The sequence below is a fragment of the Microtus oregoni genome, unplaced genomic scaffold (genome assembly GCF_018167655.1).
Source record: "Microtus oregoni isolate MIOR12 unplaced genomic scaffold, Mior012 000019F_ref0000042, whole genome shotgun sequence".
Lineage (NCBI taxonomy): Eukaryota > Metazoa > Chordata > Mammalia > Rodentia > Cricetidae > Microtus > Microtus oregoni.
Genome location: NW_024543078.1, coordinates 39,481,738 through 39,603,633, shown reverse-complemented (window position 1 = coordinate 39,603,633; position 121,896 = coordinate 39,481,738). Strand labels below are relative to the sequence as shown.

Sequence of the window (121,896 nt, the reverse complement as noted above, 5' to 3'; positions counted from 1 at the left end):
CTAGTGTTAACAACTACCGACTAGTGTGATTTTTGGTTGTGAACTTGACTACTTCTAGAACAAAAATCCAAGAGGTTGGATATACCTGTGAGGGTTTTTTTTTCTTAATTAAACTATTTGAAGTGGGAAGACTCACTTTTAATCCAGTTCTTTTGACATGGGAAGATTCACTTTAATCAAGATCTTTTGAGGTAGGAAGATCCAACTTATTCTGAGCCCCACCTGCTTACATCCTATATAAAGAACATGGAAGAAAGAAGCTTGCTCTTTTTGCCTGTTTGTTCTTACTGGCAAGTCCATTCTTTCAATGGCATGAGAGGCTCCCTCTGCAGTATTCCAGTGTATACTGAAGAACAGCTGAGACATCCAGCCTAGTGAACTGAACAACTGGAATCTTGAACTTTCAGTTGGTTGATAGCCATTGTTGACTAGCTGGATATACACAGCTAATATATCCATTATAACTTCATATATATCCATTTATACCCATTATTACTCCATATATATATATATATGTAATTCCATACCACCTATAAGCTATTCTAATAAATTCCACATATATCCATACATACCATTATAATTCAATATATATAAAGCCATATATATATAAAGCCATATATATATATATTTATATATTCTATCAATTCTGTTCCTCTAGAGAACCTAAGGAGACTTTTGAAATCCAGAAGGATGCATTTTGCATGAGATGGCCATGAGGCCAGGGGGCCAAGGGTAGGATGTTGTTTGAATGTGTAATGCTCCCTCAACCATACACTCATTTTTTTAACACTGGGTTCCCAGCTGGTAGTACAGTTTGGGAAGGTTGTAAAGCCTTTTGGAGGTGGAGACTTGCTGGAGGAAGTGAGTCAATGGGGGCAGGCAGGCCTTGAGGTTTTATAGCTTAGCCCATTTCTTGTATATTCTATGCTTCTTGATTGCTAAAACTATGTGATCAGATCCCTCTGGCACTGCTACCTACAATATGCCTCACTAGCCCTGTAGACCCCATTCCTCACATGGACAGCACAACTGTGCCACAGTGATAGCTTCTGTGTTACAGGGTAGCCTCCTGCTTGATTTACACCTACCAATTGAAGTGCCCCAGGCCCAAGGAAGACCTTGATTTCTCTTCAAAGTGTGTGTGTGTGTGTGTGTGTGTGTGTGTGTCTCCCAGAAGGGCCAGTACCCCAGGACACTTTTAAACAATAAAGCCTTTGTCTCCACCTGTGTGTCTTCATCACCATGATCCCAGGATAAAGGCTACAGGCATTGTTCCCAGCACCTCTGGAGGCACTATATAAGATTAGAGGTTATTTTATTTGCCCCCTTTGTTACCAGTATGGTTTTGATGGTTATACAGAGCTCTAGACTCAAGCAGTTACTGTCATTCTAAGCACCCCCAGGCAAGGGCATTTGCATGTGAGGTGTTCTCTGTTTATCTGAAGTAAACCATCTTAATCAGTGCTCCAGTGTTTCCAACTCCTAGGCTATGTTGGCTTGCTCTTCCCAAGGCAAGGGGCACTTTTCTGTTAACCCAATGTTGTGGTTTGACTATGAAATGTTCTTAAAAGGCTTATGTGTTTGAGCACTTGGTCCCCAGATGGTGGTGTTTTAGAAGGCTGTTGAAACATTACGAAGTAGAGTCTTGTTGGAGGAGGTGGTTTTTGCAGCCTAGTCCCACTTCCTGTTCACACTGTTTCCTAGCTATGGATGTAAAGTCAGCTTCCTGCTCCTGCTGCGATGACTTCCCCACCATGACAGGCTGTTTCCCCCTTCCTTAAGTTATTCTGCCAAGTATTTCGTCATATTAATGAGACAAGTAACAAGTAACTAGAAGGTAGTTATAAATACCAGCTAAGGTCACATGATCACTTATAGAAACAAGAATTGCAATTACAGTGAGTATTTCTGTATTTGTTAAGGATGTCTGTGCATACATTAATATATGGATTAAGCAGATATTTGCATTTTCTTTACTTTTTTGCAGTATCATGTCAGTTGAGATAATATCAGTAGTTGTGTTGTGAATCTATATTATCATATTTAAGTTAGGGGATACTAAAAGACTAGGCATTCCTCAAGGGACTTTGCCATCTATTCTGGAGGAAGGATAATACATTTGCAATTTTATGAACAACGGTTTTATCTTGTTAAGTGAAATTATGACCTTGTTATTATCTCCATTTGGAAATTAAGCATGACATAAAGAAATGTGATTGTTAAGTTGACAAGGGATGGACTTATGATGGTTAATATTTGTGGTCAACTTGATTAGGTCTGGGATCAACTAAAAAAAAAACCTCATCTTTAAGTGGGTCTGTGAGGGTATTTCCTGAAAGGATTAACTGAGAATGGGAGACCCTCCCCCAGAGGAGGAAGCACCTTCTATAGGCAGTGCAGATATAAAAAGGGTCTCAAGGTTTCTTTTTTTTTTTTTTTTTTTGAGACAGGGTTTCTCTGTGGCTTTGGAGCCTGTCCTGGAACTAGCTCTTGTAGTTGGTCTCGAACTCACAGAGATCCGCCTGCCTCTGCCTCCCGAGTGCTGGGATTAAAAGCGTGCACCACCACCGCCCGGCTAGGTTTCTTTTTTCAAGAAAGTGTTTTTCTGCTTAACAGTCTTGGCTGTCCTAGAGCTCTCTTTGTACACCAGGCTGGCCTCAAACTCACTGATATTTACCTGTCTCTGCCTCCCAAGTGCTGGGATTAAAAGTATTTGTCACCTCTGCCTGGCAGGGCTGCTTTGCAAAGCCTGAATTTGCCTTATTGCCACCACTGCCCAGCTTCTTTATTTCTTTTTTCTATTTGCAATACTTTTTGGCCAATAGCTTAAGCATATTTTTTGATAACTCATATCTTAAATTAACCCATCTCCACTAATCTGTGTATCGCCACGAGGTTGGAGCCTACCAGATTGTTCCGGTGTCTGTCTCCAGAGGAGCTACATGACCGCTATATTTTTTTCTTTTTCTTTTTTTTTAATATTTATTTATTTATTATGTATACAATATTCTGTCTGCATGTATGCCTGAAGAGGGCACCAGACCTCGTTACAGATGGTTGTGAGCCACCATGTGGTTGCTGGGAATTGAACTCAGGACCTTCGGAAGAGCAGGCAATGCTCTTAACTGCTGAGCCATCTCTCCAGCCCCCGCTATATTTTTTCTTGAGCCCAGTTATTTCCATATTTAAAGATCAAGAACAGAGGTATTCTTTCATGTTTCAGAGCATGACTAACAACTCCACTTGGCCTTCAAGATGTATGTCAAGAAGTATGATGCAGGATTTCCACAGCACTCATGGTCCAAGCAGCAGGGGTAAAACAGAAATTTTAGAGGCTCAAAGAACCATATTCAGCTCAGTAAGGAACAGTCCAAGTGGATGAGGAAGCAGGGAACTGGCTGGAACTAGATTTGAGTCAGAGCATAAGAGACCTCAATGAACCATCGGAAAACCTTTTCACGTTGTATATGATGTAACACAGGCCCAGGAAGATGATGTGTAGCTTCAGGTAATATTTAACCAAATGTTGGTCCTAGAATCTACCCCAGACCTCGAGGGATGAGTGAGTACCAAAGCAGGCAGGGGAAATTTAAAATAAAGGAAGGACCTATGATTCTTCTCTGAGAGTTTTGAATTAACAATTTAAAAAGTAGCACTAAAGTTCCATAAGAACCTCAGCAAATTTCAGGGAAAACTGGACAGTGTGGGACAGGCATACAGGAACAGGACTTCTAAGAACTGCTCCAATGTACAAGGCATCCATACTTGGGAGCTTCAGGGTACACAGTGGTGTTCTCAGGCTTCTTCTGTAACACAGCTTCAGTAAACAGACAGTGCAGATATTAATGTAAAAATATATGAAAGCACATTATAAACAGTGTCAGACTGTTTATTACAATTCATGGAAAGGACAAGACACTGAGAATGTGACAGGTTCCTTCTTAACACCAGGGTCTTGTTCTGTGGTCGGCACAGTGAACGGTCAGCGTTGTGTTGGCTCCCCCTCCTCACTGAGAGCTTTGCTCAGGCAGCCCTGCAACACACAGCACAATGGCCAGCCTCAGCCATGTCTCTAATGTCAAGATGGCTTTGTTTTGCTTGAGTAGCCATGAGGTCTATAAGCATGAACTCAACCAACCCCGAATCAAAAATATTGAGAAAAGTATTTTAAGCCATATGACAATGCCAAGTAAGTTTTAAAAGGATATGACAACTATTTGTATATTGCACTCTGCATTGTAAGTAATCTAGAGGTGATTTATATATACACTGTACATTTATGAAAGAGACTTGATCACTTTTAGACTTTGGCATCTTGAAACCGATCTCCAAAGATACCTAGGAACAAATATAATGTTCTAGAAACTGGGACAATACTAATTGTAAGGTAAGCAAAAATTATAAATGCATTTTTCTTATTTAAGAAATGGAATTCTAAATGTAGTTCCAGCTACTTAGGAAGCAGAGCCAAGAGGATCACAAATTCAAGACTAGCCCAGGCATCCCTAGGCTAGTGAGACCCTGTTTCAAAAATGTTTTAAAAATAAAAGTTGCAGGGTGCGGGGCTATAGCTCAGTGTTAGAGTACTTATCAGGTATACACAAGGTCCTAACTTCCGTCCCTATACCGCTAAAAGTAATTTTAAAGGCATATGCTTAATTTACATACAGATATACTGCTTCAAGATGAGTTTTGCTGTTTTGTGACTGTTGCGTGCTACATCAAATTCAATAGCTGAATGAGTGCAGAAGACAGATGAGGCTCACTGGCTCTTTCACCAGTAAGTGCTATGGTAAGAAGGCGCTCGACATGGCACAACTCTATTCTCTCCGTGGAGAGCGCTCTAGTGGATGTCATTATGGGCTCTGAATAAGGAGGGATGCCCAAGGACTTAACTGTGTGCAGAAATAGACTGATGAGTTCAGTTCATATAGCTATCCCCTAGTTGTGAAAGAAAATGTGGTCTTAACAACAACCACTTTGGGAGACTTTAACTACTGGAGTCTTGTTGAAAAAAAAAACACAGATTAGGATGCTAGCAAACAATCTTTTAGTAAATTCCTCAAGAAATGATAGGTATAATTACCCCCCTCCACCCCCCAAAAAAAGAAAAGAAAAAAATTGAGCCAGACAGTGGTGGTGCATGCCTTTAAATCCAGCACATGGGAGACAGAGGCAGGTGAATTTCTGTGAGTTCGAGGGCAGCCTGGTCTACAGAGTGAGTTCCAGGACAGCAGAGCTGACACACAGAGAAATCCTGTCTTGAAAACACAACAAAAAATAAAAGAATTGATAAGTTCACAACAAATCAATCCACTCATAGGATTTTTTACTTGATGAAATTATTTTCTGACCTTGTCAGGTGTGTTGGTACACACTTTTAACCCCAGCACTCAAGAGCCTAAGGCAGGAGGATCAGGAGTCTAGGGTCTTCTTTTGCTACATAACAAGTTCAAAACCAGCCTGGGATACATGAGGAAGAAAATAAACAAAAGTAATGTTACTACAAAAAGTCTCTCCAAAGGATTTCCAGTGTTAGAAGGAAACCTGCTTTTCTTGTGTATGTAGACATGAGAGAGCAGTGGTTGGATTCAGAACATTGAGAACTAAAACATGCATTGTTTGTGGGAATTCAATCAGATGCTGACCTTTGAGCTAGGTCAAACGCTTTGTCACCAAACCAGGAAGCAGCTTCAGTGCTAACAAGTCATTGCCTTGTAGATCAAAACAGTCTTTCCACCAACAGCAAGCAACATTGGTTCTTTAGGTAAACTTTAAATGGAACCATATGGCTTTTAAACTATATGAAATCAATGTGTGTGTGTGTGTGTGTGTGTGTGTGTGTGTGTGTTTGTCTGTCTACTTGTCTCTTCTTCTTTTCTTCTTCCTTCTCTCCGATAACGACTCACTATGTAGTGAGCTGGCCTCAAACTCACAGTGATTCTTCTACCTCAGCCTCCTACGTGTGAGCTACACCCAGGTTGAAATTTCTTATATGAAGCATTGCAGAAAGGAAAGAAAGTAACTAGTGGTACACACCTTTAATCCCAGTACTCAGGAGGCGGAGGCAGACAGATCCCTGAGTTAGAGACCAGCCTGGTCTACAGAATGAGTTCTAGGACAGCCAGGGCTACAGAGAAACCCTGTCTCAAAAAATAAAAACAAAAAGGGGGGGGGGGGGAGAGTTTTCCCTTAGAAAAGATTTTCCTTCTGATACACATAAAGACATGTGGAGGGTGTGAATTCACATGCCCACTGTTTCTTAGAACCAAAGCCCTTGCTCACACTACGCAAATGTTCTATCCTAAGCAGAACCCCGGCCACAACAGTTTACTTTTTACAAAATATGTTTTTACCCCTCTTCTGAAGAGTCTACGGAAGAAATTTCTCTTTGGTCTGAGAATGGAGGAACACGTCTTCTCTTTTTTATATGCTGGCAGATCTCCCTTATCTTCATTTTCATTGATGTCCTTGAAACATCCAGATTCAATCATCTGTGTGCACAGAAGACAGGATAGACTTTGGAGACACCAGGGAGTCAGTGATCTCCCCACATTATTGGCTCCCACCCAGCACCTGATGACAATGTGGGGCACATCATAGTTCCCAGACCTTCTCTGGCTCCACATTCCTGGATTCCTGGTTTCTGACCTCTTCTTGGAATAAAGTGGCCTCTTGTTCCCCTTTCTCTAAGTGAACTCCCCCCCACGAAAAAAAGCTAATTCCAATGGAGCCAAGCAGTCAGTTAGCGCTGACAGGCAAATCCTAAGATCACCTTTATTTTTTTTTTAATATTTATTTATTTATTATGTATACAATATTCTGTCTGTGTGTACATCTGCAGGCCAGAAGAGGGCACCAGATCTCATTACAGATGGCCATGAGCCACCATGTAGTTGCTGGGAATTGAACTCAGGACCTTTGGAAGAGCAGGCAATGCTCTTAACCACTGAGCCATCTCTCCAGCCCCCTAAGATCACCTTTTGCTGCCTCGTGTAATTGAGACCAGAGTAGCTGTCATGCCTCTGGCAACTGCTGATACAGTCTTGGCTTACCCATCATCTAGTCCTCATGGTCAAATCTTTTGCATAAATGTATTTTGCAGACACACACACACACACACACACGTCATTGTTGAAACTAGAATAAACCTACTCTGTTAGAAAGAGCAGTACCTCATTCTGCCAGGGGATGGTGACACACCCTGTAGCAAATTGGGCATAGAAGGTTTCATCACTGCTGTCCAGGTTGACTCCTTTCACCACAGAGAACTGCCCAATATCCAAGATATCCTTACAATAAATGGCCTGAGGCTGGGCACCAAGAACAAAGAGAGGCATCAACCTGTGAGACAACTAGAGTAACTCTTTTCTTGTTTTGTTGTATGGTTTTGTTTCTTTCTGGATTTTTGAAACAGGAATAGGTAGCCTAGGCTCTCTCTGAATTCACAATCTGGCTGCCTTGACCACCCCCAGATGTTATATCAGCCGCTGAGAGTTGAACATAGGACCTGCACTTGTTGGGCAAGCACTCTACCACTTATCTACATTCCCAGTCCTAAAGTAGCCCTGAGATCTCTTAATTACAAAATCCACACATTTTTCCTCCTACCCTGTTCACTGCTTGTACTAGCTTTTTGGAACCCATTCTCTTTTGATAAATACCTTGCTCAGCCTAGATACAGTAGGGAGGGCCCTGATCCTTCTTCAAAGCAATGTGCCTTACTCTCTCTGAGAAGTGGATGGGGGATTGGATGGGGGGAAGAGCAGGTGGAGGCAACAGGAGGAGAGGAGGGAGTGGGAACTGGGATTTGTATGTAAAATGAAAAAGATATTTTTTAAATAAAAATAAAAATAGAAAAAATATCAATTGTAGATCTAAATTCCATCCAACAATGAAAATTTAACTTATCTTTCCAATTTTAGAATGTGTCTATAGCTGACTGTTAATGGTGGAGTCCAGGCTATCTTCATTCAATTATCCGTTCATCAGTAGTTCACTTATTATGTACTATTTTACCACATTCAGTTATTATTACCATATTATAAACCAGACACGGACAAGCACCAGTCCCTGTACTTTTGATCTCAATAGCATACTCATGAGGAAGCGTGCATGTGACAGCTCCGGAGGGATGCACATTCCAGAACCAAGCAGCTGTGTGCACTCAGTGTGATGAGTGAACACAGGTAGGAAGGTGAACGGAGTACTGAGATCTGAACAGGAAAACTGGCACACAGAGAGCCTTGAAGGGCATGCTAAGGAGGTCTGAAATGGCACTGAGAATTGGGAGGACAGGAGTTTGGCTATCCCAGCAGTGACAGACTGCATGCCCCAGGCCTGGGAGTCAGAGAACTACTAAGATCTGCCTGAGGCTGTGGAGGTGGTGGGATATAGGCAGAAGAAGAAGCAGAAATAAATAACAGACCTCACAGAGCAGAATTCATATGCTGGCTGTATCATGAGTGTTTTAACCAAAAGATTGCTATGGGAATCAATGTTTTTCGGACCTAGCTACTCTAGGTAGCATACTTACATCAGGATAGAAAGGGGGATCTAACATATTTGCTTCCAGCCTGCTGAAGTTAATGTCCTTGAACACTGGGTGCTGCTTTACAACAGCAGCTCCACCTCCATCATTCTGACAGCCTAGTCGATGTCTTGGATCCTTGATGAGTAACTACACAAAAGAGAAACAGTCAAGTGAAGCTATTAGGATTGAAATGTAAACTCAAAACTGTCCTCTTTAACAACATAAGAAGTAGGAGTGGCAGAAAGGACATATATTCAAACGAATAGCCACTACAGTTTCCAAGTATCAACCACACTGTACAATTTCAGACTTAACTAAATAGGTTACAGGTAAAACTCAAGTCTTGCCACGAGTGATCATGAGATTGAAGCTTGAAATGCTGTGCCTCATTGTGTGCCCCTTTAATCTCAGCACCTGGACAGAGACAGGTGGATTTCTCTGTGAGTCTGAGGCCAGCCTGATCTACATAATGAGTTCTAAGCCAGTTAGTGTTATACAGATGCTATCTGAAAAACAAAACAAAACAAAGAACCCAGCAATCTGAATAAACTAACCTTCAAATAAAAATGTTATAAAAACTAAGGGATAATTATTAAGGAAATAGAGTTATGAATTCAGAAACAATATATTAATGCCATTGAATTTATAAAAAGAAACCTTTATTCATTAGAGTACTAAGGACCCCAAGTGAATAAAAAATTGAGTAAGCCCCCTTTTAGAAACTGTATAAACTCCCTGTCTCTGTTTCTCTCCCATCTCCATCATCATCTCTGCTTCCCCCCTTTTTAGTTGTATTTATGTACTTGTGTGAGTGTAAGTACATGCCACAGTGCATGTGTGGAGGTCGGAGATAGTTTTCCAGATCAGAAATCTACCCTTGCCTTCCACTTTGTTTCTGTTGTTGCATTGTGTATTCCAGGCTAGCTGACCCCGCAAACTTCCAGATGATCCTCCTATCTCTACCACCTTTTCTTACCCTAGGAGTACAGGAATTACAGATGTGTGCCAGCACATCTGGCTTTTGGCATAGATTCTGGAGATAAAGCTCAGGTCATCAGGCTTATATGATGAATTTTTTAACCCACTGAACCATCTCCTGGGCCACTGGTTTTTTTCAAGATAGGATCTTGTAGCCTAAGTTGATTTCGAAATCCTCATATGCATATCTGCACCTCCAGAGTGCTGGGGTTATAGCCATGTGCCTCCTACATGTCTAACAGACTTTTTTAAAAGTATTCTTACATGTTTACAGCTGTCACAAATTCAAATAAGTCTTCACAATTACTATCACTCAAAAAAAAAAATTGGCTCCAGTTCTTGTCCCTCTGCATAACCCCCTCTCTGCTCTCGGGCAAGTTATCCATGTATCCTAAGATGCTTTCCTACAATCCATCTGTGGGAAATGTAACCCATTGTTTAAGAGCCAGTTATTTCTCTTCTCAGTAGTTACTAAACATGAAGGTTAATTTTAGCTGTTAAATGGACACAATCTAGAATCACCTGGAAAGGGAGTCTTAAAGAGCATTGCCCAGATTAGGTTTACTTGTATGCATTCTTTTTATTTTATTTTTATTTTTAACTTTCATACATTACATCTTAACCAAAGTTTCCCCTCCCTCCACTCCTCCTAGTCTCCCTCCTACTTCCCCTCTCCCCCAGATCCACTCCTCCTTCATGTCCTTTCAAAAAGAAAGAAAAAAAACAGGCCTCTCAGAGATATCAACTGAATAAATCATAACAAATTACATTAAGACTAGGCACAAACCCTCATATCAAGGCTGGACAAGGCAACCCAGTAAGAAGAAAACGGTCCCGAGTGTAGGACTTCTGGCATTCTTGTGAGGGATTTTCTTAATTGAATTAACTGAAGTAGGAAGACCCACTCTTAATGTGGACTGCACATTTGATGGTCTGGGTCCTGGATTGAATGGAGATAGGCAGATGAGAACTGGTATTTTTGTATTAATTCATTGGGGTAGATGTGATGTGACTAGTTGCGTCAGTTCCAGCTCCCTTGACTTCCCTGCAGTTATGAGTCAAATAAGCCCTTTCTCCCTTCAGTTGTTTTTATCAGGGTGTTTTATCACAACAACAGGAAAAAAAACTAAGACAAGGAATATATATCTCAACAACTTACCTTCATTACTTGATTTTATCCTCCCAGTATCTTGTCTCATCTGCATTTTATAGACAACAGACTGAGGCTTAGAGAGTCTACAGAGCAAGTTCAAAGATGGCCAAGACTACACAGAGAAACCCTGACTCAAAACAACAATAATAAAAAGCTATCCTTTGCTCAAACCCTACATTCTTCCCCAGGGCCTCTGGCATAACAAGAATTTCATCCTTGAAACCCTTGAGCCCTTCTTAAATTTACAGTACCCAAATTCTGCCTGTTAGTCATTCTTAAGAATGTAGGCCTAAGATTAAACTATGAGCTCTTTAGGGGCAGGCTCCATCTCTGCTTTCACATTACAGCTCTGTCAGTGTCCTGTGTACAGCAAGCACTCAGTCAATATTTACAAAGCCAAATGCAAAAGTAGCTTGATCAAAGCACTGAAATGCTGTCAGCTACAAGCTGAGTAGGCTAGCTGGGAAGAAAGCCAGAAGGATCCCACAGCTCAATGACAAATCCGTAACACCCACCATTTTGTATATGGAAACAAAATGAAGCACTCCAAATAATTATTCCCCAGATAGTATCAACTCACATAAGTTACCAGTATAGTTCCGTAATAGGCATAATTGTTGGCCATTCTCACACCCACAAAGGCCCACCCCTTTATCTCCCACTTCGCCAAGCCACTCTCTCCCTGAGTCACAAGCTAGGTTCCTCAGGACCAACATGGCCTCATCAGCTGCTTCTCAAAAACTTTCTTGTCGGGGGCTGGGGAGATGGCTCAGAGGTTAAAAGCACTGGCTGCTCTTCCAGAGGTCCTGAGTTCAATTCCCAGCAACCACATGGTGGCTCACAACCATCTGTAATGAGATTTGGTGCCCTCTTCCTGACTGTAGGCATCCAAGCAGACAGAACACTTTATACATAATAAATAAAAAAATCTTTAAAAAAAAACTTTCTTGTCTATGTATCCCTCCACTTGTTCTAAGCCTGGTCTGGGATGCCTCAATTCCAACAACCCACAGCTCACACTTGGCTAGAATCACCTACTGTCTTTCTACTTGCCTTTCCCTATGTCACTTTTCTTCATCAACTTAAGACTGTATGATCCAGTACTCAAGTTCTCTTTTGCACCCAGCGAGCTTCCCTGCATGTCTCCATACCTGCTTCATCATCCCTACCTGCCCAAACTGGAGAGCAGGGCAAAGATAGGTCTCTGCTGTCTCTAGGTCCATGTCCCTGCACAGAGCAGGGCAGGAACAAAACACCAATGGGTTATGGAAAGCATCTCTCTATGCATGCACTTGATGCCTATGAGGAAGCCTCTTGCTTCCCCCAGCTCTTTGGCTTCATCTTCTCTAAATGGTGCTGCGTACCTTATCTGTACCCATACTCACAACATTTCTCTCCCTATCCTTGCCCCGATGATGCTGAGGGCATAAGAAAACAGAAGTCTCATTGCAAATCTGCCACTTTCACTGCCCCCAAACTAAGAAAGGGAACTGCTCACATCTTCCTTGTACACTAGTGCCTCTCTTTCCCATACCCAAGGCTTTTGGTCTAGCAAGTACACCTCCCCAGACAAGTATTTGTGTTTCCCCCATTAAGTGATGCTGCTCTATCAGTTTGGGATTCAGCCTTGACCCCTCTTTAACCACTTCAGCAATTCCTACAAGATCCATCCAGAATCTGAACACTTCTCACATCTGCTCTTCTATCAATGCTATCCATGCCACATCTGCATCCACACATTTTTTTCAGCTCTTTGTCCCCCCAAATCCTACCAAATATGGTGTCTCATCAGCCCCCATGCTTCTACTTCTCCGGAATACGCATTGTTCTCTGGCAGCCAGTCCATTTGTCATTTTTTTTTTTTTTTTTTTTTGGATTTTCGAGACAGGGTTTCTCTGTAGCTTTTGGTTCCTATCCTGGAACTAGCTCTTGTAGACCAGGCTGGCCTCGAACTCACAGAGATCCACCTGCCTCTGCCTCCCGAGTGCTGGGATTAAAGGTGTGCGCCACCACCGCCCGGCTTGTCATATTTTTTCTGCTTACTGTTAGAGGCTACCCACCCTGCAACAAAATGAGAACACTGAAGAGCCAGGACTTCTTCCCTCTCTTACTCACTGCTGCAGTCCCAGTGCCTAGGAGAGTACTAGGAAGATAGAAGGTGTTTCCTTGTTGGAAGAAAAACTTTAAAGATGCTACAAAGGACAGGCCTCAAAATAAAAAAAGAAAGCCTATAGGCACCATTTTAAGGTAAGCAAGTGACAATTTTTAGTGTAAGGGCAACCAGCAGTTGGTAAAAAACTGGGTGCCCTGAGGACAGACTGCACCCATTTGCTACTGGTTCATTCTGTCATCATGGGTTAAAACTTGCTCTCTGGCATCATCGTGTCACATGGAAGGTGACAGTCCTAAAACAATAATCAAATCTGTAAGGTACATGTCAGTCTAGCCCACTCATTACTTCAAATCGGAGTGTCTGTGATGATTTAAAAAAAAAAAAATTGACAGAGACAATATTCTCATTTCAAAACACATTGGAAATTAGTTTTACATTGAATTTCACTTAAGTTTCTGGAAACAGAGTGACTTGACACCATTCTTCCTTTCAACAACATCAATATAGGAGGGGAGTCACGAATTTTCCACTGCTTTGCTCTAGTTCATTGAGTGGTCATTTCCCAAGCCTGGAAAACTTTGCTCTCCGCTCTCATTGTCTACCTGAGATGAAATTCCAGGCAAGCACACCAGGAAGAAGGCTGGTTACTAAGAGGCCAGGCTGAATTCACCTGCACTGGGTCTTGTTGCTGAACCAGGGTTATAAGCTGGGAAGGGGACCGCTGCCCTGCTTCTGAAGACTGCCTGCCTACTTGACTACTGTTTTCTGAACCATCAAAAGAACTTGATGAAGCGAGGTAATCACTTCCCCATCTCTGTGAAAGCTGACCCACCATGCTGCAGATGGACTTGGCATCCTCTGAAAACTTCTCAGAGTACTCCTCAGTTTCATTCTTCACTCTTCTTTCCAGCTCCTCCCGGCTGACTTTCTCTTTGTATTTTTTGAATGGAGAGTGTCCCTCAATCATTTCATATAGCAGACAGCCAAGTCCCCACCAATCGGGACTAAATGAATACCTTTCATTATTGATAATTTCTGGAGCTACATAACAAATACAGAAATTTTTTTATTAAATTTTAGTTTTAAATACTTATGACTAACTCCAAGCAATATATTATTTATTTAATGTTTGTTACAACATGATCTAAGAAGCTTAAAAACATGCTAAGTTTTAAAAAAACACAAATGGCCAAAGATCATATGGTTATATTTATATGGCATTTACAGAATATACAAATGCAGAGAGACTGAACATAAACTCATGGTTGAAAGGCCCAGGAGTAGAAAGTGATGAGTAGGTGGTTGCTAATACATCATTAAAATCTGAAGTGATTTTAATGTTCTGAAATTAGACAAAGTAATAGTAATGATGGATGCATAACTGTAAATGGACTAATATCCACTGAGTTATACACTTCACATAGTTGGATTATTTGATGTGGAAAGGATAATTGAAGCTGGATCTATATCTATACTTTATAAACTTGACGGCTGCAGGGTGGGTAATATGGTAAAATGGTACTGGAAATAAAGCTTGCCTCCTGGGGTGCTCCCTCCACTCGACTGTTCCCATGGGTGCCTCAAGTGCAGTGCCATCTGTTCCCAAGTCAGAAGAAACCCCAGAAACCTGCAAGGGGAGGAATTTCAGGCTCTGAGAGACCCACCATGCCCTTAGAAGCTACTAAGGGTAGGCTGGCATTCATTGCCCTTACATCTTTGAAATAATCTGAACATGACTGATTTCCCAGGAATCAGGTAGGTAGGATTTGTTGTGCCCACATGCATGGGATACCAGCTGCATGAGGAAACTGTGGCCTTTCTGATTCTGCCTTCACAGAACCACAAAAACTTGGGAGTCTCTATGGACACCACTCCTCGTTATAAAAAGAAGGCTGCAGACTAAAAAAAAAAAAAAAAAAAAAAAAAAAATCCTCAGACACTCTAGATTAGTGGTTCTCAATGTGTGGAGTGCAAATCCTTTGGGGGTTGACTGACCCTTTCACAGGGGTAGCCAAAGACCATCGGAAACACAGATACTCGACATTGCAATTCATAAGAATAGCAAAATTAGTTATGAAGTAGTAGCAAAAATAATTTTATGGTTGGGGGTCATCACAACATAAACTATATTAAAGGGTCACAACATTAGGAAGGTTGAGAATCATTGCTCCTGATGCTCAAAGCATTTGCAAAGATGCCGGGCTAACTTTTAATGTTAGATAACATTAGAAAGTAATGGAGTTCATGTTAGGAAACAGTCATTCTTTAGGGAAGCAGCATCAGTTGTCATTCTAACAACCTGAGTACTCATGAGCTCAGCCGCTGCTGCACAGACAACACAGGTGCTGGGATATTTTTATAGTCTCTGTTTCCCCAATTATTTTTTATATCAGAGTTCCTTAATTTTTATAACTGAAAACTCCATATTTTTCACAGTACCAACTATAATTTTTACATACAGTTCGTATTTCTTTGTTAAAATGTAACCATATTATCAGTTGCTTAAAAAAGATGTCTCAGGGCTGGAGAGATGGCTCAGTGGTTAAGAGCATTGCTTGCTCTTCCAAAGGTCCTGAGTTCAATTCCCAGCAACCACATGGTGGCTCACAACCATCTGTAATGAGGTCTGGCGCCCTCTTCTGGCCTTAAGGCATACACACAGACAGAATATTGTATACATAATAAATAAATAAATATTTAAAAAAAAAGATGTCTCATAGCTCTCTGTTCCTCCAGAGCCAATCTCCAGTCTTATCCCCAACTCTGAAGCAGAACACCTGGGCAAGCCTTCCTTGCCTTGTTCACATCCCCTGTGGATCCCACAGATCCTCCCCTTCTTACTGCCCCCCCCTTGTTGCTTTGTCCCAGTACCCAACCCTAGTAGGAACCCGTACTCCCCCAACAGCCACGCCTATGAGGACAAGTAAGCTGACAGTGGATTGATACCTCTCTTCACTCCTCCAGATCCAGTCCCTCCAGTCTCATCCCAAGCTCTATAGCAGTAAACTTGCTGTGGTCTCCCTTTCTTCTCTGACCTTATGCCAAACAGATCATAAAGATCTCCTCCAGACTTCCTTCCCTGAACTCATCCCAGCCTCCCAAACCTAGCAGGCATACCCTGGGAACACAACAGCTGAGCATGCCAGGAAACAGGTCCAGAGGAAATTCCCTATAATTGCAACATTCCCCTAAAGTTCAGGGAGAAAGTAGAAACCAAGAGAAAAATACTCATCCAACAGAGACAAAACGAGATATAATCACCCAGACCTTTGCAGACTCTGATATGGAAGATGTCAGCCCAGACTACTATATCCAGCAAGAATCTAAATTACCATAGATAGAAAAATAAGATATTCCAAGATAAAATAAAATTTAAGCAATACTTTCTACAAACTCAGTCCTACAGAGAGTGCTAGAAGGAAAATTCCAACACAACCATGAAAACACAGGGAATAAATAATCCCAGACTATTAAAATTAAAGGAAGGGAAACAAATGCACACACACACACACACACACACACACACACACACACACTAAGATCACCACCATATCCCAGCACTTGGGAGGCAGAGGCAGGCGGATCTCTGTGAGTTCGAGACCAGCCTGGTCTACAAGAATTAGTTCCAGGACAGGCTCCAAAACCACAGAGAAACCCTGTCTCGAAAAACAAAACAAAACAAAACAAACAAACAAACAAAAAAGATCACCACCATAAACAACAAAACAGAATTCAACATTCCTTGGTCATTGAAATCTTTCAATATCTCTGTCTCAATTCCCCCTAATAAAAAAACAAAGACTAACAGAATGGATGCAAAACAGGACCCATTCATTTCCCGCATCCAAGAAATACACCTCAACATTAAAGATAGACATTGCTTCAGAAAAAAGATATTCCTACCACCCCTGACTTCAAACTCTATTACAGAGCTACAGTAATGAAAACAGTGTGGTACTGGCACAAAAACAGAGAAGTTGACCAATGGAATCGTATAGAAGACCCGGATTTTAACCCACAAGCCCATGAACACCTCATTTTCGATAAAGGAGCTAAAAGTATACAATGGAAGAAAGAAAGCATCTTCAACAAATGGTGCTGACACAATTTGATGTCAACCTGTAGAAGAATGAAAATAGACCCATATCTATCACCATGCACAAAACTCAAGTACAAATGGATCAAAGACCTCAATATCAATCTGAACACACTGAACCTGATAGAAGAGAAAGTGGGAAGTACCCTACAACAGATGGGCACAGGAGATCGCTTCCTATATATAACCCCAGCAGACATTAAGGGCAACATTGAATAAATGGGACCTACTGAAACTGAGAAGCTTCTGTAAAGCAAAGGACACTGTCACTAAGACAAAAAGGCAACCTACTGACTGGAAGAAGATCTTCACCAACCCCGCAACAGACAAAGGTCTGATCTCCAAAATATATAGAGAACTCAAGAAACTAGACCGTAAAAGGCTAATCAACCCAATTAAAAAATAGGGCACTAAACTGAACAGAGAATTCTCAACAGAAGAAGTTCAAATGGCCAAAAGACACTTAAGGTCATGCTCAACCTCCTTAGCGATCAGGGAAATGCAAATCAAAACAACTTTGAGATATCATCTTACACCTGTCAGAATGGCTAAAATAAAAAACACCAATGATAGCTTTTGCTGGAGAGGTTGTGGAGGAAGGGGTACCCTCATCCATTGCTGGTGGGAATGCAAACTTGTGCAACCACTTTGGAAATCAGTGTTTTGGTTTCTCAGGAAATTCGGGATCAACCTACCCCTGGACCCAGCAATACCACTCTTGGGAATATACCCAAGAGATGCCCTATCATATGACAAAAGCATTTGTTCAACTATGTTCATAGCAGCATTATTTGTAATAGCCAGAACCTGGAAACAACCTAGATGTCCTTCAATGGAAGAATGGATGAAGAAAGTGTGGAATATATACACATTAGAGTACTACGCTGCGGTAAAAAACAATGACTTCTCGAATTTTGCATGCAAATGGATGGAAACAGAAAACACTATCCTGAGTGAGGTAACCCAGATCCAAAAATATGAACATGGGATGTACTCACTCACAATTGGTTTCTAGTCATAAATAAAGGTCACGGAGTCTATAATTTGTGATCCTAAAGAAGCTAAATAAGAAGGTGAACCCAAAGAAAAACATACAGTTATCCTCCTGGCTATGGGAAGTAGACAAAATTGCCGGGCAAAAAATTGGGATCTCGGGGGTGGGGTGGGATGGGGGTAAGGGGAGAGAAAAGTGAGAAGGGGAGGATGGGGGAAACTTGGGGAAACGGGATGATTGGGATAAAGGAAGGTTGGATAGGGGAGCACGGAAGCACAATTCTTAATTAAGGGAGCCACCTTAGGGTTGGCAAGAAATTTGAACCTAGAGTGGCTCCCAGGTGCCCAAGGCGATGTCCCCAGTTAGTTCCTTGGGCAGCTGAGGATAGGGAACCTGAAATGACCCTATCCTATAGCAATACTGACGAATATCGTGCATATCACCATAGAACCTTCATCTGGTAATAGATGGAGATAGAGACAGAGACCCACACTGGAGCACCAGACTGAGCCCCCAAGGTCCCGATGAGGAGCAGAAGGAGGGAGAACACGAGCAAGGAACATGAGTCAGGTCCACCAGGGGTTGTTACGGGAGGTCCTCCCACTCCTCCAGCCAATCGCCGCTGAGATACCAGCCCATTGGGGCGTGGTCTCTCTCCCTTTAAAAAAGCGGCCACTTCCCTCTCCTCTCTCTCTTCACTTCCTGCTCCGCTGGTGATCTGTAAGTTTTTTCCCCTTTTAAATAAATACCACCCTATTAATCATAATTCCAAACTGGTGTGGCATTGTTTATGACTTACGCCTACAAGGGGGTGCACCCACTCACTGAGACAGTGGGGCTGATCTATTGGGAGCTCATCAAGGCCAGCTGGACTGTGACTGAAAAAGCATGGGATAAAACCGGACTCTCTGAACATGGCGAACAATGAGGGCTGATGAGAAGCCAAGGACAATGGCACGGGGTTTTGATCCTACTTCATGTTCTGGCTTTGTGGGAGCCTAGCCAGTTTTGATGTTCACCTTCCTAGACATGGACGGAGGGGGGAGGACCTTGGACTTTCCACAGGGCAGGGAACCCTGACTGCTCTTTGGACTGGAGAGGGAGGGGGAGAGGAGTGAGGGGAGGGGAAGAAGAGAGGGAGGAGGGGGAGGGAAATGGGAGGCTGGGAGGAGGCAGAAACTTTTTTTTTCTCAATAAAAAAAATTAAAGATTTTCTAGAATTGAATGAAAATGAATATACATCATATCCAAATATATGGGACACAATAAAAGTAGTTGTAAGAAAAGTTCATGGCCCTAAGTTTTAAAAAAAAATGGTGTAATCTCATACTAGCAACTTAATAGCACACCTGAAAACTCTCGAACAGTGATTTTTCAACATTGAGGCCTTATACTACGATTCATAACAGTAGAAGGAGCAACAATATAATTTTTGTTGGGGGTCACACTACAACATGAGGAACTGTATTAAAGGGTCACAACATTAGGAAATTTAGAACCAGTGTTCTAGAGCAAAAAGAAGAAATCACACCCACAAGGAGTAGATGGAAAGAAGTAATAACCAAGCACTGAAATCAATAAAATAGATACAAAAGAAACAATACAAAGAGTCAATGAAACAAAGAGTTCTTTGAAAAAAATCAGTAAGACTGACAAACCCTTACCCAAATTAACTAAAAAGTGAGAGAGAGAGAATATCCAAATTAAGAAAATCAGAAAGGAAAAGGAGGACATAACAACAGACATAAAGGAGATCCAGAGAATCATAAGAACATACTTTAAAAACCTGTCCAATACAAAATTGGAAAAATCTAAAAGAAATGGATAATTTTCTCCATATATACCACTTACCAAAGTTATATCAAGATCAGATAAGCCATTTAAACAGATCTATAACCACACAGTGAAAAAAAAGCAGTCATTAAAAGTTTCTCAGGGGGCTGGAGAGATGGCTCAGAGGTTAAGAGCATTGTCTGCTCTTCCAAAAGTCCTGAGTTCAATTCCCAGCAACCACATTATGGCTCACAACCATCTGTAATGAGGTCTGGTGCCCTCTTCTGGCCTACAGGCGTACACACAGACAGAATATTGTATACATAATAAATAAATATATAAAAACAAAATAAAAGTTTCTCAGACAGGGGCTGGAGAGATGGCTCAGCGGTTAAGAGCACTCACAGCTTTCCCAGAAGATCCGGGTTCAATTCCCAGCATCCACATGGCAGCTCACAACTGTCTGTAATTCTAGTTGAAGGGGATCCAACACACTCACACAAACAAGTAACCCTCCTATATAAAAATGACAGACTGAGAGAGAAATCAGGGAAATGACACCTTTCACAATAGCTTCAAATAATATAAAATATCTTGGATAACTCTAACCAAGCAAATGAAAGACAATAAAACAACAAAAACTTCAAGTCTTTGAAGAAAAAATTGAAAGAGATAACAGAAGATGGAAAGATCGCCCATGTTCACGCATCGATAGGATTATCATAGTAAAAACGGTCATCCTATCAAAAGCAATCTATAGGTTCAGTGCAATTCCCATCAAAATTCCAATACAATTCTTCACAGACCTTGAAAGCACAATTCTCAATTTCATATGGAAATACAAAACCCCAGGATAGCTAAAACAATCCTGAACAATAAAAGAACTGCAGGAGGTCTATTAGCCAAGCATGGTGGTGTACACCTTTAATCCTATATATCGCCATGTCTGTCCCCCCAGAAGACTTGTTCTTTTAAAACTAAGTTTATACCTAATCATTGTTTTCAGTCTTGAAGAATGTGAACTGTTGTGTTTGTATATAAAGTATCACAGTGATAATTAGCTTTATTAAATGCTATTTCAGGGGATGGCAAGATGGCTCAACAGGTAAAGTGCTTGCCTTAAAACCTGACTTACCTGACTTACTTGAGTTGTCCTCTGGTTTCCATATGTGTTCTCTGTCATGCACATATGTACACACACATATATACACAATAATAAATATGATACAAATATTTTTTAAAATTAATGGTGTTTCAATATGGCATTCATTTTACGACTTAATGAGGTTTATACTATTTGAGTAAACGAAAAGCTATTTTTTTCCTCTGGATTCTAAAGCACTGGACCACCTGGCAGGAAGGATAAGGTCCACCAAAGTCATCTTTCACTTACACATGTAGCCAACAGTACCAACTCTTCCTCGAACCATCTCCCCTTCTGGAACTTCCAGAGCTAGACCAAGATCTGAAATTCGGATGTGTCCTGTGTGTGTTCAAACACAATGTACAGATCATGGGAAGAAGTAATAGCATTTTAGTAACAATAATAACTGGGAGGCAAAGTCCATCTAAAAAGCATTGATGAGAGCTAAAAATATAGCTCAACAGTAAAACACTTGCCTAGCACATTTAAGGCTCTAGATTCCATCCCCAGTGCTACAAAACACACACACCAAATATGTATAAAAAATAGCAATATCTAAAAGTTACATTTAACTTTACACATGTAGTAAGATTTCAGATAGCATACTGAGTTTCACTAACAGCAAGAAATTAGATTTATACTTTCATGAAGGCGCCCTTTAACAGTAGATAAGCACTAGATAAAAACAGAGGTACCATATTTATTGTTTCCTTATAACTACCAGTGGAAGTAATGAAATTAAGACCCTTTACTTAGAGCCCTCGACTATGCAAATATTTTATGTATAGGAGGGCATTAATGTTTGTTAAATTCCTATGAAAGTAACAAATTACAAAACACATTCTTTTAAGGATACCTGCCATTGGATTTAGACTCACCTTATTAGCACATCTAGTAAACTACTCCATGTCCTACAATATAACATGTCCTCTCCCTGCCTCTCTTTCAAAGCAACTTCAAATGCCAATTCTAGACGGCAGTGCAGCACATCACAAGCTTAGAGTCAGATGCTGCAGACACAACCTGGTACCTTTCCTCTTCACGGTACATAAGTTAGGTGACAAGCAGAAGGCAGTAGCAGAAGTAGAATAAAGCTATGTACTAATAATGCCCCATATTTGCCCTCGGGACTCAGTCACATTGAACTATTCTCTGTAGCAATCACTCTGGCTCTAGCTCTGGTCATCTTCTCCTTTTAGCCACCATAAATCAATAGACAGAAGCTCCTTCTCAATATTGATAACCTAGTTCGTGTAAACACAGCTAGCATCCTAGCAATAGGGTTCATTCTCAGATCCAGAGATATCAAGACCAGAAGCACCCATGCTGCTGACAAGGAGCTGACTGCTAGGGCCAGTCCACATCTACCACCACAGGGTCCCCATAACAGCAATCCCACAGTCCTGAGCTGGGACATGTGATATATGACAAGGGAACAGCACTGAGGGAAGCATGCCAAGTTTAGAGAGCTAAGGAATAAAGAAAAATAAATATGGATCAACAGAAAATAAAACAGGAGGGCAAATGCTCACTTTGGGTTTATTTACACCTACTTCAATACATTCATCATTAACAGCTGACATCTCTGCTTGTACTTAAATACAGGTGATGGCAATGCAACTGTTTGGTTTGTGTTGTTATTGCTGATTTTTAAACATCCCAAAGAGTTTCTTTTAGTTATTGTTTCCAGTCTGCATTAACTGGTTATGTCCATGTGTCTCTCTGACAGGCCTACCCTTAAGTATGTAAGAATCTCTTTACTTACCATGATCATCAAGGAGGATATTCTCTGGCTTTAGGTCTCTATAAAGAAAGAAACAAAAACTGTTATTTAGAAGTCAGCACTGTAGTTCCTGAGCAATGAGAAGAAACAGCCATAAATATCTCGATGGCAAAAAGAGGAAGCTAGAAGAGCAGAAAGTAAAACCACTCGATAAGCAATCCAAGCTGCTACAGACTTCAGACACAACTACAGGTAGCTCAAGAATTCTACAAATTTGCTAAGCATAGTGATATATGCCTATAAAAACCAGAAGAATTCATCTTAGCAAGCATAATACCTATATTAAATATAAAATGAACTTTGGATAGTCCTGCCAAGTTGAAGACATTCTAGTGATTCTGTATGGAGGCCCGGAGTAAGGAAATCAATTTGTCCTTAATGAATATTACTCATTCTGTCTTAATGTTAATTATTTTAAAATGCATTACATTTCATGAAAAATACTTTCAATGGCTTTATACTTATGACTCCACAGTTGAGGACAGACCATCTTCCCTAAGTACTCCTGTCAATTTGTGGACACATCATTAGCACACAGGAAGAGGATAATCTGAAGCCAGCAGTGTAAGACAATACCCTAGAAATAATGCCATAGCAGCAAGATGAGACAGAGGACCAACACAGGAAAATCCCAGAGATCCAAAGTGAGCACCTGCCAGCAGTATGCAGCTGGTCCCTGCAATCTTCTCAGGAGGCTCATAATGGATGTCACTGCTGTCAGGACAGAAGGGCCAGGGAAGGGAGCAGGTAGGGAAACCATGTGGCCTGGCAAGGGCTCCCAACAAGGCTGTTAGCCAGTGAGCACATATGAATTTATTCTCTAGGTACAAGAACAGTGAGCATTTTTGTTTTTCCCCACTATCCATCTGGTAATAATAATAATAATAAAAAGACAACCCTACTAAATATTATTAAAAAGTAACCTAGAGGTAGCATGGAATTTTCACAATCTCATTGATTTTTTTTATCCTTTCCAGTCACCTCCCATCTCACATGTCTCAGAGCACCCCACTCAAATTTCTCTGCTCAAATGTGACCTGCCATCACTATGGCTCTGGCTATGATGAAAATCTCAGGCCTACCCTGAATCCTGTTGACTCAGACGTACATTTCTGCCTGCTCCTTTGTGATCTACAGCTTCACTAAAGTGTTAGAAGCTAGCCTTCTAACTAGCCCAGCTATATGATCAACTGAAGACACTACTGTCAGCCAATAAACATCTTCTATGACAATCCCTACTTCCACCCCAATGCCCCTCCACAGACCAAAATAGTAATGGGCTAAACAGGAACTCTTCAAAACTGTGAAAGGATGCTTAAGTGTCACTATTCACAAGAGATGGCTTCCTTTAGGGTGTGGGAGTGGGAGGAGAAGGACTAAGAGGCAGGCAACTGATAATTTGACCACACCCCAGTGATCATACAGATAAAACAAATTGGCCTTTTTTTTCCCTCAGGGGAAGAGGTCACAAGGATGGGAAGGGGGTAATGAATAAGACAGGGATGAATGATGTGAAATCTCCTATTATAAAAAATGAAATAAAACTACCATTAATCTTTTAAAAAAAACCAAGAAACATTGTTGTGGAATATTTGTACACTGTACGAAGATGTATTGCTGTGATTGACATAATAAAGAGCTGAACAGCCAATAGCTAGGCAGGAGAGAATACATGACTTCTGGGCAGAGATAGAGAACTCCGGGAAGTAGAAAGATGGAGACACCAGTGAGACTTGGGCTAAGTGAGACATATGGTACAGAGGAAAGGTAACTGAGCCACGTGGCAAAACGTAAATTTAAACAATAGGTTAAGTTATAAAAGCTAGTTGGGAAAAAGACTAAGCTAAAGTCAAGCTCTCATAATTATTAAGAAGTCTCCATGTCATTGTTTTCAAGATGGCAGTCCTGATGAGAAAATACTACTACAAAACCTTTCTCTATAGTCTCTGCTTCAGTCCTGCCCTGACAGCTGTGATAGACTGTGACTTCAAAGTGTACACCAAATTCTTTCCTTCCCAAGATTACTGGCCAGAGTATTTTATCACAGTGACAGAAAATAAACTAGAACAATATTTACATTCTGAACACTCATCAAAAATCTGAAATCTAAATGCTTGAAACTCTGACATACTGCGGTCCGTGGTCTAAATAAGGAATACCCAACCCAAAGTAATAACATTAGCCATCTGTCACTGAATACCCATTGTATGTCATGACTGTGAACTGTATATACTCTGTCTCTAGCCATTTTCACAAAGATTCTCCAGGGTAAGTACAGACAAGGCAATAATATACTTAAGTATTGCAAAATTAAGTGGACACATACTAGGAGACAAGCTATGATATTGAATGTCTGTAGCTAAGTAAACACCAGGACACTGGACCACCAAATGGTGTTTTTCAAACTTTCCATCATAAGCTTTATTTTTCCAGGCTTCTGATGAAAGTTAATAGCTCTTTTCAAACCACCCCTGAGATTGGGGACAATATATTATAGCAAAGAGGACACTGAACACAACATCAGGAGCAAAGGGACAGCTCTGGAGAGAAAGGTATTCTCTCCTGGAGTTAGGGTGTGTGTGTGTGGGGGGATGGTCTCCAGGCAGGATGTAGCAATCCTGCTCCTTTCCTAAAAGACTCCTTACAGCTGAGGTCTGCTCTGTTCCCTTAAGGGAAGGTCCCAGCTGAGCTATCTGCTTCCATTTCTGCTGTGCTCAGCTCTGGCCCAAGAAATTACTACTTCTGTTTCACTCTGCTAAAGGGGAAGTCCCTGCAAAAAATGTAGCCATCTCCTCTGGCTCCAGATAAAAGTTGTTATATTTTTTCGGCTCAGCTCCCCTAAGGGAATGTCTAAGCAAGGATTTTTTTTTTTTTTTTTATGCTAAGCCCTCATAAGGGGACATCTCAGCAAAGGTTCTTTGGTTTTGTTTTTTTTTTTTTCTGTTCAGCCCCCATAAGGGAAAGTCTCAGCAAAAGGTTCTTCTTTTCTGTGCCAGAGAAAAAGATCTTCACCCAAAATTCTTTTAAGAAGGACGAGTCTAGGAAAGTAATTGCCCCTGCCAGGTGGTGAAGGACAGCCAGCAACTGTAGAGTTTTGGGCTCAGGGACTGGTTGGTTTAGTTGGTCAAGGGCAGAGTTGGCTCTGTTTTCAAGGTTAAACTATGTTTCTTTCAGTGGTCTTTTTAAGTTTTTGTTGTTGTTGTTTGTTTGTTTGTTTGTTTTGGCTCCAGGGCCAAAATATGTTTCTGCGGCTCTGGGTTCAGGGCTAAAGTGTTTCTTTCACTGGCTCCAGTTTCAGATGCAGGTTACTTCTTTCACTGGTTCTGGGTTCATGGTCAGAGTGCTAGATTTCATGCTCAGGGATTGGTTGGTTTCTTTGGCTGGCCCTTTTACCCTACAAAGGAGATATGATGTGCCCTTGTTAGTAATTAGACCATTCCAGACCTCTGAACAGGTTTATTGGATGCACTCTCCTGGATTTTTTTAGGTTGAATGGTGATGATCTAATCATAATCCTAAAACAGGAAGATAGACTATTTGGCATATCCATGAGTTAAAGACAAATAACCTTGTATTCATTTTTCACATCTAAAACTGTGGGATCCCTACTGGCTTGCATACAATATACATGTAATTGAAATTGAGAGTTAACATTCTGTGGAGTATTAACATTCATCATATACCACTCCAGCTCACTTTTCTCCTTCCATATTCCTATTCCTGTTAAAGAGTACTTTTCTATCTGAACTCAGTTTTCCAACCTGCTACTGAGTCTTGACTAATCATGAAATAACATAACTGAAGATAGTCTTCAGAGAGAATGCTTTGGACTAGCAAGGATCACCTGTCTATCACCTGTCACACCTCTTATTAGTCCACACTTGTTACCCTATTTGTCACCCCAGCATGGCCTTGTGTAAGGTTTTCTATTTTTCATTGATGCCTCAGGTGTATGTCATCAGCCTTTCCTGGGGAATGACACTAAACATGGGCAGATAAGGGCTACCAAAAGGGAAGGCTGATCTGCTGCACCCATGTTGTGAACAACATGCTGGGCATACTGGAGAATGACACTAAGGGAAGAACATGGGGCTGTACAAGCACTCTGGATTAACTGGACTTTAGTGTAACCTAGGAAGGTTTAGACCAAGATTAAAAGGATCTGTACTACAATCTCAAGACATCAAGGGAATAGATGCTGTTCTGAGATAAATAATAGTTAAGCATAGAGCAAGGCTACTGTTATCTCCAAGCAGGACCCAAATTAACCTTAACAAACCTTGGCTGCTATCTGCCATAGGGAATAGTGACACTACGGAAGAGAACTCTACATCTCAGAAAGCAGGCTCAGATCACAGGGAGTTTGGCCCTAGTAGCCCAAGCAGCACTGCATAGGTAGCCCCATCCAAAGAAGAAACAACTCACATGACACTTACAACTCAGCAAAATAATATGTCTGCCCAAACATCCAAATGTGAGCCACACACAGGTGTTGCACCCAATGATTTTAACAACTTTCTTCTTAAATACTTTTAGACACGATCCTCTTTCCAGTTCATTTGCTTCCTCTTCTGCAGATGTCAAAAGATCTTTGCTTTGCTTATGCTCACCACTGGAAAATTACTTTACTGTCCATATAACCAGACTTCTAGAAACCAACATTCAAAGGTTGGGGTAAGAGAGGAAAGTAAAGGCAAAGGCCCATTGCCATGAAGAATTTTTTTTTTTTTTTTTTTTGGTTTTTCGAGACAGGGTTTCTCTGTGGTTTTGGAGCCTGTCCTGGAACTAGCTCTTGTAGACCAGGCTGGTTTCGAACTCACAGAGATCCGCCTGCCTCTGCCTCCCAAGTGCTGGGATTAAAGGCGTGCGCCACCACCGCCCGGCTAAGAATTTTTTTTAACCTTCTTTGAAAATTGATTTTATTGAGCTCTACATTTTTCTCTGCTCCCCTCCCTGCCTCTCCCTTCCCCTTTAACCTTCTCCCATGGTCCCCATGGTCCCAATTTACTTAGATCTTGTCTTTTTCTACTTCCCATATAGAGTAGATCCATGTATGTCTCTCTTAGGGTCTTCTTTGTTGTCTTGGTTCTCTGGTGATATGGGAAGTCCTTCTGTATGAGTTGCTTTTATTGGTTAATGAATAAAAAATCAGCATTGGCCTGTGATAGGGCAGAGTAGAGCTAGGTGGGGAAAACTAAACTGAATGCTGGGAGAAAGAAGGCAGAGTCACAAGATGCCATGTAGTCACCAGAGGAGAAAGACGTGAGCTGTCAGCTGAAACTTTGCCAGTAGACCACAACCCTCATGATAAAATATAAAATAATGAAATGGGCTAAAAGAAGATGTAAGAGCTAACCAATAAGAAGCTGGAGCTAATAGGCCAGGCAGTGATTTAATTAATACAGTTTCTGTGTGGTTATTTTGGGGCTGAGCAGCCGAGAGCAAACAAGCAGTCTTTTACAATACTCTGGGATTGTAAATTGTAGGCTAGTTTGCTTTGCTTTATGTCTAAAGCCACTTATGAGTGAGTACATATGATATTTGTCTTTCTGAGTCTGGGTTATGATGGTTTTTTTTTTTAGCTCCATCCATTTGCCTGCAAATTTAAAGATATCATTTTTTTCTGCTGTGTAGTACTCCATTGTGTAAATATACCACATTTTCCCTATTCATTCTTTGATTGAGGGGATTTACAGTGTTTCCACGTTCTGGCTATGACAAACAATGCTGTTATAAACATAGTTGAGTACATGTCCTTGTGGTACGATTGAGCATCCTTTGGGTATATACCGAAAAGTGGTATTGTTAGGTCTTAAGAAAGGTTGTTCTGAGAAATCACCATACTGATATTCAAAGGGGTTGTACCAATTTGCACTCCCACCAGCAATGCAGGAGTTTTCTAAGTTGTCATCAGTGATTTTGATCTTGGCCATTCTTACAGGTGTAAAATGGAATCTCAGCGTTGTTTTGATTTGCATTTCTTTGATGACTAAGGATGTTGAACATTTCCTTAAGTGTCTTTCAGCCATTTTAGATTCCTCTGTTGAGAGTTCTCTGTTTAGGTTTGTACTCCATTTTTTTTTATTGGATTATTCGTTCTTTTGATGACCAATTTCTTGAGTTCTTTGTATATTTTGGAGATCATCCCTCTGTCTAATGTGGGGTTGGTAAAGATTTTTTTCCCATTCTGTAGGCTGCCGTTTTGTCTTGTTGACCATGTCTTTTGCTTTAGAGAAGCTTTTCAGTTTCAGGAGGTCCCATTTATTAATTGTTTCTCTCAGTGTCTGTGCTGCTGGAGTTATAGTTAGGAAGTGGTCTCATGTGCCAATGTGTCCAAGTGTACTTCCCACTTTCTCTTCTGTGAGGTTCGTTGTGGCTGGCTTTATGTTGAGGTCTTTGATCCATTTGGACTTGAGTTTTGTGCATGGTGATAGATATGGATCTATTTTAATTCTTCTACATGTTGATATCCAGTTATGCCAGCACCATTTGTTAAATATGCTTTCTTTTTTCCATTGTATAATTTTAACTTCTTTGTCAAAAATCAGGTGTTCATAGGAGTTCGTACAGCTAGTTCTGGAAGAGCCAAGGTTACACATAGAAACCTTCTAAATATTTATAAGAAACTACCCCTCCCCCAAAAAAGTAAAGACATGACAGCAGCCTGTAATCCCAGAACTCAAGAGGCAGAGACAGGATGCCTGTACCTTGCGCAAGATGTTAACTAGACTACCTGGAACTGATGGGTTCTGAATTCACCAAGACCCTGCTGCAATAAATAAAGAGTGATTAAGAAAGACAACCAAGCCGGGCGGTGGTGGCGCATGCCTTTAATCCCAGCACTCGGGAGGCAGAGGCAGGCGGATTTCTGTGAGTTCGAGACCAGCCTGGTCTACAAGAGCTAGTTCCAGGACAGGCTCCAAAACCACAGAGAAACCCTGTCTCGAAAAAGCAAAAAAAAAAAAAAAAAAAAAAAGAAAGACAACCAATGTCAGTTGTGTACCCATACACACACACACACACACACACACACACACACACTCACAAGCTTATATTCATGAACAATTGGGGAAGTGTGTGTGTGTGTGTGTGTGTGTGTGTGTGTGTGTGTTGGATTTAAGATCCTTTCAAATTTCAGATATTAGGGCTGGAGAGATGGCTCAGAGGTTAAGATCATTGTCTGCTCTTCCAAAGGTCCTGAGTTCAATTCCCAGCAACCACATGGTGGCTCACAACCATCTGTAATGGGGTCTGGTGCCCTCTTCTGGCCTGCAGACATACACATAGACAGAATATTGTATACATAATAAATAAATATTTTTAAAAAATTTCAGATATTAGGATTAGAGATGTTCAAATCATATTATACAAAAAACTATTTAGTAAGCAGTAGAAAGTCTGACTTAGAGGAATATGGTTCATAGCAGTTCTTTCTTTTTTTTTTCAAGACAGGATTTTTTCTGTGTAACAGGCCTGGCTGTACTGGAACTAGCTCTTGTAGACTAGGCTAGCCTCGAAATCACAGATATCCACTTGTCTCTGCTTCCTGAGTGATGGAATTAAAGGTGTGTGCCACCACTGCTGGCTAATCATAGCAGTTCTTATAAACATTTTTAAAAAGTGTTACTCTTTCCTTAGCCTTGCAAGTTTCAGAAAGAATAAAAAAAATCCAATCTATTTTTTAAACTACTTACTATAAATTCTAATATGTCTTTATTCAATGTCACTGCCTTGCTCCATCAGCAGAATATGAGCTGGTGGGGGTGGGGGAGTGGGGGGCATATCTCTTGCCTTATCTCCCAGAGTACGTTCTAACATGAAGTTCAGGGATACATAGAACCACAGTCATCTATACTGCCTAAAGACCTATTTGATCAAGTCACCACTGGAAAACTTGTAAGTCCAACTGTACTCTACCCTTGCTTTTCTCCTCCACACAAACTATTACCACCACCCTTTTCCTTTGCTCTTTTGGAGGCAGGGTCTCACAGTTTAGACCAGACTTGATTTTTCAATCCACAACTCATTCACAAGACAGAGATCCAATGAACAGCTAAACATATATTTCCTTAGTAACTTTATAATAGCATTTTCTCTGGATTGTTTAAAACTACAGCATTCCAAATCTCATGGTCTATATCATACTTAATAAAGGACAAGTAAAATATAACACTCCATTGAAACTACCAGTCAAGACTTTGGTTTTCTTCTGTTAGAGAAAGGGCCAGAGTCTCTTGGACACACATTCCTCCCTCATTACTCTCTGTGAATGAATGCCATCCTATTGGGAAGATAAAATGACAACGTATGCTGTGATAGTTAGCGTTCATTGTCAACTTAACAATATCAAGAAAGCCTTGGAAGTAATCCTCTGACTATATCTGCCAGAATTTATCTAGATTTCATTCATTGAAACGGGAAGACCTGCCCACTGTGGTGAGCACGACCCTCTGGCCTTTATAAAGTAGAGAAAACACAAGCAGCAAGCACGTAATCATTCCTCTTTTCTTCTGACTTGTTGTGGACTATTATTTTAACTATGTAAAGATGTGTATATTTATTTATGCTGCATCTGTTTAATGATGTAAAAATGTGTTGTTTTGCCTGACTAAGGCACTTGATTGCTAGTAAAAAGGTGACTGAAATAGCTCAGCACAGGAGGGACAGATGAGGCTGGCAGGTAGGGAGAATAAGTAGGAAGAGGAATATAGGCTTGAGAAAGAGAGGGAGACGCCCAGGAGCCTATCACCAGGCAGCCAGACACAGAGTAGGATATACAGAATGAAAGAAAGGTAAAAAGCTCCAAGGCAAAATGTAGATGCAGAGAAACAGGCTATGTTATAATAGCAACAGGGACAAGTATAAGGCTGGACATTCATAACTAATAGTAAGTATCTGTGTCATGATTTGGGAGCTGGTTGGTATCCCCCCCCCCCCCGAAAAAAAAAACCAACTACAGAGACTAACTCTATCAAATTTCAACTTCCCAGCTAAGAAGGATTGTAACATTCCAGAACTGTGAGGTAAAATAAACCTTTTCTCCCTCACATTGCTTTTGCCAGAGCATTTTATCACAATAATGGAGAAAGAAACTAAGACATCCCAACTGCTCTAAAATGCTACGTGTTCTGCAGGTGAATGTTTGTTGTTATAGTTTGTTCATCAGCAGCATGGTTTTGATATTCACAGCAGACTGCCTTCTGATTACAGAAATACCTGGAAATAAAAAAAACAAAGGGCATAGGTATCATTGGCTCATCTCTCTGAGGTCAAATTTGGTCTGGAAATCTGGTTGAGCAATTACTCCTTGGTCACCAACATTAACAGATGTGGTCTAAGTCCATGTGGCCAGCCATCTCTGTCTTACAGAAGTGAATCATAGTGGTTTTTTTTTTTAAAAAAAAAAAAGAAAGAAAGAAATATAATTAATTCAGTGTGAATTTGGCCTCAAGTCAGACAAACAGACAAAATAAGTCAGAATGAAGAAACTTGAAATTTGAGATAAACCCTCTTTCCATCTATTGGTTCTAAACAAAAGTTCCATGACTATTCAGTAGGAACTGAGAGAGCTTTCAAAACATGGTGTTAAGGTATATATTTGAAAATTCTTACTGCATTCCACGCTATCCTAAAGAATTAGTTAGCAAGAATTAAAAAATTAAACTCTCATGAGAAAATGGAGTTTAGCTATGTTACCAAATATGACAAATTAAAAAAATTCATAAAATCAACTGGTTCATAATTTTTGCACTCCAAAAGACACCATTAAGGAAGTAGAAAGCCAAACCAAAGGGAATTGGGAAATGGCTAAGTTTGTAAAATGCTTGTCTTACAATCAAGAGATCCTGAATTTGATCACCAGAACTCAAGTAGAAATCAGGATGTGGAGCTGGAGAGATGGCTCAGCAAATAAGAGCACTGGCTGTTCTTCCAGAGGACCTGGGTTCAATTCCCAGTACCTATATGGCAGCTTACAACTGTCTGTAACTCCAGTACAAACACGTAGTCAAAACACCAATGCACATAAAATAAACAAACAAATCTTAAAAAAAAAGAAAACAGTATGTGGATGTTTATAATCCCCACAATATCAAGATGGGAGACAGCCAGACAGATCCCTAACTAAAGCTTGGTGGCCGTCAGCCTAGTCTACTTGGAAACCCTGTCTCAAACAGAAGAAGGAAATAGTTGAGAAACAATACCTGAGATTATACTCTGGCTTCCACATACATCCCCACACACCTACACACATAAGGACAAGCATGCTGTGTGCACATACATACACATACACACAAACACACACATGTACACACACACAATGGAGATAAGGGAGGGAAGAAAGAAAAGGAAAAGAATGTGAACAATAAAGGTAGGGTAAAGAACTTGATTCCAGAATATTTAAAGACAAATTCAACTAAATAATAACACAACATATAGCCCAATTTTAAAATGTGTCAACTATTTAAGAATTGCCAGTAAAAATTTGAGGTTATAGCATGCACATATCCTTCAGTATAAATCCCAGTACCACCAACCACACAACCAAAAAAAAAAAAAAAAAGAAAAAGAAAGAAAGAAAGAAAAGAATAGCCAATGCTAGACTTTTTGTCACTGTAACAGATACTGAGAGAAACAGTTTAAAAAAAGGAAAAGGAAAGATTTCTTTTGGCTCAAAGACACTGGCTTCATTGCTTTCAGGACTTTGACGAGAAAGAACATCATGGTGAGTAGAGTATTATGACAGAGGAGTAGGCAGAAAGCAGAGAACTAAATAGGAAGAGTCCAGGGACAAGATATATCCTTCAACCTTTCAGAAGCATACCTGTAGTAACACACTGCATAACAGTAGGCAGCTGGAACGCTGGTAAGAGTGTGAGAGTGAAGAACTGAGTTAGATAACCATACTTATTTGCTTTGTAATTTTTTGTGTCAATTTTTAAATGAAAGTTGACTTTTTTATTAAAAATTTTTAATACAGTATTTTCTCATTTTACACAGCTATCCCCATTCCTACTTCCTCCCCTCCTACCACCCCAGCCTTTCCCTTACCCCACACCACTTCCATCCACTCCTCACAAAGGGTAAGGCTTCCCATGGGGAAATCAACAAAGTCGGACAATTCACTTCGAGGCAAGACCAAGGCACTCCCCCCTGTTATCTAGGCTGGGCAAGGTATCCCTCCAAAGAAAATGTGCTCCAAGACACAAGGACTAGGGATAAATTCTGGGTCCCATTGCCAGTGGCTCCACAGACTGACCAAGCCTCACAACTGCACATTACAATCAGCAGACCTAGTTTGGTCCTATACAGGTCCCCTGCTATCAGTCCAGAGTCAATGAGCTCTCACTAGCTCACTAGCTCAGATCAGCTGTGGATAGCAACATCATGGTCTTGACCCCTTTGCTCATATATTGCACCTCTCTCTCTTGGACTGGTCTCAGGTAGCTTGGTCAAGTGCTTCGCTGTAGATCTCTGTATCTGCTTCCATCAGTTGCTGGATGAAGGTTCTATGATGACAATTAAGGTAATCATCAAATTGATTAAAGGGGAAGACCAGTTTAGGCATCCTCTCTACTGCTGCTTAGAGTGTTAGCTGGGGTCATCCTGTGGATTCCTAGTAATTTCCTTAGTACCATGTTTCTCATTAGCCCTTTAATGGCTCCGTCAATCAAAATTATCTCTTTCTTTTCTCTCCCTCTCTGTCCTTCTCCTGTCTTGAGCATCCTGTTCCCTCATATTCTCCTCCTCCTTCCCTTTTCCCCCTCTCCATGTCTTTCCAGCTTCCCTCCCGCCGCAAAACTCTCAATGTTTTCAGGAGATCTTGTATGTTTCCCCTTCCCAGAGGTTCTATGTATATCTCTCTTAGGGTTCTCCTTGTTACCTAGTTTCTCTGGAATCTTGGACTATAGGCTGGTTTGCCTTTGCTTTATGTCTAATATCTACTTATGAGTGAGTACATACCATGTTTGTCTATCTGAATCTGGGTCACCTCACTCAGGATGTTTTTTTCCTAGTTCCATCCATTTGCATGCAAATTTCAAGATGTCACTGTTTTGTTTTTTTTTATACTACTGAGTAGTACTCCACATTTTCTTTATCCATTCTTCAGTTGAGGGTCACCAATGTCGTTTCCAGGTTCTGGCTATTATGAATAATGCTGCTATTAACACAGTTGAGCAAATTTCCTTGTGGTATGAGTGTGCATCCATTGGGTATATGCCCAAGAGTGGTATTGCTGGGTCTTGAGGTAGATTGAGTCCCAATTTTCTGAGAAACTGCCACACTGATTTCCAAAGTAGCTGTATAAGTTTGCACTCCATAAGCAATGGAGGAGTGTTCCCTTTACTCTGCATCCTCTACAGCATAAGCTATCATTGGTGCCTTTTATCTTAGCCATTCTGATTGGTGTACGATCACAGAGTATCACAGAGTCGTTTTGATTTGCATTTTCCTGATGGCTAATTTCTCTGATGTTGAGCAATTTAAGTGTCTTTTGGCCATTTGCAATTCTTCTGTTGAGAATTCTCTGTTTGGATTATTGGATTGGATTATTTAGTAATTTGATGTCTAATTTCTTGATTTCTTTATATATTTTGGAGATCAGTCCTCTGTCAGATGTGGGGTTAGTGAAGATTTTTTTTCCCATTCTGTAGGCTGCTGTTTTTGTCATAGTGACTGTGTCCTTTGCTTTATAGAAACTTCTCAGTTTCAGAGCTGATAAACACGTTCAGTAATGTGGCAGGATACAAAAATCAAGTAAAAAAGGAGGCCTCCTATATACAAATGATAAAGGGGCTGAGAAAGAAATCATAGAAACATCACCATTTACAATAGCCACAAATAACATATATTATCTTGGGGTAACACTAATCAAAGAAGTGAAAGACCTGTATGACAAGAACTTTAAGCCTTTGAAGAAAGATATTGAAGAAGATATCAGAAAATGCAAAGATCTCCCATGTTCTTGCATAGGTAGGATCAACACAGTAAAAATGGCAACCCCACCAAAAGCAATCTACAGATTCAATGCAATCCCCATCAAAATCCCAGCACAATTCTTGATAGACCTTGAAAGAATATACTCAAATTCTTATGGAAAAACAAAAACGCAGGATAGCCAAAACAATAAAGGAACTTCTGGAGGCATCACAAGCTCTATTACAGAATTACAGTAATGAAAACTGCTTTGTATTGGCAAAAAAAAAAAAACCAAAAAACCAAAAAACCGATAGGTGGACCAATGGAATAAAATCGAGAACCCTAATATTAATCCACACACCTATGAACACCTGATTTTTTGACAAAGAAGTTAAAATTATACAATGAAAAAAAGAAAACATCTTCAATAAATGGTACTGACATAACTGGATGTCAACATGTAGAAGAATGCAAATAGATCCATATCTATCACCATTCACAAAACTCAAGTCCAAATGAATTAACGACCTCAATATAAATCCAACCACACTGAACCTGATAGAAGAGAAAGTAGGAGATAGTCTTGAATGCCTGGGCACAGGAGACCACTTCCTAAATATAACACCAGTAGCACAGACACTGAGAGCAACAATTAATAAATGAGACCTTCTGAAAGTTTACTTCTTAAATCAAGAAATGTTTTTGCAGCTAGGTGGTGGTAGCACATGCCTTTAATCCCAACACTTGGGAGGCAAAGGAAAGTAAATCTCTGTCTCTGTGAGTGCAAGGCCAGCCTGGTCTACAGAGCAAGTTACAAGACAACCAGGGTTGCACAGAGAAACCCTGTCTCAAAAAAAAAAAAAAAAAAAAAAAAAAAAAAGAAGGAAGGAAGGAAACAGAATACATTTCTCTTCTATCAAAACTCTCCCAACACATATATTGACTTTGTTCACTTGTTTTTGTTTTTTGTCAAACATTTTAAATAAATAGTATGTTATGAGGCAGAGGTATCTGAGGTATTGAACCAACCACGACAGCTCAAAGATCACATAAGCAAGTTTTTATTGCCAGGATCCTGTTTTTCACTTGTGTGCTTGGGTAGCTCGTTGCTTGTACCTATGTATTACAACAGCCTCACTACCTGACAGCACTCCTGAACCATCCTGAACCAGGTACCTTTGGTGACTTCTTGTTTTGGAAACTCTATCTGAACAAGCAAAAGAGGGCTCTAGAAAGAGGAAAAAGAAAAAGATGGAATATTCCTGTAAAACGTGAGTGAAAAGGCTCTATGACACTATGTGTCCTCCTAATATCCTTACCTTTCATCTACATAAATAAGATAAAAATCAACAGACATAACATAGGACCTAGAAGGCCCTCAATTACTTCTGTCTGTTTACTTCCAAACACATGGGTTTCAGTAGAAGTCCTTCCATCCTGGTGAGGGTACCCTTTTCCTCCCACTACCCAGACTTATTAAAAGCAGGTCTGCTAAACAGATTCTCAGTAGTTGACCCCAGGCAAATGCATGGAAAGAACAAGGCTCCCCTTGGCAAGACTCAAGTATGCCACAATACCTCCTTGAAACAAAACATCCTGTCACTATGCCACCTCACTTAGGTTCTCAATTCTGGCTGCAAAGAATAAATTGAAGCCCTGCCATGTTACTCACACGGTTCATTTTTGCTGATTTTCAGAATGCTGAAAATTCAAATATTTTAACCCATATTGTCTCTCTAGTTCATGGTTTTAATAAAGTCCATGTCTAGTGGTGCTGAACACCTTTAATCCTAGCAGAGGTGGAGACAGGAAGATCTCTATGAATTTGAAGCCAGCCTGGTCTACATAGCAAGTTCCATGGCAATCAAGGTTACATAGTAAGATTCTATCTCAAATAAAACAAAACCTCATCTCTCTGGCACATGGCTTATAAGAACTACTAAGTGGCAATCTATGAAAACAGAAAAAAGACATTAAAAATAAACCAACACATTTTCCTTGAGGTATGCCAGTGTTTAAACAGAAGAGAGGGCCACTTTTAGAAGCTCAAAGTCATTTGTTCACAAAACACTCAGGGCACCACTGTGGATACAGAGGGAGGGAGACACAGACCAGTTCTCATGGAAAGCCCCAATCATACCTTCTCTGTGGTGCTACCTGAAATCCAAGTAGCCACTGGATTAAGAAAATGAAGACTCCTCCAGACAACCCAAGAATTCACCATGAGGTTGAAGGCAAGCAGGTAGATCTCAGCTGAAATCCCTTTTTACTCTAGGAGTAACCAGAATCAAATCAGTGTGACCTGAGTCTACCTCTAAATAACAGCAAAAAAGTTAAGCTCAATTAGGATGTAGCACCTTTGCCTCTAAAGAATCATGGTCAGAGAAGTAATCCCACCCTTTCTCAGTAACTGAAGGTAAGGCTATATCAGTGGTGTCTGGTCTGCGGGAGACAATAGAAAAAAACTGAAGGTCAATCATTGTAGCATGAACAAGATCAGGGACTCTTGAGAAACTCAGTCTGATGTGACCAACTCTACACTGAGAGTTGCCCCCCAGAGCACTATAGGGATGCTGGAGGGACAGCACTCATACTGCTAGGGAGAGGATATGGTGGTTTGAACAAGAATTACCCCTATAGATAGATTCATATATTTGAATGCTTAGTCACCAGAGAGTGGAACTTTTTGAAAGAAGGATTAGGAATTATGGCCTTGTTGGAGGAAGTATGTCACTGAGGGTGGGCTATGCAGTTTCAAAAGCCCACGTCAGATCTAGTCTCTAGATCAGACTGTAGCTCTCAGTTACTGTTCCAGCTCCAGTCTACAGAGCGCCATGCTCCCCACTATGATGATAATGGACTAAACCTCTGAAACTGTAAGCAAGCCCCCAGTTAGGTGCTTTTCTTTATAAGAATTACCTTGAGCATTATGTCTATTCACAGCAATAGAACAGTGACTACAACAGGGACATTACTGGAATAACTTGGGAAAAATAAGCATCTTATCGATGTGAAGAAGGCATCCACAGAAGGGCTTATTGCCAAGACTAGAGTTATAAAGACTTCTTAGATGTACTGGAAACCACAAATACACTTACATAACAAGGGTTGAGGAGACTGATGTGGGCCATCAGGAATCAAGGATGGAGAAGTTAGTAAGACGCTAAGTACTTAAGGGTCTGAACACCTGGTGAACAAGGGTCCCATACTAGAGGAAGATGAAATGGGGTCAGATCTACATTCAAACATGTCTTATCAGAATCTTCTGGAAAATGCACTGGGTCAACATAGGCAGTATGGAAATCTATTCAAGTCTCTGTCAGTTTGCTGACAAGAAAAAGACAAGGACTAAGCTGCTTACTATGGAAAATAGAGACTGATGGAGATAATCTAGAATAAAGTGATGACCAACTGAATGAAGATGAGAGGAAGAGATACATAGATCCCTCTGGAATTTTATAGTTTAAAAAAGGCACAAGACTAGGAATTCTCATTAGGAAGGTTGGAGAAATGGCTCAGTGGATAAATACACTTGCTGTGCATGAGTGATTGAGTTTGAGTACTCAGAACCCATGTAAAGTCAGGTGATGTAGCATCTATAATCCTGGTGAGATGAGAAGCCGAGACAAGAGAATCCCCAGAAACTCAGAGGCCAGCTATCACAGCAAGCCCCTATTTCAAACAAACTGAAAAGGTGAAAACTGAGACCCACAGATGTCCTTGGCCTTCAACAAATGTGCTTCTGCAAACATGCACACATGCACAAACATATACACAAAAACATTTTTTAAAAGGAAAGAAACTCTTCTTATGGACTGATTGGCAAGTAAATCTCTGGAAGAGAAAATAAAAGTCCCCAGGGAGAGTGATCAATATGAGATTCATTTTATAACAACTCCAGTATCTAAGAGAGATAAACTGTTTTCAAATTTTAAATATACTGATTGTACTAAGCTAATTCTAACTACAAAGCTTAATCTGGTTTTCTTAATGAATTCTAAGATGAAAAGAAAACCTTTTCTCCTGAGAAAGGGTTTTTCTGTGCAGACTCGGCTATCCTGGAACTCACTCTGTAGACCAAGCTGGCCTTGAATTCACAAAGATCCGCCTGCCTCTGCCTCCAGAGTGCTGTGATTAAGGGCATGTACCACCAACACCTGGCAGGAAAACATTTTTAATATACTTGATCATGTTTTCTTGGAATATTATGAATATTATGAGTTGTCAAATATCTCAGAATTCTATAAATAGGCTTTCTCATGCTTACACAAATAGCACTGGCTATCTGATCAGCTTAAGAAAAAAGGTTCTGCTTCAAAAGGACAATTTCTTAGAAGAGTAAAGATAAACTAAGAAGGAAACCAAGGTATACTTCTGACTGGCTGTGTCTTACAGTTTAAGCGACAACCTCAACCCCTCAGAATGCCACCCAAGGCCTCCCTGTTTTCCCTTTTCCATCCCATGACAGCCAGTATAAGCCAGAGGAAGCTCCCAGTGGAAGGTTTCAACACTCAGAGGCTCTGTCAGGTCACACCATTCTTACCTGTATACAATTCTTTCCCTCTGTAAATCTTCCAAGCCACAGCACAGCTCTGCAGCATAGAACACAGCTCTCGGCTCCTCAAAGCCAGGATTGCCCAGATTGTAAATGTGGTACTTCAAATCCCCTCCATTCATAATGGTTAGCACCAAACACAAGGCATCCTTGGTTTCATAAGTGTAGGCTAAACTAACCTAAAGACAACAGCATCATAAAAAAAAAAGATACACACATAAAAAATATGCTTGTTCAGTCTTAACTTATAGAATTTGTTAACAATAATCTGAATTATCTGTTAAGTTTGTAATAGGACACCCAAACACTATGTGCTTCAGAGAACTACACACCACACACCATGTCTCTGGGCCTTTACTTAGCAAATAGCTCAGTGCAACTCTGCATGGAAAGTGACTTCTTCACACTATGGTCTGATTGTGTGACACTAAGAACTTCTGGAGCACCTGCATTCAGCAGTTCTGGCAAGATCTTGTTCCACACTCCTCCAACATTTGGTGATGCTGATCTTTTTGGTCTGAGCCAGGGTGGTCAGGGTATAATGGCTGATGATTGTGTCATTTTGCTGTTTTGTGATGCTGAACCATATCCCAAATCCTTAATTTTGGAAGACTGGTTGCACTATGTAACCTAGGTGGGTCTCTGACGCATTATATAGCCAAGGCTAGCCTTGAACTGTAATTCTGGTTTTAATTTGCAGTGAATACTCCCCATACTTTTTCATTGATTCATTAGTCAGTCACAGCATTTTTGTGAAGTGCCTTTATGCTTTTTGTTTTGCTTTTTGAAGAAATGAGATTTGCCCAGGCTGGCATTGAGCTTCTAGGAGCAAGTGATCCTCCTGCCTCAGTTTTCTGACTAGTTAGGATTACAGGTGTACTTGGTCAAAAATAATATTTCTTTTCCTCTTTGTTGTCTTCCTATTGGTTGGACCTAGTGCCTCACATCTGCCAGGCTGGTACTCTCCCGCAGAGCTACATTCCCAGACCCTGATAAGTTTTTCTTCACCGTTCTATTGTCTTGTATGAGAGTTCAAACACAAATGTACACATGCACACATGAACTCACCCCCTGTTAGGGTTTGGGTTGTGATTATACTTAACTCATTTAATCGCTAGATCAACTGAGAAGAGCCAGCATCTTCACAACATTGAATTACCCAGTCTAGGATCATGGTCCCTCTCTGTTAAGGCATTCTTTAATTTCTTAAAATTGAATCTTACAGTTCTAAGCGTAGAAGTCCTACATATTTTGTAGGACTTTTGCCTAGACTGTGATGACTCTTGGTGCTATTATAAATGTTATTAATATGCTTTTCATTTACAGGCTGAGGAGATGGTTCAATGGATAAGAGTGCTGGCTGTGTTGACATGAGGACCTATGTTTTGACCCCAGTTTAAAAAGAAAAAAAAAAAAGCTGGGCATGGCTATGAATACCTGAAATCCCAGTCCTGGGGTAGAGGGGAGAAAGAAGGATTGATGAGGCTTGCTGGCCAGCTAGCCTAGCTGGAAAAAAACAAACAATAAACAAACCAGCAAATTCCAGGTTCAGTCAAAGACTCTGTCTCAAGAAAATAAGGTGAAGGGGGCTGGAGAGATGGCTCAGAGGTTAAGGGCACTGGCTGTACTTACAAAGGTCCCGAGTTCAATTCCCAGCAACTACATGGTGGCTCACAACCATCTGTAATAAGATCTGGTGTCCTCTTCTGGCCTGCAGGGACGTATGCAGGCAGACCACTGAATACTTAATAAATAAATAAATCTTTAAAAAAAAAAAAGAAAGAAAAGAAGGTGAAGGGTAACAGAGTAGGATACTTGACATCCTCCTCTGACCTCTGAGTGCACATAGGAGACAGGAGCTGGCAGTGCACACCTTTAATCCCAGCACTAGGAAGCCAGAGGCATGTGGATCTCCTTGAGTTCGAGGTCAGTCTTGTCTACAGAGTGAGTTCCAGAATAGGCTCTAAGGCTACACAGAGAACTCCTGTCTCAAAAATGCAAAGACAAAGAAAAAAAGAAAATATATAGGTGTGTGTTTGTTATATCCTAACATGTACAGACAGATATACAGACACATGCACACAGCACACCTCCTAACTGTGGCTGATTCATTTCTAGTCATTTAGTTAATCCTAGGTTGGCTATCTACAAAGTCTAGGAATATCTCCACATACAATTACATTGTTCAAAAACACAATCTTTTACTCCTTTACTTATTTCTCTAGCTCTAATTCTAATCCTAATTTAACCTTAATTACTTTATTTTGTTGCACTGGCTAGAATTTCCAAAATAATATTAAGTAGAGATAGTGAGAATGGGAGCCTAGACATGAGGGTGGGCATTCCAATAGCATCACATGGTAAATGATGTGTGTTAGAAAGTAAAACTAGTTTGCTTAGAGCTAGCTAAGTTGTAAGCTTAGCTTAGGTTATAAACTTAAGATGGCTGAGCCATCGTTCCGGTCTAGCTTAGAAGCTCTTAATCATAAATGGGACCTGGATATTAATAAAAGGCTTTCTGTGCAACTATTAAAGTGACTATATGGTTTTTCCCTTTATTCTAGTCACGTAATAAATTATAATGATTTTCATTTATAATAAAATGAATAAATCCAACATGGTCAACATTTTTATTAAACGTTAGGAGAGTAAAGTTGCAGGTAAAGGGAGAGGGCTGGAAATGAGGAGATTGGGATGAAGTATCCAGAGCATACCACTGTCCACTCTCATTAGCTGACATATGTCGGACCAGAGTTAAACTGAATGGTATTTCTCATTCATGCTTCAAGAAACAAAGACCCTTACTCTCTCCCCTCCTGTGAATGAATATCCATCCCACACACAGTTAATGCATATTAAATAATACTGAGAACCATTTATCATACCAGCCTTGATCTAGGAACCAGTGGCAAAAAAGACACCAAAGGGTTCTGCTTTTTTATCCTGTAAACACCAGACAGTGAAGCAAGAGTGACCAACGCAGAAACAGAAAGCAATAATATTCAAGATCAAAAGAGGTAGTGGCCATATTCCAGAGAGAGGACACACCTTGGTTAGCTGAGTGGTAGAGGCTACAGGAGCCTGGTGCCTCAGTGCCTGAGAGGCTGGAGCAGAGTTCAATTTCAGTCTCAGAGTGAAGATGACCACAGGACAGTTTAGTGTAGGAAAGTATAGACCAATTTAACTCCTCCACAGATTATTGCTTCACGGGGAACAGACTGTAAGGAGCAAGTGCAGACAGAGGTGGGAACTCAGGAGAGGGTGCTTCTGTATATATGAGGTGGCAGTGGAAGGACCACGACTCAAGGGTATGTCAGAACCTGCCAATGAGTCACTGTAAACAGGAAAAAACCAGAATCATAGAAAAAATGAAATATGTCTAGGTTCTTTGGAAGAAGCTAAAAATATAGAAACGAAATTATGTTGTGCATAGGACATAACTACTTATATCCCTCTAATAAAGTTAGATTTGAGGTTTATATGCTTCAAGGTTGTACATGTTTAAATAGCTCTAAGATGAGTATTTTATTAAAGACTATCACTTCACTTCATGTGAAACTGTCATAATAAACACATTGACTCATGTTACTAAATACAGATGCTGGCTATGAGGAGGAGCTGGTTTGGAACATCTGTCTCTACAAAGCAGATAACCATGATACCAAGAAATAAATGACTTAAAGGAAATAAATTTTAACACTAAGAATCATTTTATAACCATTGTTCATCTTCTGTCTTTTTTTTCGGTTTGTTTTGTTTTGTTTTTATTTTTTTTAGAGACAGTGTTTCTCTACTATCTAACAGCTCTATATGTCCTAGAACTAGCTCTGCTGGCCTGAAACTCACCAAGATCCACCTGCCTCTACCGACTGAGTGCTGGGATTAAAGGCATGCACCACCACCACCTAGCTCATCTTTTGTCTTAACCAGTCTTTATACTTCAAAAAAACGCTCTAAGGAATATCTAAGTAGGAGTAGAGAAACCACACTATACAACATATATCCTACAATCTGAGATCACTCCTGTTTCATACCACTCTACCCCATCTTCAGCTCTCATCTGCAAAAGTGAGCATAAAATTTGAAAGATCCTACAATTGGAGCATGGTAGTTGAAGGTCTAATAGCAAACACTTCAGGTGCAGAAAATAGAAAGAAAATCAAAGAATGGAAAAGAGACTGAGGTCAGAGAGAAGAGGAAGACCACTTTAGAAGGACTAGAAAAAGAACCTTCAAGTACCTCAAAGTCACCATGCTGATGAGTCAGGGCTGATCAATGAGAGGCAGCAAACACATGAGCTTGGTTGTCACAAGGAGAAGAAAAAGCACTCATTAGGAATCATCAGAGTGTGAAGAAGACCTGACAGCATGGGATGGTGGACAGTATAAAACTGGCAATAAGTCACAAATCAGTAGTAGGATTGGCATTGCCCTATACCTGCATGCTAGAATAAGAGGGACATCATTACAAAATGAAATTATTTCCAATAGGGAACAGCAGAACTCCACAGAAACTCATAAGAAACACAGCACCTGAGTCCATGACTTGAATAAGAGTTTCCAGCAGGACTGCTGACCAAAATGCTATGACTCAAACAACATACAAGGGAAGACTGTGATGGTTAAGTTTTGTCACCTTGACAGGATTTAGAATCACCTTGGAACAAACCTCAGTATCTGGAAGGATGTTTCCAGAAAGGTTCAGCTGAGGGAAAACCTATGGAAAACAGTAGAGATACCATCCCAGGGTGTGGGGTCCGATACTGAATAAAGGGAGAAAACAAGCAGACACCAGCATTCACATCTCTGTTTCCTAATGCAGATGTAGTATGACCAGCCACTGTATACTCTAGATGCTATGCCTTGTCTACCACGATAGACTGTACCTCTTTCTCAAACTGTAAGCCAAAATAAGCCCTTCCTTACTTAACTTGCTTTATACATGAATTTATTTGTTGGTTTGTTTTGTTTTTCAAGACAGTACAGCCCTGACTGTCCTGGAACTCACTCTATAGACCAGGCTGGCCTCGAACTCACAGAGATCCCCCTGCCTCTGTCTCCCAACTGCTGGGATCAAAGGTGTGCATCATCACCACCCAGCCCTGGACAAGCATATTATCACAGCAACAAAAAAGTAAATGATACCATGACTAAAATGAGATACTTACTACAAATCTACTATGCAATTTTTCTAAGATTCTTTTTTCATTCAGAGCCATAGTTTCACTTTTCCTCTTCTTTATTCTTTTTTTTTCTAGTTTTTTGCAGGCATACATTTTTCCTGTAGCTCGTACTTGACAGGCACAAACCTAGTTTAAAGGGGAAAAAAAGGCTTATATATACCTGACATTTTTAGGGTATATGAAGAAAACTATTTTCTCTGTGATAATATTTTCTGGTAAAGGCTGGACAAAGCATGTGATGAGCCAAGGCCATTTGGGTATTAATAACTGTAAGTTTTCCACTGGATTTTCCTGTTTCTTGTCAATAGTGAGTAAAGTGAACAAAACAGTGTGCTTTATCAAGACACAATGGAACTTGTTTTCGTATGTGATCATGCTGAGTCTATTTAAGTATATCTTGATATGTCTTTAGATTCTTAGAAAAGCAAAAGTTTTAGAAAATTTGAATAATTCTGAAATTTTTTTAATTAAAAGTTCATGGCTAGGCACAATGCCTCCATGTCCTCAGAAAGCTAAAGCAGGGACCATCATCCTCCTGCCAAAGATGAAGTCAAGATGGTGATCCAAGATCATACAACTAATGGCAAGCAGAAGCAGGACTTGACCCTGGGCTTGCATAGCTCTGAAGTACATGCTGGTCTCATCACACTGTGCTATCTTTGGAACCAGTCATGAGCCCAAATGCTTTCCACTGTGCTTGCCTCAGGAAGCTGAAGATTGACTTTACAACACTTAAAGCATAAGCAAGAGAATTACTGTTGGCAAAATAAGTAAATTATTTTTGCCCTCCAAGCTCACTGAGATAGGAACTGCAACTGTCCCTGTACTGGCTCAGTAAGGCTCCCTCTGACAGACATTCAGAGTAGAAACAGACTGCTCATTGTCCTCTGGGCCTTGACATAGAGCCTAACATACACAAAAAGTTTGCAAGGAGCTACCACGGTTAATTCATCCAGCTAATCATTTGTTTGAAAATCCAAGAAAATGTATCCAAATATAATCTATAACAAGTCTTTCACAATGATTAAAATTTCCTGATGTGATCCTACTGAATCAAGATTAAATCATATGTGTGATTATAACTTAGAATTTCATTTCTTATTAACATGATACCCTACAACATCTTCTCATCTGCCCCCTGCCAAAATCTAATGCTTTGTTCCTGGAGATCGAGAATGACAGCATGAGCTGAAGAGAGAAAAGTCTCTGGTCTATGACACATTCTACAGAGGAATGATTCCTTACAGACCATCCCCTTGAAGGGCTTACAACAGTGTTGGGTGAATTGGCCAAATGCAACCCCATAAATTATGAAAGTCTCCAGCTGTATTGGGGTACTCCTCTAACACAGTGATGGCAGTTCTGACCCACTTCCTTCATCTCAACATGGAAATGGCTGACAGAGCTCACTTGAGCACAACTCTGAATTAAATTAATTATGAAGCAATGCTGGTGGATTCTGCTTTTGTTTTAAAATAGAACTTAAACACATATATGATGTAAATCACATCTGGGCAATGTAACTTGTTTCTGATTTTAGAAAGTGCTAGTTCCTAATGGCTTGCCTGTCTCGTGGGGAATTGGAAATTCATAGGCTGAACATGACTACTCCAGATAATTAATGGGACAATTAATGTCTCTTTAAATTATCACATCAGAACTGTGTATTATTTTCTATTTTTTTAAGATTTATTTATTTATATATACAGTGTTCTGTCTGACGAGAGAGAAGAAGGCATCAGATCTCATTACAGATGGTTGTGAGCCACCAAGTGGTTGTTGGGAATTGAACTCAGGAACTCTGGAAGAATAGCCAGTGCCCTTAACCTCTGAGCTATCTCTCCAGCCCCTATTATTTTTATTTATTTATTTATTTTTTGAGACAGGGTTTTTCTGTGTACCTTTGGAGCCTATCCTAGCACTTGCTTTGTAGACCAGGCTGGCCTTGAACTCACAGAGATCAGCCTGCCTCTGCCTCCCAAGTGCTAGGATTAAAGACATGTGCCAACACCAACGCCTAGATGCACTACTCTCTAACTGCTATAGGTGATATCTATCCAATACAGCTCTCATGTTTAAAACCTATTCCTCAGGAATCTATGTGAAGTTTCCCTAGGATTTTCTGAATTCACACATTTTAAAATACTTTTTTAAAGGTGTTGAGTATCATACTTAAGGTTTTGTATATGGGAAGCTAGGGCTATACCATGTTCTATGTCCCTAGATCTGAACACTTTTTTTTTTTTTCAGACAGGGTCTCACTATAATCCAAGCTAGTCTAAAACGTGTTACCTTCCTAACTCCCAATTACAGGTACAAAAGGCATCAAAAGAGGCCCTGAGCACCTTTTAATGCAGGTATAAGGTACATCTGTACCTATACTGGTTTGTTTTTACCATCAGCTTGATGCAACCTAGAATTTGGAATAGGGAATTTCGATTGAGGAATAGCCTCCACCAGACTGCCTTGGGGCATGTCTGTGGGTTACCTTCTTGATAGTTAACTGATAGAAGAGGGTGCAGCTACTATAGGCAGTCACACCCCTGGGCAGGTGGCCCTGGGCTTAATAAGAAAACTGGCCGAGCACAACCTAGAGGAAGGAAGCCAGTAACATCATTCATCCATGGTGCTGCTTCAAATTCCTGCTTTGAATTCATGCTGTGGCATTCCCTGATGATAGTCTGAGCCCTAAAAGTGTTAGACAAACAAACCTTTTCCTCCCTAAGATCCTTTTGGTCATGGTGTTTTAATCAAGGCAGCAGAAAGCAAACTAGGACAAAGTCTAAATACAAATGAGTTAAATAAGCATATTTGCCAATGTCCTCTGATTAGCTACAGTGGCATGTATTTGTAGTCCCAGTTTGCTGAGGTAGCAGGAGTTATTAAACCTAGGAGTTAAGAGACAACTTGGGTGAGACATCATCTCTTCAAAAATAAACAGCACTCTATGCAACATAAATTTTAGAGCTAGTCCTGAATAACAGAAATTTCACAAGTTTTTCAGTCTGCTTAACTTAAATATCAAGCATGAAACATTAACTCTGCCAGAATGGAAAATGGAAAGTGAAGTCACAAAGATAAGGTTTTTGTTGTTGTTATAGTTTTAAAAGCTCAAAAATTCACCTTCATATCAAGTTGCCTGAAACTATTCTCAAAAAGAACCATAGGAAGATAAGTATACAGATAAAGTTGATACATTACCTGAGCTCATGTGTGTAGATGACTTGGCTACCTTTCTAACAGAAGTACTGCCGGAACTGGCACAGGTTACTTACCTCTCCAAACCCGCCTTTTCCTAGTACTCTGTAATGTCTGAACGTTTTCTTTGTTACTGGCTGCCTAACCAATTGAAAAAAAAGTTTCAGATCTCACATTGCACTGTTATTTTAAAATAGAAAAGCCTATTTAGAGCTTGTGCTAGTCCTATCTGTTGGCCCATGTTGCCTGAAACAGTGCCCGAGACAAAGATGTCTATGATCAGGACTCAAAACTCTCAATTTTTTACTAAGAGAAACAAGCACATTTAAAATTTATTAAAATCATTAACACAAAATATACAACAGATTGGTTATTCTAATTTAAGATGAATACACAAGCAGCCCATTCTAGGAAATATGTATGTCTACACTTCATGGATCAATTTTTGGCATACTTTACAACCTGTCAAAAGGCTGCTGAGGAAAACTACATAAACATATCACACTTTCCTTTAAGTAAAGGACCTCAAAATGTAACATGCATATATAAGCATGTATGCTGGGTATGGTGGCACATATCTTTACTTGCAGTACTCAGAAGGCAGAGGAAAACAGATCTCTGTTTAAGGCCAGCCTGGTCTACATAGTAAGTTCCAAGCCAACCAGACAACATAATAAAACCTAATCTCAAAAAGTGTGTGTGTGTGGGGGGGGTGTTGACTATTAATTTTAGAAATAATAATCACGAAGTACTAATAGCAGCTGATGCTTTTGTGGCATTTCTTTGGTTCACCAAACACTGGTCTACACATTGTACATGCATTTCCCAGCAAGAGTGAAGCAGCATAGATATGGTGGTTTGAATTAAAACGGCCCCCACAGACTCATAGGGAGTGGCACTATTGGGAGGTATGGCCTTATTGTAGTAGATGTGGCCTTGTTGAAGTATATCACTGGGAGTGGGCTTTGGGTTTTCAGAAGCCAAGACAGGCCCAGTGTCACTCTTTTCCTGCTGCCTGATGATCTGAATGTAGAAGTAGAACTCTCTACCTTTCCAGCATCATGTTAGCCTATGTGTTGCTATGCTTCCCACCAGGATGATAATAGACCAAACCTTTGGACTTTAAGTCAGCCCCAATTTAATGATTTCCTTTATAAGAGTTGACATGGTCATAGTGTCTTCACAGCAATAGAAACCCTAACTAAAATAGGTATATGAGTGTCTCTGTATAAAAGGATCTATAGCTCATAGAGGTTAAGTCACTTGCCTAAAGCCTCACAGCTAGCAAGAATCTGAACAGAGGCTTAGACTGCAGAGTTTCAACCACTGCATTGCAATACTATAAAGCCAAAATGTTTCATTTCCTAAATGTACAATGAGAGTTAACTGCCATTTTAAAGAAAGAGAACAGGGTCCACTGAATCAGAAGGAATTATATAACATTCCACCTACTAAAGATTTCCAAGTAAACATAAATACAACTCAAGATTTTCAGTAACATTTTGACATGTAGAAAACTGAACTGAATATCAAATAGTATGCACTGTAAAAAGTTACTTTCATTCAGAATTAAATTAAAACCTACCTTTCTAGCCATTTCCATTGTAAAAATCGACAGAAGTATGGACTGTTTTGGTATTCTTCAAATGGTTTTTCACTCAAATAGGTATAGACAATTCTAGAAAAGATTTGATCCAGTTATATACATTTATCATAGTTAAAAAGCATTCACTGAGAACGGTGCTTTATGCACAATTCGGTATACAGAAACTGCCATTATAGAAGAACATAGATTCTGGTAACATCAGTGAACATACAAAATATTTTAAAGAAATGGAATCCCTTTACTCTCTGAAAGTCTAGCTAGTTCAACAATAGTGGTCTACCAACGGAAAATCAAGAATACAGTAGTTGTTCAATCCACAAGGCTGGATGTGGTCTTTAGCATACACTGGAATTCCAAAGAAATGGCTCTAATGTAAAGAAATAAATTTTCCAGAGAGAGTGAGGGCAAGCAGGCAAAGAGCAAGAGCTTCCTTCTTCTGTGTCCTTTATATAGGTTACCACCAGAATGTGTGGCCCAGATTTAAGGCAGATCTTACCACCTTATAAAATCTGGATTTAGTGTCGATCTTCCTGTTTCGAATGATTTAATTAAGAAAAAATCCCTTGGAGGCTGGAGAGATAGCACAGTGGTTAAGAGCGCTGGCTGCTCTTCCAAGGAACCTGAGTTCAATTCCCAGCAACCACATGGTAGCTCACAACCATCTGTAATGAAGTCTAGTGCACAGTACAGAACATTGTTAACATAAGTAAATAAATCTTAAAAAAAGAAAAAAAAAGAATCCCTTACAGGTGTTCCACTTGGGACTTAGTTAATTACAGATGTAATGTAGACAAGTTGACAACCAAGAATAGCCATCACAACTTCATACACAATCATATTTCCTTATGTCATAATTTCCAAATGAAAACAATAGCAGGTCATGATTATGCCTAATATGACTATCCCATGTACAATTGTGAACACATTATAGATTTTAATATAGGTGGCAAAGTCCCTTTGAGGGATATTCTTGTAGTATCTCAAACTTAAATATGATTAACGGTTGGAACAAAGTCTGAGAATGAAGTAGTGTAAAGGAATTCTGAGTTCTTATGAAAAAACTCCAAGAAAACAAGACTGTAGCACAAATTCTAATAGATCTTAGTACTAAAAACTCGGAGTCAGTTATCAGGGGGTGGAAGCTGAAGGATCAGAGAAGCAGAGTGGCTAGTCACTAGTTCTTACTTCTACCAATGCTCAGATCAAAGGGATGATCCTGTCCTCAGACTGCACTGCTCCTCAGACCGGCTGTCTCAGACTGCACTGCTCCTCAGACCGGCTGTCTCAGACTGCACTGCTCCTCAGACCGGCTGTCTCAGACTGCACTGCTCCTCAGACCGGCTGTCTCAGACTGCACTGCTCTTGAGACTACACTGAGATCCTGTCTCCTCCTGCCTTATATTTCTCTCTCGGCCCAGCCATATCACTCCTTTCTCTACCACCCTGGTGCTGGGATTAAAGGTGTGTGACTCCCAAGTGCTGGGGTGAGCTGTTTCTCTTTTAGACTGGATCAGTTTCGTGTAGCTCACAGTGGTCTAGAACTAACAAAGATCCATCTGTCCCCCAAGTTCTAAAATTAAAGGTGTGAGCCACTACTGCCTAGCTTCTAGTGGTTTAGCTTGGCACTCTGGTCCTTCAGGCAAACTTTAGTTATTAAAACACAAACACAATTATCACTACATTTCCCACTTTTGGCTAAAATAAAGAAGTCTATAACTAATATAAGAAAAACTATATGCAGTAAGTACAATAATTACATATATTCAGGCAATAAGTACATCAACAATGCCTAATCCATTTGTATGTAACAGATTCAGAGACAATACTCCATTATCTATATCCTATCTTTGTGAGTCCAAAGTGTTGTACCTAATTCACTTTCTATTATAACTTGTATTAACAACTCAAAATTATCTTTTTATGTCTCTAAACCTTATATACTTTACATTTCTTTAGTGCATTACTTTTCTGAGTCTACCTCATTTTTATGCTCCATTCTCACATAAGAGTTACAAACAAATTCTTAACAAAACATAACAAAAACACTCATGTCAATTATAATCATTGTTTTGAAGCTGATCATGTGGCCTTAACCTTCCTCTACTACCCATTCTGTATTTCATTCACCCTCAGCAAGGAACTCAGCTGGTTTTGGCTCTTTTCCTGGAGTGATCCATACCTCCATTACTGAACGGTCTGTGTCCTTCGTCATCCTCCCAGGACTGGGTTGCTGTACTTCCCCACTGAATTTAGTCAAAAGATATGGTAGCACCAAGAGATGTCCTTAAGGATCTCCTTAATTCCAAACATAACCTTTCTTACCTCCACTGTGGAGAAGCAATCCAATGGTAAGCAATCCAATGGTAAGCAATCCAGAGTCCTCATGGTAGTCTGGATCAATCACCCTTCCTAAAGCAGTTATTCCTTTCTTAGTCTGTTTGTTTAAGGACATTAGAAGCCCAAAGACCAGGGGGAAGTATGAGCTTCCAATTCAGTGGAATATTTGTACCGTCTCCTGGCAGGTGCAGTTCCCCCTCTGGAACCAAAATTTCTAGGCTAGTAGGACTTAAGGTCATAGGAATAGGAAGCAAATTCTTCCTGCTCACTAACACCCTTCTTTAACTCTTAATTCCTGGATCCATGGATCCTGGCTATGGGAAAAACTATATCATATATTGGATGTTGATGTAAAGCAATCACCACCTTCCGAAGAATCCTGCCCCAGCAGTCCAGACTACTGTCTCCTAATTAGCTCTGTAATTGTGTATTCAAAAGGTCATTCCATTTTTCTATCTGGCCAGTTGCTTCAGGATGGTAGGGAACAGGTTAAGACCAATGGATTTCATGATTGTCGGCCCACTGTTTCACTTTTCTAGAAGTGAGTTCCTTGGTCAGAAACAATATTATGTGGGATACCATGATGGTGATAAGGCATTCTGTAAATCCATGGATGGTAGTTTTTACAGAACCAGTATGTGCAGGAAAGGCAAATCTATAACCAGATTAAGTATCTACCCTAGTAAGGAAGTGTCCAATATAGTCAATCTGTCATCAGGTCACTGGCTGGCCGCCCTGGAAAATGGTGTCATATCTTGAGCAGATCTGGCACTGAGAAGCAGCTGTCAGATTTGGTGAGTAGAAGTTCATGTTGTCAATCACACACATAACCTCCATCTCTGCCACTATGGTCATTCTGGTTTTGGGCAATGATAGGGTTGACTGGGGAAAGAGGCTCACTGTCCACAGAATAAGTTATCCTATGTGCTTAATTACTGAACCTTTCTCTGCTCAAGTCATCTTTGGATGGGCATTTACATGGGAATGAGCATCTTCACGTCCTTCACCCATCTGGACAGATTCACAAACTTTTCCCAAATGTCTTTCTCACCAATTTTCTAATCATGCTCAAAAATTTCCAAATCCCTGACCATCTAATCAACCCACTGAAGAAAAACAAGAAAATGGATTGCTGCTGCGTATCTCATACTTTACAGATTAATGGTCAGATAATACCTAACTCAAGCAGCTCTTGCACTTACTTTCCCACCCTCCAAGCTCCCCCTAAATTGTATCCAGAACAAGTTTTTTTTTTAATACTTATATTTTCTTTTTTATTTTTGTTCTGTATTGCTGGGTTTTGTTGTTGTTTGCTCTTTTGGAGACAAGGTCTCTTTTTTGAAGATTGATTTATTTTTATGTGCATTGTTGTTTTGCCTGCATTTATTCTGGGTGAAGGTACTAGGTCCCCTGGAACTGAAGTTCCCACTGCATGCAGGAGGTACAGTAATAAACCACATCTGACCAGAGGAATCTTCAAAGACAATGAAAATGTCACTTAAATATTCTCAGAGCTCAGGATAAGCTTTTCCACATTCTCAGGTCTTTAGTTTCCTTTCTGTGAGACAAGTGATTATCCACACAGCTACAAAAACACCACCTTCTTATTAACAGATTTCCTCAGAAATCACTTTTGTCCCATGCTCATAAGGAAGCTGAATTTAGTCTAATGTCATACTTAAGAACTTCCATGCCACAAGGACATGTGCTCAACTATGTTCATAGCAGCTTTGTTTGCTATAGCCAGAATCTGGAGACAACCTAAACGCCCCTCAACCAAAGAATGGATAAAGAAAATGTGGTACATTTACACAATGGAGTACTACACAGCAGAAAAAAATAACGACAGCTTGAATTTTGTAGGAAAATGGATGGAGCTAGAAAATATTATTTTGAGTGAGGTAACCCAGACACAGAAAGACAATTATCACATGTACTCACTCATAGGTGGTTTTTAAACATAAACCAAAGAAAGCCAGCCTACAAAACACAATCCTAGAGAACTTAGACAACAATGAGGACATTAAGAGAGAAATACATAGATCTAATCTACATGGGAAGTAGAAACTAAAAAAAGACAAGATCTCCTGAGTAAATTGGGAGCATGGGGACCTTGGGGGAGGAGAAAGGCAGGGAGGGGAGCAGTGAAAAATGTAAAGCTCAATAAATATCAATAAAAAATGTATAAAAAATTTTTAAAAAAGAAAACAACTCTTATTATTAATTTTATTATTTTATTATGACTTTTAATAAATAAAAAACACAATTTTGAATGGTGATCTTGTAACAGTGCCAATCCAGTTTAATCAGTTTTGTGGAATCATTCGGAATATATATATATATGATGACATTATCTATAAATAAAGAGTTTTAGTCCTTTCTACTAAATTTGTTTGCCCTTTCCCTTTATTGTATTGGCTAGAATCAGTGCTGAAAGGACTAATCAGCCCTAAAGCCTTTTAAAAAAAATTCATTGATTCATTCATTCATGCATTTTTTTAGCTTTGGAAGGGGGTCCTGGAACCAGCTTTGTAGACCAGGCTGGTCTTGAACTCACATAGAAGATTCACCTGCTTTTAATCCCAGCACTTGGGAGACAGAGGCAGGAGGATCTCTGTGAGTTAGAGGCCAGCCTGGTCTACAGAGCTAATGCCCGGACAGGCTCCAAAGCAACAGAGAAACCCTGCCTCAAAAAACAAAACAAATAAATGGTATTGGTTAAATCATTCCAACAGACCTAAATGGTTCAAAAGCTCCAAATCTTTTCCTGCCCTGATTTTGTGTGGGTGTGTGGGTGGTTTCAAGACCGGGTTTCTTTGTATCTTCTGCCCGACTCCTGCCATGATATTTATTTTTTATTTTTTTATTTTATTTTTTTGATTTTCGAGATAGGGTTTCTCCGTAGTGTTTTTGGTTCCTGTCCTGGGACTAGCTCTTGTAGACCAGGCTGGCCTCGAACTCACAGAGATCCGCCTGCCTCTGCCTCCCGAGTGCTGGGATTAAAGGTGTGCGCCATCACTGCCCGGCTCTGCCATGATTTTTAAAAAATACTGTGGGAACACTATGATGGCTCAATGCAAGAGCACTTTCTGCCAAGCCAGACAATGAGTTCAATTCCCAACATCCACAGGGTAGGAAGAGAGAGCCGAGTCTGGCAGGTTGTCCTCAGATCTTTGGACAGGTGCTATGGTACATACTATCCCCTCAGATAGTGAAGGAATTTTAAAAAGTGAAACATCTACTGTTACTTGGTAAATTAAATCTTGTGTTAAGTTTGTAGCCAGGTGGTGGTAGACAGGCAAGTGAATCTCTGTGAGTTCAAGGTCACCCTAGTCTATAAAATGAGCCAAGACAGCCAGGGTAACACAGAGAAACCTTGTCTTGACAAACAAACAAACAAAAGATGAAAATAATAATAATAATTTAATTTTTCATTCCTGAAATAAATACCAAGAAGTCACTGTTTATGTATTAGGTATTCATACATTTATTATATTGTTTAACCTAACTTGCTAGTTTTTGTTAAATATTCTTCTGCCAATGTTAAATAAAGGAAAAATCTGTTTGGCTCTAATACAGGGACAATGTTATGTTCATATGAGTTAAAATGCATCCCCTTTTCTATTTTCTAAACGAATGTGAAAGGCAAAATTACCACTTCTAAAAACAGCTGACAACTAGCGCAGCCGCATACCCCTATCGTCTTCAATTTGTGTGAATTTAATAAATGCTCCTAGTCGCAAAAAATAAATACATAAATAAATAAGCAAGTAAGTAAGTAAATAAATAAATAAATAAATAGAATTTCTCTGTCCTGTTTCAAAAATCCAGAGAAAAAATACTTTCAGGAAATGCTTAGATCTAGAAAAAATATTTTTAGACTCTTTTCAAGCTACACACAAGCACTTTGGAAAGTGGAGAAATGATGGCCCAAAATTATCATAGAAATCCTGTTATCTTGGGGCTTGACATCATGGCCTGCTTCAATATAACCTTTATGCACATGTGATCATTACTCTTCACTTAACCATTTCTACATAAAGTTACTGAAAGGGATCATCTTAATTGCAAAACTATCCAGATAAGAACTTAACTTGCTAAACCAAAGAGAGAGGGAGAGGGAAAAGAAGAGAGGGGGGGGGGGGGAGGGAGGGAGGGGGGGGGGAATGTTCAAAAGCTGGGTGGTGGTGGCTCAAGTCTCTTGGCAGATTTCTGAGTTCCAGGACAGGAAGGACTATTATACAGGGAAACTCTGTCTTAAGAAAAAACAAAACAAAACAAAAAACTTAACTTGTATAAAATAAAAATTTAAAAAAAAGACTTTTTGTCATCCTCTATCTTGGAGTTACCAATAGATACTACGTACACAAGCCAGTTCTAGCACATGATACATGCTTATTATCTTAGAACTTCAAAAGCCAGAAATTCAATACTAACTTTAGCTTACAAAGTGAGTTTGAAGCCCACCTGGGCTTTATAATATTATTTCTCAACAAACTCAAATACCCCTAATATATGCAAGGTCGAGCATAGAACACTTACCCGGCACATTCCTGGAAAACATTTTTAGGGGAGGAATTCTGCTTCAAATTCCATTTACAGGTTTTCACAACAGCTGAAGGTATCTGTGGTAAGGGGACTTCTGACTTCTAAATATTGCATAAACCAAATATACAAAAATTAGTTTTTTCATAGTTTATCAATCATACAAAGGACATAATGCCTACTATAAATTTTTGAGTATATGAAATATTAAGTCAAAGTCCTAATCCAGTACCACCCTCCAGCATTTAGTCTGCTTTCTAGATTTGTTCTTAAAAACTCAAAACATGTATAATAGAACAGAAAACAAGATCTCAAGAAGAATTTGCACACCCACATCTACTGCCATATCACTCTTGTTAGCCAAAAATAAGAACAGTGGGACTAGGGATATGGGTGATAGATAGGATATGCATATAGCATGCAACAAGACCTGGGTTTAGTACTGCACAAGCCTAGCATGAAAAACAGCCTAGGTCCATGAACTGGACATGGCTGGACAGACATAAAAAGGAAAAAGGATTTTGTTTTATATAATGTATGTTTTGTCTGCATGAATGGGCACCATGTATGATGGAGGAAGGTCATTGGCTAATAAAGGAACTGCCCTGGCCCATTTTATTGGTTAGAGGATAGGTGGGAGGAGTAAACAGAACAAAATGCCGGGAGGAAGAGGAAGTGAGCTCAGACTCCACAGTTCTGCTCTCCTCCTGGGAGCAGACGCCTGAGAGAGACGCCATGCCCCAGCTCCCAGGCAGACGCACACTATGAAGCTCCGACCCAGGATGGACATAGGCTAGAATCTTCCCGGTAAGACCGGTTCTCACAGATTATTAGAGATGGGTTGATTGGGATGTGAGAATTAGCCTGTAAGTGCTAGAGCTAAAGGGCCAAGCAGTGCTTAAAAGAATACAGTGTCTATGTAATTATTTTGGGACATAAGCTAGCCGAGCAGGCGGCCGGGGTGCTGGGAACGCAGCCCCGCCGCCCTTATTACTTCACATGTATGCAGAGCCAACAGAAATCAGGAGGGCATCAGATCCCCTGAAACTGGAGTTGTGAGCCATCAAATGGACACTGAGAGTAGAAGCAGGACCTCTAGAAGACAGCCAGTGCTCTTAACCACTGAACCACCTCTCCAGAGCAAGAAAAGGCTTTTAAAAGGACATTCTTGGGCTAAGGACATAGCCCCATTTCGTAATACTTGTCTTGAGTTCAATCCCTAGCAATGCAAAGTTAATTAATTTTAAAACATTAGAAAAGTAATTATTCTACAACATAAATGATCATTAAGAGCATTACACTGAACAAAATAAGCCAGTTCCAAAAGTATTAATTTCACTTATGGATATATATGTGGGCAGTTAAACTGAAAATGGCAGGAAGTAGAAGAGTGATTGATACGTATGGGAAAGAAAAGAGATCAAACTGCTGATGTCAGTGCTTTCTTTTTGAATGATAAAAAGGTTCTAGAGACTGTTTACATAGCAGTGTAAATGTACTTAACATTACTGAACTATATACACTCAGAAACAGATACCACACACTCTAATCACAGGACATGGAGAAATTAAGCAGGTATTAACCAGGAAGCGTCCACCTGACTAATTTGTTCTCACAGTACCAGAAGGTGCTGTGTGTACTTATCGGGGAGAAAATCATCCACAATCTTATTTATTTATTTATTTATTTATTTATTTATTTATTTGGTTTTTCGAGACAGGGTTTCTCTGTGGCTTTGGAGCCTGTCCTGGAACTAGCTCTGTAGACCAGGCTGGTCTTGAACTCACAGAGATCCGCCTGCCTCTGCCTCCCGAGTGCTGGGATTAAAGGCGTGCACCACCATCGCCTGGCTTTTAATCATCCACAATCTTAACCAGCTGTAAACCCTGTGAGCTACAACAATGGACAGCATAGTGAGGTATATCCATGGGTGCAATTGTAGTGCACATGTTATGGGGATAACAAATCACTTTCCGGGTGAATTTAAGACCAATTCCATAAGAGGAAACTCCAGCCTACTACTGTAAATCTAGCCCCAAACCCATGGCCCAGGAGTTCAAAGGCCCCAAGGGGTGAACATATTATTATTATTTTGCTAAGAGGACATAGAATGAATCTGCCCTCTAAATTTGTATCTTTATACCCATAGATCAGTGAAGTTCTTAGTCCACACTAGAGGACTTTGTGGTAGGTGGTTAAGCAGAAATCACAATTGATCAAAATGTAAATAAGTGTTTATGGAATCCTCAGTCACAATGGGACATCATGTTCCTTACCTCGAAGATTCGGGTACTCTTCTTAAAAGAGGGGATGGAAAGATTACAAGAGCTACAAGTTGGGAAGAACTGAATCAAAATGGTATCTCCTGGATATGACATGACCACTATATTCATGAACTTTCATTAGCTGTGGCTGCCTGCACAAAACCTTCACAGGTTCAAGCCAGTCATCAATCTAGCAAGAAGGGGAAAGGGCTCATAAGCCCCACCTTTAGAAAGGGGGCTACTGGCACTTGATGTCTGTTGAGGAAAGAAGACTTGGTTTTCATTAAGGGTGTGGTCCCTGATAAGTCAAATCATACTCCAGGGCATGGCTCCATACCCTTGAGTTTATGGATGGTGCAAATAGGACTCGGGATTATTTTTTAAAAAAGAAGACTTAAGTTAGGAGGAGGTAGAGTGTGAGGGTTGAACCTGGGAGGAATTAGAGGGGAGATGGGAAGTAAATATTATCAAAATACATTGTATGCATGAAAGATATTCTCAAATAATCAATAATTAATCAATTAATATTACATTGAGAAGAAATAGTTGTTGGGTGTGGTAGTGTATGCCTTTAATCCCAGGAGTCAGAGGCAGGATGATCTCTCTGATTTCAAGGACAGCCTAGTTTACACAGATATTTCTAGGACTACTGGGGCTAAGTACAGAGACTCTGTCTCAAAAAACAAAACAAAGAAATGGTTAATGTAAATTTCATTGTATATTTTTCAATTACAGTTTAAAAATTTAAATCACACAAATATCTCTTCAGATTTTTCATCTTCATACAAACAGGAAAATATATGTGTATGTATAGCCTTTGTAAGCAGGCACTGACTAAACATTTTATTTGTCAATTTTACTACTACAAGCACCATTACCACCAACACCTCTAGCTTTTTGGTTCCCACAGAATGGGTTCTTAAGAACAGAATAACAAATTCCACTATCTGCATGAAGTAATACTAAGGGTACTCAAAGAAATGAAATTTGGCAAATGAATATGTTTCATTTTGTGGAGCTTGGAAAATCATAGTACGTGCACCATACCACAGATACATAATCAGGATTTCAATGGGCAACTGCATGAGTTCAGAAAAGGCTGATTCTGTAATCATACACTTATTAGAGGTTATGACCATTAACCAAGTACCTGTACAAATTAAGATGGACAATTGCTCCAGCATGTCTCTAGTAAAATCAAAGAGTTTTTTTTCATATTACAACATAAAGCATATTACAAGTATACCAAACAATACTACAGGAAGCAGTTATAGCAAAATCTAATCGCACTTAAAAAGATAGGCTTAATAAACAGAAAGGGGTAATAAAGAGCCTTAGAGATAAACTGCACATTGCTTTGTTAACTTTACATTTTAAAATGCTAATGAAAAGGAAAACAACAGCTACAGAGAGACATTGAATAGAAAAAACCATTGAACTAAATCAGCCTATATATTTTAAAGATGTGTGGACGACAGAATGGAAACCAGGATATGTGTTACACTGGGGAAGTGGTTTTGCTTTTGTTTCCACAGGATAAGAATAGCTATGGATACCATCAAAATTGACAAAGATTTGATTTGAACATGAGAGTCCCCTCGAGAGTCAATATCAAACAGCATGGCAAGTCAACCTGGCAAAAGGGAAAACTTCCCAAAGTCATGGTTGGGGCAGGGTTTTATTTTTCTCTTTCCAGGAGAATAAAAGTACCCAACTAAGCAATCTGAAGACCTCTGTCTTACCTATACCTCATACCGAAATGGCAATCCTGTCTCTAGGAATCTTAGAATGAGACTGTGTTGAAAGCTGTTTCCTCCTCTCTAGGGCTGGGATTAAAGGCTTTCAGCACCGTGATTAAAGGCATGTACCATCCAGTTTCTATGGCAACTAGTGTGGCTACTGGGATTAAAGATGTGTGTTACCATAATCTGGTCTGTAAGACTGACCAGTGGTACTGTTTTTTATTTATTAAAATACAATTGAAATGCCACTATACTTTTGGACAAATGAAGCATCTGAAGAAGAGAGAATCATCCAGAAAAAAATGTCCCAAGAAAAGAAGTAACTTGACCTAATACTATAGTACACTTCTAACAGGATACAATTTCATAAATCTTTCAAAATGCTTGTTTTTTGCTGTTCTCTAAAGACATGTTAGGTAGATGGTCTTTATGTAGTCCCTTTTAAAAACTATAGCTGGTTTTGGAGTTGGAGTGTGAACATCTAAACCCAAGAATGCATGAGAAAAAAAAAATCCAAAGTCTGTCTCATGTCAGAAGAGCTACCTGGTATGAAAAAGAAGAAAACCAAAATCTAGGGACTATTATATTATTACTAATTTCACATCCCTTGGATTTATTCCAACATTTTAAAACTTTTCTTATTTATGTGCATTGGTGTTTTGTCTCCACGTATATCTGTATGAGGGCATTGGGTAGCCTGGAACTGAAATTACAGACGGCCACATGGATGCAAGGAATTGAATCCAGGTCCTCTAGAAGAATAGCCAGTGCACTTAACCACTGAGCCATCTTTCCAGCTTAAAACTTTCTTTTGTTTTGTTTTTTTGAGGCAGGATTTCTCTGTGTAGCAGTACTGGCTGTCCTGGAATTTGCTTGGTTGGCCTCAAACTCCCGGAGAACCACCTGCCTCTGTCCCCTGCCTCCTAAGTGCTGGGATTAAAGGCATGTGCCACCACTCCCTGGCATGTTTCTTCTATTAAGGTATTTTTGTATATTGATACAAACTTAAGGTTATTTTTGTTATATCATATATATGTTTCTATTTTTTGTTTAAAATATTGTACCTACACAGTGCATTTAATGTAAAGTTTTAGCCCTTGAAAGTTATTTAAGATAATAAAGACATACAAGTTAATAATCATTCATAACTATCAAATTTATAGTCATGTTAGGTATGTTTTCAAGGTTATAGAGATATATTTTAGATAGGTGGTCTTCAAACACTTTAGAGACCTACATAATATAGCATTTAAAATGTTTTAATAACATCAGGCTTTTCTTTACAATGAGACACATCTGCTCCATGTGGCACTGTTCACTTCAACAAAGGATGTTGGGCATCGAAGTACCTCTATATGGAGCTTATCTTCTTTGTGGCAAAAGCTAACCATTTGGAGGGAGGGGGAGAGGAGTGGGGAAGGGGGAGAAGGGTGGGAGGAGGGGGAGGGAAATGGGAGGCTGGGGGGAGGCGGAAACTTTTTTTCTTTTTTTTCCTTTTCTCAATAAAAAAAAAATTAAAAAAAAAAGCTAACCATTTGGGCAAGAAGCTGCCCTTGCCTCAATTGTTGATAGTATGCTGTTCAAACTGGACAAACAGAACACAAAAAAAGCAACTGCCGAGCATTGCCAAGACAGGGTAGGATGGTCACTCCTAATTTCCTGCTTCTCAAAAATGTCTGTCAGATATTCTAGGCCTATAGGCCAAAGTTACAGGTCAAAGCTGGATATATCAACATCACTGAGGAACCTAAGATGACCACTGTCCAGGCAGCCAGCTATTTCTGTCATTTCTTAAAATTATTTGCTCTGCACATCTTGTTTGCTCAGGTAATATTTCCATCTCAGATCTTTTTTTTAATATTTATTTATTTATTATGTATTCAGCATTCCTTCCATGTATGTCTGCAGGCCAGAAGAGGGCACCAGACCCCATTAAAGATGGTTGTGAGCCACCATATGGTTGCTGGGAATTGAACTCAGGACCTTTGGAAGAACAGTCAGTGCTCTTAACCTCTGAGCCATCTCTCCAGCCCCCCCCCCGTCTCAGATCTTTAATGAGGTTGAAGACATTTACAGTGCTCCTTAATCTTGTAAGAAAGTAAATTAGGAAAAAAAAATTAAAAAGAAAAAAGAAAGTAAATTAGGTATGAAACTTTAGATTTATCAGGAGAAAATGCAAATGAAGGATTTTCTCTAAATTTGACAAATACAAATGGACTGGATGTTATGAATGTATTTCTTACTAGAAAACTGTTCTTACTGTATACTTTCGTTTTGTTAATAACTTTCCTTTCTATTTAGACAATACCTGATAATCATTCTTACAAAAAGGGAGAAATGTCATGGGAATTTTGTCTGTATTGTGGTCTGATAACCAGTGGAGTCTGGCATTGGTTTGAGAGGCAGGGTTCACATTCAGCTGACTGGAATCAATCACAGAGTTCCCTGAAGGACTCAGAAGAGAAAAAGAGGTCCTCAGAAGAGGAAGAGGAGGGTCCATGTGGTTACATGCCTTTTTTGAGCCAGGAAATGGGTGGTAGTGATGTGTCATGGTCACTTGCAGTTCTCTCAGGTTTGTTATTTATCTATTTATTTATTTGGTTTTTCAAGACAGGTTTTCTCCATAGCTTTGGAGCCTGTTCTGGAACTCTGAAGACTCTGTCTCCCAAGTGTTGGGATTAAAGGCATGCACCACCACCACCTGGGTCTCTCAGGTTTATATCCTTAATATCTATCCCCAAGTTTTAATTTTTAATAAATGATAAATAACAATAGCCAGTAACCATGTAGGTGTCCAAGAGTCATGACACCACTGGAACCATGCTGATCTGAGTGCCTGTGCTGCCACCTGGGGCCATGGTGTCATCCAGGCCTGCACTGCTGCCGAGGGCCATGTCTGGGTCATGGACTTGCAGCTAGGGTCTGAGTCAATGTCTGCGGCTTCTGTTGCTTCTGTTGCAACCGAGGGCCATGTGGTTTACTGTGGTCTAATCGGACATCTGGGACCATACTGGTGCCCACAGACCATGCTGCATTAAGGGCCATACAGATCTAAGAGGTACATACTATTATTCAGGGCCATGGTGACTTCCTGGTCAGGGCTGGGGATCATATCTGGGTCTGTGACCCTACGCAGTCAGGGTCTGTCTTGATGTCCATGGCTTTTATTGCCAAGGGAGCTATGTGGATTCATTAGGTCTGGGCTGTCACCTGGTGCCATGTTGTGTCCAAAGGCCATGCTGCTTCTGGGGCTATGCTGGTCTGGGTGGCTGGTGCCACCACCTGGGGCGACAGTGACATCCAGAACCAGGCTACTGCCACCAAGGAGGCTGCCAAGGACCATGTCTGGGTCTTATCACAGCCAGGATCTTTGTTGAAGTCTGTGGCCCATGTTGCTACTGAGGGTCATGTGGAAATCCAGGGTCAGAATAGCCACCTGAGTGTGACACCTTCTTCTAACTTCATTAAGGCACTGCATACAAGTAGTGTACAAATATAATGCTGGCAAAACACTCATATATACATCAAAAATAAAATAAGGGGCTGTAGAGATGATTCAGCAGTTATTCTTCCAGAGGACCCAGTTTTGGGTCCCAGAACCCACATGGCAACTCACAACCATCTGTAACTCCAGTTCTAAGGGATCTGACACCCTTATCTACCCTCCATGGGCACTGCATACACATGGTATACAGACATACATGCAGGCAAAACAACCATTCATATAAAACAAAAATTAAATCTCAAAAATAAATTTTAAAAATGTTTTTAAAAAGAAGAACAATCAAGGAAGATTCTAATATCAACCTCAGGCCTCAAGAAGCACATGCACACGTGTACTGATACTCAAGCACATACATGTACACATACCACACACATTTTTAAAAAAAGGGGAAAAAAGGAAGTTCACAAAAATCTTTCACCAAATGCTATAGGTTGAGATTTAGCTGGCATTTCAGAGATATGGGGATCTAGGATCTTCAAGAAATGTTTAGGTCACAAGTACAGAGCCTTCCTGAAAGGATTAATGTCCACCTAGAGCAGTGGTTCTCAAGCTTTGTAATGCGGTAACCCTTTAGTACAGTTTGTCATACTGTAGTGACCCCAATCATAAAAATATTTTCATTGCTACTTCGTAAGGGTAATTTTGCTACTATTATGAATCATAATGTAAACTATCTGCTATTTCCAAGGGTCTTAGGTGGACCCATAGATTGAAAACCACTGGTCTAGATAGAGAATAGGCAAGCCCCTTCCTACATTCTCTTTTTTCCCTTTTCTAATATTATCCTTAAACTTTGTATTACCTTTTATTCTTTTTTGCTAATTTTTGAGTAAGAGTTTCAGGATGTAGTCCTGGCTAGCCTAAATAAAACTCACTATATAAACCAAACTGGCCTCAAACAGAAATCCACCTGATTCTGTCTCCTGAGTGCTGGGATTTAAGATGTGCACCATCATGTCTAGCCAAAACTCTGTTCATCTTTATGGAGTACATTATAGTAATTAAATGCCTATACAGCAATGTGTATTCATCAATCAGAGTAATAAGAATCTCTATCTTTATCATTTCTATCTAATCATTATTGATGTAGCCTGAGAATCTCATACTCTTCTAGTCAATTTGAAACATATCAGGGTGTTTCAACTAATAATTACCCCATTGTGCTAAAGGACAATTAGAATCTTTCCACTCCTTATTTTTGATTCCCTCTTATTCAAATTGTTCTATCCCCATTTCCCCCTATTTTCGGCAAGGCTGACTTTTTGGTTTTACAATTCAGACCTTGTCCTCCCATGTGATACCTCAGTCTCTACATGTTTGGCTCCCGGCACCGATATCTACTAGCTGTGCAAGTTTGGATATGTTACATAACTACGCCCTTCAATCCAATCACATAAAAATAGTAAGTACATCACCAGGTTGTTGTGAAGATAAAGTGATTTATTACATGCATAAGGCTTAAAATAGTCACTAATGTTAACTACCATTGCTAGTAACACTTCTACTGTTACAATATAGGACCCTTCCCAGAACTGATGTCTGGTTAAGATAGCCCCTTTAGGGGGCGGGGTTTGCCTTGGGCGTATGCCTGCCAATAAATGGGCGCGTGGCTCAGCGGCTCGGCCCTTTTTTCCTCCCTACCTCCTGTACTACGCTGGAACTCTGGTTCTGTAAGTTTATCATTAAAGTGGTAAAAATTCTTTGATATCTGCATTGCATTTATTTTGCGCGGATACAATTGGCGCCCAACGTGGGGCTTTGCCGAGAACCGGCCCAAAATCGGAGTCTCTTGCACCCCGGGCCGCTGCAGCGGTCTCTCTGGGCGCGCGCAGAAACAGCTGAGATTCTGAGCAGTCTCTCTGGGCGCGCACGGAAGCAGCTGAGATTCTGAGCGACTCGATTTCCCCTGCTGCTTGCTAGAGAATCAAGCAGCGGGTTTGAAATAGATAGAGCCTTTTTAACAGCACCTAAGTCTCTGCTCCTCTCCCACCTCCACCGGCACTCAGGTCACGTGACAGCGGCCTGCGAGCCCAGGCACAAAAACGCCCGCATCCCTTTGATTTGTTTACTTTGCTGGTTTTTCGTTATTCCCTTTCTGGCCCAATTGCTACTTATCAGCCTGGTGTCTGTTTCAATTTTGTTTTTGAGTCATTTTATTTCAGATTTAGGCCACGTGTACTCAACTGGACTCTTTCGCCACCACTGGCAGGAACCAGTCATTACAGGTAAGAGAATTTTTTCTTTTATAAATAATGTCTGAGAACGTGACAATTTCAAATTTCACCAGTTTTTTTGAGTGCACCGTTTAGGAGATCTTACAAGAGTTGTCTACCACCCCACATCTATGGATATTCCTGGGATTCTTAATTTTCCTTAGCACTATTTGGTTTGATAATAGGAAAATGATCAAATCTCTTAAGGCAGAGGTTGAACGTTTAAAAACTATTGAGAATGACAACAATCTTCTCAAGAATCAGTTTGAAGTTCTCCAGGAAGAAAACAGATCTTTGTTTAACATGACTCGGTTAACTGAGCAAAATTTAGAAAAGGTTAAGGAGAAATTCATTACTATGGAAGAAGGAACAGCTGAATTAGATCGTAAGTTCCAGCAGTCCCTTTCTGTAGGAACTGAAACATTAACTGAGAGAATCAAAACAGCTGAATGTGACAATCGAATTTTGTCTAAAGCTTATGACAGATTGGCGGAAAGATTGTCAATACAAGAAGGCACGGTTTATGCCATAAAAATTATGTCCAAAGATGACAAGTTATCTCTACTGGACAAATTTCATACTTTAGAATCCTCAATGAAGGCTTTAGAACATAATTCTGGGCAGGAGATTCAGACATTACAAAACGCAATGGTGAATAGAATTGAAAAGATTGAGGAATTTCTAAATTCTGATGAAGAAGAGCAAAGGGTAGAAAGGCAAATTTTAACTACATCTGTGGATAAATCCCTCCGGGACAATTTCCACAAAGCTCTACCTACAGCTCTACATGCCTTTCCAGTAATAACAACAGAAAAGGTGATTGGTTCCAGAAACCCTAGGGTCATCAAGGAAGATACATGGGAGCCTGTCCGTATGAATGATCTCAAAGAAATTAAACAGGCCATCATGACTTTTGGGATGCACGCCTCTTTTGTTAAAGAGATGCTAAAATCTTGGGCCACAACAAGCAGAGCAACCCCCTCGGACTGGCTCCAGCTGAGCTCCGCGGTCCTTGAGAGTGGACCGCAATTAAAATGGAAATGCTTATTCAGGCAAGAGGCTAGACTTTTAGAACAGCAGGAAAAGGCGAAGGGAATTGACGTTTCCCTAGATAAAATTCTAGGTGAAGGGCTCTTTTCCGACCCTCAGGAACAAGCTAATTTGGATGAAAACATACTCTCCATGTGTACTACAGCAGCCTTAAGGGCTTGGGACAGAGTACAAGACCCAGGACAGAGAATGGAATCATTTGTTACAGTTAAACAGGGTCAGAGAGAACCCTTTAGTGACTTTTTACAAAGATTAACTAAGGCTGTACAAATAGGGATATCTGACCCAGAAGCAAGACGTATAATAATTGAGTCTTTGGCTTACGAAAATGCAAATGTGGAATGCAAAAAGATCTTGGGGCCTTTAAAGTTCAGATCAGCGTCCTTGGAAGAATGGGTCTTGCATACACTAAATGTTGACACATTTGACTATGGCACTGAAGCATGGGTAGAAGAAGCAATTTCCAATGGTAAAAGGAGACACCAGAATACCAAATGTTTTAATTGTGGCAAAATGGGTCATATGAAAAGGAATTGTAAACAACGGGTTTTCAGAAATAATAATAATGCATCTTCTAGAAATAACAGGAATAGAAGGACTCAGCCTTCAGGTTTATGTAGAAGATGTGGAAAGGGCAGACACTGGACGAATGAATGCAGGTCTACAAGAGATAGACAAGGCAACCTGATACAGACGGGAAACGTGAGAGGGGGAGCCTCTCAGGCCCCCATGGCAAACATGGTTCAGTCATTTCCAGTTTCTGCAGAGAACATGCCTCGTCAGGACAATTAGAAAGCCACATGCCTACTGTTACAAGCAATAGTAATGAGAAAGATGAGTTACGTGTGTTTTGGCAAACTTCTATAAATGATCAAAGACCTAAGCTGAGAGTGTGTGTAAATGGCATTTTTATTACTGGCCTGCTGGACACAGGTGCTGATGTAAGTATCATTACCCCAGAATCTTGGCATCCATATTGGCCTCTTCAGAATGTAAATGTTCAGCTCCTGGGAATTGGAACCCTATCTCGAGTAAGGCAGAGCACGAGATGGGTTGAATGTATAGGGCCTGAGGGACAAATAGGAAAATTAAGGCCATATGTAGCCAATATTGCAATGAATTTATGGGGTCGTGACCTATTACAACAATAGAATACCCAAATTAACATTCCTGCTACTTCTAGAGCCCATATTTCTGAAAATAATATTAAAAGTTATTACAAATGGCCGGAGAAAACCGGCCATTAGGGCTGTGCAAGAACAAGCAATTGATGTCCCTTCAGAAATACCAACAGCCTTGCCTCTAAAATGGTTGACTGAGAAACCAATATGGATAAAACAATGGCCTTTAGCTGAGGAAAAGTTACAGGCTTTAGAACAGCTGGTACAAGAACAACTAGATGCTGGACATATAGAAGAATCTACCAGCCCTTGGAATTCTCCTGTATTTGTGGTTAAGAAAAAATCAGGTAAATGGAGAATGGTGACAGATCTCAGGGCCATCAACAAGGTTATTCAACCTATGGGCCCTCTGCAATCTGGAATTCCTTTGCCCTCTTTATTACCAAAAGGATGGCCTCTCATAGTTATTGATCTAAAGGATTGTTTTTTCACTATACCTTTGCAAAAAGAAGATAGAGAAAAATTTGCCTTCACAGTGCCTACTTATAACAATTCTCAACCTTTGAGGAGGTACCACTGGACCGTCCTCCCCCAGGGTATGTTAAATAGCCCCTCCCTGTGCCAATATTTTGTGAACCAACCATTGCAAATAATACGCAAGAAATTTCCCAAATCTATAGTATACCATTACATGGACGACATATTGTTATCTGATTCAAACATGGATACCTTGAACAGACTGTTTGAAGAAATACAGATACTGTTACCTAAATGGGGATTGCAAATTTCTCCTGAAAAGATTCAGAAGGGAGATTCTGTTAATTATTTAGGTTATAGAATAGGCTTGCAAAAAATTGAGACACAGAATGCACAAATTCGGAGAGATCGCCTATGGACTCTTAATGACTTTCAAAGACTGTTAGGAGACATTTCCAGTTTACGACCAGCTATTGGGATAACACCTGATCTAATAATTCATTTGAACAAGACCTTGAATGGTGATAAAGATTTAAACAGTCCCAGAGAATTAACAGCTGAAGCAGAAAAGGAACTGACAATGATTGAGGAGAAATTACAACAGGCACATGTGGACAGAGTGAATCCAGAGCTTGATTGTATTCTTGTCATATTACCATCAAAAATTTCTCCTACAGGAATTTTAATGCAGAGAGATGATATTATCTTGTAATGGATCTTTTTACCACATAAACCAAGTAAGAAACTGAAAACTTATGTGGAAAAAGTCTCTGAGTTAATTATAAAAGGCAAGCTGAGACTTTGTCAACTAGCAGGCATAGACCCAGCAGAAATTATAGTGCCTTTCACTGCTGATGAACTAAAGAAATTATGGGAAGATAATGAACCATGGCAAAGAGCTTGTGCTAATTTTTTGGGAGACATTAATAACAACTATCCAAAAAGCAAGCGGCTCAACTTCATAAAGAGAACTTCTTGGATCCTTCCTCGAATAGTCCGTGATGCTCCTATAACTGGAGCCCGTACATTCTATACTGATGCCAATAAATCAGGGAAGGCAGGTTACAAATCAGAAGACTTGGGTAAGGTGGAACAAAGTCCTTATGATTCTGTCCAGAAGGCAGAATTATATGCCATTCTTATGGTACTAAGAGATTTTAAAGAACCTATTAATATAGTTACTGATTCACAATATGCAGAAAGAGTTATTTTACATATTGAAACTGCTGAATTTATACCTGATGATACAGAACTAACCTCATTGTTAATCCAGGTTCAAGATTTGATCAGGAACAGGCTTTGCCCTATGTACATAACACACATCCGATCCCATACGGGTCTGCCAGGTCCTCTAGCACAAGGTAATGCAGAAATTGATCAATTATTGATTGGTAGTGTGCTACAAGCCTCTGAATTTCATAAAAAACATCATGTTAATAGCAAAGGTTTGAAGAAAGAGTTTTCTATTACATGGCAACAAGCTAAGGAGATTGTGAAGAAATGCCCTACCTGCTCTTTCTATAACCAAACGCCACTGCCAGCAGGGGCTAATCCAAAGGGCACCCATAGAAATGAAATCTGGCAGATGGATGTGTTCCACTTTGCAGAATTTGGCAAATTGAAGTATGTTCATCACACCATCGACACTTATTCAGGCTTTCAGTGGGCAACTGCTTTAAGTTCAGAAAAAGCTGATTCAGTAATCACTCATTTATTAGAAGTCATGGCTATCATGGGTATACCTACACAAATAAAGACAGATAATGGTCCTGCTTATGTCTCTAGAAAAATGAAACGGTTTTTTGATTATTACAATATCAAGCATGTTACAGGTATACCATACAATCCTACAGGTCAAGCAGTCATAGAAAGATCTAATCGAACTATAAAGGATATGTTGAACAAACAGAAAGGGGTGGAAAACACCCCCAGAAATAGGTTACATAATGCTTTGTTAACCTTGAATTTTCTCAACGCTAATGAGAAGGGAACGACGGCTGCAGAAAGACATTGGATAATGGAAAAGTCTGCTGAACTAAATCAACCAGTTTATTTCAAGGATGTGCTGACCTCACAATGGAAGCCAGGAGATGTGCTGCGTTGGGGAAGGGGTTTTGCTCTTATCTCCACAGGTGAGGAAAAATTATGGATACCGTCAAAATTAATAAAGGTTCGGTTCGAGGAAGAGAAGTCACTTGGAAAAGATAGATAACAATCCATTCACAAGGATGACCGGCATTCAGATGGTAAGGATTACTGATAGAATGGGGGCAGGGTTCTTTTCTTATCTCCACAGGAAAATATTCATCTCCAAAGAATTTAAGGGACCCTGAATATTTAATTACTGATGGATGGAAAATAGTTACGACCCACTAAACATCAACAATAAAATTCTATACATATTGTAAGTATTGATTTTTTTATATATATTTATATGTTTTATTGAACACTTCTTTTTAAATGTGTAGAGCTGGTTTTGGAGTTGGACTATGGCTCAGTCCCTCTTCAATTCCAAGCCTGTTAATAAGGGATATTTCAGAGTTTCTGTCTCAGGTAAGGAGCCATGACATGGGACAGAATAAGAATATTTTGATACTTAATAAGCTTTCTTTGCCTTTCCTCATATCTTTGTCTTTCTTTATATGTCGGTATATGTCCTTGTTGTTAATGTTTAAATTTCCCATAACAAGCAACATATTTTCCTACAGTAATCTTTGAAGTTTCCAGGATGAAGATGGGGCCCCACAACATCAACTCAATCTGGTTTTTATGACGTCATGAATTTTTTTTTTTAAGCACTAATTTTAGACCTGTTTTTTGGTACCAACTGCAAGAGACAATTTCGTATGATGCACATTTTTGACAACGCTCTGGCCGGACCTTCTCAAAACACTCAGAGACTAGTTATAATTTTCTTAAGTCAAAGGTTAATTTGGGAATTTTACCATCATTTGCCTTCACAGGGGGCCCTAAGAAGAACGTCGCCCCCATGTCAGCTAGAAGCAATCTAAGAGGACGACGTCCCCTCTCCCAACAGAGTTTGCCCACAGGGTTAGGGACATCTTTTAGTGGTTGGTTTAGGGTTGAGGGGATGGGGAGATATTGCATGGAATTAGGGGTATATTCAAAAAAAAAAAAGAGGGGGATTAACTGGTTTGATGGGATGATTGGTATTTGTGATTTACTGTTTTTAGAAAATTATATTGGTGCTGTTTTTTGTATATTGATATATTGAATATTGAATATGAGTGTTCCTACCTCTACTTTCGTATAAGAATATGCTTATATTGTATGGATACATCTATCATATCACAATGTACATTTCTACCTCTGGTACTATTTATGTAATAACATTGTTTACATTTGATAAGTAATGACATTGTTTACAGGTGAAGATCATTGTCTTCATATATTGCACAGTTGTTTATTCTCTTAATTTCAAATTAGATAGGTATTGAGAATTATATGTTTGTCATATTTATTTTTAGGATAATCAGATCTTTTAAATACATAGAGATTCTTTTTAGTATAAATAGTATAATCTTCAGCCTCTTTGAAGAGCTGTAGAAAATGGCCTTTAATCTAACCTAGAATTCTGTGCCAACGAGACACAATTACTCCTGGCAACACCACTCTACTCCCAAGAGAACGTTGAGCACCAAAGACACTCCACTGGGAGCTTGTCTTCTTGGCAGAACTGGCCTTTGGGTTAAGAAAAGCCCATACCTCAACTACTGACTAAAATATGAAACAGGATTGTCTTATCTTGCCAAGACAGAGTAGGATAATTCTAAGAAAGTTCCTTGCATTTGATAATGGTATGTCAGTTATGTTAGGCCTTAGCCAAAGTTGGTTGACTCAACATTGCAAACGAGATTTTGGGTGATTGCCCAGGTAGTCAGTTGTCTCTGTCATTTGTTGCACATTTTGGATATCTCTCATTTGTTAAGTAATATTTACTCCCTTCTCAGATCTTTGATGGAGTTGAAGATTATTTAATTGTAGTTACTCTCTAGCAAAACTTTTGTTCTCAATACTGTTTGTTATATTTATCATTTGTTATTATCGTTTATAGTTATATTTGGTTTAGTTCTGCCTTATTTAGACAAAAGGGGGAGATGTAGGGTTAAGACAGCCCCTTTAGGGGGCGGGGTTTGCCTCGGGTGTATGCCTGCCAATAAATGGGCGCGCGGCTCAGCGGCTCGGCCCTTTTTTCCTCCCTACCTCCTGTACTACGGTGGAACTCTGGTTCTGTAAGTTTATCATTAAAGTGGTAAAAATTCTTTGATATCTGCATTGCATTTATTTTGCGCGGATACAAACTGAGGATGATCTCTGCTTCTCTCTGTCTCTGTCTCTCTGTGTATACATATAGATGTGTGTACTGAACCTGGAGTTTACTGACTGGCCATCAAGCCCCTAAGTTGCTCATATTTCCACTGACCCCGAACGAAAACTACAGGTGTGTATCAATATTTTATATGAGTGTTGGTGATCTAGACTTGGGTCCTCATGCTTGTACAGTAAGCTCTTAGCAATTAAGCCAGCTCTCTAGTACTGCTAAATAGCCTCCCAATCAGAAAGGAAGTTATTTATAGCATTAATTTCAGTTATAACAAGTTTTAATAAGCTGCTTTTGCTGAAAAACATTGGCTCCTGATCTGGGTCTGGACTTACAAAGGACTTAAGTTTCACTTCACAACATAACAGTGACTAAAATAAACATAATCTCTTACCTTATTCTAAATCTCATCCTTATACCCACAGATAAATCTAGCTACCACCCCTCATTCAAGAAGCCTCTCTATAAAGCAAATGGAGATTATCATAGAAAACCACAGTTGGACGTGTTGCTGAGATCATTGGGAGCCTAATCTCAAAAGATGTATCTAGCCGGGTAATGATGGTTTGACTTTAATCTCAGCACTTGGGAGGCAGAGGCACGTGGATCTCTATGAGTTCCAGGTCAGCCTGGTCTACAGAGTGAGTTCCAGAATAGCCAGAGCTACACTGGGAAACCCTGTCTCGAAAAACAGAATGAAACTAAACAAAAACAAAAACAAAAAAAAGAAAGAAAAGTTTATCTAGAGCTGGAGAGTTGGCTCAGAGGCTATGAGCACTGACTGCTCTTCCAGAGAACCTAGGTTCAATTCTCAGTATCCACATGGCAGCTCACACCTGCCTGTAACCACAGTTCTAAGGTTTCTGACACACTCACACAGACACACAAGCAGCCAAAACACCAATGAACACACACACAAAAAATTAATTGCTTCAAAAAAAGATATATCTATATTACAGCTTCCATATCAATGACTCAAAGAATAACACAGAAGAGGGGGCAGAAAGACTATAAGAGCCAGAATACCTGGAAGTCTGCTATGAAACAGAAATGGCTGCATAAACAAGACCAGAAAAATAGTATATTAATAGACATGTTAACCAAAAGCAGTAAAAATTTTCAGCATCCCATCCCTCGACAAAAAATTATAGGCAACTAATGACTGCTGAGAGAATTAGCCACTCAAAGCTATACAAAGAAACCCTGTCTCAAAACAAAAGACAAACAAACGAAAAGCTTTCTTTGGTGGCAAGTGGTTAGATTTAACATGCTAGGATATACCCTCTACCCCTGTCATGGGACACTACTTTGGCATGGGACATTACTTATATTAATACAGCAATACCCTAAACTTTAAGAACCTAGTAAGACAAGAGAAATACAAACTGGGGCTGAAGAGATGACTCAGCAGTTAAGAGCACCTACTGCCTGCTCTTCCACAGGACCCAGGTTCAATTCCCAGCACCCACAAAGCAACTCACAACTGCCTGTAATTTCAGTTTCAGGAGACCTGGTTCCTTCTTTTGTGCACATGTGGTGCACAAATAAACAAAACACCCATTAACATTTTTTTAAAAAAACGAAACCCAAAAAAACTAGAGAATCATTGTGATGTGATGTGATAAAACACACACACACACACAAACTAAAAAGAAATGTATACGAAGAGTCCCTGATGTACACATTAAAACAAAAGGGATTTGGCCAGGCATAGTAACGCATGCCTTCGATCTCAACAGTCCTTGAGGTAAGTAGTCCTTGTGGGTCTGAGGCCAGTCTGTAGGCAAAGAAAGTTCCAGGCCAGCCAGTGCTGCACAGAGGGACCCCTTGCCTGTATGGATGTAGATAAATCTAACGAACTAAGATAAAATAAAAATAAACAAACAAATAAGTAAATGGATTTGTCTTTTTAAAAAGAATAAAAACTAAGACTTATAAAAACTTTCAGGAAAAAAATGTTATCCCAAATTAGGCAAATAAAACAGAATTCTTTGAATCAATATTCTAAGAGACTTGTTATTTCTTCTTAATCTAAACAAAATACAAAAGAGAAACATTTGTAAGAAATCGAAAGCTTTAATGTATTTGTTATATCTTCTCCAAAAAGTTTAAAAAGAAAAAAGAGCTACATACACTTTGTTACTTACAAAAAAAAAAAAATCTTTATTAGAAAGAAGAAACCATACCTCTTTGAAGAATTTATTTAAGATGGCTAGCCCAAACTCTCTTTGCTCCTCTTCAATGGTAACTTCATACTCTGCCTGAGTGGAGATTAGGAAAAAGAAAAAGGTTAGTGATTTTACTCACCAACAATATTTCGTAATGCTTTAAATTATCTGACCTATGAACTGACAAAGTACCCACTGAACCAGAAAAGAGTTCTATGGGTTAAATTTAAATAGTTCTCCAAAAATGTAAGTACAATACCAGGGTAAAAGTGTTAGGGAGAGCCAGCATGGTGGTGCATGCCTTTAATCCCAGCATTTGGGAGGCAGAGACAGGCTGATCTCTATGAGTCTGAAGCCAGCCTAGTCTACAGAGTGAGTTCCAGGACAGCCAGGGCTAATACACAGAGAAACCCTGTCTCAGGGAGGAAAAAAAAATTGAGTGAAAGTTGGTGTGTTAATCTTCCTATCTTCATTGTCAATTTGACTGGATGTAGACCCACCATGGAAACATACCCCTACACCTTCCATGAAGGTGTTTCTGGAAAAGATTAAACTGAGCAGGAAAGATGTACCCTATGTGGACAGTGTACCAGCCCATAAGCTTATAAAAAAGGAGAAAACAGAGTTAACGAGATGGTTAGCAGTTAAGTATACTTACTGCTCTTGATGAGGACTCAGATTCAGTTCTCAGAAACTGCATAGTGGCTCACAATAACCTGTAACTCCAGTTCCAAAGAATCCAATACCATCTTCTGGCCACCAAGGGGGCCAGACATACATATGGCACACATCCACACAAACATGCAGGTTCTCAGACATAAAATAGTTTTTTAAAGGAGAAAGCAAGATGAAGAGCAGCATTCATCTCTTGATGTTTCTTCATATGCAGAAAGTACTCATTAAGAACCATAACCTCAGCAATCAGGAGTTGGACGCAGGACTGCTACAAGTTCAAGGCCAGGCCAAGATACATTTTAAGAGCCCTGATCTACAAAGTGAGGTCCAGACCAGCTTGGGTTTCAAAGTGAGACCCTGTCTCAAAAAGAGGGAAGGAGAGGAGGAGAGAAATATGACATCAAGGCAACTACCAATTCTAGTTTTCAATATCTAAAGTCTAGTTTTTAATATCTAAAAGTACAAAAGCAAACATGCAACCCTGAGATGAATCACTCACCACTGCATCCAAGAATTCAATGCATCTCTTTAGAGCTGGTTTTGTATCACAGAACTGTCTGAAAAGAAGTCTTCCTATTGGCTGCTTGTCACAAAGGCTGCTAAAATCCTTTTCTGGGTAAAGGGGAGAAACAAGCATAGTAGTTACTACCTACTTAGTTCTATTCTGAATCTACTTTCTGTTTTCACTCAATATAATGAAAGTCAAAATGTTACTTCTCTTATTATTTCTAGATGACTAGTTCTTTTTACTAATTTAAATTGAGTGATCATACATTTAAAAGACACAAGTAGAAGCTGGGAGATGTCTGAGTTGGTAAAGTGCTTCCTACACAAGCATGAGAACCTGAGTTCATGGATGGAGCACCCACATAAGAAACTGGGCACGGTGGTGTATTCCTGTAATCCCAGGGCTGAAGAGGTGAAGACTGGCCAGACAGTCTAGAAGAACTGCCACGCTCCAAGTTCAGTGAGCTACTCTGTCTCAAAAACTAAGGTGGAGAATGATCAGGGAAGACACCTAATGTTGTTGTCTAAACTACACATGCATATACACAAACATGTACAGACACATGCACACACAAATATAAAAAAGGAATAAATAAAAATAAAAACAAAATAGGAAGAACTGATTGTGGTAGCACATGCTTATAATCCTGGCATTCTGGAGGCTGGGGTAAAAGGACTATACATTCAAGGGCAACCTGAGTTACATGCTAAAATTCTGTCTCAAAAAACAAAATCGGCCAACCAACCAACACTAAGATACATCCAAAAACAACTAATATTTGTAAGGATTTGCAAAGTTTAACTTGAAATAGATTGTTCTTCTCAAAAATAAAATATATAGGAGATAGATAAGCCCTAGGGATAGCCATCCACAAGGAAGGCAGGAGCATAAAGGGAACTTTCTACTTACTTCACCCACTCTAGGTATCTATAACAAACTGCATATGCAGCAATGTACTAAATCAGAATTAGTTTTTAAACTAATCAGTTTAAAACCTCTCTTCATCCTCATACTCTTTATACTTGCAAACAAAATTTAAATTATGTTTATTGATTTGTTTGCTTTTTTATGCTCAGTGATTTTTAACTTTCCCTTTTATAGTTATTTGCTTATTTTTTCTTTTTCATAGAAAATATTGTATCCCTTGCCTCTCCTTACCTTACTGTTCTGAGAATAAAACCCTAATGTTCCAGCATTGTGTCAAAAAGAATATAAAACAAGGTCCCAAATAGCTCAGCCAGATGGTAGCAACGCATGCCTTTAATCCCAGAGACAGAGTCAGGCAATCTCTATGAGTCTGAAGCCAACATGGTCTACAGAGTGAGTTCTAGGACAGCCAGGGCTGCCCAGAGAAACCCTGTCTCAAACCCTACCACCCCACCCCTAAAAAAATTCTAAAACAAAAGCATTATTTAGAAGAAGTAAATATTCAGCAAGAAAGCCATGTTCAGCAGCAGGGGAAGGCAAATTAGAACAAAGTCTAATGATACATACGGATTAAAATGTAACAGTGAAACCCATTACTTTGTTTTGTTTTTGTTTGGTTTGTTATGAGACAGGGTCTCATTATGTAGTCCTGGCTGGCCTACAACTTCCTATGTAAACCATGCTGGCTTAGAACACACAGGGATCCACCTGCTTCTGCTTCTGTCTCCAGAATGCTGGGATTAAATATGGGTACTACTGCATAGGCCCATTATTTTCTATGCTAATTAAAAACAACAGAAGGGGGTGGGGGAAGAAAAGGGGAATGGAATGGAGGGAAGGAGAGAGGAGGGGGACTAGAGGGAGATGGGAGGATGACAGCAGGGAAGGAGGCCAGTTGCTCTCCTAGCAGTGGCTATGCTGGTTGTTTATTGTCAACACAAATCTTCCTAGACATATCTAGGAAGAGGGAAATTTTTCTTTAAATTTATTTATGTGTGTGAATATTTGAAAGTCAGAAGAGGGCACTGAATCCCTTGAAATTGGACTTACAGATGTTTGTAAGCCACAGTGTGGGTACTAGGAATTGAAACCAGATCCTCTGTAAGAGCAACCAGCATTCATTACTACTGTGCCATCTCTCCAATCCCAGAAGAGAGAATCTTAATTGAAAAATATCTCCATAAAATTGGCCCATAGGTAAGTTTGTAGGCCATTTTCTTGATTAATGATTGATATGGGTGAGCCCATTGTGGGTGGTTCCACCCGTTTAGGTGGTCCTGGGGTATATATGAAAGCAAACTGAGCAAGCCATAGGAAGCAAGCCAGTAACCAGCTTTCCTCCATGGCCTTTGCTTCAGTTTTTACTTCCAGATTCCTGCCCTAACCTCTCTTGGTGATGGAGTATGACCTAAGAGTTGTAAACTTAAATAAATCCTTTCCTGCTCAAGTTGCTTTTGGCCACAGTATTTTCACAATGGCTAACTAAGACAGTGGCTCTCAACTTAAAATGGATAAACATAGCTGATGTCCCAAAAGTAACTCTAAAGCTGAGGAATTACAGTAAATGAGCAAACCATAACAAATCCCTCCATTACAGAGTTATTAATAGCAAGTAATTCTGGGAGTCTAAGCCATTCATTTGAAATCATTGGGTCTAAATATGGAAATGTCTAGGCGAGTGAGCTAGGAATTGAGTTCAGTAGGCAGAGTACATATATATATATATATATATATATATATATATATATATCATGCACAATGCCCTTAGGTTCCATCCCTAGCATCATATATACCATTATGGTGGTACATGCCCATAATCTTAGCACTTGGAGGGGGAGGGGGTAAAAGCAATATCAGAAGTTCAAGGTCATCCTTGTCTATGTAGTAAGTTCAATTTCAGCCTGGCCTACATAAATGTATGTCTCAAAAATATGTCTAAATAAATAAAGCATTGAATTGTGCACATCTACAAGTCATCAATGACCAGTGATTTAATTCTCCAAAATTAGTAGGTCAGTTCAAAGAAGGATTCTGTCTCCACCTACAAGAGAACTCAAAGATACCCTGGAATGTCTAAGCCCAGAGGAATTGGTAGGTACTCCCTAATAGGAAGTTCATTGCTGAGATGCAGGTTAATGCTTCCTCTTTACACTCCTTCTTTTCTTGATACTGTCTGTAGTTGGTATTAAAAAAGAAGACAAAATAATCTTTAGAACCATTCTTCGGACAATTGTAGCTCAGCCTGAGTTTTGGCTGAGTCTGTTCCTGTTGTGGTTGTTTCTTGGCCACTTCAGAGAAGACCTAAGATCAGAGTTCTCACTCCAGTTTCCCTCCTCAGTTGGTCAACAATGAGAAAGGCTTCTCTTTAACCTAAATGCCCTTCAAGTATTTGGAGGGCACTGCTCTACCTCATGGAGATTGTATTCTGAGGGCAGAGCACCTTCACCATTTCATATTTCACATTTCCCTTAGGAGGACACCATGTGCTCCCCCTAGCAGCTAACACATGCTTCCTTTAACACATTCTCTCTCAGTAACCTAACACATGCTGGACCCTACTCGGAATAGTAAGAATGCAGAGACTGCCACCGTCTCCTCTTGAATTATTTGGACAGCAGGATCAGAAGCCAGGCCAGGAATGCTTTGAAAATGAGTAGCCTTAGATCTCTGGCCTTCAAGTCCCAAGAAGATAATCAAAACAAACAAAGAAACAAAAGGCACAGAAATGGGACTTAGCTGTGTTCATGATGTCTCTACTTGGATCAGCATGGACTTGGATCCAATCAATCTTTAGCTCCAGGAGATCTAACACCTTCTTTTGGCTACCACAGGCACTGCATTCATGTGCACAAAGCCATACATAGACATAGCTTTAAAAAATTTAGATTAATTTGTCTTTAATTTAGGTGTATGGGTGCTTTACCTGCACATATGTCTGTATACATATGCACAGGGCCTGAGGAGGCAGAAGACAGTATCTCAATCTGAAGCTGCAGACAATTGTGAGCAGCCATGTGGATGCTGAGAACCAAACCTGGGCCCTCTGCAAGAGCAGCAAGTGCTCTTAACCACTGAGCTAACTCTGTGGTCTCAATCTATACTAACTTTTATTAATAAAAAAGTCAGCCATCAACTTTCATGACTGCACTCTAGAAAACAAAGTCTCTCCTACACACAAAAGACTAAATGAAGTTATAAGGAAAATGAAGAATTAGTAGCATCTAAGTAATGTTGAATGTCAGATACCCTACAAACATAAGATGGCACGACTTACTCACCGATGGAGCATCTTAGGTCACAGCACAGGCTAACAGGGGGCAGCTTCAGGATCTCCCTCCATTTTTTACTACGACCACTCTTTTTGCTAAGTCCTGCTAAATTTAAAAAGATAAGGATTTAGATTTCAAATTGTATTTTGTTTTTATTTTTCAGACAGGGTCTTGTTATGTTCTTGGGGATGAGCAAGAAAGGAAAGGTTGTGGCTTAATAGTGATGTGTTTATGCTGGGAAGTGGTGGCTCACGCCTTTAAGTCCAGCACTCTGGAAGCAGAGGCAGGTGTATTTCTCTGAGTTGGAGGCCAGCCTGGTCTACAGAGTGAGTTCCAGGGCAGCCAGGACAACACAAAGAAACACAATAAAGGTTAGACCAGATTGACCACTTGCTGACACCTGCCAAGCAGTAGGACGAAGCCAGGACTGGTTCCGGTGGGATCAAAACTCCCTTAGAGGACAATGTGAAGGTCCCACCGAGATCAGGATTCCCTGGACTGGAGTTCCTAGGAAACACTACCTTCGGGGAGGCCGGGCGCCTGGGGTGTACATACCTTGACGAGCCTTCAGTAGCAGACTGTTGGCCATGATGTTCTCGAGTTCCATGGCCCGCCGTCTGCGCCGCCGGCGCTGAGGTGGCGGAGGTCGAACTTTTTGGGGTGTAGGCAACGGAGGCGGGGAAGGCTGGCGGGGAGGAGACCCGAGAGCCACAGTCGCAGGCTCCGCGCATGCCTCGTCCTGCGGGGGACAGGGCTTCGGGTTGCTGGTCCGCCTCCGCCGTTTCTTCCTCCGCTTCTTCCTCCGCTTCTTCTTCCTTCGCCACCACTGCCACCAGTGTCGTCGTCGCCGCCGCCGCCGCCGCCGTCGCCGTGGGCGCAAAGGCAGACCCGGGGAAGGCTCGCCACTGGCTCCAGCTACGTTGTCCGGGCGAGGGGCCTCCGCTATCGGCGCCGGTGCGCCGGCGCTCGAGCCCCTAGCATCATCGCCCGAGCCCAGGGCGCGTAACTCTCCCCTCAGCGCCGGGTCCTGGGGCGGCACTGAACCTCCGCCGCGCCCCACTACACAGGGGAGCTCACTAACGGGAGAGCCGTCTCCGGCGGCGACGGCTACAGCAGCCGCCGCCGCCGCGGCCGCCAGATAACTCGCACGGCAGCACGGCCCCGGCTAACGGCTTCCAGAGGGAGCCCGAGAGCTCCCCTCGGGGTGGCGCCTGAGGAGACTGTAGCTGCTCACGGGAGCACTACAGATCCCATAAGGCCCAGCGCCGGGAAGTCCGGGAGTGCTGCCTCCTGGGAGTTGTAGTCTTTAATCCAATAAAGCTACTGTACGGTGTCTTACTAGACTTGTGTACTTCTCGCGAGGTACGGGGAGCTGACGCAGTTATTGTGAGACGAGGCTGGGCGTGGTTTTGCAACCTCAGCGCACGTTTCTGGAGGCAACCTGTTGCGGTTTGAAGGATCCGTGGACACTGTTTTCCTAAGTGGGGCAGAGTGAATGTCATGGGGAAGGCGAAGCGGGCTGGGGCGCGGAGGCAGGTTCATAAAGCGTCCGCAGGGGCGTTCGGAGGACTGGCGAAGACTAACCCAAACCCGTTTGAAGTGAAAGTCAACAGGCAGAAGTTCCAGATCCTCGGCAGGAAGACGCGCCACGATGTGGGGCTACCCGGAGTATCCCGCGCCCGAGCCATTCGGAAGGTAAGTGGACGCTGCAAGGATCTGGCTTCCCCAGTGGCTAGTTAGGTACTTCTTGGAGACTGCCTTAGTAAGGGTTACTATTGCTGTGATGAAGCACCATGACCAAATTGGGGAAAGGGGGATTTATTTGATTTACACCTCTGTACCGTAGTCCATCATTGAGGGAATTCAAGGCAGGAACTCAAACAGGGCAGGAACTTGGAGGCAAGCACTAATGTAGAAGCCATGGAGGGGTGCTGCTTACTGGCTTATTCTCCATGCCTTGCTCTGCCTGCTTATAGAACCCAGGACCACCAGCCCAAGCGTGGCCCCACCCACAGTGGGCTGGGCTCTCTCCTGGCAAACATTAGTTAAGAAAATGCTCTTTAGGCTTGCTTGCGGCCAGATCTTATGGAAGCATTTTCTCAATTGAAGTTTCCTTTTTTTAGAGATTATACTTTGTGTCAAGTTGGCCTTAAAGTAGCACGGAGAACATGACTTGCATAGCATTGCCTCTGCTTTCTTTGGGTTCGAATGCCCTTTGAAAACTCTTCTTTGGGAATTTCCAGGTTCTTTTTGACTCCTCCTTGACGCCTCAGGACCTAAGGCTTAGGCATAGTTAATCACTGAGCTCAGAGCTGACCTGTGCTTTAGCCTTTATTCATGCCAGTATGCAACCTATGCTCTTTGAATGTATGAAAAATGTCCTTCCTCTGAATTACATCAGCTTGTCCCTTGGGAAGTAACTTTAAAAATGGTACCTTTTATGGATAACCTCATAACGTCCATCCTTGTTCTTATGGCCCTATCTCAGGCGTATTTTGTACCTTCCTTCCGGATTCAGTTCAACAAATGGCGTTCTGTATGTAACTGTTGGTGTCCCTTGGGCTTTTAAAAAGGAATTTGTAGTTGGGCAGTGGTGGCTCATTCCTTTAATCTTCGGGAGGCAGAGGCAAGCAGGTCCTTGTGAGTTTGAGACCAGCCTGGGCTGCAGAGCCAGTACCAGAACAGACTACAGAGAAAAATCAGTCAATCAATGAATCAATAGTTAAATAAAAAGGAATTTGTGGCTGCCTGTTTGTGGGGGATGCTTTTAAACTCTGGGGAAGCAGAGGCAGCTGGATCTCTTGAGTTCAAGGCCAACCTGATCTACATCTCTGTAGTGAGTTCCAGACCAGCAAGGGCCACATGGTGAGACCCAAAACTTCCAGTTGAGTCTCAATAAATAAATAAATAAACTTAAAACCAAAAACAATTTATGGTTACTTTGAGAAAAATTAATGGGTTAGAATTATTGGTAATATTTGTAGGGGAGATAAGTCAGACTTGGCCTTTGCCCTTCACGGCTCCTAATCTGTACTTTGTTGTAAAGGACGCATTTCACATGTGCTCTTTAAACAGAATGAAATATTTTTTGAATTGGGCAAAATATCTGTACTGCAAGGAGCTCACGCTGTCCTGAATGCATTGAGGGAAACACAAATGACTGACTCTGGTAATTCACACGCTACATTATCGACAGAGGGGACAAATGTAGCCTCTAAAGAGCCACATCTGCCTTTCCCAGTAAAGGCTTGGGCTTCATGCCATAATGGAACATACCCTGCCACTTGTGAGCACTAATTAAAATAGCACACTTAGTGGATAGTGAGCCATCTCTAAACACTACTTGGCTTGTTGTCTTGGTTTTGTCAAAAACCAATTTCTCAAAAAAAGACTTGCCTTAACTCCCAGAAGTTCGAAAGTACCAGTTCAAGTATTATTTTTCACATTCTACAAACCAAATAGGAAAATGTGTGCATTCCTCTAATATGAATGAGAATGACCACAGTTCCTTTTTGAATTTTCAATCACTTGGCCCACAGCAGAAATTCAAGTAGTGGAAGAAATCAGAAGTAGAAGCTGGAAACTTTCAGAGGTCACAGTCAGGAGGAAGTAATGTAGAACATGAGAAAATTGTTCATAGAGTCATATTCAAACCCCATAGGGTGAATGGGCCAGACTGAAGAGGTAAGTTGGAGGCCCATTGCACTGGAATAGGAAAGGGTAAGGCACAGAGTCAAAGGGTTCAGAGCCATCTGGAGCAACAGTAGATCTCACAATTGACTCTAAGCTTGATGTATGCACACGGGGCCCGTGCTACAGGCCAGAGTATTTTATGAGTGCTACTCCTTTGAATATAAATGGCTACCGTGGTTGCTTCCTTTCCTCTGATTAACCACAGTGCTTTGAAGTAGCACTTCACTGTAGGAGTGCAAGGAGAGTCCCAATACCATTACCTTCCAGTTATGCCTCAGTTTCCAAACTTAATTAGAAAGGCAAAGCTATTAATAAAGTTACAGATCCCATACAGTAGATCAGGTATTGTATTAAGAAACCTAAGTTTAACTGGGCAGTGGTGGCGCACGCCTTTAATCCCAGCACTCAGGAGGCAGAGGCAGGCGGATCTCTGTGAGTTTGAGGCTAGCCTGGTCTACAGAGTTCCAGGACTGTTTTACAGAGAATCCCTGTCTCAAAAAGCCAACAAAAAAAAAAAAAGAGGAAAAAAACGAAGCATAAATTTAATCCTCATAGCCAGCTTTATGAAATACCCCTCCCCCCCTTTTTTTTTGTTTTTGTTTTTGTTTTTTTGAGACAGGCTCTGTAGCTTTGGTTCCTGTCCTGGAACTAGCTCTTGTAGACCAGGCTGGCCTTGAACTCACAGAGATCTGCCTGCCTCTGCCTCCCAAGTGCTGGGATTAAAGGCATGCGCCACCACCACCCAGCCACTACCACCATTTTATACCTGAAGAGGTTGAGACAAAGAACAGTCAAACAAGTTAGGGTTAAGATCCATGTCCACGCTGCTCTCCCAGCATCACATACTGAAGCAATTACTCTGCTTGTCTGTCCAAAATGATCTCTTGCTCAAGCATACAATCCTCCCAGCGATTGTCTGAAGAAAGTGACTACTTCCTCTTACTAATATAGCTACTCGGGATGGAGAGATGGAGAGTTTGCCAAGTTGGTGGGATTTTGTGATCATACTTTGAACCTACCCAGCTTTTGTGAGAAGACAGAGGTGCAAGATCTCATACCAACTGGAGCCCAGCCCCTGCAGTTAATGGCTGTGTCTGGATGAGACATCGCTCCTCCATCTTTGCTAATTTCTCCATATCCCTTGGGTCTTGGTGTGGCATGGTCAGTGTACGTAGATAGCCCTGAAAAATACGCAAAAGCACTCAGATCTGTTTAGAAATTAATCTAAATTAGAAGTTTCGAGTGTCTAAAAGATACCTCACTAATTGTGGATTTATGAAACCACTGAATTGGCCTTTTGTTATTTGATGATACTGCTTTCGGCATTGGTTGGTGTATAAATGCTCTCAAATGACAAGCTATTAGCAAATGTAAAATTTTCTGCAAAAAGCTTGGTATAGTGGTACATGCTGAAATCCTAGCACTCCAGAAAAGGAGCAGGAGAATCAGAAGTTTGAGACCATCCTTGACCACAGAGGGAATGCCAAGCCAGCAAGGGCTATTGAGGCTAGGTTTGTTTGTTTGTTTGCTTGCTTGCTTGTTTTAAAAAAGGAATCTCTTCACTGAATGAAAGTTGCTATTATAGCATCTCATGTCTCTTGAGGCCATTGCCATTCCTTGCTTCCATCCATCCTTGTCTTGCTTTAGGGCATTCAACCTCAGGACTGAATAATACTGAATGTGTTTATCCTATTCGAAGGATACCCAGATTTCGGCTACTTGCTATTAGTTGTTCTGTGCATAGAATATCAAGCTAAACGATATTTTAAGGGGTAGAGTGAGCTGTGCTGCCACTTGATAAACACACTTATAGTTCCACACATGAAAGCATAACTATACATTTTCTGGGATATGTTCAGTGGGAAGTAAGCTCCCTCCTCTCTGTGGAAGAGATCTGCATACTTTTCCACATGAATCATGCCTGCAGTAAATATTCCCAGATTGTAACACAGTTTCTACAACTTTCAGCACTGACAAGGAGATTCCAAAGAGGAGAATGGTTATCTCATCACCATCTAGTGCAAGCTGACTTATACTTTTCTCAAAATTTCTCTTCTCAAAATTCTATCCCCACTAGAGAAGGCCTGTCATTGATGAAAACACGTTAACAACTTCGATATCATACTGTATAGCTCTCAACCTCACAGCCCCTTCTTGTAGCCTCTTCGGTGAATATTATAGGAGCTTTGTGTGAGAATTATTTGTGTATGATCTGTTTTTCAGCGAACACAGACTTTACTAAAGGAGTACAAAGAAAGGAACAAGTCCAATGTGTTTACAGATAAACGCTTTGGGGAGTATAATAGCAACATAAGTCCAGAGGAAAAGATGATAAAGAGGTTTGCCCTGGAGCAACAGGTATGGAAAAAATGGGGATGGGGTGTCTTTGCTCTAAATTTTTACACAAGGCAAGCCAAGGAAAAGGGTTTTTTACTATAGCAAGCTTTGTTGTCAGCCACCAGGTCACAAATAACAATACAGAGGCTTCTTTTTTAAAAAGAAAAAAAAATATTTATTTATTTATTTATTATGTATACAGTATTTTGTCTGTGTGTATGCCTGTAGGCCAGAAGAGGGCACCAGACCCCATTACAGATGGTTGTGAGCCACCATGTGGTTGCTGGGAATTGAACTCAGGACCTTTGGAAGAGCAGGCAATGCTCTTAACCTCTGAGCCATCTCTCTAGCCCCAAGAGGCTTCTTATTAGTTATAAAAGCTCGGTCTTAGCTTAGGCTTGTCCCACTAGCTCTTATAACTTAAATTAACCCATTTAAATTAATCTACATTTTGCCTTGTGTTTTTTTAGCTTTCATTCTGTAATTTGACTCCCTCCATGTCATACTGTCATGGTGTGTGCCTAGATTCGTCTCCTACTTCCTCTCTCTCTGCCCAGAAGTCCCTTCTATACCTCCTGCCTAGTTAATGGACATTTGTAATGTGTCTTCACACAACAAATATCCCACAACATTTCTTCTTGTTCATTTACACCTCTGAGTTGTTTGCCTGCCACGCACAGGGGATGTCTCGGGTAGACAGAGAGGAAGGTACTTTTAAAGATACTAGCTAATGAGTAGATGAATATCTTAACCAGGGTGAGCAGTAACAGGGGCTGGAGTTGTTAGCCAGGTCCTGCCTTCAGCTTTGTTGGATGGCGAACAAGTGAGTGGAGGACCATTGCTGATGGGAGTGACTTAGCAGTAGCTTGGCCCAGTCCATTAACTTACTAAGAGTTTTCTCTACAAGTTCTGCTTATATTTCAGTCATCTTGTAGATGATTCCAAATAATCTTCAGACTCATTTGTGCTGTCATATTTCACATATAGAGGAAAATAACTAATTTTCTAGGAAATAAATGTAATAATTTTAGGTAACTGATTATAACCTCTTTTTGCCAAGCGACATCATGAGAAAAAAAATATCTACAATCTGAATGAAGATGAAGAATTGACTCATTATGGCCAGTCTTTGGCTGACATCGAAAAGCATAATGACATCGTGGATAGTGACAGCGACACTGAAGAACGAGGAACACTGTCTGGTGAGTGGAGGTGCCACACAGAAACCTCATAGTTTGGACTTTCTCCAGAAAATGGTATTTTAACCTCTTGATAAACCCCACAGGGTTTTTGCTTTTGTTCTTTGTTTTGTTTGTTTCAGAACTTTAGGATGGTATGTGGTCAATGCCTTTATGGGCTCCAGGGAAGTTTGGTTTTGGCAAGGATAACCACTGAGACTTTTATGTCACAGCATTCCATTGTCTGATAGGACATCCTGACAGGATTTACTAGTGAATGAGGGATAAAGGCAAATCAGAGGTGACTATAAAGGTCTTGGCCTAATCCTCTGAGGAAACTGGATTATCCATTCACTGAGATGGGGAGAGCTGTGAGACAGATTTGGGGAGCTCAACAATGAAACACCCACGGGCAGCTGGAGAGATAGGAACCAGAAGTCAACAAGGTCACCAAAAGAGCAAGGACACATAGAAAAGAGATGGCATGGGTTGGGGAGACAACTTTGTGGGTAACAGTGCAAGCACGAGGCTCCTTAGCACCCACAAAAAGAAAGGCCAGGTGTGAAGCCAGCAGGATGGCTCAGTGAGTAAAATATTCTTGCCCCTCAAGCCTGGCAATCTGAGATCAAGACCTAAGTAAAAGTAGAAAGAACTAACTCCACAAAGGTCTACTCTGACCTCCACATGTGTGGTGTGGCTCAAGTAGTTCCATTTACCACTCTAATCATACACACTCAAACACACGCACAATAATGATAATAAAATTATTATGATTATCTTGTTTGATTTTTGTTTTTCGAGGCAGGGTTTCTCTGTGCAGCCCTGGCTGTTCTGGAACTTCACTCTGTAGACCAGGCTGGCCTCAAACTCTATTGCCTGACTCAATAATAAAAATTTTAAGAAACATTATTTTTAAAAAAAAAATCTGGTTAGGCAATGGTGGCACATGCCTTTAATCCCAGCACTGGGGAGGCAGAAGCAGGCAGATCTCTGTGAGTTAAGAGGCCATCCTGGTCTACGGAGTGGAGTTCCAGGACAGCCACGGCTGCACAGAGAAACCCTGTCTTAAAAAACAAAACAAAACAAAATTCTAAACCTGGCACTATGGAGGCAGAAAGATAGGAGGACCCCTGGGGCTGGTAGGTGGCTGGCTAGGTTCAGTGAAAGGATCTGTCCTATGGGAATAGGAGGAGCACAGTAGAGCAGGACTCCCAGATCTGTCCTATGGGAATAGGAGGAGCACAGTAGAGCAGGACTCCCGGTGTCCTTTCCCACTCGTACACACATACACACTAAAAACAAAAAGAGCTGAAACGTGAATCGTTGGAGAAGGGGCAAAGTCAGAATGCACTGGGCATGGGGTCTGGAAGCTAAATAGAGTACTTTCTGGAGAGAGTGGTGTACATGCACTACTGATGTGAAGGAGAGTAAGAGCTGGCCTGTGAGTCAGTAAGACTCCACAGGGGAGTTAGAGCAATGCCTGAAGACAGGGAGCCTGAAGATGAAGCAGAGCCAACTCAGGAGGCTTTACTGGAAGACCAAAAAGTAGAAAGAGTGGGATGAAGTTGTGTTTGTTTTGTCATGGAAGCAGTAAGAGGGTGATGATCTGTTTAAGAAAAACTGATGGGGAAGTGAGGGGGTGGGTAGACTCACTTGTGCCACCCTCGAGTAGCTAAGAGGGTATAGGATGGAGTGATCGAGGGACGGGGTGGGAGTTGTTCTGAGCAGTTCTGAGTAAGTAGTGGACATTCCTTCTCAGTACCCAGAGGTACTTGACCGTGCTTTGAGAGCTTGTTTTTGAAATGAGGTTTTCTTTTCACTACTGCACTATTGCCAGTAACCATGTCAGCAGGGAGCAAGTGTAGAATTCGGTTTAGCTAAATGGCAGCTCACACAGGAAGTATGATTGGCTCAGGGTCCAGGGCATGATGGGAACATGGACCAAAAGCCTGCAGGTCTGGATAAAGGCTTGGCATTCTAGGGGGCTGCTGAATAAGACCTAAGCTGAAAAAAGATTCTAAACATTCATTTTCTGTTCTAGGCGAATCAGTTTACATCTGAGAAACTGGTTTTGGTTTTGTTGTTTTGTTTTTTAAATTCTTTCTCTTCCACATTTGATGGCTCCTGCAGTGTTTATCTTTTGTGACAAATAGAATAAGCTGGAGATGAGGAGCCTTAATGGTTCTTGCTCTCAGTGTTGGCTCGGAGCCTTTGTGTAGGAGGAGGCAGGGATGCCTGCCATGTGTTGTTCCTGGACTCTTCTCCCTCCAAGACTCTGATTCCCGTCTGTTTTTCTGAATATGTTAGTGTTTATGAAAACAGATAAACAAAAAAGGCTGCATATTGTTTCCTTGGATTGTGGCTAGTTGGTAATCTGATAAGTCTCAGTGTCCTTGAAGCAGCATTTCCTTAAGTGTCATTGTGCCCGTGACTTTATGCCATTTGTGAGAATTTCAAAGTTATTCTAGGCGAGGGCCAACAACACAAGCCTGCGAACCTGAGTTTGATCCCCAAGACCCACATGAAGGTAGAATAAGAGAGCTGACACTGTCCTCTGAAGTCGCCACGATTGCCTGGGCACACAGCGCCCACACATGTCACATCTAAAAATCATTGTGTTTAAAAGTACCTCTGGAGAAATATTGACAGTTCTACCCCAAAATTGTTAAAGTTAGAACCTGAGCTTTCTAATATCTTCTGCTATTTGTTTCCAGCTGAGCTTACTGCTTCCCACTTTGGTGGTGGGAATGCATCTCAGAAGGAGGGTGAAGATGGAGATAAGCCAAAGTCACGGAAAGAACTGATTGAAGAGCTCATTGCGAAGTCAAAGCAAGAGAAGGTGGGCAGGCTAATGTTCTTAATGTGGACAGCTCCAAAATACATCAGGTTTTCTTCCCATGTACATTTATCAGTTATATTTAATTTTTATCTGAATTTAATATAGGACCACTCATTTTGAAAAAATATTCTAGATCTCATTAAGGATATACTTCTGATGATATTTGTTGGCTTTAGTATTTGCAAAACAGTACTGATTATTAAACTTGCAGTGTACTGCTCAGAGCATCTGAATACATAGTTACAGGAAGTTACTTCTCTTTGACCTTAGAGATTTACATTTAAGATACAGGCTTTTGATACCTTATTCCATGTTGATGCATTTGGTATTAAGTAGGTCATTGTGTGTTCTTAGCCTTGATACCAGGCCACTCGTGGAAGTCTAATAAGAATGGTGTATGATATGTGTTTGCTGTTCTCCCCCCGCCCGCAGAGGGAAAGACAGGCTCAACGAGAAGATGCCCTCGAGCTCACAGAGAAGCTAGACCAAGACTGGAAAGAAATCCAGACTCTCCTGTCACGTAAACCTCAGAAGTCAGAAAACAAAGAGAAAAAGGAAAAACCCCAGGTGGGCAGCACCCTTCACAAGAAGCAACACTAAACTTAGTCTGTTGACTTGATGTTTCAGCATCTCTGGCTCTTTCCTGTTAGGGCAGGTTTTAATATGTGTGCAAACCTGGGCCTACTGAGCCATTTTGTTGGTCTTGTTTTTAGTCAAAAGTTTCTTTTTGTTTTGTTTTGTGTTTTTGAGACAGACTTTCTCCATGCAGCCTGGCTGGCCTAGACAGAGTCTCTCTGCAGACAGGCTTGCCTCAATTTCATAGAGATCTGCCTGCCTCTTCCTCCTGTTGGGAATAAAGCATGTGGCACTGTGCCTAGCTTTCAGTTAGTTCATTGCATTAGTTCTATAGGGTGGAAGTGACCCAGAGTCACCTCTTTCTCTGTGTTGAGTCAGCTAAAGGTTTCTTGGGTGAGAAGTACCTTAGGGTAGAACCGTGGGAAGGTGGTACTTGGCTGCACACCCTTCTATTCATGTGTAATATGTTTAATACGCATTTGCTTCATTTCTTTTCCTCTCGACAGTGTTGCTTTTTACATTTCCCCTAAACTGTTGAAAAATGGTCCATTTGTTTAGTAGTGAGATTCTACCAAAGAAATAGGACTTCACCAGATTATATTGCAGCATGGCATGTATGTATCTTTCTGAGCCAGCCTTATATTTGTTGCTACTGATACAATTTCCCGTGTTACGGGTTTAATACTCAGCTGAGTGGTGTTTATTTTTGTTAAAGATAGATAAGTTTGGGTGGAGTGGGTTTGTTTGGGGGTTAGTTCTTTTATTTATCTTTTTATTTTGTATTTTTTGATAGGTTTTCATGTAGGATAGACCTGGCTTTGAACTCTCCAAGAGTGACTTTGTCCTGATTCAGCTGCCACTTCCTCTCAAGTGACCATTATACCCAGCAGCTGATATGTTTTGAGAATAATTTTTTGCCTCCGGAGTGCTGGGATTAAAATATCCATGTAACCCACATGTCTACCTTTCTCAGTGTTTAGGGCCAATTAGAACAGCCTGCTTTTGTGTATTTATTGGAGAGGGGGATAATGTGTACGTGCTTGTGGGTGCTTGTGGAGGCCAGCAGTGGGTGGCATCTGCTGGAGCTGTGGGATATGGATGCCAAAGACCTAACTCTTGTTCTCTGCAAGAAGCAAGTGTTCTTAATCACTCAGCCATCTCTCCAGCCCCCGGAGCAGTTTCTGTGGAGAAGACAAGACTTAGGCATGGTTTGTCCCCTTCCTTATATGATGCTGTCTAGTCATTAATGGAATATTCTTTACTTTTTCTAACAAATCCTGAAAAATTCTTATTTTACCTTAGCCAGATGCATATGACCTGATGGTTCGTGAGCTTGGCTTTGAAATGAAGGCGCAGCCCTCTAACAGGATGAAAACGGAGGAGGAATTGGCAAAGGAAGACCAAGAGCGGCTCAGGAAATTGGAGGTACGGGTGACTTGTAACTGAGGGGACACCCCAGAGACTCAGCTCCCTCGTGTAAGGCCTGAGTGCTGACTCTTTTTCATAAGTTTTTCCGCTTTATCTTGAAAATGGGCAGAAATGTGCTGTGTTTAATTTTACATTAGTGCAGACATAAATGTCTTTATTTATAAAAGTAACAATATGAAATAAAATACAAACAGTATACAAGGTCTTCCTTGGCAACACCTCTCCCACAAACAACTGCTGGCAGGTGAGTGAGTGCTCTGCCTTCTAAACTGTTACCTGGGCATCGGTGTTTTAGCTTTATTGTGTCTAAACTGTTACCTGGGCATCGGTGTTTTAGCTTTATTGTGTCTAAACTGTTACCTGGGCATCGGTGTTTTAGCTTTACTGTGTTTAAACAAATGAATAGAAAAATACTCTTCAGCTGGCTGTTTTAACACGCTGTGTCAGCGGCCTCTTCTGTACCCTGAGTGTTTCTAGTTAGATATGATGAATCTATGTATCTATTTGATGAATCTATGTATACAGCAAAGAGTATGATTTCTCTTTTATATTACTGCCTCAGGCTGAAAGACTTCGAAGAATGCTTGGAAAAGACGAAGATGAAAATAAAAAGAAACCAAAACATATGTCTGCAGATGATTTGAATGACGGCTTTATACTGGATAAAGATGATAGACGTTTGCTTTCTTACAAAGTAAGTTCTGTGCCCCCCACCTTTTTAAATTTAAAAACCACATGGTCTATTCAAGGGATCCATTAGAGCTGGAAAATTGAAAACTTTTTAAACAATTTCTATCACATTTTCTTAGTATATTCATGCCATGGCAAGTGCCAAACTATATAGAGAAGACGGCAACAATGGAGTTGTTGTTCTGTCCGGAGAGGGAGCTTGGACACAACCACACAGGCTAGACTTGCACACTTAGCATTTTTAATGTATTTAAACTGATGATCTTTTTTAATTCAGTATACTATTGACAGAGCTAACCCATGGTCAAGTTCTTTGTAATAATAACAACTATTGTTATTGGATTTTAACTAGATATTTGTTTATTTGTTTGTTTGTTTTTGAGGTGTGAGCTTGGCTTATAGCCCAAACTAGGCTGGAACTCACAATTCTGCCTTCCAGATACTGGGACTAGAGGAATGTGCCACCAAGAGTGAAATAATTAGTTCTAGGTGCCATTTATTTACTGTGTGGTGCTGAGGGAATCTATTAGAAGGCCTTGTATATGTTAGGCATGCACTCTGCCACTATTATATCTTCGGTAGTGGTGTAGATTTTAATTCATAACATTTATAAAGTATGAGTGTTTTAATACTGTATTAGCTAGGGCTTAGGGCAAGGAAGTAGATGGGCCTACTGTTTTGAGAAGGCTCTAGCTTGTAAAACTTGGTGTTTAAAAAAGTCCCCCCCTCAAAAAAAATCAACAAAAACAAAAAAACACTTACGTGAGCAGGTCCCACCCCAAAGCTATTGTTATCTTCTCTATTCTTCATCTCTCACAGGAACTGGATACCATCAACATTTCACTCCCTTGAGCTCTGTGGCAGAAGCTAAACTTTCCCCAGCATCCCAGCTGCAGGGTTCTCTGGGAGGCTGCTACTCTAATAGAAGTTTAAGGACTTGTTGCCACCTTTTGCTCAGCCCTGGCAAAGGCCTTAGTAATGGAAATGCATGCAAGAGAAAGTGGCCATGTGGCCATGCAATAAGTCAAGGAGAAAGATTCAGGCATGTTCCTTAATAATTTCCAACAACTGGGAGTAAAAACCATACTAATTCCTCCTGAGAGCAGCACTTCCTGACTTAAAGACCTCCCTCCAGGCTACATCTCTCAGTGGTCCCCTCACCTCTCACAGTACCACACTGAGCATCAAGCTCCCAGACCAAAGCACTGTGGAAGAGCTTCAGTTCCTGTGGCTTAGGGTACCTCAGAGAAGTGAGCAAGGGGCCTACGGAGATAAGAAAGTAGGCATGGTATTTTGGTGTGACTGCGGAATGGTTTGACTGTTGTCACCATGATCTTTTCCTAGGATGGGAAGATGAACATTGAAGATGTCCAGGAAGAGCAAAGCGAGGAAGCAGGTGACCAAGAGAATGACCAGAAAGAGGACGAAGATGAGAGTGATGAAGAAGAGGGTGAAGATGGAAGCAGGGACGACACAGAGGAAAGCGATGGCTCAGATAGCCACTCAGACCTAGAGTCTAGTATAGAGAGCGAAGAGGAAAACGAGAAGCCAAAGAAAGAGCAGCATCCGACTCCTGGGGAAAAACTGCCAAGTGATGATCAGAAAGCTCAAAGTGCTGCTGGGACTGAGCTGCCCTATGTCTTTGCAGGTAGGCACACGGTTGTTTTCTCTGTTCTGTTTGTAGGGCTGGTATTCAATCCCCACCTTTGTTGGGTTTTCTTTTCCAAATAATGGGCCGCAGTATATACTTGTTGGTCTCCCTGCCTGGAGATGTGACTGTGAGTGCAAGGTCACACTCCCATGTGTAATGTCCTTACGGTGTGGACGAGTTGTCATTCTTGGTTTCTGTGGGTCCCCATATTAGCATCAATTTGACATTGGTCCCATGACGGCACACAGATGAAGAGGCACCTTTCTGCAGCAGGATGGGATTCCTGAACCATCTGCACAATGGCTTTACACCTGCACTGCTTTGGCCACAACCATCACCTTCTACCAAATACAGTGTTTGATCTGGTTCATAGAAGAAACTCTCCAGTTATAGAAAGCCACCCTGGGCTGGAGAGATGGCTCAGAGGTTAAGAGCACTGACTGCTCTTCCAGAGGTCATGAGTTCAATTCCCAGCAACCACATGATGGCTCACAACCATCTGTAATGAGATCTGGTGCCCGCTTCTGGTGTGTGTGAAGCAGAATGTTGTACACATAATAAATAAATAAATTTAAAAAAAAAAAAGAAAGCCACCCTGACTTGTTCTTTGATTGAAGGTTACTTCCAGAAAAGATAACTCATGAGTGAACCTGGCTTCCATGGACCGGACTTGGTGTATGAGTCTCAGGGAATAGATTTTCTTCATGAGTCTGTCTGGCGTGTCTATACTGAAACCAGCACTGCCACAGAGATGCCTCATGGTTTGTGGGGTTTCAGGCTGATTCCTGCTTGATGAAAGTCAGGGTCATCTTCTCTTTGGGGCTGTCCTTGGGTACATGATAGCCAAATATAGGCCATTTAAGTCATGTCAGATTCCTTGGCTAAGAGTGGATATGGATGAGGTTAGACAAACACCTTATATAAAACTTAGGTTAAATAACATTTTTGTTAAGTGGAAGTAGTCATGTCTATACTGTGTGTGTAGACTTGTGGGTTGTTGTTCAGTTGAAAGTTAACTGTGAAATGTGTTTTGTGTTTTTGATAGCTCCTGAATCCTATGAAGAGCTGAGGTCTTTATTATCAGGAAGATCAACGGAAGAACAGCTTTTAGTGGTGGAGAGAATTCAGAAATGCAACCATCCAAGTCTTGCAGTCGGAAACAAAGCAAAGTTAGAAGTACGCTGGGATACGTTTGTGGGTGTTGGAATAGTAGCATGATCCTGTTTCTATGACTGTTAAACTTACTTGGAGGTACACAGTACAGTGTCTTGGTGTCTGCTCAGTGCCTGCCTCCTGTTTGATATCACTGTGGTGACACTGGGAAGCACTTAAAGAGGAGGAGAAAGCCTCCCGTGGCATCAAGTACCTCTCTGCCTCACAGCAGCCCTGTTACCCTTGTTTCACATGTTAGGAAACTTAGATTCACAGCCACCAAGTGGCCAAGACTGTAAAAATGAGTTACTATTACTGCCCCTGTTCCTGGGGTGATTCTCACGTCCTTATCTAGACTGTAAGGCTGCAGCTTTCCTCATTCATGTGGTTGTTCTTGCTTCTCCTATTTTGTTTTTGAGGCAGGGTCTCGTTATATATTGCTGGATGTCCTGAAACTCATTATGTAGACTAGACTGGCCTTAAACTCTCAGAGATCCATCTGCTTCTGCCTCCCAAGTGCTGGGATTATAAATGCAAGCCACCATACTTGGCTTTGCTTTGTTTTTTGAGACAGGGTCTGGTACTTTGTGACCCAGGATGGCTTCAGACTTTGTGTCTGTCTTGACTTCAGTGTGCTGAGATAATAGGCAATGTGCTACCATAGCTAGCTCCTTGTTTGGTTTTAATTAATTATGCACTCTTTGACATTCCATAAAGAATGTGCCTGACCCTTAGCTTTATTTCCTCATCTATGTCCAGCAATTTCTAGCAATATTTTTGCTTGCTCTTTGTTTATTCTCCCAGTGGGCTCTGGCCAGCATGAGGTGTTCTAGGAGTTGTAGGCTGTGGCAAATGTTCTGGGACTTGTAGGCTGTGGCTTAGCATTTGGTATTTGGTACTGAGTAATCTCCCAATCCATGTTCCTGCAGAAATTGTTTGGCTTCCTTTTGCAATACGTAGGAGATTTGGCTACAGAGAGTACACCAGACCTCAAGACCATTGATAAGTTGGTTGTGTAAGTAAAAATGTCTATATTAAGAGGAATATGGGGCTAAATTGAACAGTTTTTCTCCTATCTAATGTTACACTAAACATTTTGGCATCATTGTGACAGTCAAATGTTAGTGTGCCCTTAGCAGGCAGGTGACTCTTCGCAGAGCTGTGTATAGGCTCACAGCACATACCCACTGCCATGACTTCCCCTCTGACACTGCAGGGATGAGATAATCTTAAGTTACCAACTAGTTAACTCCAAAGGAAAGCTCGTGAGCCCTTCAGCTTATAGCATTAGTACTCATCTGTGTGTTCATTTGCCACTGGACCTCAAGCTCTGGGTGGGTTCAGAGGTATTTGGGAGCATGCTGGAGGGACCCTTTACCACCCCACCAGTCCTTGCCTCCCTGGAATCACACAGGACGTGCTTTGCTTGAGTCTGAGGGGGCCTGCTGGGGAAGCACATCCACTTACCCTGCACAGGAGTAGCTATAGCGGGTTCTGGCCTTTACCACAAGCTGACGCCTATGCTGATTTCCTGCTCCTTCCCTATGCAATGGCTGGAAGAAGAGAAGGAACAGAGATCTCTCTCAGGAGCTGTGTACTGGATGTGGGATCAGTGAGAATCTATACCTGCAGGGGCCACTATCGAGCTACTTCCTCCTGTGCTGTTAACTAGCCTGTGTCAGCTGCATGTACAGAAAGATGCTCTGCTGGTGTTTGTGAAGTGCTGTGGCCGACACTTAGGCTCTGAAAGCATGGATACTGTAAACAGCCAGGGCGCTTCACATGCTCCTGCCGCCTCCGCTTAAACGCTATGACCAAGGTTTCAGGAAATGGGTATATATTATCATAAAATGCTACTTGAAGTATCACCTGGACCACCAGAAAGGTCAGTCATTGTAGTAAGAAAAGTGGATTAATCAGGCTGGGCTCACAGTTCGGCAGTGGAGTACTGCCTGCAATGCATGAAATGGGGTTCAGTACCCAGCATCCACAAAACAGAATTATGTATTCATCTGCAGGCTTCTGATTCTTCCTTGCTTAGTCAGCAAGCGACTGCAGAGGAAAATAGTTTTGAGATTTGCTGTTGGGGTTTTTTTGCTTTTGTTCTCTGAAGTCATCTCTATTATGTTTTGTTTAATAGGCAGTTATATAATCTTTGCCAGATGTTTCCCGAATCTGCAAGTGACTCCATGAAATTTGTTCTCCGAGATGCCATGCATGAGATGGAAGAAATGATTGAGACCAAAGGCCGAGCATTGTTTCCAGGGTTGGATGTGGTAAGCAGAGACAAGGTTCATCAGATCATTTCTTCTCAGCCGCCGGAAATCAAGTTTATTTTATCACCACACAGAATGACTGGCATTGGATGCCATTTATGGTTTTGAGAGGTTGGCTATCCCGTAGTCTGATGTCTAGCCGGGGGGCCTCTGCACCCCAGATTACCCATGAGTGTGGCTAAACACCTAACTGGACCAGGTATCTTTCAGGATGTGTTTCAGGATGCTCTCCTTCCCCTGCCCCAAACTAGGGTAGGATTCTAGTCATTCTTGAGTAATGAGAGTCCCTGCCTGACCTGAAGGAAGTAAGTTAGCATGGATCGGATTGTCAGAGCTCTGTGCACTGGAGGTTTTCTTGGTGCCTTTTGTTGTTCCTCCTTTCTCTTGTGCTTAGAGTTGAACTACAGGTCAGGTATTGGATGCGGAGACATGGCTGTCTCCTTTCAAGCAAATGCAGGACATCACTTGGTGTCCAGCAGGCAAGCACTAGCCCCAGCTTTGGTAGCCTGAAGCGCCACTTCTGCAGGTTAGAGGTGAGGGTTGAAGACCCTGCCAAGCTCACAGAACAGCCCCATCCTTGTGGACATTCCACGTGAGCCCAGCTGTGTGTCGGAAAGCACAGGAGTCTGGTGTGTCCTGGGAGGTGGTGAGCAAGGCCCTGCCCTAGAGTGAGGTCTGGTAGCTTGTCAGTGCCTGTGGCACCTCACCGGGACTTTCAGGACTAGTTCCGCTATGGAACCTTTTTTAACATCACTTTCCCTTTAATCGGTACCGGAACACTTCCTTTCCAGCTCATTTATTTGAAAATCACCGGACTTTTATTTCCAACCTCTGATTTCTGGCATCCAGTTGTGACCCCTGCCCTGATGTGCATGAGCCAGATGCTTACTAAGGTGGGTCCCATCTTCCAAGGTTGCTGGGGTCAACCCCACATTTCAGGACTGTATTAAACAGAAGTGCACTTGTACATCCACAGTGATACAGCTTCTGGTTCCAATTACAAGTGGCAGGAGGGTCACACGAATCCAGCGGTTCAAGACTAGCTTGAACAGTATAAACAGCCTATTCTGAAATAAAAAAAAACCTAAGTTTGACCTGTTAGGATTTGGCACAAAATTGTTCATCTTAAAGGGCCTGTGAGAACCAATAGGGATCAAGAGTTCCAACGTCAGACAGCAGCATAGTCCCACACCCAGAGCTGCCTGCATGAGCTAGTCCAGATGGGATGGGATAGAAGGTTTGAATCAGCAGCACAAGATCATATGGGGAGTGTGACTCTAAAACAAGCCAAGTTTGGTGGGCCTTGTTCATCCCGTGTGGACTCTATTCAGGCTGTTCCTTTTCCTGCACTAACACATGGCTTACCATGGCCCATGTTCAGGTAGCCTTTATAATCAGCCTCTTTATTAGGGTACAGGACTTCCTGTGGTGCTCAGTGGGGTGCTATTGTCTGCCCAGTGCAGTATTTCAAACATGGTTCCAAAGTAGTAACTGTCCGTGTGGGTTCCTTCCTAGTGTCCGGTCCTCTCTCTACAAGATGTGATAAAAGGCCTGTTTGTGTGCTGCTTATTCCTGGAGTATGTGTCCCTGTCTCGGAGGTTCATCCCTGAGCTTTTGAATTTTCTTCTTGGGATTCTTTACATAGCAATTCCAAACACTAAGAGTCAAGGTGAGTTGATTTATGGAGTTTTTGTTTTTAACATACTCATTCTAGAAAGTTGAGAGAGCATTGAAAAAGCTCTCTGAAGTCCTCGATCCAGGCACCAACTGTCTTTCTCTGTCCGTGCGTGTACAGCCCACACGTGGGGCCCACCAGCTTCACACTTGATCACTCACCTCTCCAGGGCAACACCAAAGCCATGGGAAGTATTTCAGCAAGGTTTAAGTATTTGGAACTAAATACATTGTCAAAATTAATCTAATTTCTTCTTTTCACTTCTTTAGGAAAGAGGGGTAATAGGGATTGAGCCCCTTCCCCCTTTTGATTCCCCCCCCTTTTGATTTTTAATATTCAGTCTCAGCCAGATGTGGGGGCACATGTCTTTAGTCCCAGTCCCAGCACTCAGGAGATAGAGGTAGGCAGATCTCTTGAGTTCAAGGCCAGTTCTAGGCCTGGTCTAGAGTGAATTCTAAGACTTCCAGAACTACCCAAAGAAGCCCTGTGTTGAAAACAAACAAACAAAACCAGTCTGTTTCCTAGGCTGGTCTCAGATCTCTAGGTCTAATGATTCCTGCCGCAGCCTCCCAGGTAGCTGAGCCAGCAGGCATGCTCCTCCACACCCAGCTCTCTTTTTTACTGTATTTATGGCCAGCACCGCTCAGTATATCATCTATAAGCTGAGTCTCTAGGAAGGAGAGCTAGCGGGAGCCAGAGTATTGGAGAGTTCCACATCTGTTGATCTTAACTGATTTCTTTCTCTGGTTCCTGCTCTCTCTTCAGCTCCTTCAGGGAGCCTCTATGGTGCCTCGAAGCCCCTTAAGGCTGAAACGACACAGCTTGAGACAGGGTGCTGTGGTGCTACTGTGTCCCAGCAGGCAGGTGCCCTAGTCTGAAACGGGGCCCAGTCAGTCATTCAGTTCACCCTTCCAGTGGCCCCCATCATTTGGGGCTCCGGTCACGTGATGTTCCTACACAGAGCTCTCCAGACACTGTCTGCTCCTGGGTATCAAGCTTGGGCTGGGAACAAGCCGTCCAGCATGAACTGTCATAGATGTAGTAGTTCCCTGTAAAGAGTGCTGCGGTAGACAGTGTGGGTACTGGGAACAACCGTCCAGCATGACCTGTCATGGATGTAGTAGTTCCCTGTAAAGAGTGCTGCGGTAGACAGTGCTGCCGTAGACAGTGCGGGTACTGGAGTGGAGTCAGAAGGTGGTCCCTTGGCCTGGTCGGGGGTTGGAACAAGGTGACCATCTACTTGTCCCTCATGTACCCAGCCACCCCCATTTAATCATGCCCGAACTCTCCCACCGTGTTCCTCTGCCCTAGCATTGATGACGTGCATTTCCAGGTCTTTGCTGATGTCCGTCTTTCCATCCTCTCACTTTGCTCCAGCTCTGGTGAGCTCCCCTACCCACTCCCCAGCATCCTGCTACGCCTCATTCTGTTTTGGTTTTGGCATCCAATTTTTGCTTTCTGGTTTTTTTATCTGTAAGGGTGCTGTTTTTGCCTGACCTCCCTCTGAGAACAAGGCTGTCACCTGTCTGGGCCATGGCCTAAATGCTAATGTGTAACCTGAGAAGGCCATAGGAAGTCTTGCTCGCAGGACTTCCAAGTTGAGTTGGGTATGTTGTCTCACCCATCCCCCCTGGAGCTTCCCCCACAGGTAACCTTTCTATGCTTATTTGCCCAGTTCAATTGGCTTCACTGGTATGTAGCAAGACCTGGCAGAAAAGAGTTGTCTCTTGGTGAAGAAACACCTTTTAAAGGCCGAGCTACTACAAAGTACGCCCTCTAAGCTGGTAATATCCGGGTCCTTTCTGACCTGACATGCTTGGGTTTCAGGTTCCACTCTAGTACACCCTTTTAGAGCACTTGGGAAGAATTCGGAATTGCTCGTGGTCTCTGACAAAGCAGATATGGCCACGTGGCGAAGGGGAAGCCTTTCCTTGCACTGGGCAAGTAGACTGAGCACCATGACAGCAACTGAAGCCAATCATAGAAGGTATGTGTGGATTCCCCAGGGACAGCTTGGAGTAAACGGCCTACTATACATAGCATTATTTTCAAAGTATAGTGACTTGATTGGGAACTGAACCTAACTCCCCTTTTAAAGATATCGTTACATTTCTTGCGCCTCCCTCCTCTCCAGGCCGACAGTACCGACAGTATTGTCTTGACTACCATAGTGAGCCATTGGCCTTTCTGCTGATGTGGTGCCTCTTAGTTTCCTAGGCTGGGGTGAGAGTTTTCACTTTGCCACCATTGTTGACCCATCATGATGAGCTTGGTCCCTTTCGTGGTCCTTTGCCCTGCAGACTGTCCTGCCTGGCCTCATGTCTGGCCCTGCTGAAGCACTGTGTGCTCATGTACAATGCATTGCCATCCTTCCATGCCATCATCGGGCCCCACCGAGCCCTGGCCGAGCACCTTGTGGACTGTGGCCTCCCCCAAGACCTTCAGGTGAGTTTGCTGCCACCAGCTTAGTGCTATGCTTTTGACACTGAAGTCACAGCTTCAAAGTCATCACTGGGAAGCAAGTGTCTGATGGAGCCATCCGCAAAATCATGAGTACACATGGAAAATAAAATGATATTAAGAGGATTCCTAGCCCCATTCCGGTTCCAGGCCATCCAAAGCACCTCACCCCACAGTCTAAGGGTGGCCCCTTCACCCTGTAGAGTGACAAGAAGCTCTAGGGACGTACTTACTTGGAACGCCCATGTATCTAGACAAGGCTTTTTTTTTGATGCCGTCACACATCTAGAGGTCAGCAGATCTTCACTCACTGCTCAGGCTGTCCCCCACCCTGTCCTACCTCACCGTCTTATGCCTCTTGGCTCCTGATTGATCCCTGCCTCCATCCTTCCCCTCTAAGTCATTAGTCATCCACATGCCAGCCCAGGTTCCTCAAAGCAAAAGCCATGGTATCCCTTCCTCAGGCTCCCGCCTGCCAGGGTGGCCTTGCCTTGTGCTGCCCACCGCCTGCACCTGACTCCTCACGGGCGTTTTCCTCAGCAGTGACCTTCACCTTTGCTCTTTCCTGCCTGGAGTTTGTCTGACTCTGCCACTCTTGCCAGGCCTTCCCTGGCCACTGCCCAGAGTTGTGTGTGCTGTTTGTCCATTGTCTGATCATTCCTGTGCACATTATACCCTCATCTCTTGCCACTGGCACATGTGCCACTTGAAGACACGCCCTGGCTTTCCTAAAGGCTAAGCTCTCCAAGTCTGCAGCAAGCCATCCCTTGACTATACTGAGTTACTGTATCCCTGTGGACATGACTGTGGCTTGTCCTTTCTGTTTAAAGGGATCTCTAGTCCTACAGATTTGGTCTAGCCTTTTGGGGTTCTGAGATTTGTAGTTACTGGGTTCTCAAGTGACATCCAGATGGGCCAAGAGTATGCAGTGAGTACAGGAATGCAGGAAATTGGGTTCCAGGACACATCTGTGTGAGGAAAAGGGACAAGACCAACACCAGTGAGCTGGCTTCTATAAGCTTCCTTTAAGCCAGGGCCTGAGAGAGACGTGCCTTAGCTGTCTGGGAGAAGTCCTGTTCTGCCTGAAACCCTCATGCTGCTCTGGCCGCTGCCTCCACACACTGCAGGTCACCTAGGCTGGGAAGGTAGTCCTGTGTTTTTTAGTCAGAATTCGGGCTGGTGGTGCCCTGCCACTGTCTCCTGACAGAGAGGCCATCTGTTAATCTCTGGGTATAAGCCCTCACATTTACAGCTTTCTCCCTGGGGGTGGGGGTGTGCTCATGCATTGGCACATGCATTGCAGTCAGAGGGCAGTGCCTTCAGAATTTATAGTTTCCAGGGATTGAACTCCGACTTGGTGGCAAGAGGCCCTATCAGCTGAACTAGTTCAATAGCCCACCTCAGATTTTGGGGATTTTTTGCGGGGGGGGGGGGGAAGGATTGTTGAGACAGGGTTTCTCTGTGTAACTTTAGAGCCTTTTCTGAAGCTCACTCTGTAGACCAGGCTGGCCTCGAACTCAGATATCCACCTGCCTCTGCCTCCTGAGTGCTTGGATTAAAGGCGTGCACCACCACTGCCCGGCTTGCCCACCTCAGTTTTTAAGGGATCATTATCACATGTGATTCCCTGTGTAGAAGATGGTGATTCAGCCAAGCTGCACCAAGCAGTGACAAGTGGGACCTTGTTCATGGTGTCACAACATGCTATTACCATGTTCCTCAGGAGCTGTCTCGAAGCATACTGTCAGAAATAGAAATCCAAAAGCAGCACTGTCCGCCGCTGATATGTGAGAAGAGCAAGCCAGTCCCACTAAAGCTGTTCACCCCCCGGCTCGTCAAAGTGTGAGTGCTGGGTGCCCTGACGACACCAGGACTGTGGACGGGCTAGGGGCGGGCAGAGCATCTGTTCACAGCGTGTGATGGGGAAAGGCTGTACTGAGGCAGGCTCGGCTCACCTCCACTGCCTCGTTGACTCTAACTGTAGGCTTGAGTTTGGACGGAAACAAGGCAGCACCAAGGAAGAGCAGGAAAGGAAAAGACTGATCCACAAACACAAGCGGGAATTTAAAGGCGCCGTCCGGGAGATCCGAAAGGACAATCAGTTCCTGGCCAGGATGCAGCTCTCAGAAATCATGGAACGGTGAGCAAGGACTCTACGGGACTAGGGCACCACTGTGTGGACACCATACTCGTAGGTCACCGGTTTTTCTCAGTACCAGGAAGCATGGTGACTGGCCAGATGTGTATGGTTCTGAACTGTTGGTGTTCAGACAGAAGGAAGGCCAGCAATCTTGAAAACTGGTGCAGAGTGACATTTGCTTCTCTCTATTTTTTAGGGATGCGGAAAGGAAGCGCAAGGTAAAGCAGCTTTTTAACAGCCTGGCTACACAAGAAGGTGAATGGAAGGCTCTGAAGAGGAAAAAGTTCAAAAAATAAATTATTTTGTAAATGTAGCAAGAGTGCATTGTGTGTTGTAATGAAGGGTTTTGGAGGGACATTGTGGAGTGTCTGATCCCACTGCTACACCTCAGCGCCTGAAAAAAACAGCCTCCATTGCCATGTGGTGGTGGCATGGGCCTTAAATCCCAGCACTCAGGAGGCAGAGGCAGGTGGGTCTCTGTGAGTTTGAGGCCAGCTTGGTCTACAAAGCCAGTTCTGGGACAGCCAGGGCTGTTACAAAGAGAAACCATGTCTCAAAGAAAAGGAAAAAAAAAAAAGGCCTCGGATGCCTGAGTGAGCTCAGAACCAGAAGTACTGCAGAGGTTCTTCACTGTTAGATGACAGCCACAGCCCGGGATAACATTCTGTGCAGTCCTGTAAAACTGACGAGCTATCAGTATGGTAAGTGTGCCGGATAATGTTTTTACCACCAAGTCGCCTCCCTCTGAGATCATCTCCTCACACAAGACAGACAGTACGTGATGACCTTGTGCGACAGGGTGCTGATTAGGAATCTGATTTAGATGTGGCAAAGCCACCACTGGAGCACAGGATGGAGTATAGAATGAGCTGGAAGACCCACCTTGGAGGGACGGAGGCTCCGCAGTCACCTTATCTCTTCCCTGAGGACTCTTCAGGGACAGAGGCCATGAATCTAGAATGGCCTGGGGCCTGACCCCCACCAGCTAGGCTGGTTAGCGCCCTGCTGCTATCCACTCTCAGGGATTCCGCCACTTTAAATTAGCCACAGGGCTCTGCCCTCTGTGTAACCAACTGCATCAAGAAACAGCAGGGCCAAATCTGGTACCGGGTATCTAGTGGAGGACTTACTGTTCAATCTTATGATGGTGGGACACGTCAACAAAAAGTTCATAGACCCCAACCTTGTCCCGTGTCATCAGAAGGGGAACATAATGCAGCTAGAAGAGGCCATCACCCAAGGGTGCATTCTGGTGTGTCCTCTAGAGAGAACCAACATGAACTGCAAGAGGATAATACCATTAGTGGGTCATTGCTTTCTCCGCCTGAAAGTTTGGTTCTTTGTTTTGGAGACATGGTCTTAACATGCACTGCTCTGGCTGTTCTCAAACTGTAGTTGGTTGAGGGAGACTTTGAATCCTCGTCTTCCTGTCTCCACCTATGCCCAGCTCCAGCACGGTTTAGAGTAAGTTAGATGGAGGCAGGAAGATCAGGAATTCAGAGTCAGCCATGGCTACATGAGACCCTAACTCAAAAGAAAACTACATAAGTGCCAAAGCGACAGAACTGGGCAGATAAGCTGTCTCTTAAATACATTAACTCTCCAGAACTCCACTATAAGCTTTCTAACGCCTCTGAAGGGCCAAGCCCGTTCCCGCCGCCTTGCCTCCCGGAAGAGGAGGTGCCTGCTCCAAAGCCTCCGGGGCGTGGCCGCTACTCAGGGAGCTTCTCTGTCCATCCACCCGTGGGTCCCGATCAGCAGCTGTGGCAGGTGTGCATAGGTCCCAGATTGGTGGGCAAGAGGCAAGGGTTTAGGTATCGCATGGAGAGACCAAAGTGGCGCGTGGAACAGGCGCTCTTGGCGCCCGCAACTTCCAACCAGGGTTTCCTGTCTTCTCCCTGCTACCCGCCTCCTCGTAACAGGGAGTCCTGATAGCTAAGCCTCTGAGCTTTCTGCTACCCTGAGTAAGGGAGTCGAGCCTTACTGGTGTACCAGGACCCATTTAGAAGCACTTCCGTTATGTCTGGCAAGAACCTGGAAATCGAGTTTTTCAAGAGGAAGGTAAACGGGGGCTTACGACCCTGCGGCGTCTTCACCACACCCTCCCCACCCCAGCAGGGTTGGAGCTTCCACCATGGGATGGGAAGGGGATGCAGACTGCACACCGCGTCCGCCGATACGGCCTTGCCCCGTGTCCGAGCGCCGCGTGGTCACCGTGATCTTCCTTGGCCTACTACTCGACCTCCTGGCCTTCACGCTGTTGCTACCTCTGCTGCCAGGACTCCTGGAGAGCCACGGCCGCGAACAAGTGAGCCCCCTCCCCCAAGGCGGGATCGCTCCCCCTGCCCAGCTACTAGACTCACCCAGCTGGAGTTACTTTCCTTGTCACCCAGGACCCCCTCTATGGCTCCTGGCAGCGTGGGGTAGACTGGTTTGCTACAGCCATCGGGATGCCAGCAGAGAAGAGGTACAACAGCGTCCTATTCGGAGGTATGTCCCTGCATGCCAGCTGGGGCCCATAACCCTTTCTTGGAGAGCTAGCTCCTTCTGAGCTCTTGGTCAGCCCTCCCCTCCTCCCTGGGTTCTTGCCAGCTTCCTTCTTTCCTGCAGAGCCTCCTTTGACGAGCAGATGTTTTCTCATTGAGGCCACCTGAGCTTCAGTCGATGGCCTGTGAGTGTGGGGCTCAGTGTGCTCTGCATTCTAGGGCTGATATGCATGGATAACGCCACCAGTGATGGTGACCTCTGTCTCTCAGGTCTCATCGGCTCAGCCTTCTCCCTCCTTCAGTTCTTCTCCGCACCACTCACCGGAGCTGCTTCTGATTGCCTGGGGAGGCGCCCAGTAATGTTGCTATCCCTGGTAAGTCCCTGGATCCAGGTATCCATAGGCAGAGAGGAGAGAATGCTGCGGTGGGTTTCTCTGCCAACAAACAGTAAGCGCTCATCCCTTCTAGAGGGTCCTGTGACCCCTGGTAAATATACTAAGGAAGTCACAGGGGACACAGCTGGCCTGGGTCTGACTGAGTTTACCTGCCTTACTGTGGGTCCTTCCTGGCCTCAAGTGACCACTCCTGCCACTTGGCCTCTACCCATTGGCAGACAGGTTTGGCCATCTCCTATGCAGTATGGGCTGCCTCTCGGAGTTTTTCAGCGTTCTTGGCTTCCCGGGTGATAGGAGGCATCAGTAAGGGGAATGTTAGCCTCTCCACAGCCATCGTCGCTGACCTGAGCTCACCTCCATCCCGCAGTCAAGGCATGGTGAGTGAATAGACCCAGGGAACAGTGATTTGTGTCTGGCTTGGGTCTCTGCCCAGCTTAAGTCACCTTTGCCCTAGGCAGTCATCGGGGTAGCCTTCTCCCTGGCCTTTACCGTGGGCCCCATGCTCGGAGCATTCCTGTCTGTGGAAATGGTGCCTTGGATCAGCTTACTCTTTGCGGTCTCCGACATGTTGTTTATCTTCTGCTTCTTGCCAGAGACACTGCCCCAGGAGAAGCGGGTAGGCCCAGGTCCAGGGGTGAGGGCTCCTTCAGTAGGTCTGAGGGGATTTCCTTTATGTGCCAGTGCCAAAGGAAATTGGCCTGTCCTCGAGCTGCTAACATCGCAGCACCTCCTGGGTTCCCTGGATCTTTGCCCCTAAGGCCTCAAAGGTTCAGCTTCCTGCAGTGTGAGGGGAACATCCTGGTCCTTAGGCTGCCAGGTCATGTGCTCCCAGCCTCCTGGCCAGCTTCCCTTTCTCCCACAGGCTCCCTCTGTCACCCTGGGCTTCCATGCTGCTGCCAACCTGCTCAGCCCCCTGGCCCTGCTTCGTTTTGCCGCTGTCACCCACAGTCGGGATCCACCTGCTGAGGACAGTAAGAAGGCTGCCCCTTACTGAGCTCAGTGTTTTGACTACCCAGCATGAGCAAAACTCAACCTATGAGCCCGGTGGTGGTGGTGCATGCCTTTAATCCCGGCACTCGGGAGGCAGAGGCAGGTGAATCCATGTGAGTTCAAGGCCAGCCTGGTCTACAAGAGCTAGTTCCAGGACAGCTAGGACTGTTACACAGAGAAATCCTGTCTATAAAATAAAAAAAATCAACCTATGGTCTGTGTTGACTCACAGGACTTAAGAGCCTACGTCGATTGGGGCTTGTCTACTTCCTCTACCTCTTCCTGTTCTCGGGCCTGGAGTATACACTCAGCTTCCTTGTACACCAGCGTTTCCAGTTCAGTAGGTAGGTGCCCACCTTAGGCTCTCCTTCAAGGCTTTCAGACCCCAGGTCCAGGGAACCTCTGGCACATCCACCAGCATCCTGGCCTTGCCCATCCCCCAGGCAGTTGGTGGCCTAGGGGGCTGGGTGCTCACCCTCCACCTCCTAGCCTGCAGCAGGGCAAGATGTTTTTCTTCATCGGCCTCACCATGGCCACAATACAGGGCACCTACGCCCGACGGATCAGCCCTGGCAAGGAAGTTGCAACTGTGAAGCGGGTAACGGACTTACTTCCTCTACAGTTCGGGATAGGTGGTGCTTTTGACTCTGGCAGGCTGTGGAACTCGTTCTGAGATTTCTGTTTTCTCCAGGCAATGCTGCTGCTGGTACCAGCCTTTCTCCTCATTGGCTGGGCTCATTCACTGCCCATGTTGGGCTTGGGACTGCTGCTCTATTCCTTTGGTGAGTGGGCCCTGCCAGGGCTGGTGTGGACATCCCCATGCCTCTCCTGGGCTGACAGTGCCTCCCAATACTCTCCTACCAGCCGCTGCTGTCGTGGTGCCCGGCCTGTCCACCATGGTCTCCAGCTATGGTGAGAATCCTCCCCCAAAGGCTACTCAGGGTAGGAGGGCCAACTGGCATCTGACAAGTCTTCTCCCCTCAGGTTCTCCTGGGCAAAAAGGCACAATCATGGGCATACTGCGGAGCCTTGGCGCCCTAGGTAGGGCAGTGGGACCTATGGTGGCCGCCTCAGGTAAGTACTGCAGGATAGCTCTCAAGGCTTGCTGTGACCCTCCTGCAGCCATTCCCAGCTGCCTGCTCTACTCAGTTCTGGCAGCTGAGGGGTTCGGGCAGGAACAGGGCGAAGAAAAACCTGGGTGAGCACCTATCTCTCCACAGTGTACTGGCTGGCTGGGGCCCAGGTCTGCTTCACTGTGTGCTCCGGGCTCTTTTTACTCCCCTTCTTTCTCCTGTGGACGTTGAGGCATCCAGCACCGACTTTCAAGGAGGAGTAGCTGAGCTACCGCAGCACCTTGGCTGCCAAGTCGGAACCTTGGCCATGACCACTCTCCACTCCTAGCCCACTCCTTCCTCCAGTCTCAGAGAGGCTTGCCACCCCCCTCCCCTCAGTATGGCATCCCAGCAGGAAGCCGGCAGCTTTACCCTCTTCTTACTCCAAAGGCCTTTAGGCTTCTGATTGTTTTTTATCTGTCATCCTTTTGAATGACCAATAAAGCAGCTATTTTGTACCAAGTACCTTTCTTCTTGACTTACTATTTAACACTTTCATACTGTCTTGGGGAATATTATTTTAAGGTGATTTTGTTATACTACATTTGTTTAACTCTGTGAAGCTGTGATTCTTTGCCTGTCTAAAGCACCTGCTGGTCCTAATACAGAGCTGAATGGCCAATAGCAAGGCAGGAACATGGAGAGACAGGGCTAGCAGACAGTAGAAGGAGAAGCAAGAAGCAAGAGAGCAAGGAGAGGACTTCAGGGCCCAGCCACACGGTCACCATGAAGTAAGAGTGAAAGATGCGAAGAAGAAAAGGAAAAGCCTGAAGGCAAAAGCTAGATGGGATAACTTAAGAAAAGCTGGCAAGAAACAAGCAAGCTAAGGTCAGGCATTCTTTACTAATAAATCTCCATGTGTGATTTATTTGGGAGCTGAGTAAAAGGAGCAAAAACATCCACTATAGTCATCTGATAATATACATACCCCATTACCCTCCCATCCCCTTCCCACTCCTGATGAGCTACTTGCCAACAACACCTTTCACTGGTTTTGGTGGCCCACTGGATTTAATTAGCATGGGTATGGTGTGGTGTTATTTACTGGAACACGGGCCACATCACATCACACAATGACTCCCTTCCCCCAGCAACCTTAGCTTCCAATGGCTCACACTCAGAAACGGGTGAGGCCTACCAAACTACTCCCCATCAGTGATGGAATGCTGCCTTGCCAGGCCCAAATTTCATGATATGCAGCTGTAAGTACAAGGTAAAAAGGACTCCAACAGTTCATAGCTATTGGTGACATCTGATCAAGAAATAAAGGCTTGCAGGATTAAGGTGGTACCCTTAATCCCAGCACTTGGAAGGCAGAGGCAGGAGGATTTCTCTCAGTTTGAGGCCAGCTGGTCTACAGAGCGAGTTCTAGGACAGCCAGGACTGTTTCACAGAGAAACCCTGTCTAGAAATAAAAATAAATAAATAAACAAGCAAATAAATAAATAAATAAAGGCAGGCTTGGGCTGGAGAGGTGATTCGGGGTTAAGAGCACTGCTCTTCCAGAGAACCAGGTTCAATTCCCACCATATCACATGGCAGCTCACAACTGTATGTAACTCAAGTTCCAGAGGATCTGACACCCTTGCACAGACATGTGCAGTAAAAACACCAATGCACATAAAAATCTTTCAAACAGAGAAAAAGAAATAAAGGTTCTCAGTTTTAGTTGGGCGGTGGTAGGTATGCCTTTAATTCCAGCACTGGGGAGGCAGAGGCAGGCAGATCTGTGTGAGTTGCAGGACAGGCTCCAAAGTAAAGAGAAACCCTGTCCCGGGGCTGGGGTGGGGGAGGATTCTCACAAGACAAACTCTTATAAAACCCTATTTTAGAGCAAGAAAGGTAGCACCTGTCACCAAGCCTAATGACCTAAGGTTTATCCCCAGAACCCACACAGTAGAGAATATACTGGCTCAGGTTTTCCTCTGACTAACATGCACACAGCATAAAACACACATGTCTAGATACACATTCTTAAACTAAATAAACTAAGGGAACAAAAACATCAAAATATAAAACTGCTTCCAACCTCAGACAAGGAAACTGCTTAAAGACTTTTATTTGTGAGTAAAACCTGTTACAGCGAGGAAAGGACACAAAGGACCTGTCCTCCAAGTCTGTCCAGATATGCAACGATAGTTCATGTGTAATACAAAGAATTAGACTACAAAAGTGAGAAGTCATTGCATATGTGGGATAAAGAAAGGGGCAGGGGAGGACGAGGAAGAGTCCGGATGAGTGAAATCAGGACTAGGGTGAGAACTTCATACCATCTTGGTGACAAAACGAGACAAGCATTGCAGCAGGCTATGGGGGTCCCGCGTGGTCCCTAGTCAGGAGATCGCATGGCTCAGTCCACACCCTAGCACCTGCTCTCCAGAGGCCCAGCCCCAGCAGGGTTCTAGGGCTCCAGCGGGCATCCTCACTCCTGGCAGTGGAGCTCCTGGAACAGGGCCCCTTCAGGGCTCCACCTGACCACCCTCCATCTCCAACTAAGCAGTTTCAAGCCCTTTTCTGGGATGAAAGTAAAAATTCATAATAGGATGGATCAAGAAAGTCATGGGCTCCATGAATAATGCAAGACATTAGTTGGCACCTCCAAGGCGGGCTTCTGCTATAAGTCACCTCCAAGGCTGGCTTCTGGCATAAGGTACCTTTTATCAAAGCCAGGGCAGCTTTCAGACTGATCCCTGCTCCACTACAAAACCTCCCCACACAAATCAAGAGTGTTCTGCAGTCTGTCACAGGTTCTATAACAAAAGCTAAAGCAAAAAGTGGCCTGCTCAAATTCACAGTCAAAATGTAGGCTAAATTGCAAACCCACTGAAAAGAAAGTTCTAGAAAGGACTCTTCCTCCCTCCTGGTATCTGTTCCCTATGATAGGAATCCAAGACTCCAGTAAGATAAACTATGAGCGCCTGAATCTGGTTTTGGTCATAGGGTCACCAGTTAGACCATGCATAGCGTTGTGCTGGGTGTACACAGGGTCGCTCACTGCTAGGGCAGCAGGTTCAACCCACTTCTTTAAGGCAGCCACAGTGCCCTGGGCTGCTGATGGGCATGAGAGGGTTTTCTCAGACCATGGCTAGATTCCCTGTGTATGGGGATAACCGACATCACTGAGCAGAGGATGCCAGCAGAAGCCAAGTCCAAATCAGCCACCTGAGACTCCACGGGGTGGAGGGAAACCAAGCAGACAATTTGACACTCACAACAGGAGAGTGAGAGGCAAGGCTCAGGAGGGTGACGCTGTAACCAGAGCTGGCAGAAGCCTCCAGTGCCTTCCAGCCAGGACCAGGATTCAATGTCCCCCTCCTGCAGGGGGGCACAATTCACAGGTGCAGGCTAAGCCCATCTCCCCACAGAACCCAAGGCCCAGGGTAGGGGGACTGAGCACACACTGGGTTAGCACTGGTGAAGGGGCTAACCACACATAGGAGGGGGCTCTAGTTACATGGAGGTCTTGGCTTTTTGCATTCCATTACACAAGAGGACAGAACACAAGACGAGAAAGGGAATCCTGGCAGAGCCAGGTCACTAGACATGACAGTGTACAGGGTGGGCCTTCAGGAGTCACTCTTCTTCTTGCTCTTCTTCAGGAAGGAAGGGGTGCGGAACTTCTTCTTCTTTTTAGATGGGGACTTGCCTGGAGACCCATCACTGCCAGGGTCCATGGGAGACCCCTCCTCAGTGGCAGGGGAGGCTACCTCTTCGGCCCCTGGAGCTGAAGCTGAGGCTGGCTCAGGGTCAGCCTCAGCAAGGGGCTGAGTGGGGTCTGGGGAATCATGAGCTTCCTCCTCCACTGTTGGGAAGCCAAGTGCTTCTGAAGGTTCATCAGGGGAGAGGTCAGGGAGAGTAGGCTTGAAGGTGGTGGCATCACTGTCATCCCTGGGCGTCGGCTCCTGTGGAAGGTCTGATGGTGATGGTGAGAGAGGTGTGTTAGAACCTGGACAGAGCAGCTGGAAATGAGAGTACTGGACAGAGCGGCTAACGTCTAGAGTTCCTAGATATTCCCTAAACTGAAACTTGACACATGGTGTACTACTCTGCTTTTAAAGCTGGATATAGCACATTTATAAAACCTCCCAATCTCAAAGACATTCTAGTACCTTCTCACAAAGAACACACTGACAAACCAGACTGACAGGGCCAGAGCTACAGCCTGCCACTTCTGCAAACAGACCCCATCAGGACACAACACTCTGTCAGACAATGAAGACAGGTCGGCTGGTGTCCTGTGTCCAGGAATTAGGTCTAAATTTGGTTATACAGCATTCAGTCTTCCCCAAAGCAGTCAGTGGAAAACCAGGAGTCAACTATAAGATCCCATATTCAATAAAATAAAACTATAGTTAGCCACGAAATGGACTGTAAGGCAAGCTGCCTTCACAATTTGAATAGCTAAACATAAGGAGCGAAATTAAGAGAAGAAAGGTTTACATCTAGGGCACAACACATTTCTACACTGACCAAGGGACACCAATATTGTAGACATTTAGTCTGTAAAATTATAAGCAATTGGCATGTTAGGCAACACCAAACCATTTAGTACTTAAAAATCAAGCCAAAGATCAGAACCAAGAGCAGCCGAGCTAAGCATGGGTTAGGAGCAGCCTGGCCGCCAAAGGCCCCAGGCCTCAAATGAGTGCTTAAGCTTGGGAGGCTGGAGATGCCCTAGAGAGCACCCTGATGGCTATCCTCTGACCTAGGCTAACTGGCAGAGAGAGGATGCAGGCCCATAGGCGCCATATACCTCAGCACTGGGACCCTCTCTGCCAAGCTCACCGCAGAACAACTATCACTCCAGTCCACTAAGTTGCCAGTCCCAACTTAAGCACAGGTCCAAGCCTCCAAAACCGGCAGGTGGCAGAAACTACCCTGTCAGAACCCAGTCCACATTTACTCCTGATCCCTTATGGCAAAAGCTCCCCACCAAACAATCAAAATATATTATCAAAGGTTAAGCTAAGAGCTTTCTGTGGCCCAGGATACTCTGGACACCACTGTGATAGGGGCCAGGAGCATCCTGGGAAGCTGGTGCCACTTTTCAGCATTCTAGCGACCAAGGAGGCCACTGAGAAAACTGAGAAACTATTTTTATTTTGGATATACAGAAAACATAAGCAACAGAGAAGCAGGAAAGCAAGGCACAGCGCAAGCACCTGGTTAGAGCAGAGGCAGGCGCGGGTACTTACTAGGGTAACAGGTACTCTTTAGCACATCCGTCTCCTGCTGTAAGGCGGCCACAAGGAAGAAAGCACAAGTAGAGAGTCTATGCATTCAGTCACAGCCATTGGGTTACATAAGAAGAAAGGCCAAGCCACTCTTATAGACCAGACTTGGGTGAGGGGAGCCAGGAGACACAGACGTACACTGGAGACTAAGGGACACACGTGGCATGTGTCGGACCACAGAACACATACATGCAGTGATCTGAGAGGCAGAGGGGGCACGTACAGCACTCTCAGGGACTGATTAATGCAACAGGTCTAGAGTCCTGCGGTCCTCACACAACTGAAGGCACCAAAGTGTCATCAGACTCCGGTCAATGCTGGAAGTGTGCAGGCAAAGGACAAAGCTGACATGACAGGATGGTGGGGGCACTCCCTGAAGTCTGCCCTCCCCCAGCCACAACAGCTCAAATTTGTCTTGACTCAGGTTACCCAGGACGAAGCAGGTACAGAAGAAACAGCTGAGGTTTCCGGAGCTGTGTGTGGCACTGGTTTTGTGGAATGCATACTTCTTCATCCGTGTTAATGGAACAATCGCCACATTCCATTACCAGTGCACACAGGCCATGCACCGTTTCACAGCAGGGCTGCCGCCATGCCTCCCAACAGCACTCACCTTCTTCCAGCTTGACAGGAGTGCTGGGGGGAGTGCTGGGGACAGCTGACTGTCCTGAGGGACACTTTTCTTTCTGCTCCCTTGTCTCGTCCAGATTCTCTGCAGATGTGAACAAAGTGAGCACAGGGTGCAGAGATGAGGTCCAGGACCTATGCCCTTCCTCAGCAGCCCAGCACTCCTGTCTTTTGCTCCACCCCCACCGCAGTAAGTCAGCTGGGCCTCCAGCCTGGAATCTGCTCTTTTCTACACAACTGAAGTACTGACTGAATTTCAAGAACTAACCAGCTGTGGCCTCCAACTAGCAACTACCCTGCCTCAGCCTCTCAGGGGCTAGAACTACAGGCATGAGCAACCACAACTGGTTACTTTTTACCTTATTACAAAGACAATCTTCAGGACAGAAAGAAGGCTTAGCAGGTAAAAGAAACTGTCACACAGCCTGGCAGCTTCAATTAAATCCTGGGATCACATAATGGAAAGCAAGAACTCCCAAAGGTTACCCTCTGACTTCCATGCGCCCACCTTGGCATGTGTATACCTACACTCACACACAAATAAAATAATTTTAAATATTCAAAGAGAATCTTCCAGTGCTGCCCTGTGACTGACTGGTAGGTATGCCCTCTGTGAGATGTCCCTCTAGCTACAAAATACCACCTACACGTGGCATTATTTAGGGCTTCAGTAGCCCTGGTTATCCTGGAACTCACTCTGTAGTCCAGACTAGCTTTAAACTCACGGAGATCCGCCAGTGCTGGGATTAAAGGTGTGTACTACCACTGCCCAGCAGGTTTAAGTTTTTTTTTTTTTTTTTTTCTTTTTTAAATTTTTCGAGACAGGGTTTCTCTGTAGCTTTTTTGGTTCCTGTCCTGGAACTAGCTCTTGTACACCAGGCTGGCCTCGAACTTCCAGAGATCCACCTGCCTCTGCCTCCGAGTGCTGGAATTAAAGGCGTGCGCCACCACTGCCCAGCAGGTTTAAGTTTTTTACAGAAGAAGTTTCCCACAGTAATCTGCATGTGTGCTCACGCAAGGAAGTGTGAGGCACCTGCGGAGGTGAGCAGGGCCCAGGTGTTAGCCCTTATCTTGGTTGTGTGTGGCTGTGGACTCCAGGCTGGCTGGCCCACAGATTAGTCTGTAAATTCTGCTGTCTCCACTGGGATTACATATGCATTTGGATCCAGGTATATGCAGCAAGTGCTTGCCCACTGAGACATTTCCCAGACCCCTCCAGTGTTGTTTTCATTTTAATTTTCTAAAGTAAACTAGACTGATGGGGACCAAAGGAAACTGGGGCCCAAGATCCAGAAAATCCCATTTACTCCTCATTTAAGGAAAAAAAAATTTATACACACACACACACACACCTCAATTATCATAATTTTTAAAATCTCCACCTTTCATTTAAAAATCTTCTATCAGTAGCCTAAGGATAAAAACTTCCTATGCCCTCTAGGCAGGCTCCACCCCTCTGCCAAGAGCTGCAGCAATAGTAAGCAAGATCTCCAGGCACTATGGTACTCCCATTTCTGCCAGCTTTGGTCACAGGACACAGGCAAAGCAAGTCCCACTCTACTGTTTATGTACCATCCCTGCCAAGGGGGTCTCAAGTATAGGGGAAGCTCCTATGCACTGTTTGACTCAAAAGAAAAAAAAAGACAAAAACCACTAGAGGCACCAGGGAACAAACACATACACACATGACCTAACCCCAGGAGCAAGGCCACTATAGGCAGTCCCTCTGAGGCCTCTTACTGTGTCATGAAGACCTGGATGGCAAGTGAGTGTTGGTTACACTGCTTACTTTTTGGGAGGTTTTGTTTTGTTTTGTTTTTTCAAGACAGAATTTCTCTGAGTAGGCTTGGCTGTGCTAGAACTCACTCTGTAGACCAGGTTGGCCTCTGCCTTCCAAGTGCTAGGATGAGGGGTATGTACCACCACTTTTTACATAACTCAGGTTTCTTCAGCAACTACACAATGTAGTACTTAGTCTAAAACATGACCAAATAAAGTTAAGTTGGGTCAAATGAGATTGTCATCTTAGGAGCCTATGGTCCAGGAGGGTGGTCTACCCTTCACACTAAGAACTGTCTGCAAGGCTATGACAGGGGTGGGGGTGGAATGGCAGCTAAGGCGCACACTTGAGATTCAGTACAAAGGACTGGGCTGTAACTTAGCTCATAGCTCTGAGAACATTGGCATAAATGTTCATGGGCATGACATCTCTCTGCCCCAGGTCCTCTTAGTACTAGTCAATGGTTCCCAGTGTATGGAGATCAGGGAACTCAGGGAGAGGCTAATGTGGTTAGATCTGGTTTTTAAACTCTGGAGTTTGGAAGTACGTGTTCTATCAAGTTCTGACATTTAGCTGTTTCCATCTGTTGTAAAACTGTCCTATAACTTTTGAAAAATCATGACCAATGTGGTCAAATGGTGAGCAAGAGAAAAAAAAAGGCGATGGCAGCATGCAGTGCTACTGTTGACATGGTTTGGGAACAATCGGAGCAACCAGCATATTAACTTACGCTTTGACCACCCCTGCACAGGGGCACAGGAGCACAGGGGCATTCCCAACATTCTAATTCACAGCCTATGATCATAGGAAAGGGGTTATGGAGAAAAGGAGTATGTGCCAAGCTCCATTCTCTAACAACCTTTGTAATAAGGACACAGACCACAGTCCAATCAAGAGCCTCAATGCTCAGAACTGAAAATCATGCCGGTAATGGTGGTACACGCCTTTAATCTCAGTACTTGGAAGGCAGAAGCAAGTAGATCTCTGAGTTCGAGGCCAGCCAGGTCTACAGAGTGAGTTCCAGGACAGCCAGGACTATACAGAGAAACCTGTCTCAAAACAAAAACAAAACAAAACAACAACAACAACAAAAAAAAAACCAAAAATCAAAACAAAAAACCCTCAAAATCACAGACCCTAACCCAATCCAGATTCTGCCATGAACACACCCTGCTCCCATAGAGCGGGCCCTGCTCCAACCACTGGGACCAGCCCACCTGCCAGGGTTTACGTTTGAGCTCAGATGTCTGCACGCACAGCATCTGGGATGGGGCCTGACGCTGCACTCATTAGTTGTAAGCAATGAACACTAATAAATCACATGAATTAGGAGACCTCATCTCGGGAAAACTTTTGACAGAAGCACTTCATGAATAAAAAGTATCTCTTAAACATAATACTTAAACTGTCTTTCCCAATAACTAATCCAAAATCAGTGATGTCAAATGGACAGAAATCCCAATGCCCAGTTCTGCACACACTGCAGTCTGAGTGCTGAGTCCTCTAAACCTCTCTTCACTGTGCTTCTGGAAGAGCAGGGCTGCATCTCTAGCTTAGATGCATCTCCTCTGGGCAGAGCCCCCTCTACACACACTGTGGTATCATGGTACATATGTCTGGGACACACACATTACTGCAGAGTGTCCCTCATACAAGTCCATCTCGACAAGCACCATTACCAGTGTGTTTAACCTAATTCTTTCCTTCCAGCCCAGATGATTAGAGTAGGACCATGAGAACATACTGCTTGGTCGTAACTAAACAAGATTTGTGCTTCATGCACAAGACTTTTCTCGCACAGAGAAGCTTGTAGACACTTTCTCCTACTTTCTGGAGTTGTCCACATCCAGCTCTCAGGAGCACTCACCTTCAGAGCCCTTCTGCTTCCGTTCCACCTCTCGGCGATATTCCTCTAGCTCACGGTCTGTGAGCGTGTTGAAGGGGTTGGGGCCTGTGGTGCTCACAATTACATGGGGCTGGTATTCCTTCTCAATGATGGCTTTGGAGGCCGTCACCAGCTCCCCCTGTGGACCAAAGAGATTGGTATGCAGGAGCCTGACCTGGTGGGAGTACCCTCCTCCCAGGAACACAGCAGGCGGGGGAGATGGGGACTTTCCAGAAGCACATAGACATAAGACTGTACCACTTAGCCCTGTGGGGCCTCCCTCCTCCTGAGAAAACAGCCGCAGGGGGTGGGTTTTTTTTCCGGGAGCACACAAACATTCCAGGACCACATTGCCAGGGCCCATGGCCAAGGCAGATTTCAAAAGCAAAGGCACTAAAGGTACAGAGTCCGAGGCACAGACTCCCTGGAGAAGCGGCCTCCTCTATCCCCTATATACAGGAATGGCAGAGGACTATGCCTGGGTACTGCTCTCAGAAAGCGGCCACCTTACAACAATCAGCGCAAAGTGTGTGGAGATTTGTTCATGTTTTGTTGTGTTTTATTTTGGGAGGCAGGATCTCACTATGTGGCTCTGGCTGTCCTGGAGTTCGCTGTGTAGAGCAGGCTGGCCTCGAACTCAGAAATTCACTTGTCTCTACCTCCTAAAAGCTGGGATTAAAGTGTGTGCCACCACTGCTGGCCTGAGATTTGTGCAGGGTCTTAAAGTCTAACAAGTTTTCTGCCCTTCTCACTGGTTTACAGCCAGTTCCTGAACTAAGCCCTCAGCACTCAGAAACAACAAAAGCTCCCTAACAGCAGGCTGGAGATGAGAGTGTACAACACAAAAAAGCAAGTGAAGCACGAAGGCAGCTCCTGGCTCCTGTCAAAGAAAAGATGACAGACTGCAAAGACCTACCCACAGTGGGAGTGAGAGGGCAGCCTGCGCCTCTCCACAGGAAAGTGTCCCTCAAGTGTTCGAGAGCATGGCCCAGAAGAGACAAACACGCACATGACTAAATGACAGCTATGAAGAGGTATCCCAAACTATTCAGATGGTAGACCTAGAGCCTCAGGTCGCACACTGACAAGTGGTGAACACCAGAGGGAGCCAGTGTCTTGGCAGTACCAGTTCCTAGGGACAGTCAATCCACACCAGCAACTACTTACTCTTCAGGTACTGGCTGGAGAAACTGGTGTCTGGGTTGAATAGGGAACAAAATATTTAGAGTTCTCCATGTGTAAATAGTGACACAGATGTCCATAGGAGAGAAGGGCAAACATACTGAATAGGCAGCTTTGTTGAAGAGCCTCCAAGACCCTCCCCTAGGTCTCACCTAAGGACGACTGACTTACCATTTATGAGTAGCCCACCCACTGCAAGATAGAAAGGAATTTGAACTCTGTCACTTGCTCATGAGGGCTGAAACAAGCCTCTTCTTGTCCAAAGACTTTATTAAACCTCAATTACACAAAAGGATCCTATTAGCAATGACCTCCAAGCAATGACATTCTGTAAACACAGCAGTGTGTTGTCAGCACCTGAGAACCACCATTTATCACAACAATATGAGCAGGGTAATTAGGCTTGAGAGAGATGTCCAAGTCCATGTAATCAAATGATAGCAGGCATCCACTGTCATGAGACAGCAAAGCCCCTGCTCCAAGTTTTGATGTCCAGGAGGACAAGCAAAACTCTCCATGCTGGATCAGCTGGCCCTCAAGCACACAACACTCTCCTCTACCAGCCAAGGTGTTGATAAGATCAACTGTAAGCACAGTCAGGTTGCCTCTGACTAAGTGCTGCCTGCAAGAAGGCAAGATCATGAAAGCTTGATATTTTCTCACTCCTGGTCACGGAACAGGAACTCCAAGCAAAATAGAGACCCAGTAACTATTTTTGTACTTGATTGTGGCCTATGACTGGAACAAAGACTCTAAGATGAGCATAACTGGTTTAGTGAACTCAGGTTTTCATCTGTCAAGAGTGACCTGAGTCTTTAGGCTCTCCAGCTCATCTGCCCACTTCCACTCCTGGAAGTGCTCGCTTTTCCTAAGGAGCTATTTCTATTCATCTTAACTTAAAAACTATGACTTTCTCCTCTTTGAAGCTGCCAAGATTTTCA

General features: G+C 42.4%; 4 protein-coding genes across 25 annotated transcripts in view; 2 read left to right on the top strand and 2 right to left on the bottom strand.

The window, feature by feature from the left end:
* Positions 1 to 3,800: 3,800 nt before the first annotated feature.
* Positions 3,801 to 82,348, bottom strand: LOC121459367 (G protein-coupled receptor kinase 4). 6 transcript variants are annotated; one of them, XM_041669038.1, is made up of 16 exons: positions 81,725 to 82,348; positions 81,179 to 81,271; positions 76,965 to 77,077; positions 75,809 to 75,883; positions 56,906 to 57,012; positions 50,006 to 50,098; positions 48,498 to 48,561; positions 45,208 to 45,348; positions 40,029 to 40,219; positions 22,550 to 22,587; positions 21,034 to 21,123; positions 13,610 to 13,818; positions 8,537 to 8,680; positions 7,176 to 7,313; positions 6,357 to 6,494; positions 3,801 to 4,033 (listed from the first exon to the last, which is right to left on the bottom strand). In XM_041669038.1, exons 1-16 carry the CDS (start codon positions 81,774 to 81,776, stop codon positions 3,983 to 3,985), a joined length of 1,737 nt encoding a protein of 578 aa, XP_041524972.1. In that variant the 5' UTR covers positions 81,777 to 82,348; the 3' UTR covers positions 3,801 to 3,982. The 6 variants fall into 6 exon arrangements, with proteins under 6 accessions (XP_041524972.1, XP_041524971.1, XP_041524973.1 ...); XM_041669037.1 differs by having other exon boundaries at positions 81,179 to 81,274; positions 81,725 to 82,347; XM_041669039.1 differs by lacking the exon at positions 7,176 to 7,313 and having other exon boundaries at positions 81,179 to 81,274.
* Positions 82,349 to 82,353: 5 nt separating this feature from the next.
* LOC121459366 (nucleolar protein 14) lies at positions 82,354 to 105,577 on the top strand. Its single transcript, XM_041669036.1, has 18 exons — positions 82,354 to 82,864; positions 87,086 to 87,220; positions 88,260 to 88,401; positions 91,092 to 91,216; positions 91,649 to 91,783; positions 93,095 to 93,217; positions 93,783 to 93,914; positions 95,255 to 95,558; positions 96,607 to 96,737; positions 97,643 to 97,728; positions 98,854 to 98,989; positions 99,781 to 99,882; positions 100,505 to 100,658; positions 102,492 to 102,651; positions 102,965 to 103,109; positions 104,848 to 104,966; positions 105,109 to 105,264; positions 105,461 to 105,577. Exons 1-18 carry the CDS (start codon positions 82,670 to 82,672, stop codon positions 105,558 to 105,560), a joined length of 2,580 nt encoding a protein of 859 aa, XP_041524970.1. The 5' UTR covers positions 82,354 to 82,669; the 3' UTR covers positions 105,561 to 105,577.
* A 1,427-nt stretch (positions 105,578 to 107,004) lies between these two features.
* LOC121459500 (major facilitator superfamily domain-containing protein 10-like) lies at positions 107,005 to 110,710 on the top strand. Of its 4 annotated transcripts, none has more exons than XM_041669352.1 (13): positions 107,013 to 107,034; positions 107,383 to 107,572; positions 107,658 to 107,754; positions 108,021 to 108,124; positions 108,364 to 108,522; positions 108,600 to 108,761; positions 109,008 to 109,116; positions 109,368 to 109,479; positions 109,625 to 109,733; positions 109,827 to 109,917; positions 110,000 to 110,047; positions 110,120 to 110,209; positions 110,356 to 110,710. In XM_041669352.1, the coding sequence occupies exons 2-13, from the start codon at positions 107,399 to 107,401 to the stop codon at positions 110,469 to 110,471; spliced, it is 1,371 nt and encodes a 456-aa protein (XP_041525286.1). In that variant the 5' UTR covers positions 107,013 to 107,034; positions 107,383 to 107,398; the 3' UTR covers positions 110,472 to 110,710. The 4 variants fall into 4 exon arrangements, with proteins under 4 accessions (XP_041525285.1, XP_041525287.1, XP_041525286.1 ...); XM_041669354.1 differs by lacking the exon at positions 107,013 to 107,034 and adding an exon at positions 107,875 to 107,935 and having other exon boundaries at positions 107,544 to 107,572; XM_041669351.1 differs by having other exon boundaries at positions 107,005 to 107,572.
* A 1,578-nt stretch (positions 110,711 to 112,288) lies between these two features.
* Positions 112,289 to 121,896, bottom strand: part of LOC121459325 (alpha-adducin) — a 63,978-nt gene continuing 54,370 nt past the window's right edge. For 4 of the 14 annotated variants that reach the window (XM_041668916.1, XM_041668918.1, XM_041668917.1 and 1 more), the window contains 3 exons: positions 119,756 to 119,912; positions 116,095 to 116,193; positions 112,289 to 114,160 (listed from right to left, as the gene is read on the bottom strand). In XM_041668916.1, coding sequence (XP_041524850.1) covers positions 113,814 to 114,160; positions 116,095 to 116,193; positions 119,756 to 119,912 — 603 coding nt within the window. In that variant the 3' untranslated portion in view covers positions 112,289 to 113,813. Of the gene's footprint in view, positions 114,161 to 115,441; positions 115,480 to 116,094; positions 116,194 to 119,755; positions 119,913 to 121,896 lie in introns of those variants that run through there. The other 10 variants (XM_041668922.1, XM_041668925.1, XM_041668926.1 and 7 more) reach the window with 4 other exon arrangements.

Bases quoted from the DNA above. Each gene is read 5' to 3' on its own strand.
- LOC121459367 (XM_041669037.1), bottom strand. From the start codon at position 81,776: ATGGAACTCGAGAACATCATGGCCAACAGTCTGCTACTGAAGGCTCGT. The intron at 21,124-22,549 runs GTAAGTAAAGAG...GAACACACACAG, and splicing joins TATCCTCCTTGATGATCATG to GACACATCCGAATTTCAGAT. The intron at 7,314-8,536 runs GTAAGTATGCTA...CTTGGTGCCCAG, and splicing joins ATCCCCCTTTCTATCCTGAT to CCTCAGGCCATTTATTGTAA.
- LOC121459366 (XM_041669036.1), top strand. From the start codon at position 82,670: ATGGGGAAGGCGAAGCGGGCTGGGGCGCGGAGGCAGGTTCATAAAGCG. The intron at 98,990-99,780 runs GTAAGCAGAGAC...CTTCCTTTCCAG, and splicing joins TGTTTCCAGGGTTGGATGTG to CTCATTTATTTGAAAATCAC. The intron at 99,883-100,504 runs GTGGGTCCCATC...GTTCCTTCCTAG, and splicing joins TGAGCCAGATGCTTACTAAG to TGTCCGGTCCTCTCTCTACA.
- LOC121459500 (XM_041669351.1), top strand. From the start codon at position 107,399: ATGGGATGGGAAGGGGATGCAGACTGCACACCGCGTCCGCCGATACGG. The intron at 108,523-108,599 runs GTGAGTGAATAG...CCTTTGCCCTAG, and splicing joins CATCCCGCAGTCAAGGCATG to GCAGTCATCGGGGTAGCCTT. The intron at 109,734-109,826 runs GTAACGGACTTA...TGTTTTCTCCAG, and splicing joins AAGTTGCAACTGTGAAGCGG to GCAATGCTGCTGCTGGTACC.